General features: G+C 36.2%; 1 long non-coding RNA gene across 1 annotated transcript; it reads left to right on the forward strand.

Annotated features, from left to right (window-relative positions):
* Positions 1-23,141: 23,141 nt before the first annotated feature.
* Positions 23,142-86,103, forward strand: LOC129624067 (uncharacterized). The gene is made up of 3 exons (XR_008700721.1): positions 23,142-23,211; positions 25,927-26,021; positions 85,968-86,103. It is a non-coding gene; the product is annotated as an uncharacterized LOC129624067 (long non-coding RNA).
* The last annotated feature ends 58,076 nt before the right edge of the window (positions 86,104-144,179 follow it).

Genomic DNA, 144,179 nt, shown 5'->3' on the forward strand with positions numbered 1-144,179 from the left:
CTTTGGACCTAATTTAAGTCAATCTCGCTGAATCATAGTCCAAATATGATGAACATCTTCTCTGGCATTTTTGTATGATTTGGGAAGAGAGGAAAAAACTAATTTAATATTCATGTAGAAAAAGGGAAAAGTAGAGATGATGTAATATTGTTCAATGTCAGCAGAAGAAACTTTTTTATATAGCTCCTGCATGACTCATAAACAGGTTATTGATTATGAACTTTGTATATAATAACTTGTATCCTTTCTATCTCTCTACTCTTGGTAGCAAATTGTGACTCAGTTATTAGGAAACATTGCTATGGTCATATTTCTTTTTTTTTAATTTATTTTTTAATTAATTAATTAATTTTAATTGGAGGCTAATTACTTTGCAATATTGTAGTGGTTTTTGCCATACATTGACATGAATCAGCCCTGGGTGTACATGGTTCCCCATCCTGAACCCCCCTCCCACCTCACTCCCCATCCCATCCCTCAGGGTCATCCCAACACCCTGAGCACCCTGTCTTCTGCACCGAACCTGGACTGGCAATATATTTCACATATGTTCATTGTATTTCTACATGTTTTTCCTTCCTAATGATTGATACTTGACTGGTTTTGTAAAGGGATCAAATAAAGTAAAACATACAAAAAAATGAATGATATAAATTTAAATTAACTTTCTTTTCAATGACATTCCCTTTGAGAAGAACAGACACAAGGTAAATTTCCATAAATATGCACTTTGAGTAAAATAATATATCGTATATATTTTGCCTGAGAGGATGAATACTTATGTATTTTTCCAAGTAAGTTATATTTCAGGCCTTCCTTAAAGTCCTCCCAAAATTTCTTTTTTACATCACTAAATCTATATTAGATCTATTAGTTACATTTTTTCAATTTAATATCTATGTAGAATTACAACACAGTGAATGATTCAATTCTCTTTTACCCTCCACCAATCACATACAACTAAATATGGTTAAAGGACCAAGGAGATAAACTTGGTATTTGAAAATGGGGCAAGAAACACAATAGGGAATACTTGAACTTATGAGTCATGTCTGTTGTGATATAAATCATTTGCTATATTTTATAAGATCTAAGTAAGTCCTGAGAGACACTTCCAAAGCTTTTACCCTCACAAATAACATTTTTGAAGGAAAATAAAGTCACACTTATTGACACATTTATGTTAGACACACTTAGAATAACATGGGTAATAAACTGAACCACATATTTTAAAATATTGATTCATAATGTATGTTCTGTGCTGTATCAGCTACTGCATTCATTTTTGTGTTATGTTCATAATTTCATTAGCAAAATTAAATTGGTATTGGTATGATTTACTGTGTTCCAGAAAGAGGTTCTACTGTTATTTTCCAAATGATTTTCTAATATTCTCCCTTAGAGCATAGCTGTAATAGAATAACACTTATTGTAATGGTTAGCTTTACATGTCAACTTGACTGTACCATAAGATGCCTAGATATCTGGTCAGACATTATTCTGAGTGTTTCTGTGAGGCTCTTATGGTTCTCAGGAGAACTACACCATTTGGTGTCTTGAATCTAAAGAGACTGTAGAGCTTGGGACATGTCGGCCTCCATAGACATATGAGCCAATTCCTTAACATCCAGATAGAGATAGGTTGGGCTTCCCAGGTGGTGCAATGGCAAAGAATCTGCCAATGCAGGAGATGCAAGAGACATGGGTTCATTCCCTGAGTCAGGAAGGTTCACTGGAGTAGGAAATGGTAACCAGCTCCAGTATTCTTGCCTGGAAAATTCCATGGACAGGACAGCATGGCAAACCATAGTCCATGGGGTGGCAAAGACTCAGGCACAAACAACTCAACAGCAAAATATAGACAGGTAGACAGATATAGATAGATCCTACTGTTTATGTTTCTCTGGAGAGCACTGGATAATATAATACACTCATAAACTAGAGTGCCTAAAAAATGCAATTTTATAAGACAATCTTGATAAAGGAAGATGAAGCTTAAAATTAATGTTACAAGAGCACAAGTGATGAAAATATCAAACTGGTCCTTTAGATTAGAAAGGAAATTCATTAAAAATTACTAAAATAAATTTTAAATAATTTAAATTTAGTTTTTATGTCTGTGTGAAAAGTCTATTTACTTATGTAAGGAAAATGTCTTAATTTTTTTTTTTTTTTTTTTTTTTGCTACAAACCTAGCACAGAGTCAGTTGTTCTGGGACAAATTTTGGCTCTGAGAAATTAGCTTTATATTTTATTTTGTTTTTATCAACTAGTTGTGTATTTTATTTAACATAAAATATCAAACCTCAGTAGCTTCATTTGAAAATACACACACACACACACACAAACACACACACACACTCACACACAGACTTCAATATATGTAGGTAAACAAGAATAAGACCACCACCACCAACAATAAAAACCCTGTCTAATGTTTTGAAAGTCAAAATTGCCCAACTCTCCACCAAAATCTGTTTTACTATTCTTTCTGGGAATACAGTTATACTGTTTGCAACCTTCTTTATTGGTAGATTTTTTTTGAGTTTAATAAAATCAAATATGGGCAAGAATAATATGTTAAATTTGAGGGATAAATAATTGCAAAACTGCCATGTGTACCCTTTGATACAATTTTATTTTTTCAACCACATGGAGGGTACACAAGAAAAATAATGTGCTGATCATTGAAGAGCCAGGTGACTGGAGGAGCCTGAATTTATAAATCACTTCATAAGTGACAGCCACATGCTGAACAGGGAAGCCTACCTTTTATTGATACATGAGTCACATAGGTGCTGTCAATATCAGGTAAAGTTTCAAGAGGTAAAAAAGCATATCATGCTTCTGGTAAAAATGGGACAATAAAGACTGGATTTACCTCTTCCATGGAGCAGCTGAATAAAATGAACAAAGTATGTAAAACAATGATTTTCAAAAATTGGATATTAAACACCACAGTAGAGTGATTTCTTGAAAGAGGAAACAGATGACGTAAATTAATATTCTAGCTCTCTGTCTAGAAATGCATTGTAAGCTTCAGTGCTGAGAGATGGAATCCAATGCTGAAGAGACAGAGCCGGAAGAATGGAGAGATCAACAAATATGGAGTTCACAGAGCAGTTTACTGGAGAGACAAGTGCAGATGAGAAGGGTTGGACAGGAAGAGGGAGAGAGAAAGAGAAGGACTAAAGATATTTAAAATGGCCCACATGAGTCGTCAACTGAGTCCTTATCATTTCATGAAAGTAAGCTATGGAAAGAGACATCTTAAAAATTTAATAAAAGCAGTAATTGGAACTAGCATAATTCTAGAGATAATTATTGTTTCCTTCAACCAGAATGAAAGATATTCAAATTTACAAATTTCAGGTAGAATACTTAGGCATTCAGGGCTCAAGTAGGATTTTAGTTTAGTAGTGGGACAAATCTTGGCTTAAAGTGATGTTTTCTCTCTACATAACTAAAAAAAACAAACAAATAAAACTTAGAAGTCTTACAATATCAAAGAATTTCCATGTAAATAGTGTGCCCAAAACAAAAGTAATTGGAAAAATTCAAACATTTTCAAGAACCAACAATGTGAAAGTATGATTATTTCCATTATCTAGTCAAGCATTAGAAAACATTCAAACAAACAAGAAAAAGTGGCTCTAAATGTGGAGAAAAGTCAATCAATAGAAACAAATCCTGAAATGACACATATGATAGGATTGATAGAACAGATCCTTAAGTCATTTAGCATAATTAATTACATGATAAAAATTTAACTTCCAGAAAAAAGACATAAAGGGGTTTTTGTTCTCTTAGGCAAAGCAATATATCAAAAAAGCATGCTAAATTAAGGAAGAAATGGCAAATTCAAATGAGTTAAAAATAAACATTTTAGTTCTTTAAAGGATATTATTATGAAAAGTATGTTAGAAAAGGAAGAAAAAAAATGGAAGAAAATATCTGAAATTCAAATATTCTATAAAGGACCTATATTCTGATTTCATAAAGAAATATCAAAATTCAATAATAAACATGGGCAAATATGTGACTGACCCATCAAAAACAAGAAAAGAAATAAGAACAATCACATAGAAAAGGGCTTCCCTTGTGGCTCAGCTGGTAAAGAATCCACCTGCAATGTGGAATACCTGGAGTCTACCCCTAGGTTGGGATGATCTGGCCTGGAGAATTCCATGAACTGTATAGTTCCAAGAGGTCTATAAGAGTCAGACACTACTGAGCATAGAAACATATTATATAACATATCACATTCTATGACATAACATTGAAATTGTTAAGGCTTCCCAGGTAAAGAATCTGCCCACCAATGCAGGAGATGCAAAAGATGAATAGGATCCTTAAGTTGGGAAGATCTCCTGGAGGAGAAAATGTCAACCCACTTTAATATTCTTGCCTGGAGAATCCCATGGACAGAGAAGCCTGGCTGGCTATATAGTCCATGGCATCATGAAAGAGTTGGACATGACTGAGCGACTGAGTACACACACACAGAAAAAGTTAAACATCACTACTCATTAGAGAAATGTAAATTTAAATGACAATGATGTATCACAATGCAATTATTAGAATAAGAAACATTTCATAAAAAGACCTATTACTTGTTGCCAAGAATGTGGTGGAGATACTGATACTCTCATCTATTTCTTAAAGGAAAGCAAAATGATATAAATACTTTGTTTAATGACTGTAATTTCTTTAAGAAATTAAGTATGTACATACTATCTAGCCATTACTTTCCTAATATTTACATAAGAGAAATAATCACTTAGGTCCACAATGTGCAAATATATATAGCAATTTCATTTGTATAAAACATGAAATGTTTGTAAAAGTAATAAAAATAATTGAAAAGGAAATTTAAAATCTAGGCAGAAAAGTGAACTTGTTGTGACTATCTCTGGTGGCTCAGACAGTAAAGAATCTGCCTCCAGTATGGGAGACCAGGGTTTGATCTCTGGGTTGGGAAGATCCCCTGGAGAAGGGAACACTTACCTACTCCAGTAGAATTGCCTGGAGAATTCCATGGACAGAGGAGCCTGGTAGGCCCCAGTTCATGGGGTCGCAAAGAGTTAGACACAACTTAACGACTTTCACAAAAAATAAAAACCAATACACACTGCTAAGTAAGTAAATAAATAATTTCTTGGTAATGTGGCTGGAATGAGGATGAGAAGGAGAGAGAGAGAGAGACTCTAAATGAGTTTGAAGCAAATTTTGCTCATATCTTGCTTTAATTGTGGCAAAATTTTCACAAATGTACATATATGTCAAAATTTATTTAAATTCACACTTTGTGTATGAAATGATGATTTTGCATTTGTGTATGAAATGATGATTTTGGTGATGATTTTGCATCACCAAAATGATGCAAAAATAAAGAGATTTGGCAAGTTTATTAAAGTACTTTGCTTACCAGGACATGGTTAAAGTGAAAGTGGTTAGTTGTTTAATTATGTACAACTCTTGCAACCCCACGGACGGTAGCCTGACAGGCTACTCTGTCCATAGAATTCTCCAGGCAAGAATATTGGAATGAGTAACCATTCTCTTTTCCAGGGGATCTTCCTGACCCAGGGATCAAACTCAGATCTCCTGCATTGCAGGCAGATTCTTAACTGTCTGAGCCACCAGGGAAGCCCAAGGACATGGTACTGATGATAAAAAAAAAAAAAACCAGAACAGAAAAGAAATCTATTTTTAAGTTATCGCATTACTAAAGAGACGTAAGAAGCATAGTCACAGTGGCACTAAATGTATCCAGTTGCAAAATGAATATTATTCACTTCCCACAGAGGGAAGACTCCTCAGTGTCCCCTCCAGATCAGATCATGGGTAATTATGAAGAAGAAAGTATGCCCAAGAAAGCGGATACAAGGGCCACAGAGCACATGGGCACATTCCTAGCAAAGATCCTCCAATGGCAAATTAACTATCTTTATAATGTCAAAATCATTTTGCAACTGATAGACCTATGTCATTACCTTGGATTTTCCTTTTCTTTTTCTATTTTGAGTGATGGCTTTCAAAGTTTTCCTGTCTATTCCCCATTTTTGTATATTGACTAGGATGATGTGGGAATAGAAGGTAAAGTTTTTTTGAAAACCACTGGGTCAAACAGCTAAGACCAGATTGATGAAGAAGTTATCACAACAATGAGAAATTTTGACTTTTAGTTAGATTTAATAATTAGAAGACAGATGTGTTTCCTCACTTCTGGAGGAACAGGAAAATAAAATATGGAAAATAAGAAGGAGGTAAGTTTTTACTGAGTGACTGGGTAGGTGACCTCATGCAAACTTCTATGTATTCACCAAAACACCATTTATCCATATTCAGGATTAAAAACCTTGGAAGGAAAGTTAAGACCAACCTAGACAGCATATTAAAAAGCAGAGACATTACTTTCTCAACAAAGATCAGTCTAGTCAAGGCTATGGTTTTTCCAGTAGTCATGTATGGATGTGAGAGTAGGACTATAAAGAAAGCTGAGCCCAGAAGAATTGATGCTTTTGAATTGTGGTGTTGAAGAAGACTCTTGAGAGTCCCTTGGACTGCAAGGAGATCCAACCAGTCCATCCTAAAGGAGATCAGTCCTGGGTGTTCATTGGAAAGGCTGATGTTGAAGCTGAAACTCCAATACTTTGGCCACCTCATGGAAAGAGTTGACTCTATTGAAAAGACCCTGATGCTTTAAAAGATTGAGGGCAGGAGGAGAAGGGGATGACAGAGGATGAGATGGTTGGAAGGCATCACTGACTCAATGGACATGAGTTTGGATAAAATCCAGGAGTTGGTGATGGACAGGGAGGCCTGGGGTCACAAAGACTCAGACATGGCTGAGCGACTGAATTGAACTGATGATCAAAAACTAAGACTACATTTCCTTCCACCACCTTTTATATTAAATGTGGCCAAGTGCTTAGCTTCTAGCTAATAAAAAATAACCAAAGTGACATATGCCCTTCACATCCTTGTTTCATAGAAATTGCCTTTTGCATTCCTCTTGCTATTTTCTTGGGTCAGGTAAGAATGACCCTAGCAAGCACATGTTAGAGTTGGAGGAGACATAAATTCTCTGAATCATCACATGAAGGATGGCCTCCTACTGTGCATAATCATATGCTTCTTACTTAAAAAAATATTTATTTATGTTAATTGGAGGGTAATTACTTTACAGTATTGGAAAAGAAGAGAAGCGAAAAGCAAAGGTGAAAAGGAAAGATATGAACATCTGAATGCAGAGTTCCAAAGAATAGCAAGAAGAGATAAGAAAGCCTTCTTCAGTGATCAATGCAAAGAAATAGAGGAAAACAACAGAATGGGAAAGACTAGGGAGCTCTTCAAGAAAATCAGAGATACCAAAGGAACATTTCATGCAAAGATGGGCTCAATAAAGGACAGAAAGGGTATGGACCTAACAGAAGCAGAAGATATTAAGAAGAGATGGCAAGAATACACAGAAGAACTATACAAAAAAGATGTTCACGACCCAGATAATCACGACGGTGTGATCACTGACCTAGAGCCAGATATCCTGGAATGTGAAGTTAAGTGGGCCTTAGAAAGCATCACTACGAACAAAGCTAGTGGAGGTGATGGAATTCCAGTTGAGCTATTCCAAATCCTGAAAGATGATGCTGTGAAAGTGCTGCACTCAATATGCCAGCAAATTTGGAAAATGCAGCAGTGGCCACAGGACTGGAAAAGGTCGGTTTTCATTCCAATCCCAAAGAAAGGCAATGCCAAAGAGTGCTCAAACTACCTCACAATTGCACTCATCTCACATGCTAGAAAAGTAATGCTCCAAATTCTCCAAGCCAGGCTTCAGCAATATGTGAACCATGAACTTCCTGATGTTCAAGCTGGTTTTAGAAAAGGCAGAGGAACCAGAGATCAAATTGCCAACATCCACTGGATCATGGAAAAAGCAAAAGAGTTCCAGAAAAACATCTATTTCTGCTTTATTGACTATGCCAAAGCCTTTGACTGTATGGATCACAATAAACTGTGGGAAATTTTTCAAGAGATGGGAATACCAGACCACCTGATCTGCCTCTTGAGGAATTTGTATGCAGGTCAGGAAGCAACAGTTAGAACTGGACATGGAACAACAAACTGGTTCCAAATAGAAAAAGGAATTCGTCAAGGCTGTAGATTGTCACCCTGTTTATTTAACTTATATGCAGTGTTCATCATGAGAAATGCTGGACTGGAAGAAACAGAAGCTGGAATCAAGATTGCTGGGAGAAATATCAAAAACCTCAGATATGCAGATGACACCACCCTTATGGCAGAAAGTGAAGAGGAACTCAAAAGCCTCTTGATGAAAGTGAAAGTGGAGAGTGAAAAAGTTGGCTTAAAGCTCAACATTCAGAAAACGAAGATCATGGCATCCGGTCCCACCACTTCATGGGAAATAGATGGGAAAACAGTGGAAACAGTGTCAGACTTTATTTTTTTGAGCTCCAAAATCACTGCAGATGGTGACTGCAGCCATGGAATTAAAAGACACTTATTCCTTGGAAGGAAAGTTATGACCAACCTAGATAGCATATTCAAAAGCAGAGACATTACTTTGCCAACAAAGGTTCGTCTAGTCAAGGCTATGGTTTTTCTGTGGTCATGTATGGATGTGAGAGTTGGACTGTGAAGAAGGCTGAGCACCGAAGAATTGATGCTTTTGAACTGTGGTGTTGGAGAAGACTCTTGAGAGTCCCTTGGACTGCAAAGAGATCCAACCAGTCCATTCTGAAGGAGATCAGCCCTGGGATTTTTTTTGGAAGCAATGATGCTGAAACTGAAACTCCAGTACTATGGCCACCTCATGCGAAGAGTTGACTCATTGGAAAAAACTCTGATGCTGGGAGGGATTGGGAGCAAGAGGAGAAGGGGACGACAGCGGATGAGATGGCTGGATGGCATCACTGACTCGATGGACGTGAGTCTGAGTGAACTCCGGGAGTTGGTGATGGACAGGGAGGTCTGGCATGCTGCGATTCATGGGGTCGCAAAGAGTAGGACACGACTGAGTGACTGATCTGATCTGATCTGAGTGTTTTTTGCCATACATTGACATGAATCAGCTATGGGTGTATATGTGTTCCCCTTCCTGAACCCCCCTCCCACCTCCCTCCCCATCCCATCCCTTAGGGTCATCCCAGTTTGCTCTTAAATGAGGAAGATATAAATAAATGTCTGCTGTGTTTATGCCATTATACATGTTAGGATATATTTGTTATGACAATTAGTGTTCTCTAACCAACACAACTGCAACTGCCTGAACTATATAACATATGATTATTTGAGCTCTTTGGTTCTTATAGGTTCTTAGTATACACTGGGTTAAGCAATTGTTTATACCCCTAAATATGTTATAGTCATGGAACTAAAATATACCTTCTTAGTTTCACCAGTCAACAAACAAGAGCCAAAAATAATTAAAGAACATGTCTTAACATTAAAAATAAATTGCAGAATCAGTAGTAATTCCTTGTTTTCTTGTTCCCAATTCAGTTTTACTCTACCAGTCACATACTATGACTTGAAGAACAAATTCCTAATACTTTATTCAGCGCTTAGAAAACCACATAGAGTTTCTTACAAGTGAAATACACACACACACACACACATATACTTGTGTGTGTGTGTGTGTGTGTGTATACACACACACATATACATTTATATGTATATACATATGAAAAAGTTGGCTTAAAGCTTAACATTCAGAAAACGAAGATCATGGCATCTGGTCCCATCAATTCATGGGAAATAGATGGGGAAACAGTGGAAACAGTGTCAGACTTTACTTTTTTTGGGCTCCAAAATCACTGCAGATGGTGACTGCAATCATGAAATTAAAAGACACTTACTCCTTGGAAGGAAAGTTATGACCAACCTAGATAGCATATTGAAAAGCAGAAACATTACTTTGCCAACAAAGTCCGTCTAGTCAAGGCTATGGTTTTTCCAGTGGTCATGCATGGATGTGAGTGAGGGCTGAAGAATTGATGCTTTTAAACTGTGGTGTTGGAGAAGACTCTTGAGAGTCCCTTGGACTGCTAGGAGATCCAACCAGTCCATCCTAAATGAGATCAGCCCAGGGATTTTTTTGGAAGGAATGATGCTAAAGCTGAAACTCCAATACTTTGGCCACCTCATGTGAAGAATTGACTCATTGGAAAAGACTGATGCTGCGAGGGATTGGGGGCAAGAGGAGAAGGGGACGACAGAGGATGAGATGGCTGGATGGTATCACCAACTCGATGGATGTGAGTTTGAGTGAACTCCGGGAGATGGTGATGGACAAGGAGGTCTGGTGTGCTGTGATTCATGGGGTCCCAAAGAGTCGGACATGACTGAGTGACTGAACTGAACTGATAAATACAGAGATGCAAAATCTTCAACAGAATTTACATTTGTGCAAGTCAATTTTTAACCTATTATTCAATATTTATTGACCTACATACCCTACTATATACTAAGGAAACAAGAAATGGGTAAAATGTGGTTTGGATATGAAACAGTTGTATCTATAGAAACTGTTCAAAACTAAATACCATCTAGAATATCTGTTGTAATATTTTTAATATTTTAATAATAATGATAGATGGAAAAGTACCTTCACATAATTTATTGCATTTAACTGCTATTTATTTGAATCAAACATTAATAGTAATTTTTTGAAAACTGAAATTTAATTTTGTTCAAATAGTAACAGTTAATTGCATATCCTTTCTATTGTTGAGGGAAAAACTATTTCAAATTAACTGGCTTAAAATAATGCCCATTTATCTTGTCACAGTTTTCAAGGCCAGAAATACTGTTAAATTCACCAGAGTTCTCTGTTTATGGGTTTTCAAGGCGGGCGTTAAGTTGTCAGCCTGGCTGAACTCATACTTGAAGTATTTTTGGAGTAGTCTGCTTCTAAACTCCTTCAGGTTGTAGTTAGAACTTAGTTTCTTGTGGCATTAAGACTAAATTTTCTATTTTCTTCATGGCTACTGGTCAAGGAACATGTTCAAGAGCTGGAGGTTGTTCTCAGATCCATGTCCCATGGCAATACAATTTGATAATAAAATATGTAGGTGATTTTGTTGAAAATAAAATTTCATAGACAAAACAACAGAAATTCCCAAAAGATATGTAAGTTGGGCATTTTAATAAATGTATTAGTTCAAATCAATTTAAATGGAGAAAGTATTATTAGATGTCTGTTACTTTATTTAACTCAAGTGATTATTGAATACATGGAACAAATTATAAAAAAGAGAATGGTGCATGATCTATTTCATTTTCTAAATATCCATGAATAAAGTGAAATGTGTGTCAATAGCAGTGATGAATATTAAAATCAATGTTGTTTCTGAAAAATATAACTTCTTATCTGCAGTATAGAATCTTACTCTATGGAAAAAGCAAGTCTACTGTGCTGCAGCTGAAAATATGATAAACATCTTTTGGTTTGGAGTGAGACAATGGCATATTCCCAGAGGGTTGAACAATATACCTTGTGAGAATCAGTGGAAATTTTAACCTTTTGCAGAGTCACTGCAAAATTTTGTAAAATTGACAAGTTTTTGCAAAATGCACATTTCAATATGAAATGTTAAATATTCACATGGATAGCCCCCACCTCACAATAAGTTTAACTGACAAAATGTAAAAATATTTTATTAAGCTCAGTTCAGTCAGTCACTCAAATGTGTCTCTTTGCCACCACATGGAATGCAGCACACCAGTCTTCCTTGTCCATCACCAACTCCCAGAGCTTGCTCAAACTCAAGTCTGTCGAGTCAGTGATGCCATCCAACCATCTCATTCTCTGTAGTCCCCTTCTCTTCCTGCCTTCAATTTTTCCAAGCATCAGGGTATTTTCCAAGAAACCAGTTTTTCAGGTCAGGTGGCCAAAGTACTGGAGATTCAGCTTCAGCATTAGTCCTTCCACTGAATATTCAGAACTGATTTACTTTAGAATGGATTGGTTGGATCTCCTAAAGAGTCTTTCCCAACACCACAATTCAAAAGCATCAATTCTTCAGCACTCAGCTATCTTTATGGTCCAACTCTCACTCGCATCCAGACATGACTACTGGAGAAACAATAGCTTTGACTAGATGGACCTTTGGTGGCAAATTAATGTGTCTCCTTTTTTAATATGCTGTCTAGGTTGTTCATAGTTTTTCTTCCAAGGAGCAATAATTTTTTAAATTTCACAAATGCAGTCAAAATCAGCAGTGATTTTGGAGCCCAAGAAAATAATGTCTGACACTGTTTCCACTGTTTCCTCCTCTATTTTCCACAAAGTGATGGGACCAGATGACATGATCTTAGTTTTCTGAATGTTGAGTTTTAAGTAAGCTTTTCCACTCTCTTCTTTTATCAAGAGACTCTTTAGTTCCTCTTCAATTTCTGCCAAAAGGGTGGTTTCATCTGCATATCTGAAGTTATTCATATTGATCTCAGCAATTTTGATTCCAGGTTGTGCTTCATCCAGCCCTGTTTTTCACATGATGTATTCTGCATATAAGGTAAACAAGCAGGGTGACAATATACAGCCTTGATGTACTCCTTTCCCAATTTGGAACCAGTCTGTTGTTCCATGTCTGGTTCTAACTGTTGCTTCTTGACCTGTATATAGATTTCTGAGGAGGAAGTTAAGGTGGTCTGATATTCCCATCTCTTTAAGTATTTTCCACAAGAAGTTCTCAGTTCACATGCTGTTGAAGCCTCACGTGGAGAATTGTGAGCATACATTGCTAGCATGTGAGATGAGTGCTATTGTGCCATAGTTTGAACAGTCTTTGGCATTGTCTTTCCTTGAGATTGAAATAAAAACTGATCTTTTCCAGTCCTGTGGCCACTGCAGAGTTTTCCAAGTTTGCAGGCATATTGACTGCAGCACTTTAATCACATCATTTTTTTTAGGATTTGATATAGCTCAGCTGGAATTCCATCACCTTCAGTAACTTTTTCATAGTCATCCTTCCTAAGGCTAATTTGATTTCACATTCCAGGATATATGTCTCTAGGTGAGTGATCACACCATTGTGATTATCTGGGTCATTAAGATCTTTTTTCTATAGTTCTTCTGTGTATTCTTCCACCTCTTCTTAATATCTTCTGCTTCTATTAGATCCATATTATTAATATCCTTTATTGTTCCCATGTTTGCATGAAAAGTTCCCTTGGTAACTCTAATTTTCTTGAAAAGATCTCTACTCTTTACCATTCAATTGTTTTCCTCATTTTCTTTGCATTGTTTACTTAAGAGAGGTTTCTTATCTCTTCTAGTTCTTCTCTGGAACTCTGCATTCAAATGGGTATCAGTCACTTCTGTGCATAATCATATGGGATTTAATTTAGGTCATAACTGAATATTCTATTGTTTTCCCCACTTTCTTCAATTTAAATCTGAATTTTGCAATAAGGGGTTCTTGATCTGAGCCTCTATCAAGTCGCTGTCTTGTGTCTGCTGATTGTATAGAGCTTCTCCATCTTCGGCTACAAAGAATATAATCAATCTGATTTTGGTATTGACCATCTGGTGATGTTCATGTGTAGAGTCGTCTCTTGTGTTGTTGGAAGAGGGTATTTTCTATGACCAGTGTATTATCTTGGAAAAACTTTGTTAGCCTTTGGCCTGCTTCATTGTGTACTCCAAGGCCAAATATGCCTGTTACTCCAGGTATCTCTTGACTTCATACTTTTGGCTTCCCATCCCCTGTGATGAAGAGGACATCTTTTTTTGGTGTTAGTTCTAGAAGACCTTGTAGGTCTTCATATAACCATTTAATGTCAGCTTCTTTGACATTAGTCGTTGGGGCATAGACTTGGATTACTGTGATATTGTATGGCTTGCTATGGCGGGGGTTGGGGGGGTGGTGGAACAAACAGAGATCATTCTGTTGTTTTTGAGATTGCACCCAAGTACTGCATTTCAGAACCTTTTGTTGACTATGAGAGTTACTCCAAGTCTTCTAAGGGATACTTGCCCACAGTAGTAGATGTGATGGTCATATTAATTAAATTCTCCCATTCCAGTCCATTTTAGTTCACTGATTCCTAAAATGTCAATGTTCACTCTTGCCATCTCCTGTTTGACCATTTCCAATTGACCCTGATTCATGGACCTAACATTCCAAGTTCCTATGCAATATTGCTATTTAGAGCACTGGATTTTATTTCCAATCACCAGTCACATCCACAACTGTGCATTGTTTTGCTTTGGCTCTTCCTCTTCATTCTTTCTGGAGTTAATTCTCTAAGATGGGGGAGTAGAAGGATGTGAGCTCATCTTCTCCTGTAAGAACTCCAAAATTTCAACTTGCTGTCTAACATTAATTGACAGGAGAATGTTGGATCCCACCAAAAAAGATACCCCATGTCCAAGGGCAAAGAAGAAGCCCCAACAAAAAGGTAGAAGGGGAAAATTGCATTTAGAATAAACCCCATACCCAACAGAAAAGCTCGGAGGGATCAAACAAAACCTTGTGCACACCAGGACCCAGAAAACCAACAAGAGACTGAGTCAGATCTGCCTCTGAGTGTTCCCTGCAGAGGCACGGGTCAGCAGTGGCCTGCCACGGGGACAGGGGCTCTGGCTGCAACAGACCTGGATCATGCGGCATGTGATGGAAGTCCTCTTGCACCACATGGAGGAGGAGGTCGCCATTAGCCCCACCATAGAACCACCAACAGACAACTGACAAACTGCAGAACACTGTTAAGAAAGTTGAAGGACCCACAACAGATTTTCCAACCTGGGGATCTGCAAAGGGACTGGGAATCCCCAGGAAATTTGACTTTAGAGGCCAGTGGGATTTGATTACAGAACTTCCATGGGGCTGGGGAAACAGAGTCTTGGAGGGCACAAAGAAAACCTTGTGTGCACCAGGAACAAGGAGAAGAGAGCAGTGTCCCCAAAAGAGACTTGCCTGTGAGTGCCCAGGAGTCTCTGGCAGAGGCTTGGGTTGACAGTGGCCTGCTTCAGGGTCCAAGGCACTGAATACAACAGTGTGGGCATAAATCCTTTTGAAGGAAATTGGCATTACTGCCATTACCCCTACCATAGTTTGGCCTCCATGTCCAGTTCTAACTGTTGCTTCTTGACTTGCATACAGATTTCTCAGGAGGTAGATAAGATGGTTGGGTATTCCCTTCTTTATAAATTTTCCATAGTTTAGCACCGAGGTTTTGGTGGGTATGGTGACCTCTTGTAGGCTTGAAATCTAAGGGGTATGGTGTAAATCTTGCATTGGGCCAGTACCGTTATCTGTAGCAGGTCTTCAAGGTGAACATCCTCTGGCATGCTGGAACAATATATATAAGGGAAGTGGGCAAGCTGGATCTGTAACTTTGGGATAAGGATGGCTCTAAGGGAAGGGTCTGTTGGGATGTGAGGCATAGCCAAGTGGGAGGATGTAGAAAAATAAGAATTCTAATATATTGCTAGTAGGAATGTAAAACAGTACAATCCACTTGGTAAGACAGTTTGGCAGTTTCTTACAAAGCTATACATTCAATCAGTGTGGAGAGGGTGGACAGATGAATAGGCAGAACACAGAGGTTATTTAGTGCAGTAAAAAAATTATATGTGATACTCTAATGATGAATATGTTATTAAAGGTTTACCCGAGTCTACAGAATGTACAACACCAAGAGTGAACCATAAAGTATGGACTTTGGGTGATAATAGTATATCGATGTAGGTTCATCCTGAGTAAAATTTGTATCATTTGGGAATAACTTTGAAACATGGAAGGTTATGTATATGAGATAGTAGGGGTATATGAGAAATATTTATATCATCTTCTTAGTTTTTTAGTAAACCTGAAAGCTACTCCCCAAATATTCTTTTTTTATAAAGGCTAATCAAGGTTTAATGCCACAAAAAGGTCTGCAAAATATAGCAATAGTTTCTATATGGAAGAAATTTGCTGAGTAAAGAAAGTAAACTGAAATTTCCTCAGTAAATTTAGTTTCTGATATTGGAATATGTGTAATTGTTTGATTAAATACACATATCATAATGGCTTTGAATTCTTAATTAATTTGATTAAATTTGATTTTGTTTCATGTTCATTACTTTTATTATTGCAATTTATATACCAGGAATTTACAGCTAATATACATTTTGTTAAGAAATAATATTATACTCACCGTCACTTTCACAGAAGAGATACTTTTTGAATTCCAGTTCATATAATGTCTTGTATAGCTGGGAGGAGACATTGATGGAACTCTTCTCCAGTTTTGTTGAGGGAATCAAGAGCATTGGTATGTGAAATGCACATAGAACAATACCTGCCAAGTAGAGCATAATGAATGTCAGATATAATCTGATACATGTATCTGTCTTTGATAACAATGAGAGTAATACTTGAGGTTGTCTCAACACAACTATATGCCATGCTTCTTAGGATATGCCAAATAATTCCTAGTGTATTGTAAAAGACTTCTTCAATGACAGTTCTTAGCTTATTCATAGAAACTGCTAAAAAAAAAAAAAAAGAAAGAAACTGCTTAAAATTGTATAGAAAACAAAATTGCAAATGACTACTTTCTCTTTATAATATTTTCTCTCCCCCTCAAAAAACTTAAAAAAAAATCCTTAACTTTCCTATAGAAAAAGAACTGTACTCTAACTAAAGCATCCTGAACTTTTATATGCTTAGTGACTTAGGCTTCCTTAGTAGTTCAGATGGCAAAGAATCCACCTGCAATGTGGGAAACCTGGGTTCGATCCATGGGTCAGGAATATCGCCTGGAAGAGGACATGGCAAACCACTTCATTATTTTTGCCTGGAGAATCCCCATGGAGAGAGGAGCCTTGTGGGTTACAGTCCATGGGGTCGCAAAGAGTTGAACATGACTGAGCGACTAAACATAGCACATGCATATATTTTTTATTTGGGGTATTATTTGTAGAAATATACAAATGACAATGAAAACTGTGAAGATAACACTATACATACACACTCATATTAGGAAGCACAAACTTTAAAACATCTTATTGAAGAATACATTTATAGAGTAAATGATATAGTGTAAACATATATTAATTTTTCCTAATAGTCATGTTCCAATATTGCAATTTTGGTTTTTATCTTAGAGCTTGTAAAGAACGCAATGTAAGAAAATAGCAGTGGTGGCTACTGCATTCTACAAAGAACTGTTCAGAAAAGATGTAAACATCCAGTAGAGGCAGAAATAAAATAATTTTGTTCTATCAGGCATTAAATGAAATTAGTTTTGAAGGTACACATATCAAATGTAAACAATGAACCTATTTCACACTATTAACAATTTGATATTTAAATCAATAAATTAATGCATATCAAGTACCTTCTATTTATAATACTGTGCTAGAAGCTACGGGATACCATCACATTCTGGACCATCATATAATTTGAAAGCACATTGGCAAACTTAATGTTGGTAAATGTCAAGACATCCATCTTATTGCAAAATCATTGCTGTGACATATGAAGATATAGAGAGGAAATTTGTTCTGATTTATTCAGGACAGTTATTCAATGATATATTGTAGCATGATGATAACTTGAGAGAAGAAAGACACAGGTTTTTAAATTAATAAATTAGCCAGCAGTTTTGTGGGAATGGAAAAGAAAGTAACTTAGCATATGTTATATGAATTGAAATTGATATAAGGGGGAAATTAAATGGATATTGCTTGCTGCTGTTTTCTTATCCTTGACTCAGTGCACCTGGAAAGTAGCCATGTCTTTTGGTAGATACAATGTTCCTTGGTATCCTTAAAAGCTCACTTTCATGTCTTTGTTGCTCAAAATAGGTCTTAGTAGGTTTAATCTCACTATGTGGTTGGTTGAGGCAAAGACATACATGGCACTTCTTGTCATTGAAATATGAGAGAAAAGCTACTAGATGCTTCCTAAAGTTTTATCTCACTCTTAAAGGGGTTCATAGCCCAGTGATGATCCTGTTTTTGCTATTCTTATGAGGAAGGAGCCTTGGGAACATCATGAAATACAGGGGGAAAATACCAGGAGTGTTGAACATCTTAATCAACAATCTCCAAATTGCACTGCCTTTGGTATTCAGATCATACAGAAAATATATCTTCCTCTTATCTTATCCAATCTGTCTACTTTTTAAAAACAAAAGACATATATCATAACTAAAATGTTACAGCGATGGCCCCATGATGCTCTTCAATGAGCAAATACAACATTGTGTCAGATTCAAGAAAACAGTGAGTGGATGAAAGACCTAACTATATCTACAGTAGAATAAACCATCTTCTATTGGTTAAACCCTATACCACACTTCACCTACTATCATGCATAAGAGATTTCATATAAAAATTGGAAATTCTCCTTTTAAGAAATGAGATTCAGTTTCCTCGACTGACTTCCTCCATGGCAACCAGGAAGACAGTAGCTAACGTTAGTTCTCCAACTTCCTTTCTCTGCTTTTGAACCCCCAGCAAGAGGTCTTTGCAAACATGCTAAGAGCTTTTGGGTTCTTCTCTAAATTCTTTTCTAAGTTGATTGTTTATTGTAAATGAAGCTGACTTTTTAATTTATGGGATGTAGGATAACTGGGTTAACAATGGAAATTATCAAGTGATTGGTGCAGGCAGGTCACACAGGTCTTTAAGTTTCATGATAATCACACATAAAAAACCAAAAGAACCCAAACGTAAGTAATTTCCTTGTGTTAATCTGTACTATATATAACTGTCATCTGTCACTTAGAAATAGAACTAAATCTCAGAGTGCTAAAGGAAATTTTTGGAAATCTGGACTACAAGATGTGTTTGTGGCTGTTTCTTAGTTGTTTGCGTTCTTCACTAATCATTGTTAGCATGTTTGTTGGGGAAAACCTGACTCGTGGATCCATTTTGACAATTTGAGCATTTCTCATAATACACCCACAATTGGTTAAAAATTATAAGAGGCTAAGTGAACCTTTCTACTGCAGCAGAACTCATGTGCTTGGCATTTGCACATTTTTTTCTAAACCTCCCTTCTTGTTCTGCCTACTTAAAATATTACTTTAAATTTAGAGAATGTTATGTGAAAAATATTATAATTAGTGATAATCATGAAAACTGTGATGAAGTTGACAAAATTGTGGTAATATTAACATAATATTCATAATAGTATGGATTATCTCACTTTAGTGTTTTTAGGAAAATCTTAAACTATTCAGTGAACACTGTCAATACAGCAAAGTATGAGTAACAACCATGCTTCTGCAATGGGTAGTGATAATATTCGGCATGTTCCAACAACAACCAACAATAACAAAAACAATATGACAGCAAAGTTATGTCAGCAATATTGTACAAATGCATGAAATTTAAGTTAATTAATTTCATGGTGTATCATTGCCTTAGGATTCACATATGACTCACACATAATCAATGCAAAAATTAACAATAAGAAAATGAAAAATAAAATATGTTTATAGTAAATTCATAATAGTCTCTTAAAAAATGCAAGCATGTAAAAACAAACAAAAAATTTGTAAGTACAGGTTATATAAACAGTTAAAAGCACATATTGTAAGACTGAAATATGTTCCTAAATGGTCATATTTCTCAAGATGATGATTTTGTTTTTTGAATAAAACAGTAATTTAAACTTTAATCATCTTGTTGGAAATTGCACTCACAGAACTTAAGCAGAAATACTTGAAAAATTTAGATAATATTTTATTCATAATAACATTATGATTATCATCGTACTAATTAACCAAGGTTGTCATAACAGGATACCACAGCCACTGTGGGTTAAACAATAGATTTTTTTTTCTCTAAAATTTCTGGAGACTGGAAGTCTAAGACCAAGAACCAAGAAGAATAGGATTTTGATCAAGTCTCTCTGGCCTGCAGATAGATGACTTCACGCTGTGTTGTTACATGACCTTTCCTCAGTGTGTGTACTCAGTTTGTGTACTCTCCTGGTATCTCCTCCTCTTCTGATAAAGACATCAGGCCTATTGGTTTCAAGTTTCACTCCATATGGCCCCATTTAACCTTAATTATATCCTTAAAGATTCTATTTCCAAATACAGTCACATTGGGGCTTAAGACTTCACAATATAAATTTTCCTGAAGAAGGAAATGGAAGCCCACTCCAGCATTCTTGCCTGGAAAATTCCTTGGACTGGCAGGCTACAGTCCATGGGGTCTCAAAGAGTCAGATATGAATGAAATAACTTAACACACACACATATAAATTTGGGGTAGAGATAATTTAGTGAATAACAATCATCATCATCTTTTTAAAAAATTACTATAGGCTGGTGACACTTTTTTCTTATTATAAACATAACACATAGTTATTATAAAGTATTATGGAAAATATGTAGAAAAAAATTCTCCATGTTATACCACTCTTCAAAGTAAACAAGACCTGTTTGATATTTACTCAGATAGATCTTGTTTTTAAGCCAATGATTCTGAAATATTATTTATGCCATGATCACACTAAATGTAGTCTCTGAAAATCTTGTTTTAATTAAAATTATCTTTCTTGAACTTTAAATATAGTTATATAAATATAGATCATACAGCTATATATATATATATATATATATATATATATATACATTATACACATACAGCTGTGCATGCTCAGCTGTGTCTGACTCTGTGTGACTCCATGGACTGTAACCTGACAGTCTCCTCTGTTCATGGAATTTTCCAGGCAAGAATATGTCAGTGGGTTGCCATTTCTTCTTCCAAGGGATCTTCCTGACTCAGGGATTGAACTTGTGTCTCCTACATTTCCTGCATTGGCAGGCAGATTCTTTACCACTGAGCCACCAGGGAAGCCCATGTAAATATAGCCCATACAGATAAGTAGCCCATGTGGATAAATAGTCTCTACAGATAGAGCCCTTGTCAATATAGATATAGCCAATAGATACAGCTCATGTAGATAAATACAGTAATAGGGACTGATGTAGGTATATAATTCATTTTAAAGTCTCCATAGCTATCCAATACAGAAAATACAAAAAAATATTGCTTAACAAATTTTAATTATATCAATGGGTATTGTCACAGGTTGGGGTACCCTGAACATTCTGAGGCACAGATTAATATGCAGGATGTTTGTTAGGGAATAATCCAATATAAATGATTATCCTGGAGAATAGTGTAGTGTTAGAAAGTAAGGAAGTGTTTAACACACACACACACAAATAAATACACACACACAAATAATGATGATATTTCAAATGGAATACAGGAGCCATCTGAAATGGCTATGACAGTCAAAGTTGAAATAATTTGAGAACAAAATAAAGTAGTATTGGTTCATTACCTAATCAATAAACTAAATATTTATGATTCTGTACTGATATAAAATGATTTAATAACAAACTTGAAAATTTTGACCAAATCTCCTATGCAGGAGAATTTAAAACTATTTATGTATATTCTTGAATCCTCAAGGAGAGGGAAAATAAAATTCCCACTGTTTGAGTGTGGCCTGCACATAGTTCAGTTCAGTTCAGTCACTCAGTCCTGTTTGACTCTTTGGGACTCCATGGACTGCTGCACGCCAGGCTTCCCTGTCAATCACTGATTTTCAGAGCTTGCTCAAACTCATATCCATTGAGTCAGTGATGCCATCCAACTATCTTATCCTCTGTCATCCCCTTCTCCTCCCACCTTCAATCTTTGCCAGCAACAGGGTCTTTTCAAATGAGTCAGTTCTTCGCATCATGTGGCCAAAGTATTGGGGTTTCAGCTTCAGCATCAGTCCTTCCAATGAATATTCAGGACTGATCTCCTTTAAGATTGACTGTTGGATCTCCTTGTTGTCCATTGGACTCTCAAGAGTCTTCTCAACACCAGAGTTCAAAAGCATCAATTCTTCGTTGCTCAGCTTTCTTTATAATCCAACTCTCACATCCATACATGACTACTGGAAAAACCATAGCTATTACTAGATGGATCTTTGTTGGCAAAGTAATGTCTATGCACATAGTGACTTCCTTCAAACAGTACAACATTGAAAAGGGGAAAAGAGTGACATTAAAATGAAGAAATCTTACAAACACTATCTCAGTCAGGCCATCAAGGTCAAAATCAACAGTGATAACCCATACTTAAAGAATATTCGCTTGGTATGGTGTGATGATAGTGATATATTTCCACTGGGTCTGCCTTCCAAAATAACACTCCCATGTGAATCATGGGAAATATACCAGACACATCTCAGTTGAGGAAAATTCTAAAAGATATCAGAATTAGTCCTCAAAACCAGAATGGTCATCTAAAACAAGGAAAGTCTGAGAAAACTGTCACAGCTAAAGAAGCCTATGGAGACATGTTAAGGAAATGTAACGCAGTATCCTGGGTGGGATCCTGGAGCAGTAAAAGATATGTAAAAAGCAAGAAAACTTAAATAAAGTAAGATGTTTTGTTAATAATTGCTGCTGCCACAGTAAGTCGCTTAGTCATGTCTGCATCTTTGTGAACCCATGGACTGTAGCCTGCAAGGCTCCTCTGTCCATGGATTTCTCCAGGCAAGAATACCAGAGCGGGTTGCCATTCCCTTCTCTAGAGGATCTTCCCAACCCAGGGATCAAAGCCAGGTCTCCCATATTGTAGGCAGATTATTTTACCACTGAGCCAACATGGAAGCCTTTGTTAATAATAACATACCTTTATCTGTTCAATAATTACACACACACACACACAAAACTAATAATATAAGATGTTAACAGTGATGAAAATTGTGTATGAGATACAGGGAGCTCTCTGTACTTTCAATTCTTTTCAATTTTTTTCAATTTAGAATAAGTTTATTGGAAACAGCTATACATTACAAACATCAAATAGTGTACTGTTTAGGGATTTGTGTTTTGTGAAGTTAAGAAATACATTTTAAAATAAGTTTGAAGGCATGGCAAAGTGGTAGGTACTAATACTACAAGTCAGAAGTTTTGGATTTCAATCCTATTTACTCAGTTAGACATTGAAACTTATTTATAAATGATCTTCCTTTATCTTCTTTGAGCTATTTAATAAGCCAACATCAAATTTTATTTTTTTTAATTTTTTTTATTTTTAAACTTTACATAATTGTATTAGTTTAAATTTATTTTTTGCTTTTATTTTCAGGCAAGAAGATCTATGCCTAATCACATCAAAGTTTAAAAATTCAGTCTAACAACAAAGGTCCAAATCTGCTGGTATCTATCTCTTGGTATTGTACAATCAATTAACTTCTTTGGATTTCTTATCTTTAATGGTTAAAAAAAAAATGTATGAGTAGTTGGGAACCTTACCATTACTTCAGTTTATACTACATAAAGTTATCAGTTTATTTTTAAAAGAACAACCTACAGTGAAAAATGTCAAAGACCAAAAAATGTTACTTCAGCAGTTAAATTTATTAAGGCAATAAGATATCTTTCAAGACTCAGTGCACATAGACCTTAATTGTCCCACCGACATACAACCACAGCACATTAAGGACACACCTGTCATAACATTTAGTTTACTGTATTGCAATTATCTCTTTCCTTACCTCTGTCCGCACTAGAGTAAATACCAAATTTGAGAATGTGTACTCAAAATAGAAATGTAATTTAAAAGAATATTCTCAATCAGAGGAAAGACTAAGCTGTAAAGTGAACTTGCCCATGCAAGATCATGTTCTCATTAAAATTTCAGGGGATTATCAGAGAAATGCAAATTAAAACTACAATGAGGTACCATTTCACGCCAGTCGGAAAGGCTGCGATCCAAAAGTCTACACGCAATAAATGCTGGAGAGGATGTGGAGAAAAGGGAACCCTCTTACACTGTTGGTGGGAATGCAAACTAGAATAGCCACTATGGAGAACAGTGTGGAGATTCCTTAAAAAACTGGAAATAGAACTGCCATACGACCCAGCAATCGCACTGCTGGGCATACACACCAAGGAAACCAGAATTAAAAGAGACAGGTGTACCCCAATGTTCATCACAACACTGTTTATAATAGCCAGGACATGGAGACAACCTAGATGTTCATCAGCAGATGAATGGATAAGAAAGCTGTGGTACATATACACAATGGAGTATTACTCAGCCATTAAAAGGAAGACATTTGAATCAGTTCTAATGAGGTGGATGAAACTGGAGCTGATTATACAGAGTGAAATAAGCCAGAAAGAAAAACACCACTACAGTATACTAGCACATATATATGGAATTTAAAAAGATGGTAACGATAACCCTGTATGCGAGACAGCAAAAGAGACATAGATGTATAGAACAGTCTTTTGGACTCTGTGGCAGAGGGGGGAGGATGATTTGGGAGAATGGCATTGAAACATGTATAACATCATATATGAAATGAATTGCCAGTCCAGGTTCAATGCAGGATACAGGAAGCTTGGGGCTGGTGCACTGGGATGACCCAGAGGGATGATATGGGGAGAGAGGTGGGAGGGGGGTTCAGGATTGGGAACATGTGTACACCCATGGAGGGTTCATGTTGATATATGGCAAAAACCAATGCAATATTGTAAAATAATTAGCCTCTAATTAAAATAAATACATTTAAATTAAAAATTTTTTTTCAGGGGACACATTTTAGCTCCATATACCTTGGACCTTACCAAAGATATTTGTAGAATTGAGCAGAATGTGACATAAACACAGAAAACTATAGAGAAACAAAGTCAACTAAAACAGGAGAAAGAAAAGCATACTAAAAGAAAATAAAGACAAATCAATGCAAAAGAACTTAAATGAAAGAACAGAGGGATGAAACAAATCCAACAAAAATTTTGTACTTTTGTGTGTACTTTTGAAAGAAGAAACTATAAACCACTGCTTAGCAAAGAGAATGTGGGCCTCCTCTCCAGTATTTCAGAGGTTAATAATGGGCAAATAAATGGATAAGAGATAAGATATAAATGCCATCCAGCAAAGTATATGCCCTGATTATAGGCCTGTACAAGTAAGATAAATAGAAAGGTCAATAGATCAAATATGTAGTTTAATCAGTAAATTATGTAAATGAGCACAAATAATATACACCCTACAACTTGTGAACAGTAAATCTTTCAATTCCATTAGTCAAAATTAGGTACATTTACAAGAGTTAAATATGCTCTTAAAACAGCAAGATTGGGGAAAAAGAAGAAAAGTATAATATTCCAAGTTTGGAGCCTCTGCCTTGCTTAGATCCCAGAAAATGTTGGCAGATAAGCTCCCAGTCTTAAAGAAATTGCCTTTAAGAGGTTTTTACTCTCTTCCATAGCAAATAGAAGCAAACAAATAAAAACTAAAAAGAAAGCAAAAACAAATAATAGGCAATGAAAACCATCCAAAATAGGTAGAAATCGGAAGAAATGAAAGTATTTGGTGAGGTTGCTACTTTTTTTGTTTTCTTTTCTTTCCTTCTTTCCCCCTCCCCGTCCCTCCACCCCTCCGCCCCCAGCCTTTTGCCAGAGGGAAGGTGCCAGGTGATGTCATGAACACTAAAATTTGGGAAGAAACTTGCAGTTCTATGGACTTGAAGATTCGAGCACAGATTTCAGGATTCCCATGGCCTCTGGACAGTGCTGAAGGAAAACCTGAAAGAACAGAGCCAAGAAAGGGAGTCTAACTCTGTGTCTAGACTCAGTATGAACTGTGTATAGACCCAAAAACAATTTGGAAGCTTCTATATGGTGGGTGGATTCTAAGAAGAGTAGCTGAAGATGTAAAATTACATTGAGATTTTACCTTCTGGCAACTGAAAAGACAGTTTGAGTTTGAAATCAGACTGCTATCTCTATTTTCTCATTTGTATTTTGCCAAAGTTTTTAGCTCATTTAAATCATACAGTAATTCTATGCAGCACATAGTATATTTTTGTATATGTTTAGTACTTATATGTTTGTTTATATTGTATTTTTATCCCTATTCAGAAAACATCTGAAATACTACTTTTAAACGGAGATGAGAAAGGATCTGAGAAAGAAACAAAAATAGGTTAACACATTGACTTACCAAGTGACAGAAGGTAAGAAAAAGTATGTTTCAAATTTTCATGTTTAGTAATATAGTGTTATCCAATATTAAGAATCTATCAAAAAGTTGTTTCATGAGAAACCTTACCAGTGAGTTAACAAAAGTGATATTCAAATATTTAGAAACCAAAAATTTAACTGCTGCAGAAAAATTGTGTGTCCAATTCAATAACCATGTATAAGCACAGCATTACAATCTTAGTTGTGTAGGTTTGTTCGTTTCAGTTCAGAAACTCAGTAACTAACTCTTTGTGACCCAATTGACTGCATCATGATAGGCTTTTCTGTCCATTATCAACTCTTGGAGCTTGCTCAAACTCATGTCCGTGCAGTTGGCAATGCCATCCAACCATTTCATCTTCTGTTGTTCCCTTCTCTTCATGACTTCAATCTTTCCCTGGATCAGGGTCTTTTTCAATGAGTCAGTTTTTTGCATCAGGTGGACAAAGTATTGGGACTTCAGCTTCAGCATCAGTCCTTCCAATGAATATTCAGGACTGATTTCCTTTAGGATGGACTGGTAGGATCTCCTTGCAATCCAAGGCGCTCTCAAGAGTCTTCTCCAACGCCACAGTTCAAAAGCATCAATTCTTCAGCACTCAGCTTTCTTTGACTTCCCTGGTGGCTCATATGGTAAAGCATCTGCCTACAATGCGGAAGACCCAGGTTCAATCCCTGGATTGGGAAGATCTCCTGGAGAAGGAAATGGCAACTCACTCCAGTATTCTTGCCTGGGAAATCCCATGGACGGAGGAGCCTATAGGCTACAGTCCATGGGTTCGCAAAGAGTTGGACATGACTGAGCCACTTCACTTTACTTCAGCTTTCTTTATGGTCCAACTCTTTCTCACATCCATACATGACTACTGGAAAAACCATAGTTTTTACTAGATGGACTTTTGTCAGCAAAATAATATCTATGCTTTTTAATATACTATCTAGATTGGTCATACCTTTTCTTTCAAGGAGCAAGCATTTTTTTTTTTTTTAATTTCATAGCTTCAATCACCATCTGCAGTGATTTTGGAACCCAAGAAAATTAAGTCTGTCACTGTTTCCATTGTTTTCCAGTCTATTTTCCATGAAGTGATGGGACCAGAAGCCATTATCGTCATTTTTTGAAGACTGAATTTTAAGCCAGCTTTTTCATTTTCCTCTTTCACTTTCATCAAGAGGCTCTTTAGTTCATCTTCGTTTTCTGCCATAAGGGTGGTGTCTTCTACATATATGAGGTTATTCATATTTTCCCAGCAATTTTGATTTAAAGCTGTGCTTCATCCAGCCTGGTATTTCATATGATGTACTCTGCATATAAGGTAAATAAGCAGGGTGACAACATACAGCCTTGACATTCTCCTTTTCCAATTTGGAACCAGTTCGTTGTTCCATGTCTGGTTCTAACTGTTTCTTCTTGACCTGCATACTGGTTTCTCAGGAGGCAGGTAAGGTGGTCTTACATTCCCATCCTTGAAGAATTTTTAACAGTGTTTTGTTCCACACAGTCAAAGGTTTTTGCATACTCAATAAAGTAGAATTAGATATTTTTCTAGAACCTCTTTTTTTTTTTTTGATGATTCAGTGGATGTTGGCAATTTGATCTCTGGTTCCTCTGACTTTTCTAAAACCACTTGAACATCTGTAAGTTCTCGGTTCACATACTGTTGTAGCCTGGCTTGGAGAATTTTGAGCATTACTTTGCTGGCATATGAAATGAGTGCTATTTGTGAGGCAGTTTGAACATTCTTTGGCATTGTCTTTCTTTCATATTTGAATGAAAATTGAGATTTTCTAGTGCTGTGGCCACTGCTGCATTTTCCAAACTTCCTGGCATATTGAGTGCAGCACTTTAATAACATCATCTTTTAGGATTTGAAATAGCTCAACTAGAATTCCATCACCTCCATTAGCTTTGTTCATAGTGAAGGCCCACTTGACTTCGCATTCCAGGATGTCTGGCTCTAGGTGAGTGATCACACCATCATGGTTATCTGGGTCATGAAGATCTTTTTTGTAGAGTTTTTTTTTGTGTATTATTGCCACCTCTTCTTAATATCTTCTGCTTCTGTTAGATCCATGCTGTTTCTGCACTTTATTGTGCCCATCTTTGCATGAAATGTTCCCTTGGTATCTCTAATTTTCTTGAAGAGATCTCTAGTCTTTCCCATTCTATTGTTTTCCTCTATTTGTTTGCATTGATTACTGAGAAAGGCTTTCTTATCTCTCCTTGTTATTCTTTGGTTCTGCATTCAGATGGGTATATCTTTCCTTTTCTTCTTTGCCATTCACTTCTCTTCTTTTCTCTGCTATTGTAAGCTCTCCTCCTTTTCTTGGCAATGATCTTGATCAGTTCCCCCCATACAATTTTACAAATGTTTGTCCATAGTTCTTCAGGCACTCTGTCTATCAGATATAACCCCTTGAATATATTTGTCACTTCCACTGCTTAAACATAAAAGGGTTTGATTTAGGTGATACCTGAATGGTTTAGTGATTTTCCCTACTTTCTTAATTTTAAGTCTGAATTTTGCAATAAGTAGTTCATGATCTGTCCGAAGTCAGCTCCCAGTCTTGTTTTCACTGATTGTATACAGCTTCTCCTTCTTCAACTGCAAAGAACAGAATCAATCTGATTTCAGTATTGACCATCTGGTGATGTCCATTTATAGAGTTGTCTCTTGTGTTGTGGGAGAAGGTGTTTGCTATAACCACTGAGTTCCCTTGGCAAAACTTTTTGTATGTCTGTATTTACACACAATACATGAAAAATCAAGGAGGTGGGGCGGTTCCAAGATGGCAGAGGAATAGGTTGGGTTGACCAATTTCTCCCCCACAAATTCATCAAAACATCATCTGAATGCTGAGCAACTTCCAAAAAACAACTCCTGATCTCTAGCAGAAAACACCAAGCACCCAGACCCAGAAAGGCAGCCCAATCTCTTCAAAAGGAGATAGGACAAAATATAAAAGACAAAAACTGAGACATGAGATTTAGGGGCAGAGACCTGTTCTTGGGAGGGTGTCAGGAAGGAGAAGTCTCCACACAGTAGGAAACCCTCTTACAGCTGTGTCTTTAGGGAGTTTTGGGATCTCAAAGGACAACATAACCCACAATCAGGAGGAAAAAAAAAAAAAAAAAAAAGACCCACACAATACACACCTAACCACAAATGCCAGCAAAGAAGTGACCCAGAAGCTCACATCTGCCACTAGGGAATGAGGGTTGGGCAGGAAGGCACAGGCTGCATCATTGATCCTTTGGGTAAGGACCAGGCTTGAATGCCCTGAGGACAATCTGAGGGAGCAAATGTAAGATAGGAACCCTATCCGCGGGTTCCCCTGAGAGACCAAAAAAAGAAAATGTCTTTCTGTGAAAGGTTCTAACCGCTTCACTGTGACGGCTGGTGAGCTCACAGAACAAAAGATTGACTAACATCAAAGGAAAGCAAGCTGGCTACCTGATAGGGCCCTCCCTCCACAGAGGCAGGCAGGCAGGCAAGCCACAGCCAGAGCCAGAAGGCAAGGGGCTACTGCAATCTTGGCCCCAGAGACGGCATCATCCATCAAACTAAGACCAGACTCCCAGTTGCTAACCTCATCTTACTGGGATCCTGTACGGTTGACATCTCCCAGGAGTTCTGCAGACTGAGATCACCTCTGCAGAGGAGAAACCTGGAACACCTGGGACTGTGTTCTCACAGCATACCCAGGAAACTGAGCAGCAGGGACCAGGCAGGTGAATAAGATGCACAGTCCACCTGGGACAGTGCACTGGACAACTACCGGTTGCTTGAGCTGCTCGGACCTGGGAGGGGCACAAAACGCACAACCCATCTGGGTCTGTGCCCTTGTGGAGCACTTGAGAACCTGGGAAGTGCATGAAATGCAGGGCTCACTTTGGACAGTGCCCTTGCTGAGCACCCTGGAGACTGAGCAGTGTAGACCCAGGAAGCACACGCTGCTTTGGGCTATGGCAAATCAAGTGTGGTCCATCCACTGTGAGCACTCCCTACACATGCAATGTTATTTGTTTGCAGTGTTCCTCCCTCCCCACAAAACAACTGAGTAAGGGAGACTAAATAAGTGGACACTTTCTCCCCCTCGTGTCAAAGCAGAAATTAGACACTGAAGAGACTTGCAAACAGAGGAATCCAAAATAAACAAAGAAGGCTAATTACTTTACAATATTGTATTGGTTTTGCCATACATCAAAAGGTGTTAAAATAAATAAATTTATATTAAAAAAATTAAAAAAAAATAAACAAAGCAGGGAGAACTGCTCTGGAAGTAATAGGTGCAACAGATTAAAATACTGCATTTAATACTGGAGACATTTGAGGGGCATCTATAGACCTTGAGAACAAGTACAAGCCAGAATAAGGGATTATCTGACACTGAACTGACCACACATTACCCACAACAGCGCCAGAGAAATTCCTAGATATATTTTCACTATTATCAATTTTAACTTTAAATAAAATATTTAGTTCTTTATTACTTTTTTAACTTTAATTTTTGTAGCCTTCTATGATCTTTCCAAAAAAAAACCCACTATTTTTAAAACAAATTTCATATTTTTAAAAATTATTGTGATTGATTATGTTTTATATTTTATATAGTATTTTTTAGAGTCTAACCTCTATTCTAGGTTTTTAATGTTTGCTTTTTGGTATTTGTTATCAATTTTATACCTCTAAGAATCTAATCTTCAGTATCCATTTTCACTTAGGGATTTGATTGCCAGCTTGGCTTCTCTCTCTTCTTTTGACCCTCTCTTTTCTCCTCCAGGTCACCTTTATCTCCTTCCTCCCTCTTCATTTCTCTACATAACTCTGTGAATCTCTCTAGGTGTTCCTGGCTGTGGAGAATTGTTTCACCAATAAAGCTAGGGGTTTTATCTTCTATGCTGTATGGATGGAGAAGTCTTGAGGCTACTGTAAGAGAAAGATCAAAAGCCAGAGGCAGAGGGCTTAACTCCAAAACTTAAGAACATCAGAGACCTCCTGACTCCAGGGAATATTAATACACAAGAGGTCACCCCAAAAAAAGCAAGCTCCAACCAAGAGCCAACAGGATCCAGTGCAAGACACACCATGATAATTCTCCAGCAAAACAGGAATACAATCCTGAACATTAAAAGAAGGGCTGCATAAAGCCATGCTAAACCCATAGGCACTGAAAAGCTCACTACTGGACACTGCACTGCATTCCAGAGAGAAGAGATCCAGTTCCACCCAGCAGTACAATTTGTCTGTACACAAACTCCTCCAACCAGGAAACCTTGACACCAATTAGTCCAACCCTACCCACAGGGAGCAGACTCCACAGTTTGAAAAGGCAGAGAAATATTCAGCAGGTGAAGAAACATGATAAAAACCCACCAAACCAAACAAAAGAGGAGGAGATAGGGAGTCTATCTGAAAAAGAATTCAGAATAATCAAAGTAAAGATGGTCCAAAATCTTGAAAGCAAAATGGAGCTACAAATAAATAGACTAGAGACAAGGGTTGAGAAGATGCAAGAAATGTTTAACAAGGACCTAGAAGACATAAAGGAGAGTCAGTCAATAATGAATAATGCAATAATTGAGATTAAAGCACTCTGAAGAGAACCAACAGTAGAATAACTGAGGCAGAAGAAAGGATAAGTGAAGTGGAAAATAGAGTGGTAGAAATAAATGAAGCAGAGAGGAAAGAGAAAACAAATAATTAAAAGGAATGAGGACAACCTCAGAGACCTCTGGAAAAAAGTTAAATGCCCCAACATTCGAGTAATATATGTCCCAGAAGAAGAAGACAAAAAAGAAAGCACATGTGAAAATACTTGTGGAGATAATAGTCAAAAACTTCCCTAATACGGGGAAGAAAATAGCCACCCAAGTCCAAGAACCCAGAGAGCTCCAAACAAGATAAATCCAAGATGAAACACTCCAATACACATATTAATCAAACACAAAGAGCAAATATTAAAAGCAGCAAGGGAAAAGTAACAAATAACACACAAGGGATCCGCATAAGGATAACAGCAGATCTTTCAACAGAAACTCCAGGGCAGAAGGGAATGGAAGGATATACTTAAAGTAATGAAACAGAAAAAATCTTCAACCAAGATTACTGTACCCAGAAAGGATCTCATTCAGATATGAAGGAGAAATCAAAAGTTTTACAGACAAGCAAAAGCTGAGAGAATTCAGCACCAGCAAACCAGCTCTGCAACAAATGCTAAAGGATCTTCTCTAGACAAGAAACACAGTAAAGGCTTATAAAAACAAACCAAAACAACAAAGTAAATGGTAACAGGATCATACTTATAAATAATTACCTTAAATGTAAATGGGTTAGATACTCCAACCTAAAGACAAAACTGACTGAATGGATACAAAAGCAAATCTCTATATATGCTGTCTGAAAGAGACCCACCTCAAACCTAGGGACACATACAGACTGAAAGTGAAGGAACAGAAAAAGATATTTAACGCAAATGGGGACCACAAGAAAGAAAGAGTAGCAGTACTCATATTCGATAAAAATAGACATTGAAATAAGGACTGTGATAAGAGACAAAGAAGGACACTTCATAATGATCAAAGGATCAATCCAAGAAAAAGATATAGCAAGTTTAAATATACCCAACATAGTGAAGTGAAATCTCTCAATTGTGTCCAACTCTTTGCAACCCTGTGGACTGTAGCCTACCAGGCTCCTCTGTCCATAGGATTTTCCAGGCAAGAATACTGGAGTGACTTGCCATTTCCTTCTCCAGGGGATCTTCCTGACCCAGGGAGGAAGACTCAAACCTGGGTCTCCTGCATTGGATGCAGACGTTTTACTGTCTGAGCCACGAGTATGTAAAGAAAATGCTAGCAAGTATGAAATGAGAAATAAACAGTAACACAGTTATAATGTGGGGTTTTAAAACCCCATCATGTGGATAGTTCAATGAAACAGAAAATTAGCAAGGAAACACAAGTTCTAAATGATAATACTGATACAGTGCACCAGTTAGACCTAACTGATATCTATAGGGCATTTCACCCCAAAACAACAGAATTCACCTTTTTTCAAGTGAACACTGAACATTCTCCAGGAGAGATCACATCCTGGACCATAAATCTAGCCTTGGTAAATTTAAAAATAATTGAAATCATTTCAAGCATTTTTTTCTTTTTTTGATCAAAATGCAGTAAGTTTAGAAATCAACTTCAGGAAAAAAAAAAAGTACAAACATATAAAACATATAGAGGCTAAATAACATGCTTCTGAATAATCAAAATATCACAGAAGAAATCAAAAAGGAAATAAAAATGTGCTTACAAACGAAAATGAAAACACAACAGCTCAACACTTATGGGATTCAGTAAAACCAGTGCTGAGGAAGATTCATAGCAATATAAGCCTACCTCAAGAAACAAGAGAAACATCAAATAAACAACCTAACATTACATCTAAAGCAACTAGAAAAAGAAAAAAAGAATACCCCCAAAGTTAGTAGAAGGAAAGGAATCATAAAAATCAGCAGAAAAAGATGAAAAAGAAATGAAGGAGACTATAGTAAAAATCAACAAAATTAAAAGCCAGTTCTTTGAGAAGATAAATGAAATAGACAAACTATTAGCCAGACTCATCAAAAAAAAAAAAAAAGGAGAAAAATCAAATCAATAAAATTAGAAATTAAAGTGGAGAAATCACAACAGACAATACTACAGAAACACAAAAGATCTAAAGAGACAACTATGAGCAATTATATGCTAATAAAGTGGATAATCTGGAAGAAATGGGCAATTTCTTAAAAAACCTTCCACAGCTAAACCAGGAAGAAATAGAAAATCTTAACAGGCCCATCACAAGCACAGAAATCAAAACTATAATAAAAAAAAAATCTTCCAACAACAACAACAACAAAATCCAAGGACCAGATGGCTTCACAGGTGAATTCTACCAAAATCTTAGAGAAGAGCTAGCATCTATCCTACTCAAACTCTTCCAGAATATTGCCTAGGAAAGTGAACTCCCAAACTCATTCTATGAGGCCACTCATCACCCTAAAACCAAAACCAGACAAAGTGCCACAAAAAAAGAAAACTACTGACCAAAATGACTGATGAACATAGATGCAAAAATCCTCAACAAAATTACAGCAAACAGAATCCAACAACATATTAAAAAGATCACATATCACCACCAAGTGGGCTTTATCCTAGGGATGCAAGGATTCTTCAATATTCACAAATCAAACAATGTCATACACCACATTAACAAATTAAAAGATAAAAAACATGTGATTATCTCAATAGATGCAGAGAACGCCTTCGGCAGAATTTAATACCCATTTATAATACAAGCCCTCCATAGTGCAAGCATAGAAGGAACATAATTCAACATAATAAAACCTATATTTGATAAGCCCACAGCAAAGTTTTCACCTTAATGGTGAAAAATTGAAAGCATTTCCTTTAAAGGCAGGAACAAGTCAAGGGTGCCCACTCGCACCTCTACTATTCAACATACTTTTGGAAATTTTAGCCATAGAAATCAGAGAAGAAAAATAAATAAAAGGAATCCAGATTGGAAAAGAAGTAAAAATCTCACTGTTTGCAGATGACATGATCCTCTACATAGAAAACCCTAAAGAACACCAGAAAATTACTAGAGCTAAACAATGAATATAATAAAGCTGCAGGATATAAAATTAATACACAGAAATCCCTTACATTCCTTTACACTAATGATGAGAAAACAGAAGGAGAAATTAAGAAAACAATCCCATTCACCATTTCAACGAAAACAATAAAATACTTAGGAGTAAATTTACCTAAAGAACCAAAATATTATATATAGAAAACTATAAAATACTGATGAATGACATCAAAGATTACACAAACACATGGAGAAATATACCATGTTTATGGATTGGGAGAATTAATAGAGTGAAAATTAGTATATGACCCAAAGCAATCTATAGATTCAACTCAATTCCTACCAAACTACCAATGGTATTTTTCACATAACTAGAACAAAAAAATTCACAATTTGTATGGAAACACAAAAAAACTCGAATAGCCAAAGCAATCTTGAGGAAGAAGAATGGAACTGAGGAATCAACCTGCCTGACTTCAGACTATACTACAAAGCTACAAGTACGGTAGCTACAAGTATGGTACCATACTGTCATCAATACTGTCTTGATGACAGTATGGTACTGTCACAAAGACAGAAATATAGATCAGTGGAACAAAATAGAAAGCCTACAGATAAATCCACACACCTATGGATGCCTTATTTTTGACAAAGGAGGAAAAAATATACAATGGAGAAAATATAATCTCTTTAACAAGTGGTGTTGGGAAAACTGGTTAATCACCTGCGAAAGAATGAAACTAGAGTACTTGCTAACACCACACACAAAAATAAACTCAAAATGGATTAAAGATTTAAATGCAAGACCAGAAATTATAAAACTCTTAGAGAAAAACATAGACAGAAAACTCTGACAAAAATCACAGTAAGATCCTGTATGCTCCACCTAACAAAGTCATGGAAATAAAAACAAAAATAAACAAATGGTACCCATTGAAGCTTAAAATATTTTGCACAATAAAGGAAACTATAAGAACGCCAAGAAAACAACCTTCAGAATAGGAGAAAATAATAGCAAGCAAAGCAACTGACAATTAATCACCAAAATATAAAAGCAGCCCATGAAGCTCAGTGCCAGAAAAATAAATGACAAAGTCAAAAAATGGGCCAAAGAACTAAACAGAAATTTCTCCGAAGAAAACATACAGATGGCTAACAAAGAGATGAAAAGATGCTCAACATCACTCATTATTAGAGAAATGTAAATAAAAACCACAGTTCAGTTCAGTTCATTTCAGTAGCTCAGTCGTGTCCGACTCTTTGCAACCCCATGAATTGCAGCACGCCAGACCTCCCTGTCCATCACCAACTCCCGGAGTTCACTCAAACTCATGTCCATCGAGTCGGTGATGCCATCCAGCCATCTCATCCTCTGTCGTCCCCTTCTCCTCTTGCTCCCAATCCCTCCCAGCATCAGGGTCTTTTCCAATGAGTCAACTCTTCGCATGAGGTGGCCAAAGTACTGGCGTTTCAGCTTCAGCATCATTCCTTCCAAAGAAATCCCAGGGCTGATCTCCTTCAGAATGGACTGGTTGGATCTCCTTGCAGTCCAAGGGACTCTCAAGAGTCTTCTCCAACACCACAGTTCAAAAGCGTCAATTCTTCGGTGCTCAGCTTTCTTCACAGTCCAACTCTCACATCCATACATGACTACTGGAAAAACCATAGCCTTGACTAGATGGACCTTTGTTGGCAAAATAATGTCTCTGCTTTTTAATATACCTTCTAGGTTGGTCATAACTTTCCTTCCAAGGAGTAAGTGTCTTTTAATTTCATGGCTGCAGTCACCATCTGCAGTGATTTTGGAGACCCAAAAAAGAAAGTCAGCCACTGTTTCCACTGTTTCCCCATCTATTTCCCATGAAGTGATGGGACGAGATGCCATGATCTTCATTTTCTGAATGTTGAGCTTTAAGCCAACTTTTTCACTTTCCACTCTCACTTTCATCAAGAGGCTTTTTAGTTCCTCTTCAGTTTCTACCATAAGGGTGGTGTCATCTGCATGTCTGAGGTTATTAATATTTCTCCTGGCAATCTTGATTCCAGCTTGTGCTTCTTCCATTCCAGAGTTTCTCATCATGTGCTCTGCATATAAGTTAAATAAGCAGGGTGACAATATACAGCCTTAACATACTCCTTTTCCTATTTGGAACCAGTCTGTTGTTCCATGTCCAGTTCTAACTGTTGCTTCCTGATCTGCATATAGGTTTCTCAGGAGGCAGTTCAGGTGGTCTGGTATTCCCATCTCTTTCAGAATTTTCCACAGTTGATAAAAACCACAATGAAATATCAAATTACACTGGTCAGAATGGCTGCCATCAAAAAATCTACAAACAATAAACGCTGGAGAGGGTGTAGAGAAGGAAAAAAAAAAAAAAAAAACTCTCTTACACTGTTGGTGGGGATGCAACCTAATACAGCCACTATGGAGATGTAAAATATCATGTATGAAACGAGTTGCCAGTCCAGGTTCGATGCAGGATACTGGATGCTTGGGGCTAGTGCACTGGGATGACCCAGAGGGTGGTATGGGGAGGGAGGAGGGAGGAGGGTTCTGGGTGGGGCACACATGTATACCCGTGGCAGATTCATTTTGATATTTGGCAAAACTAATACAATTATGTAAAGTTTAAAAATAAAATTAAATTAAAAAATAAATAAAGAAAGAAAAGAAACAAACAAACAAAAAACTGGAAATAGAACTGCCATATGTCCCAGCAATCCCACTGCTGGGCATACACACTGAGGAAACCAGAATTGAAAGAGACACTTGTGCCCCAGTGTTCATTGCAGCACTGTTTACAAATGCTAGGACATGTCTTTTGGTAGGTGAATGGATTAGCAAGTTTTGGTACATATACACAATGGAATATTACTCAACTATAATAAAGAATGCAATTGAGTCAGTTCTAATAAGGTGGATGAAACTGGAGCCTATTATGCAGAGTGAAGTAAGCCAGAAAGAGAATCACCAATAGAGTATACTGACACATATATATGGAATCTAGAAAGACAGTAGTGAAGACCCTTTATGTCTATAGGTAAGACAGCAAAAGAGATATAGATGTAAAGAACAGACTTCTGGACTATATTGGAGAAAGCAAGAGTGGGGCAATATGAAAGAATAGCATTGAAATGTGTATATTACAATATGTAAAATAGATGACCAATGCAAGTTCGATGCATGATGCAGGGCACTCAAAGTTGGTGTTCTAGGACAACCCAGAAGGATAGGGGAAGGGAGGGAGATGGGAGGGGGCTCAGGATAGTGAGACACATGTACAGTCATTACTGATCTATGTGTGGCAAAAATCTCTACAGTATTGTAAGGTAATTAGCCTCCAAATAAATAAATAAATAAGTCAAAGAGATTCTGAGTCACTAACAACCTGTTAAAATCACATATCTTATCACACAGAAAAAATTACCCATGTAATATGAAAAAATGTCAAAAATTTTGTTACTTACTAGAACTGGCTATAGTAATGTAAATAAAGTGATAATTTGCAGTTTCTTCATATTTTCTTTTTAAATATGTAAAGATTACATGTATTCCATTGTTTTTGTCATATTGAACCAGTAAATGACCGTATATTGTCTGTAAAGAAAAATGTGTGTGTGCTCTGTTGCTCAATTGTGTCTGATTCTTTGCAACCTTATGGACAGTAGCCCACCAGACACCTCTGTCCCAGGGATTTTTCAGGCAAGAATCCTGGAGTGGGTTGTCATTTCCTTCTCCAGGATATCTTTCTGACCCGGGGATCAAGCACTCATCTCTTGCATTTTCTGCATTAGCAGGCAGATGATTTTACCACTAACGTCACTTAGGAAACTTAAAAAATAATAATAATAATCTACTTGAAATCAGTCAAACAATAATAGTTGGTTTTTTTGTTTGCTTGTTTGTTTGTTTTAACTCCGTGCCATTGATTCTCAACCAAGTGCAGTTTTGTCTGGAGACATTTTTGGTTGCCATGATGGAGTGGGTAGGGGTAGAGTGTAACTGGCATCTAATGGGTATTGGCCAGACTTCCTGCTAAGCCTCATACCTAGAATGTACAGTCCCCCACACAGAACAACATATTTGCTCCAAAATATCAATAGTGCCTTGGTTAGGAAACTTTAGAATACACTTGGAAAAAGTCTGTTTTGCTTCTTAGAGCTTTTTGAGACATAAGAAAGAACATGCTCTATTGATACATTAACTACAAATGCCTCTGAAGACAGCTGTCTGCCTTCAATTCATCAACCTCTGGATAAATGACCTAAACTTGGTGAGCTTCATTTTCTTTTTTTAGGAAAAGGGATCATAGAGCAGAACCTATATCATAGTTTGAGACAAGGGTTCTGTACCTGAAATGGATTATAGGTATTGATTGTGGTGAGACATGAATCCAGGACTTGTACTGAATTTCAAACCCACACAGATTTGCTATGGTTTGAGTCTTGTGTAATAAAAGTTTATAACAACTGTTTTCAGGACATTTTATGTAAATAATTTGTCTTACCATTCCTGATCTAATTAAATATGCTTCAAACTCCTAGCTATCTAAAATATGCAAATTATTAGTTTGCAGTGTGGGGTGAATGGGTATGACTCCCACTTACCTACCTTCAGGGCCATGGGATAATTTGAGAGAAAAAGCATTGAAACATTTATATTACCATATGTGAAATAGATCACCAGTCCATGTTTGATGCATGGGACGGGGTGCTCAGGGCTGGTGCACTTGGGATGACCCTGAGGGATGATGGGATGAGAGAGAGGTGGGAAGGGGGTTCAGGATGGGGAACACATGTACACCCAGGGCTGATTCATGTCAATGTATGGCAAAAACCACAATATTATAAAGTAATTACAACAATATTGTAAAGTAATTAGCCTCCAAATAAGAGAAATAAATTAATTTGCAAAAAAAAAAAAAATAGATTGAGTGCTCGCCTCAGGCTAGGACTGTCATGCAATAATGGTTTTCGATCAAGATTCTGAGTATAACTTGAACTACTGTCTCTTTAATAAGACATTCTTCTTATGAAATAGCAAGGAAACAGTGAAACAGTAGCAGGAGATCTAAATGAGACACTGACAGTGACATGTCAAGAACATTAAGTTCTGAAAGAAACAAGACACAAGGACTCTGGGAATCTCTGGAAGTCAGTGAGACAGGTATTGGGCACACTGGGATCCATTATGTTCCCAAAAATCACAGTGGGGAGCAACTCTGTTGGCAATTTGTGGGTAAGGTTATCTAGTTCAAGAATAGGATTGCAAAGAGAGCTATCAATATCAATTTGACAATAAATGTAACTATTCAACTAGACTTGAACTGACATACTAAAACATATTCTTATAATGTGGGAGGTCAGAGAAACAAGAAAAATATTACGTGAGGAATAGCGTTTTTCTAAAAAAATGATGCTCTATTTCTAGTTTTTTTTTTTTTTTAATGTTTCATCGACATTGTACTTGACATTGCATGTCAGTCAAGGTTAACATTGAATCCTCATAATTTGTATCCTAAAACAATAGGTAGGCTTCATAGCATTATTTATATAGAATTGGAATATTCTTTGATTCAATATTAATAATAGGATTATTTTCAACCTCTTTCAAAATTCAGCTGCACATTATGTATGGTGTCCAAAGTTGCCTTTTCTTTTGTATTTTGTTTGTTCAGTTTTTAAAATCTATGGTAGTGTCAGTTGGTCAGATTTTGATTCTAGCTTCTTCCATTTCTTTGACCTGAGACACTGAAGAAGCCAGTGTAATTAACTTTGAAGAAGTTAGAGATTCAACTGTCTCATATGTTCTTTAACACTTATGATTATGTGTTGAATTAAAATATTTGAAAGAACTTTAAAATATATTTATTATGTGCTCATAAAACAAAGCATATAATAATGTCATTGTCACAACTATAACCACTAATAGTGAATGTTTAATTTTAGCACCATATTTAGAACCTCATAAAGATAATCCCATCAAGTTCACGTAGGAAAAAGCAATTATCTTACACACTATTGCCTCTCATAAAAAAAATGGGGATTAAATTTATCCTCTTCAGTTAAAATGTCCAAGTTCACAAAATCAATATGTCTTGGTTAGGATTCTAAACCCAGTCTTCCATATCCATAAATCTATGATGTTCAGTTTCATAATATGTTAATAGAGTTGAATATTATATCTATAAATATGTATATAGAATATTTTGTTGGATATCTATGGATTATATTGATCATCAGTATTTGATTTCCAACTACAACGTCATTTCTGCTATTTACCAAATATCCCTAAATTGCCTCCTTTGGGGCACATCATAAAATTGGATTCCCTGGTCTTTTTGTGGCTGAGGGAGATCGTATCCAAGATGTGAACAAACAAAAATATCCCATTTCTAGGCTACAGTATTTCACTGCCACCACAAGGCCTCTACAGCTCTCTTCTTGTAGACTGAAGATTGAGAACATTCAAAATGACACTTTCTCCAACAGCCTGTGCTTCATGGTGACTGTAATTGAACAGATCTTTACCTAACCCTCCTTAGATATTAACATGAGTTAAAAAAAATACTGTTATATTAATCTAAGCAACTAATATTTTTTATTTTATTTTTCATCACCTCTCTTGATGATTGGAAGCATACTCATTTACATATCCATATCCATGCAATATTCAAAATCACTAGCTCTAAATTCAATAGTTTCTCTCTTGTGCAAAAACAAACAACTGAATCCATGTGAAGTAAAGGGATCATTACAATATGGAAAGCCTAATCTCATATAAAAATAGATTACTCAAAATTACTTTTCTTTAATACCAATGTTTATAACAATTTTTGAAGTTGATTAGGATAAACCAAGAGATTGCAATTGATAAAAGCTGATATAAATAATATTATTCCATGTGGAATTGATATCTAGGCCTTGGTTTTCATCACCTTCTATGTACAAATAAGATATATTTATATATATGTGCATACATATATATATAGTGATTATAAAAATCATGCATACATAATAATTCAAAGCAAATCATAAAGTTTGTTGCATTCCCTTTCTACTCAACACTCCCATCTTTGTCTTCACTCCTTTTACTGTGAATTTGTATACATATAGTTGGGGCTCCCCAGGGGGCTCAGTGGTAAAAGAATCTTCCTCCCAATCCAGGAGTCCCAGTGAGACAGGGGTTTGAGCCCTGGGATGGGAGGATCCACTGGAGGAGGAAATGGCAACCCACTCCAGTATTATTTCCTGGAACATCCCATGGATAGAGGAGACTGGCAGGATACAATATATGTAGTCGCAAAGAGTCAGAAAAAAACTGAAAAACTGAGCATGTACACATACATGTATTTATCATAAATGCTTATAATTAATTTTCTTTATATTATACAAATGTTGCTATTACCAGACATAGAACAGCATGGAAATCAAAATTGTAATCAAAATCTTCCAACAAACAAGACCCAGGACCAGATGCTTTCACAGGTGAATTCTACTAAAAAATTAGAGCCAACACCTATGCTACTCAAACTCTTCCAGAAAATTGCATAGAAAGGTAAACTCTCAAACTCATTCTATAAGCCATCATCACTCTAATACCAAAACCAGACAAAGATGCCACAAAAAAGAAAACTACTGGCCAATATCACTGATGAACATAGATGCAAAATTCCTTAACAAAATTCTAGCAAAAAGAAGCCAACAACATACTAAAAAGATCATACATCATGACCAAGTAGGCTTTATCCCAGGGATGCAAGGATTCTTCAATATTTGAAATTAATCAATGTGACACACTACTAACAAACTAAAAGATAAAACCATATGATTATCACAATTGTTGCAGAGAAAGACTTTGACAAAATTCAGCACCAATTTATGATAAAAACTCTCCAGAAAGCAGACATAAAAGGAACATACATCAACATTCAGTGCAGTTCAGTTCAATCTCTCAGTCGTGTCTGACTATTTGTGACCACATGAATTGCAGCACGCCAGGCCTCCCTGTCCATCACCAGCTCCCAGAGTTCACCCAAACTCATGTCCATCAAGTTGGTGATGCCACCCAGCCATCTCATCCTCTGTCATTCCCTTCTCCTCCTGCCCCCAATCCCTCCCAGCATCAGAGTCTTTTCCAATGAGTCAACTCTTCGCATGAAGTGGCCAAAGTATTGGAGTTTCAGCTTTAGCATCAATCCTTTCAAAGGACACCCAGGACTGATCTTCTTTAAAATGGACTGGCTGGATCTCCTTGCAGTCCAAGGGACTCTCAAGAGTCTTCTCCAACACCACAGTTCAAAAGCATCAGTTCTTTGGCACTCAGCTTTCTTCACATTCCAACTCTCACATCCATACATGACCACAGAGAAAACCATAGCCTTGACTAGACAGACCTTTGTTGGCAAAGTAATGTCTCTGCTTTTGAATATGCTATCTAGGTTGGTCATAATTTTCCTTCCAAGGAGTAAGCGTCTTTTAGTTTCATGGCCGCAGTCACCATCTGCAGTGATTTTGGAGCCCAGAAAAATAAAATCTGACACTGTTTCCATTGTTTCCCCATCTATTTCCCATGAAGTGATGGGACCAGATGCCATGATCTTCGTTTTCTGAATGTTGAGCTTTAAGCCAACATTTTCACTCTCTTCTTTCACTTTCATCAAGAGGCTTTTTAGTTCCTCTTCACTTTCTGCCATAAGGGTGGTGTCATCTGCATAGCTGAGGTTATTGATATTTCTCCCTGCAATCTTGATTCCAGCTTGTGCTTCTTCCAGCCCAGCTTTTCTCATCATGTACTCTGCATATATGTTAAATATGCAGAGTGACAATATACAGCCTTGACATACTTCTTTTCCTATTTGTAACCAGTATGTTGTTCCATGTCCAGTTCTAACTGTTGCTTTCTGACCTGCATATAGGTTTCTCAGGATGCAGGTCAGGTGGTCTAGCATTCCCATCTCTTTCAGCATTTTCCATAGTTTATTGTGATCCACACAGTCAAAGGCTTTGGCATAGTCAATAAAGCAGAAATAGATGTTTTTCTGGAACTCTCTTGCTTTTTCCATGATCCAGCAGATGTTGGCAATTTGATCTCTGCTTCCTCTGCCTTTTCTAAAAGCAGCTTGATCATCTGGAAGTTCACAGTTCAAATATGGCTGAAGCCTGGCTTGGAGAATTTTGAGCATTACTTTACTAGTGTTTGAGATGAGTGCAATTGTATGGTAGTTTAAGCATTCTTTAGCATTGCCTTTCTTTAAGACTGGAATGAAAACTGACCTTTTCCAGTCCTGTGGCCACTGCTGAGTTTTCCAAATTTGCTGGCATATTGAGTGCAGCACTTTCACAGCATCATCTTCCAGGAATTGAAATAGTTCAACTGGAATTCCATCACTTCCACTAGCTTTGTTCATAGTGATGCTTTGACAAGCCCACAGCAAACATTATCCTTCAGAACAAGACAAGGGTGCCCACTCTCCCCTCTACTATTCAACATACTTTTGGAAATTTTAGCCACAGAAATCAGAGAAGAAAAATAAATACAAAGAATCCAGATTGGAAAAGAAGTAATGCTCTCACTGTTTGTAGATGACAGAATCCTCTACATAGAAAACCATAAGACACCACCAGAAAATTACTAGAGCTAAACAATGAATATAGTAAAGCTGCAGGATGTAAATTAATACACAGAAATCCCTTGCATTCCTATACACTGGCAATGAAAAAAACAGAAAGAGAAATTAAGGGAACAATCCCATTCACCATTGTAATTAAAAGAATAAAATACTTAGGCATAAATTTACCTAAAGAAACAAAAGACCTATATATAGAAAACTATAAAATATTTATGAGAGACATCAAAGATGACAGAAACACATGGAGAAATATACCATGTTCATGGTTTTGGAGAATCAATATAGTGAAAATGAGAACACTACCCAAAGCAATCTATAGATTCAACTCATCTCCTACCAAGCCATCAATGGCATTTTTCACATACCTAGAACAAGTAATTTCACAATTTGTATGGAAACACATAAAAACCTCGAATAGCCAAAGCAATCTTGAGGAAGAAGAGTAGAACTGAGGAATCAACCTGCCCGACTTCAGACTATAGTACAAAGCTACCGTCATCAAGACAGTATGGTACTGGCACAAAGACAGAAGTATCACTCAGTGGAACAAAATAGAAAGCCTAGAGATAAATCCACACACCTATGGACAACTTATCTTTGACAGAGGAGGAAAAAATATACAATGGAGAAAAGACAATCTCTTGTCTTTTCAACCACCTGTGAAAGAATGAAACTAGAATACTTTCTAACATCATACACAATAATAAACTCAAAATGGATTAAGGATCTAAATGTAAGACCAGAAATTATAAAACTCTAAGAGGAAAACATAGGAATAAAACTCTGACAAAAATCTCAGTAAGATCCTGTATGTTCCACCTAACAAAGTCATGGAAATAAAAACAAAAATAAACAAACGGTACCTAATGAAGCTAAAAAGTTTTTCACAACAAAGGAAACTATAAGAACACTGAGAAGACAACCTTCAGAATAGGAGAAAATAAAAGCAAGCAAAGCGACTGACAATTAATCTCCAAAATATAAAAGCAGCCCATGCAGCTCAATGCCAAAAAATAAACAACCCAATCAGAAAATGGGCCAAAGAGCTAAACAGACATTTCTCCAAAGAAGACACACAGATGGCTAACAAACAGATGAAAGATGCTCAACATCACTCATTATCAGAGAAATGCAAACCAAAACCACAATGAGGTACCATCTCATGCTGGTCAGAATGGCTGCCATTAAAAAGTCTAAAAACCACAACTCCCCCCACCAAAAAAATAGTCTACAAACAATAAATGCTGGAGAGGGTGTGGAGAAAAGGGAATCCTCTTACACTGTTGGTAGGAAAGCAAACTAATACAGCCACTATGGAGAACAGTGTGGAGATTCCTTAAAAACCTGGTAATAGATCTGCTATAATACTCAGCAGTCCCACTGCTAGGCATACACACCAAGGAAACCAGAATTGAAAGAGAAACATTTACCCCAATGTTTATTGCAGCACTATATACAAAAGCTAGGCTATAGAAGCAAAGTGAAAGTGAAGTCACTCATTTGTGTCCAACTCTTTTCGACCCCATGGACTGTAGCCTGCCAGGCTCCTCTGTCCATGGGATTTTCCAGGCAAGAATATTGGAATGGGTTGTCATTTTCTTCTCCAGTAGATTTTCCCAACCCAGGGGCTGAACCCAGGTCTCCCACATTGTAGGCAGACTCTTTGCCATCTGAGCCACCAGGGAAGTCCCATGGAAGCAAACTAGATGTCAATTGGCAGACAAATGGATAAGCAAGTTTTGGTACATAATACACAATGGAATATTACTCAACTTTTAAAAAGAATGCAACTGAGCCCATTTTAATGAGATGGATGAAACTGAAGCCTATTATACAGAGTGAAGTAAGTCAGAAAGAAAATCCCCAATACAGTATATTAGCACATATATATGGAATTTAGAAAGATGTTAAAAATGACCCTATGCAAACCAGGAAAAGAGACGCAGATATAAAGAACAGACTTTTGTACTGTGTGGGAGAAGTTGAGGGTGGGATGATTTGAGAGAATAGCATTGAAACATGTATATGACCATATGTGAACGAGATGACCAGTCCTAGTTCAATGCACGAAACAGGACACTCAAAGCTGGTGCACTGGGGTGACCAGAGGGATGGGATGGGGAGGGAGGTGGGAGGGTGGTGGGAGGGGGGTTTGGGATGGTGGGACATATGTACACCCATGGCTGATTCATGTCAATGTATGGCAACAACCACCACAATATCATAAAGTAATTAGCCTCCAATTAAAATAAATACATTAATTTTAAAAAATGCTGTTATTTCACAGGTGCTGTTCTTCAACTTTCTTTTATCCCTTAAAATTATGTCTGAGGTTGTTTATTTTTTTTTCCCCTTATATTATTTTTTGCTTTCTATAATTCTGCCTAACCTTGTCTTAGTTTTACACAGTTTGGATGTACCGTATTTTATTTAAGCACTGTCTTAAGACAGGTTTAGCAGAATGGCTCAGTGGTGAAGAATCCGCTTGCCAATGCAGCAGACGTGGGTTCAATCCCTGGATCAAGAAAACCACTGTAGAAGGAAACGGCAACTCTAATATTCTCATCTGGGAAATCCCCTGGTGAGCCACAGTCCAGGAAGTCGCAGAAGAGTCAGACATGACTTAGCAACTAAACAATAAACTAAAAGGGACTTTTACTTTTAACAACATAATGTTAGGATTGCACATCTTTTAAAATAAAGCTTTGATTTTACTCTGATGCATTTTAAAGTCACGAACTTCATGAGCTTTCAGGTTTTTCTCTTTTGCTTATCACATTTTTATATAATGTAAAATTTATGTTTTAGTTACTTGGAGATTTGCCATATGTGCTTAAATCCCTTATATCTTCTAGACCTTTTGGTATTTAAAAAGTTGGGTTGATTATTTTCTATTCTCTTACTGTTATTAAGACATTTCTGTCTCCCTAGTTGAAACTAATTTTCTAAAAATTTTTTTCACTTAGTTTGTCCAATTGTTTAAAATCTTAAGTTGTTGGCATAAAATTCCACATCTGATTCTGTTCTGTTATAACTTATTTAGTTTCCTCTCTTTCAGTTTCATTCCATCTTTATAATTCTCATTTTTCATATTCTATTTTTATTTTTTAAAATAGAATATGATTAATATAGTTTTAAAATAAAATAGATTAATATAGTTTTCGCACAGACCCTAGGTTTTTAGTGACGGAATTTAATTGGTTTTGTTTGATATTTTTGATCTTTGAATTTGGTTGGATGCATTTAACACAGAATGTTAAATGTTTCCTTACATCTATGTCTTTGCAAATGTTTTTCATACATAAAGGAAAATTAAGAATAACAACTTTTTAACTTCTCATTTATTTAACTCTTGTAACATTAACTTCCAATATTCAGTTTATCAGAGAAATAAACTATCCTGGTGTGATTTTGACTGTGTTTAAGACCTTAATTTTTCTCTTCAGAACTTACATGTATTTTTCTCTCTTCATTTCGAGTGATATACTGCTTATTTAATTACTCTTACCTCAAAGAGTCAATTCTTTTAATATACAAATTAAAGATGATTTCCAGTTTGGGTTCTATTTAATAGATTTTGATCTCAAATCTTTCTTCTACTTCAATGTCCTTATTTCTACCATAATTGGATCCTGTTTTTCTGGTATGAATATGCATTTTCTAAATCATCCTTATTTATCTTACATATATTAATTCATTTTAATCACTTTTTAAAAATGCTTTTCATTCTTTCCTGTCTTGGAGAGCATCTTAAGTTGAACTACTATATAAATTATTTGACTTTCTCCTTTGGTGGTTCTAGTCTTTACTATTGAAAATGCCAATTTTCTTTCGATTATCTCATTTAAATATGTTTGCAATTTACATGTGTTTTAAATTAAATTTTCTTTTCATTTCTGTCTGTCTGTCTCTAGTATTCATTCTTGGAACTACATTTTCTTATATCTATTGATGTTATTCAGTTGCTAGGTTACATCCGACTGTAACCCTCTGTGAACCAATGGACTGCAGCATGCCAGGTTTCCCTCCACTATTTCCCCTTCACTATTTCCTCGAGTTTACTTGAATGTAAGTCTTTTGAATTGGTGATGCCACCCAACCATCTCATCCTCTGTAGCCTCCTTCTCCTGCTGCCCTCAATCTTCCCCAGCATCAGAGGCTTTTCCAAAGAGTTGGCTCTTCACATCAAGTGACCAAAGTATTGGAGCTTCAGTATCAGTCCTTCCAGTGAATATTCAGGGCTGATTTCCTTTAGGATTGACTGGTTTGATGTCCTTGCTCTCCAACAGACTCTCAAGAGTCTTCTCCAGCACCACAATTCAAAAGTGTCAATTCTTTGGTACTCAGCCTTCTTTATGGTTCAACTATTACATCTGTAAATGACTACTGGAAATACCATAGCTTTGACTATATGAAGTTCTGTCAGCAAAGTGATGTCTCTGCTTTTTAACATGCTGTCTAGGCTTGTCATATCTTTGTAGTCACCATCTACAGTGATTTTGCAACTCAAGAAATTAAAATAAAATTTGTCACTGTTTCCACTTTTTGCCATCTATTTGCTATCTATTCCCCATGTATTTGCCATGAGTGATGGAACTGGATGGCATGGTCTTAGCTTTTTGAATGTTTAGTTTGAAGCCACTTTTTTCACTCTCTTCCTTCACACTCATAAAGTGGCTCTTTAGTTCATCTCCACTGTTTGCATTAGAGTGGTATTGTCTGTATATCTGAAGTTGTTGATATTTTTCCCAGAGATCTTGATTCCAGCTTGTGATACTTCCATCCTGACATTTCACATGATGTACTCTGCATGTAAGTTAAATAAGCAGAGTGAGAAGCCTTGACTTATTCCTTTCCCAATTTTAAACCAGTTTGTTGTTTCATGTCCGCTTCTCACTATTGCTTCTTGACTGTGCATACAGGTTTCTCAGGAGACAGGTAAGGTCTGGTATTCCCATCTCTTTGAGAATTTCCCACAGTTGTTGCAATCAACACAATCAAAGGCTTTTGCATAGTCAGTGAAATAGAAGTATATATTTGTCTAGAATTTCCTTGCTTTCTCTATGATCCAACTCTTTGTGTATAAGGACAATCATCTTTTTTACATTTAGAACCAACATTAACATCTATTATAGTATAGTATTATAGCTAAAGTCAAAAGACTTTTAAAGTGAGTAGACAGTCTATTATCTACTTTGTTAAATATGCTAATGAAATACCTCCATTTTACAAAGAATTGCAAAGTACATTTATGAAAATCACTGTTCATTTAGCACTAATAAGAGGAGAAATGCATTTCATTTTTAGTAATTTATAGAAAGAAAAACTGTGCCTCAGAAACTTAAAGTGACTTGCTCAGGATCTCTTACCCAGGATAAGGAAAAGTTAGGATTCATAAAATATCTGGTAACTCCAAGTGATTTTTTTTTTTTTTTTGCTTTGTATTCTTTAAAGGTATATTGTGAAAGTGCCTTTGTAAATGAGCAGATATGAAGTTGAACAAAATTTTCTTTGTTTTCAGTATTACAATTTGTATAGCCATTCAAATAAAATTTGGTTTATAACTTTTATAAAGGTAGTCATTATTACTTTTTATCTTTAGTTCTATATTTAAAAGTGATTATATAATGTTTTCTTATATCAAAATATATTGAATTAAAGAGTAATATTACCAAGGAACATAGTTATAGTATATTTTAAAGCAAAGTTTTGGTTTCAATTTTTGAAATACATGCTTAAAAAAAAGTACAATTAAATGTAAATTAAAACTTTGAAAAGTGAAGTTTGAGTGAAGAAAATTGTGTTTAAAACCAAAGCTGTGGGAACACATATGTGTTTAAGCCAGATGTGTTTAAAACCATCTGTGGGAACAAGATGGCAGAGGAGTGGATGGACCTGGAGTACATCTCTCTCCATGGATATGTCAGGAATAAACTTTCAGATACAAAAGTGCATGCAGAATACCAACTGAGAGCGGACAGGAGTACCTGACCAGTCATGCAAAATAGGACAAAGGAACTGGGGGTGGGGCGGGCAGGAGTGTTAGTAGGACTGGACTTCTCTTGGCATGTTGAGGAACTGAAGCAGGGATCTGATCCCCGCATTGGGGCAATTGTCTGAGTCAGAAGAGAAACATTTAAGGCTGAGCGTGAAACAGCTGATCTGTGGCAGTCTAAATGGAAAGAGAATCAGACAGTCCACAGCCGTACATACCCAGGACAAGGATGCTGGTCACCTGGAAGGCACAGCAGCTGCAAGCTGGAGTTTAGGGATTGTGGAGCAATCCAAGGGTGAGTGCTGCTGCTGACTGCAGAGATGGATTGAAGGGATGTGAGGAAGGAGATCATGGTGGGAAATGTCTGCGGAGGAAAGCTGCACAGTCATGGAAGCAAGGTGGTACTGGTGAGTCATGGTAGCGGGTGCAGCCATCATCATAGCCTCTCTCCGCCCAGCATCGCCAGCTGAACAGGAAAGAGACTGGCCTATCAAACCCCTGACACACTGAACTAGAATGTAGGACCTCATCCAGGATGCCCCATTAAGTGCCAGATGCACCAGTCTACAGAGTAGGACCCCAGCCAGGGGGTATACCTCTGTGTATGTGAAGCACCGAGAAGGACCCCAGGAAAGGGAGCCCTCTAAGTGCCTGAATGGGTGGAGCTATGGAGAAAATAGCTGGCCAAAGAGGCCTTCTCATAGCCAGCTAAAAGAGGCTCAAAAAAAGACTCCAATAAGGCCATAACTCCTGCAGCAGAGGCAATCTGTACCTCTGCACACTTGGTGCCACCAGGGTCCCCACAAGCCAAGAAGCTACATCACTTTCAGGTTCAACTCTCACTGGGGAAGTGTTGCTACAGGTGAAAAAAGCCTTGTGTCTATGTGTGCAGGGTCACTTTGGTAGTGTCTGACTCTTTGCAACCCTGTAGACTGTGGCCTGCCAGGCTTCTCTGTCAGTGAGGGAGATTCTCCAGGCGAGAATACTGGAGTGATTTGGCAAATACTGGTTGCCATACCCTTTTAGAGCACTATATTTCCTGCTGACCTAGCCACCAACTTCCCTCAGAACCTGGTGCTGCCAGAACCCCTGCAACTGAAGCAGCTGCACCATCTCCACACCTGGCCCACACAGAGGCAAACCCAAGGCTTCCAGGGCAACCTCAGGAGCAACCCCAGTGGATGACCCACATGTAGAGGTGGAAATATAACCACAATGAAAACCCAGAGTCAGTGTGGCTAAGGAAGAAGACCCAAAACCTTCCCCCTAGCTGTATAAGATCCAGACTTAATCCACACGATCAACCAGGCAGACTCTGTGTCTATGAAATATATAAAAGGACATTGAGAGCTCCCACAAAAGAAAACACACTAGTTCTGATAGCTGCTCACATTGGACACAAGAACACACAAGAGTAGGACCAGATTAAAATCTGAGCTGCCCCCACAGCATGTCCAGAGGTCAGCATAGTGTGGGATGGCATCCTAGGGAGGTAAGGTGGACTGTGACTCCAAGCTAAGAAAAGGACACTGACAGCAGTGACTAAAGAAAAACATTATTATTATTTTTTTTTTGACGTCTTGTAGATTCTTTTAGATTTTATTTTATTTTATTTTTCCTTCCCCCTCCACCCCCACCTCCCCATTGTAGTTGTCTATTTTATTGGCACTAAGAAATCCAATTAAGTTTTGGAGTTGTTTTTTTTTTTTTTTTTCCCCTTAAGTCACATTTTTTTTTTATTGTTCTTATAAAATGTCCCTTTGTTGGGCTTTTGCAGTTCTGTGAACTTTTCCTTTCTTTCCCCCTTCTTTTTTAACACTAATTTTTAAATTTTTAAACCTATTATTGTTTTTTCTACATTTATTCCTTTGTTTTCTTTGTCTTCTGTTTGCCTACTGTTCTTTTCCCCTGCAGCTACTCTTTAACATATGCAAATCTTCCTTATCTACCTCTATTTAAATTCTTTCTTTCTTTTCTTTCTGTTTTCCTCTCAACATATTTGTCAGTTTTATTTTCATTGCTTTATCCCCTAGTTGGCAACTTCTTTTAGCTTTGTTTTCCAGTTTGGATTTTGGTTAGCTTTCTTTTGGTAGATACGATTTTTGGTTTCCTTTGTTTGCCAGGTCAATCTGTTGTACTTTATTTTTGTTGGACTGTTTTGATTTTGCTTATGGGTGTATATGCATATGTGTGTATTCAGTCACACCTTTTATTTTTATAAACTTCTGCCTCTATGCTGGGCTTTTGCAGTTCTGTGTGGTTTTCCTTTTTTATTATTATTTTTTTTCTTCTTCCGTTTTTTAAATTTTCTTTTTTCTTTGCCATTTTAATTTTTCATTTTTTTAAACTTTTTATGTTTTTTACATATATTCCTTTGTTTGTCTTTCTTACTGTTCTTTTCCCCTTGAAGTTAGTGCTCAATGTACATAAACCTTCTTCATCTACCTCTAACTTTGCATATCTATTCTTTTTTTTTCCTTTCTTTTGTTTCCTCTCAACATACTTGTTAGTTATGTTTTCATTTCTTTATTCCCCACTTGGTACCATACTTTAATTTTCTTTTCCAATTTGTGCTTTAGTTAGTTTTGTTCTTAACTGGTAAATATAATATTTGATTTTGCCTGTTCACCAGGTCAATCTACTCTAATTTATATTTGTTGTACTGTTTTGACTTTGTTCATGGGTGTATATGTGTATATTCCATTATTTTAATTATTATTTGCCTGATTTTGTAAATGCCATTTTTTTGGAGTTCATCTTTGGTTTATCATTTTTGGATAGTTGTTTTAATCTCACGTAATGCCATAGTAAACCACTTCTGGAAACTTTGTTCCTGACCAGAGATCAAGCCCTGAGCCTTTGAAGTGGGAGCACAGACTCCAAGACCCTAGATTACCAGAGAACTCACCCTAGGGAGTATCAAATAGTGAGAGCTCACACAAAGGAAACCACTTGAATACAAGAACTGGCATCACCCAACCACCAGTAGCACCCTGTGCAGGACACCTCATCTAAACTACAAACAAAATAATACAAACCCAATCATCAGCAGACAGGATTACCACATCAATTAACCTTGCCCATCAGAGGAAACACAAACAAACAAACAAAAACTCAAATCTCACCCTTACACAAATCTCACCTTTACACAAACCACTGGATCAACCTTAGGAGGGTAGAAACCAAATGGAAGAAAGAATTCAACCATCTTCAAGAAAGAGTTCAACTTTCCTTGAAGTTGAGGAAAAGGAGACTTCGAACACAATAAGTAAAAAACAAACAAACAAACAAAAACTAGAAAAGCGGAGAAATACTATACAAATGAAAGAATAAACTAGAAACATAGAGGTCCAAATAAATGAAAACACAATATGCAAACTACCTGAAGAAGAATTCAGAATAATCATAGTAAAAATGATCAAGCCCTTGAAAACAAAATAGAGAAAATGCAAGTATCAATTTAAAAAGACTTAGAAGAATTAACAAATAAAAGTACAGAGACAAACAACACAACTACTGAAATTAAATATACTCTAGAAGTAATCAATAGCAGAATATCTGAAGCAGAAGAAGGAATCAGTGAGTTGGAAGATAAAATGGTGAAAACAACTTCTGAAGAGCAGAATAAAGTAAAAAGAATGAAAAGACTGAGGACAGTCTCAGAGACCTCTGGGAAAATATCAAACACATCAACATTCAAATTATAGGGGTGCCAGAAGAAGTGAACTGATGCTTTTGAACTATGCTATTGAGAAGACTCTTGAGAGTCCCTTGGATTGCAAGGAGATCCAACCATTCCATCTTAAAGGAAATCAGTCCTGAATATTCATTGGAAGGACTGATGTTAAAGCTGAAACTCCAATACATTGGCCACCTGATGTGAAGAACTGACTCATTTGAAAAGACCCTGATGCTAGAAAAGATTGAAGGTAGGAGGAGAAGGGGATGACAGAGGATGAGATGGTTGGATTGGTATCACAGACTCAATGGACATGAGTTTCAGTAAGCTCCAGGAGTTGGTGTTGGACAAGGCAGACTAACGTGTTCCAGTCCATGGGGTCACAAAGAGTTGGACATGACTGACTGAACTGACTGACTGAAGAAGAAGAGAAAAAGAAAAGGATGACAAAATTTTTGAAGACATAATGGTTGAAAATTTTCTGAACATGAAAAAGGAAATAGTCCATCAAGTCCAAGAGGCACAAAGAGTCCCATAGAGGATAAACCCAAGGAGAAACATGCCAGGACACATACTAATCAAACTAACAAAGACTAAACACAAAGAAAAAATATTAAAAGCAGAAAGGGAGAAGCAACAAGTAATATACAAGGAACACCTCATACACTTAACAGCTGGTCTTTCAGCAGAAACTCTGCAGGCCAGAGGGAAATGTCAGGATATACTTAAAGAACCGAAAGGGAAAAATCTACAACCAAGATTACTGTACCCAGCAAGGATCTAATTCAAAATTGATGGAGAAATCAAAATCTTTTCAGGCAAGCAAAATTAACAGAATTCAGTACTACCAAACCAGCTTTACAAAAAGTTAAAGGGACCCATATAGTCAAGAAATACAAGAGATGGGGAAAAAAAAAATCTACAAAATCAACCTGAAACAATTAAAAAAAAAAAAAAAACAGTAATAGGAACATTCAGTTCAGTTCAGTAGCTCAGTCGTGTCCGACTCTTTATGACCCCATGAACCGCAGCACGCCAGGCCTCCCTGTCCGTCACCAACTCCTGGAGTCCACCCAAACTCATGTCCATTGAGTCCGGTGATGCCATACAACCATCTCATCCTCTGTTGTCTCCTTTTCCTCCTGCCCTCAATCTTTCACAGCATTAGGGTCTTTTCAAATGAGTCAGGTCTTTTCATCAGGTGGTTAAGTATTGGAGTTTCAGCTTCAACATCAGTCCTTCCAATGAACACCCAGGATTGATCTCCTTTAGAATTGACTGGTTGGATCTCCTTGCAGTTCAAGGGACTCTCAAGAGTCTTCTCCAACACCACAGTTCAAAAGCATCAATTCTTCAACACTCAGCTTTCCTCACAGTCCAACTCTCACATCCATACATGACCACTGGAAAAACAATAACCTTGACTAGATGGACCTTTGTTGACAAAGTAATGTCTCTGCCTTTGAATATGTTGTCTAGGTTGACCATAACTTTCTTTCCAAAGAGTAAGCGCCTTTTAGTTTCATGGCTGCAATCACCATCTTCAGTGATTTTGGAGCCCCCCAAAATAAAGTCAGCCACTGTTTCAACTGTTTCTCCATCTATTTCCCATGAAGTGATGGGCCAGATGCTATGATCTTAGTTTTCTGAATGTTGAGCTTTAAGCCAACTTTTTCACTCTCCTCTTTCACTTTCATCAAGAGGCTCTTTAGTTCTTCAGCTTCTGCCATGAGGCTGGTGTCATAAGCATATCTGAGGTTATTGATATTTCTCCTGGCAATCTTGATTCCAGCTTGTGCTTCCTCCAGCCCAGCGTTTCTCATGGTGTACTCTACTTATAAGTTAAATAAGCAGGGTGACAATATACTGCCTTGACGTACTCCTTTCCCGATTTGGAACCAGTCTGTTGTTCCATGTCCAGTTCTAACTGTTGCTTCCTGAGCTGCATACAGGTTTCTCAAGAGGCTGGGCAGGTGGCCTGGTATCCTATCAGTAATTACTTTTTAAATGTAAATGAATTAAATGTTCCAACCAAAAGACACAGACTGGCTGAATGGATACATAAACAAGACCCATATATATGCTATCGACCTGAAACCCACTTCAGACCTAAAGACACATATAGACTAAAAGTAAGAAGATATAAAAATATGCTCCATGCAAATGGGAAGCAAAAGAAAGCTGGAGTATCAGTCCTCCTATCAGACAAAATAGACCTTAAAATAAAGAAGATTAAAAGAGATAAGGAAGGACACTACATAATGTTCAAGGGATCAGTCCATGAGGAAGACACAACAATTGCAAATATCTATGCACCCCACATAGGAGCACCTCAATACATAAGACAAACATTACAGACATAAAAGGAGAAATTAACAGTAATACAATATTAATACAATATTAATATACAATAATACAATGCAAAACTTTAACACCACACTCACACCAATGAGCTGATCATCAAAAAATAAAATAGTAAGGAAACATAAGTCTTAAAGGATACTTTAGATGAGATGTAGCTCATTGATATCTTTAGGACATTCCATACAAATGCAGAAGAATACACCTTCTTCTCAGGTTCACATGGAATATTCTCCAGGATAGACCACATCTTGGGTCACAAATTAAACTTCAGTAAATTTGAGAAAATTGAAATCGTATCAAACATCTTCTCCAAACACGATGCTATGAGACTGGATATTAATTAGAAAAAAAAAAAAAAAAACAACTAAGAAACACAAACACATGGAGATTAAACAACACATTTCTAAATAACCAACAGGCTATTGAAGAAATAAAAAGGGAAACCAATAAAATCTAGAAACAAATGAAAATGAAACCACAACTCAAAACCTATGGGATGCAACAAAAGCAGTTCTAATAGGGAAGTTTATAGCAATACAATCCTGCCTCAAGAAACAAGAAAAACATCAAATAGACAAACTCAATTTGCACCTAAAACAATTGGGAAAAGAAAAACCAATAAACCCCAAAATTAGTAGAAGAAAATAAATTATAAAGATCCAAGTAGAAATAAATGAAAGAAACAATAGTAAAGACTAATAAGACTAAAAGCTGATTCTTTCAGAAGATAAACAAAATTGACAAATTTTGAGCAGGACTCATCAAGGAAAAAAGAGAGAATAAAATTGACAAAATTAGAAATGAAAAAGGAGAGGTTACAACAGGCAATGCAGAAATACAAAAGATAATAAGAGACTGTTATGGACAACTATATAATAGTAAAATGGATAACTGGGAATAAATAGACAGATTCTTAGAAAACTTCAATCTTCCAAGACTGAACCAGGAAGACAGAGAAATTATAAACGACCCAATTAAAAACACTGAAGCTATGTTAAAAAATCTCCCCAAATGCAAAAGCACAGGACCAGGTTGCTTCACAGGAGAATTCTATCTAACATTTAGAGAAGAGCTAATGCCAACCCTTCTAAAACTCTTTCAAAAAACTGCAGAGGAAGGAACACTTCCCAATTCATTCTACTAGGCCACCGTCACCCTGATACCAAAAGCAGACAGAAACAACACTCACACACACACAATCACACACACAAGCATACAAACTACAGACTAATATCACTGATGAACATAGATGCAAAAATCCTAAACGAAATTTTAGCAAACAGAATTCAACAACACATCAAAAACATGACACACCATGATCAATTTGGGTTTATTCCAGGATTGCAAAGATTCTTCAATATACGCAAATCAATCAATGTGATATGACATATTAAGAAACTGAAAGATAAAAGAAAAATATGATCACCTCAATAGATGCATAAAAATACGTTGACAAAATTCAGGACCCATTTATGATTAAAACACTTCAAAAAAGGGGAATAGAAGGAACCTAAAGGTCCATCTAGTCAAGGCTGTGGTTTTTCCAGTGATCATGTATAGATGTGAGAGTTGGACTGTGAAGAAAGCTGAGCACCGAAGTATTGATGCTTCTGAACTGTGGTGTTGGAGAAGACTCTTGAGAGTCCCTTGGACTGCAAGGAGATCCAACCAGTTCATTCTGAAGGAGATCAGCCTTGGGTGTTCTTTGGAAGTAATGATGCTAAAGCTGAAACTCTAATACTTTGGCCACCTCATACGAAGAGTTGACTCATTGGAAAAGACTCTGATGCTGGGAGGGATTGGGTGTAGGAGGAGAAGGGGACGACAGAGGATGAGATGGCATCACCCACACGATGGACATGAGTTTGAGTGAACCCCAGGAGTTGGTGATGGACAGAGAGGCCTGGTGTGCTTCAATTCATGTGGTTGCAAAGAGTCAGACACGACTGAGCTACTGAACTGAACTGACCTCAACATAGCAAAGGCCATATATGATAAGCCTACAGCAAACATTTTTCTCAATGGTGAAAAATTTAAAGCATTCCCCCTAAGATCAGGAACAAGACAAAGGTATCTACATTTGCCAGTATTGTTCAACATAGCTCTGGAAGTCTTAGTTACAGCAATCAGAGAAGAAAAAGAAATAAAAGGAATCCAAATTGAAAAAGAAGAAGTAAAGCTCTTGCTGTTTGCAGTTGACATGATACTGTACATAAAAAACCCTAAAAATAACATCAGAAAAGCACTAGAGCTAATCAGTGAATTTAGCAAAGTTGCAGGATACAAACCAATACACAGAAATCACTTGAATTCCTATATATCAACAATGAAAATCAGAAAGAGAATTTAAGAAATTAACCTCATTCATCATTTCAAACCCATTCATCATTGCAAAAAGAATTAAATATCTAGGAATGAACTTACCTAAGGAGACAAAAGAACTGTACACATAAAACTATAAGACACTGATGAAAGAAATCAAAGATGACATAAGCAGATGGAGAGATATTCCATGTTACTTGGTAGGAAGAATCATTATCGTGAAAATGATTATACTACCAATGCAATCTACAGATTCAATGTGATCCTTATCAAATTATAAATGACATTTTCACAGAACTGAAACAAACAATTTCACAGTTCATATGGAAACATAAAAGACCCTGAACAGCCAAAGCAGTCTTGAGAAAGAAGAATGGAGTGTGAGTAATCAACCTTCCTGACTCCAGATTATACTACAAAGCTATAGTCATCAAGGTAGTATGATACTGGTACAGAAACAGAAATATAGACCAATGGAACAGATAGAAAGCCCAGAAATAAAGCCATGCATCTATGGGAAACTTATTTTTGACAAAGGAGGCAAGAATATACAATGTGACAAACAAAGACAGCCTCTTCAATAAAAGGTGATGGGAAAATTGGACAGCTACATGTAAAATAATGAAATTAGAACACTTTCTAACACCATATACAAAAATAAACCCAAAATGGATTAAAGACCTAAATGTAAGACCAAAAACTATAAAACTCTTAGAGAAAAACATAGACAGAACGCTTGATGATGTAAATCAAAGCAGGATCCTCTATGACCCACCTTTTAGAGTAACGGAAATAAAAGCAAACGTAAACAAGTGGGACCTGATTAAACTTAAAAGCTTTTGCACAGCAAAGGAAACTATAAGCAAGGCGAAAAGACAACCCTCAGAATGGGAGAAAATAATAGCAAATGAAACAACAGACAAAGGATTAATTTCCAAAATATACAAGCAGCTCATACAACTCAATGCCAGAAAAACAAACAGCCCAATCAAAAAGTGGGAAAAAGACCTAAACAGATATTTCTCCAAGGACATACAGATCGCTAACAAACACATGAAAAGATGCTCAACATCATTCATTATTAGAGAAATGCAAATCAAAACTACAATGAGATATCACCTTACACCTGTCAGAATGGCCATCATCAAAAAGTCTACAAACAATGAATGCTGAAGAGGTTGTGGAGAAAAGGGAACGCTCTTGCACTGTTGGTGGAAATGTAAACTGATATAGCCACTATGGAAGATGGTATGGAGATTCCTTAAAAAACTAGGAATAAAACCACCATATGAACCAGTAATCCCATTCCTGGCATATACTCTGAGTAAACCAAAATTGAAAGATACACCTATATGCCATTGTTCATTGCAGCACTATTTACAATAGCTAGAACATGGAAGCAACATAGATTTCCATCAACAGACGAATGGATAAAGAAGTTATGGTACATATACTCAATGGAATATTACTTAGACATAAAAATGAACACATTTGAGTCAGTTTTGATGAGGTGGATGAACCTATAACTTATTGTACAGAGTCACATAAGTTGGAAAGAAAAATACAGTATTCTAATTCATGCGAAGAGTTGACTCATTGGAAAAGACTCTGATGCTGGGAGGGATTGGGGGCAGGGGGAGAAGGGGACGACAGAGGATGAGATGGCTGGATGGCATCACCGACTCGATGGACATGAGTTTGAGTGAACTCCAGGAGTTGGTGATGGACAGGAAGGCCTGGTGTGCTGCAATTCATAGGGTCACAAAGAGTCGGACACGACTGAGTGAATGAACTGAATTGAACTGAATACACATATATATATGGAATCTAGAAAAATGGTACTGAAGAATTTATTTACAGGGAAACAATGGAGAAACAGACATAGAGAATAGACTTATGGATGTGGGGAGAGAGTGAGGTGTGTGGAAAGAGTAACATGGAAACTTATATTACCATATGTAAAATAGATACCCAACGGGAATTTGCTGTATGGCTCAGGAAACTCAAACAGGGGCTCTGTATCAACCTAGAGGGGTGGGATGGGGAGGGTGATGAGATGGAGGTGAAGAAGGGAGAGGATATATGTAAACCTATGGCTGATTCATGTTGAGGCTTGACAGAAAACAGCAAAATTCTGTACAGCAATTATCCTTCAATAAAAAAATAAATTAAAAAAAACTGTTTCAATTTAAGAATGCTTTATAGATGAATATTTAAATTCATAAAATGAGTCCTTCAGTATAACTTAAATGTTGTAGTAAATCAAAATGCCTTCAAAATGTCTAAATAGAAAATGAATGGCTTTTAGGTACTTTAATATGTATTTTCTCTGGGTTTTATATTTCATTTCTAAAATTGCAATCCCTAATTCATAATATCTTGTGTTAATTAAATTGGTACTTGACAAATGCATAATATCATGAATTTCAGTAAGACCACTAAATAAGTGCTTAAAAATTATTTAAGTAATTTATTGGTCGGTAGCATGATGAAAGTATTTAATGTTTAATGTAGGCTAAAACATAATATGCCAAAGTGTCAATAAGACTAAGGTGTCACATAATGAATAAAAGCAGTTTTGGAATATTAGACCTTTCTTATTTGTCCTTGAAAGTAATCTTAAGAGGAGTAAGTTATACCTTTAAAATATTATACATTAAAATACTTTTCCTTAACATAATGAAAATAATGCCAAAAATATTTGTTGTTCAGTCATTAAGTCATGTCTGACTCTGTGACCCATGGACTGCAGCATGCGAGACTTCTCTGCCCTTCACTATCTCCTGGAATATGCTCCAACTGATGTTCATTGAGTCAGTGATGCCATCTAACCATCTCATCCTGTGATGCCCTCTTCTTCTGCCTTCAGTCATTCTCAGCATCAGAGTCTTTTCCAGTGAGTCAGCTCTTTGCATCAAGTGGTTAAAGTATTGAAGTTTCAGCTTCAGCATCAGCCCTTCCAATGATTTAATTGATAAACAAAAGCAATCAGAAGGTCATATATATAAATACATACATAATTTCAACTTTAACAGCAATTAATTATTAAGGAGTTCAATACTTATTGAAATATGATAACAATTTGCTATGATACAGAAACATCTTTAGAAGGAACAGATGCTGAAGATGACTTTCCTTGAATGATATCTGTTATTTTCATGGAGAAAAGTTGAAATTTACCTCCGGAACCAAGGGACAAACATTTTGCATGTAGTTAAAATGATAAAATCACTTGAATTTATAGCTGGTCAAGGTTATATTTGAAAAGCCAATTCTCCAAAGAGCTAAACTTAGGTCAACCTAATTTTTTATGTATAAATTTGAATGAAAAAAATTATGCAATATCTTCAAATGACTTTAAATCATTACAGATCAAAACAGTCCCCCACCCGCTCCTTTTAGTGCATACCCCAGAGATACACTGCAAAGGCATTACTTAAGCTGGCATCTTGGAATACTTAACAAAATTCTCACAATGATTTTTATCTAGAAGAATTCTAAATGAGATATTAATAGGCCAAGACAGAATTGAAATCTATCAGTGTTCATAGATGCTGTTGAACTGCGTATGCCTTGCCTGCAACAGTTAGAAAATTTCAGATTCCTCGCATTTTAGTTACTATTTGAGCACCACTATTTGCTCTGGTGTGTTTGTTAATACGTTGTAATTCTATTAAGTCAATGTTTTTCAGAAAGTCAGGAAACTTATTCCCTAATTTAAAGTATACATAATACTAATGTATTCCAGGTCTTCCCTGGTGGCTCAGATGGTAAAGAATCTGCTGGCAATGTGGGAATCCTGGGTTCGATTCTTGGATTGGGAAGATTCCCCTGGAGGAGGTCATGACAACCCACTCCAGTATTCTTGCTTGGGGAATCACCATAGGCAGAGGAGCCTGGCGGCCTACAGTCCATGGGGTTTCAAAGAGTTGAACACCACTCAGCATCTAAGCACAAAGTATTCCAGTGAAAACTGTTCAGTCGTATCTGACTCTTTGCGACCCCATGGACTCAGTCCATGGAATTCTCTATGCCAGAATATTGGAGTGGGTAACCTTTCCCCTCCAAGCAGAACAAAATCTATCCCATTTGACTAACTTTCAGGTTTTAGTATAAGTGAGAAAGGAGGTTAATGGAATATTTTGAATACATCACATAACTTGAGTGTATTTGTTATCTATGATTGAATAATAAATCATACCCAAACTCAGTTACTTAAATCACTTATTGAATCCTTTTCCTGTTTCTACAGGTTGGATGTGCTCAGCTTGTCTCATATCTTACTCCACATCTTACAAAGTGAGATTACTCATGGAGTTGAATCCCTAGGTTTACATCTGAGGCTGGAATGTCCACCTCCATCACGTGACCTCTAACAGCTCAGCCTTGCCATGAGCATTTTCGCTGAATGATGTCTAGAATCCAGAGGAAGGGGTAGAAGCTCAGAGTATCAGTTGAGTTTTATTTTATTGATCATGAGTCTAACTCTAGCCTCCACCTTGTGATGTAAGTGGTAGCATGTATGTATAGAAATGGGATGAATTTTCAGTTATCCAGTTTTAATACTTTCTACTACAGAAAGCTGGTACAAAACAGAAAAGAAATTGCTATCTTGGGCTTAGTTATTCTGTTCAATTTTCAAATTACTTTTCTTTGGAGGTCTGACATGAAACAAGAAGAAAAGAAAGTATAATGAACAATACAATTTAAAAAAACAATCTTACTAAGCTATTCTGATTTCAAAAGATACAGTTTAATTGAAAAATCTGATTTTAAAAATTTAAAATGCATTACAAAATATATCTGTAATCCCATCATCTAGTGGTAACTACAATAAATTAACATTTTATTGACTGAGAAGAATGAGAATGATACTATTTTCATTTATATAATTATATTATGACTGATATTAAATATAAACATATAGAATTAGATATTTACACTTTGCTGCTTTTAGCTATAATAATATTTAAGAATTTTATCTTTTTATATAGCCTACCAAAGAAAACAAAAACAAAAAATTCATGTATTATGTGTGATGAAGAAGTTATCACCTTTGTAGTAACTTTCATACTTTTTCCTTTAAAAGTATTCCTATGTAGCTGTATCGGCCAGACCATTATTTTATTTCCTTTCTCTATTTTCAAAAATTTATTTATCATTATTTTTAAGTATGCATGTTAATATACTGACTCTCTGGTCTATGATTTTAATTATTCAACTTTGTTTATATGTTGCTTCTAAGAACTGAAAACTAATAGAAAGATTTAAACTATTTTTGCCCTAACCAAGTCTATTCTCCAAACACTAATGCCAAAGAAACTGAAGTTGAACAGTTCCATGAAGACCTAAAAGAACTTCTAGAACTAGCTCCACAAAAAGATAACCTTTTCATCGTAGGGGATTGCAATGTAAAAGTGGGAAGTTAAGAGGTACCTGGAAACAGGCAAGTTTGGCCTTGGAGTACAAAATAAAGCAGGGCAAAGGCTAACAGAATTTTGCCAAGAGAATGCACTAGTCATAGCCAACAGCCTCTTCCAGCAATGCAAGAGATGATTCTATACGTGAACATCACCAGAAGGTCAGTACCAAGAACAGATTGATTACAATCTTTGCAGCCGAAGATGAAGATGCTACATACAATCAGAAAAAACAAGACCAGGAGCTGACTGTGGCTCAGATCCTGAACTCCTTATTGCAAAATTCAGACTTAAATTGAAGAATGTAAGGAAAACCACTAGGCCATTCAGGTATGACCTAAATCAAAACCCTTATGATTATACAGTGAAATGACAAATAAATTGAAGTGATTATATCTGATAGACAGAGTGCCTGAAGAACTATGGATGGAGGTTCCAACATTGTACAGGATGAGTGATCAAAACTGTCCCCAAGAAAAGAAATGCAAAAGGGCAAAATGGTTGTCTGAGGAGGACTTACAAAGAGCTGAGAAAAGAAGAGAATAAAAAGGCAAAGGAGTAAAAGAGAGATATACCAATCTGAATGTAGTTTCAACGAATAGCCTGAAGAGATAAGAAAGCCCTCTTAAGTTGACAATGCAAAGAAATAGAGGAAAACAATAGAATGGGAAAAATTAGAGATTGCTTCAAGAAAATTAGAGATACCAAGGGAACATTTCATGCAAAGATGGACAGAAAGCATATGGACTAACAGAAGCAGCAGAAATTAAGAAGAGGTGTCAAAAATATACAGAAGTATCAAAAAATGATATTAATGACCCAGATAACCACTATTGTGTGATAACTCACCTAGAGTCAAGTCAAGTGGGCCTAGGAAGCATCATTGTGAACAAAGCTAGTGGAAGTGATGTAATTTCAACTGAACTATTTCAAATCCTAAAAGATGATGCTGTTAAAGTGCTGCACTCATTATGCCAGCAAATTTGGAAAACTCAGCAGTGGCCACAGGAGTGGAAAAATTCAGTTTTCATTCCAGTCCCAATGAAAGACAATGCCAATGAATGTTCAAACTACCTCACTGCTGCTGCTGCTGCTAAGTTGTTTCAGTCGTGTCTGACTCTCCATGACCCCATAGACGGCAGCCCACCAGGCTACCCCAACCCTGGGATTCTCCAGGCAAGAACACTGGAGTGGGTTGCCATTTCCTTCTCCAATGCATGAAAGTGAAAAGTGAAAGTGAAGTCACTCAGTCATGTCCAACTCACATGGACTGCAGCCTACCAGGCTTCTCCGTCCGTGGTATTTTCCAGGCAAGAGTACTGGATTGGGTTGCCATTGCCTTCTCCAAACTACCTCACAATTGCAGTTACTTCACAGGCTAGCAATGTATTGCCCAAAATCCTCCAAGCTAGACTTCAACAGTACATGAACTGAGAACTTCCAGATATACAAATTGGGTTTAGAAAAGGCAGAGGAATGAGAGATCAAATTTCCAACATCTGTTGGATCATAAAAAACTGAGAGAATTTCAGAAAAATGTCTACCTCTGCCTCACTGACCACACTAAAGCCTTTGACGGTGTGGATCACAACAAACTGGAAAATTCTTAAAGAGATGGGAATAACAGATCACCTTACCTCTGCCTCCTGAGAAACCTGTATGCAGTTAAAGAAGCAACAGTTAGAACCAGACTGGAACAGTGGACTGGTTCAAAATTAGGAAAGGAGCATTCAAAGCTTTACTTTGTTACCCTGTGTATTTAATTTCTATGGACAGCATGTATATGCTTGCTTTGTCCATTAGTTGTGTTCGAATTTTCGTGACCCCATGGACCATACCCCACCAGACTCCTCTGTCCATGGCATTCTCCCAGCAAGAATACTGGAGTGGGTTGCCATGTCCTCCTCCAGGGGATCTTCCCAACCCAGGGATCTAACCTAGGTCTCCCACATTGCAGGTGGATTCTTTGCCATCTGAGCCACCAGAGAAGCCCAATGTAGAGTACATGATGTGAAATGCCAGAATGGGTGAAGCACAAGCTTGAATCAATATTGCCAGAAAAATACCAGTAACTCAGATATGCAGATAATAACACCCTTATGGCAGAAAGTGAAGAGCAAATAAAGAGCTTCTTGATGAAATGAAAGAGGAGAGTGAAAAAGCTGGGTTAAAACTCAACATTCAAAAAACGATGATCATGGCATCTGGTCTCATTGTTTCATGGCAAATATATGGGGAAACAATGGAAATGGTAACAGACTTTATTTTATTTTTTATTGGCTCCAAAATCACTGCAGATGGTGACTGCAGCCATGAAATTCAAAGATGCTTGCTCCTTGGAAGAAAAGCTATGACCAACCTAGACAGCATATTAAAAAACAGAGAAATTACTTTGCCGACAAATGTCCAAATAGTTAAAGCTATGGCTTATCCAGTAGTCATGTGTAGATGTAATAGTTCGACCATAAAGAGAACTGCGCACCAAAGAGTTTATGCTTTTGAAATAGGGTGTTGGAGAAGACTCTTGAGAGTCATTTGGACCGCAAGGAGATCAAACTAGTCAATTGGAAAGGAAATCAACCTTGAATATTCATTAGAAGGACTGATGCAGAATCCTACAAAGTAGGCTTATATTTGCAGAGGAGGCACCTAGAGCAAAGGCATTAAGGTGGGAACAATCTTTGCTGTGTAGTAATAAGAAAGAGAAGGCCCATGTGAGCAGTATAGTGAATATGGCATTGGGGATTATGAGATGAATTCTGAGGGATGCTAAGTGTTAAATGATGAGAACACTGTTTATCCTCTCCTTTCTGGTGGTATCCCTTGCCAAGAGCCTGGGGCTGAACTTGAACAGGAGAATGATATGATTTGGGCTTCCCTCGTGGCTCAGATGGTAAAGAATCTGCCTGCAATGCAGGAGACCTGGGTTCAATCCCTGGGTTGAGAAGATCCCCTGGAGAAGTAAATGGTAACCCACTCCAGTATTTTTACCTGGAGAATCCCCACAGACAGAGGATCCTGGCAGACTACAGTCCGTGGGGTCGAAAAGGGTTAGGTATGACTCAGCAGCTAAGGACAGCACAATGATATGACCTGATGGTTCAAAAAGGCTTCACCAGAGAGTGTGGGAAATTGACACAAACAAGCCCAGAGGTTATTAACAAGCTATTCTCTCGGTGAAGAGATAGCAGTGGTTTGGATAAATGTCAGAATTTCTTTAATGATGTGGAGTGGACACCCTTCCCATTTTAAGGGAGAACTCTCAGGGCTTCTGGAAAATGATGCTAAAACAAAGGCAAAGGCATTTCATAGAGCATGAGGAAGTGAATATCTGACTACATATATGGATTTGTGAAGAAATCATGCAAACATAAAATAGAAAATTCAAATACTGGTTTTAATCCCCCTGTAATGACACCACCCTTATGGCAGAAAGTGAAGAGGAACTAGAAAGCCTCTTGATGAAAGTGAAAGTGGAGAGTGGAAAAGTTGGCTTAAAGCTCAACATTCAGAAAACGAAGATCATGGCATCTGGTCCCATCACTTCATGGGAAATAGTTGGGGAAACAGTGTCAGACTTTATTTTTCTGGGCTCCAAAATCACTGCAGATGGTGACTGCAGCCATGAAATTAAAAGACGCTTACTCCTTGGAAGGAAAGTTATGACCAACCTAGAGAGCATATTGAAAAGCAGAGACATTACTTTGCCAACAAAGGTTCGTCTAGTCAAGGCTATGGTTTATCCTGTGGTCATGTATGGATGTGAGAGTTGGACTGTGAAGAAGGCTGAGCGCCTAAGAATTGATGCTTTTGAACTGTGGTGTTGGAGAAGACTCTTGAGAGTCCCTTGGACTGCAAGGAGATCCAACCAGTCCATTCTGAAGGAGATCAGCCCTGGGATTTCTTTGGAAGGAATGATGCTAAAGCTAAAACTCCAGTACTTTGGCCACCTCATGCGAAGAGTTGACTCATTGGAAAAGACTCTGATTCTGGGATGGATTGGGGGCAAGAGGAGAAGGGGACGACAGAGGATGAGATGGCTGGATGGCATCACCAACTCGATGGCTGTGAGTCTGAGTGTCCTACGGGAGTTGGTGATGGACAGGGAGGCCTGGGGTGCTGCGATTCATGGGGTCGCAGAGTCGGACATGACTGAGCGACTGAACTGAACTGAACTGAAAGCATCGAGGAGGAACAGAGTAGAATATTCACTGAGACATCAGGGTTACTGTGCTCACTGGAAACAATGGTTTCACACTAACAAGTTTCCTCAGGAGAAATTGGAGAGGTTATATGCATGTTGGGCAAAGTTTTATTCAAATTTAAGATGATGACCTATTGACAATCAGGATCAGCATTATAAAAATAAAACAACACAAGAACAGGAATGAACAAAAATTCCACAACAAGCTGAAAAGTCTTCATTGTGTTTTGAATTCACGATACTTGAAGTTGGGACACCTATCTGGCAATATCTGCTGCTGCTGCTGCTGCATCGCTTCAGTCCTGTCCAACTCTGTGCTACCCCCATAGACGGCCTCCTACCAGGATCCTCTGTCCCTGGGATTCTCCAGGCAAGAACACTGGAGTGGGTTGCCATTTCCTTCTCCAATGCACGAAAGTGAAAAGTGAAAGTGAAGTCGCTCAGTCCTGTCCAACTCTTAGCGACCCCATGGACTGCTGCCCACTAGGCTCCTCCATCCATTGGATTTTCCAAGAAAGAGTACTGGAGTGGGTTGCCATTGCCTTCTCCAGCAATATATAACTATGTGTAAAAAAGTGCTTTCCTTTCCCTCTAACTAATTCAACACTATCTTGCCAATCCAACCTCACAATTTGTTTTGAACAGCAGCAAAGCATTCTAATAAATGATACCCAGGAGCAGTTGGGCAAAGATGGACGACAACTGAACATTCTTTGCTTCTATTCTCCTTTTACAAACTTCCCGAGGAAACATTGTCTCCAGCATGATTTTATTCCTTGCTGACAGTTGAATAAATTTACCTTAGGTACTCATTTTGTCATCCTTTCTAACCTCATTATTTCTCTATCTTGCCCTCAGGATAATAATGAGCCAAAAACTTACTTAATTGTGTCTGATAAGTATAAGAGCAGTATGAACAGAAACTGTATATTCAAGAAGAAAAAAGCCCAAAAGTTGTCTAGTAAAACTGAACATAATAATCAACTTGTACAATTTTTGTTAGTTCAAAGTCTTTTTTAGAATAGTCTCTAAGACATCTATTTAATCTATCCTCTTAAAAACTGTTGCTTTTACTTAAGGTATTACAAATTAATTTTATGTCTGCTTTAATCCAATGTATTCTGCTTGCTCTAGAAATAACTGGAGGTAACTAATCAATACACCTTGATGAAACAAATATATTTCAAATTTTTTTCAAATTACATATACATATTGTAGGTATACAATTACCTTGCTTGCAAAACTAGTGACAAAATATAAAACTTTATTTTTCTCTGTCATTCTACTTTGATTCTTATTTCAATAGTTCAGTATATAAAATTGCCATGCCTCATGTTTGGTCTCCTAGTGACACAATTTTCTATGAGACAGTAGGAGCTTAACTTCATAGTAGAAGGAAAACAGAGCAACATATGGTCCAACACTTTCACACTGGGGAAAGGACAGCCTCACCCTGTGAAGAAAGAATGAATGGAGTGTTTGAACTATGCTTCAGTCTAGAGCTTTCAAAGGTGAAAAGAAGAGATTTACTGAATGCAAATATAGAGAAGCAATAAATTAAGTTTGTGCAGAGGAAATCTACCATTTTAATTATCAGCTAGTCATATATATATATACATGTATACGTGTGTGTGTGTATATATATATATATATATATATATAATTTTCACTTTGTTTCAATGAATTTCTTAAAGTAAGTCAGTCAGGACTTTGAAAAGCACAAAAGCATGTTCTCTCATTATATTTGAAGGTATTTGAGAGTGCTTTAGCAATCAAACTAAGATTTCTGTGGCTAGTATTCCTTGGAAATTTTACAGACAATGAGAAGTCATTTTAATTTCAATCATTATATTTAAAATATTCCAATCTAGCTATTTTCTTATAATAGGGTTAAATTATAATAAATGCTAAAAATAGTGTGAAATAGCAGCTGTATTAAGTTGTAAAAATACATATTCTTATTGAAAAACACCATTTTGAATATTGGGCAAGATTTAAGTGACTAATTAAATAAGGGGTAACCTACTTATTAAGTACCATGAATTTGACTCTGTACATATTTTATATTTAATTACCATACTTAATTCTATGAATACTCTTAAAGGTGAATATTAGTCACTTAATCTTTTGGTAAGTAAGAAAGTTGTGAATTAATGAGTTTTAATGTCTTATTCTAAGTCACAGAACAACTAGAGGAGATGATATTCAAATTTAGAACTATCTGAACCCAAAGTTTAATGATTTCCACCTCTATGGCACTGATGATATTTGATGGGAAGTCCCCATAACATTTTTGAAGGTGATAGCTCTAAAATAACTAATAAATATGTGACATGTAAGTGTACATATATATTCAGGCCTACAGATATATATATGTATACATATATATATATATATATATATAACTTTGCAAACTCTATATTTCTAGAAGTGATATTAGAAATTACTTTTATTATTTTTATTTTGTAAATCACAGTTATTTATGATAATGAAAGCTCTTAAGTGAACAATATCTCATTATACAATTTTCTTCATTTGAATCATATTTGATGGCACTATATAAAAAATACTAGGCAATAAGACAAGAGTATGATGATAATGGTATATAGAATTATATCCCAGAATGTGTAAATCAATTAGTCTTCATAGAATTAGTGGTAATTAATTTATATAAACACATCATCATCAATATCTTGTCATGAGGAAATTTAACAACACTCCTGGCATGTGACCTCTGTTTAAGGAAAATAATTCAGTCTGCTTAATTTTCTTGGTCATTGTTGTCTAAATCCCTTTTTTCTCTTGAAACATTGTAAAAAAAAAAGGTGAGCATAATTAATTAATTGGCTTCAGAAAAACATTTGTAAGTAAAAAGTTTGTAGCTGAATAATTAACTTGACAGTGAAGCCCATTTTCCTTAGAGTGAGAATAATTTCCTCCTCTACATTCTTAAAAGATTTGACAAAGACTGGCAGACGAACAATGGGATAGAGCAGAAAAATTATCCCATTTTTCTCTACTTCATATGCAAACACTTGAGAAGCCTATTTAAGATTTCCACCTAAAGACAGAAACAGTGTCAACCAAAATGAATGGGAGCAATGAGATCTTTACTTCAAAAAGATTAAGAATCTGTCAAAGGCAATTCTGAGAGTTCACATTGGTAGGGAGTTGCTTAGAATGCAATATATTTTCTCCCAGAAAAGAGACACATGAAGGCTGCATTAAAGAATCATGGAGCAAGTATAAAGGATGGACGGGCAACATCACCATTTAGCTCCACCAATGGCATCTAGCAAAGTTCTCAGGAAGCCTCGGCATTCTTGATGCATAGCAGACAGATAGAACTTGCCTAGAAGCCTAGTTGGCAGCAGGTTGTCTGTTCCACGGAGCTGTGCCCTGATGGGACACTGATGAGAGTTGGCAGGAGAGAGCAGCAGGCAGTGTAGATAAACAGATTAGAAGAGCCAGGCATAGAACAATTACCAGAGATGTGTTAATCACTCCCTCCTCTTTATCCTCTGAGTCCTGTGCAGTCCACAAATATTAATACACTGGTAATGGGAGAGAGATCTTGTTTCTGAAATAACTGACTTGCCAATAGCCTGTGGGAGATTTTGCCTTAAGCACTTCACTCAATTGTCTCCATTTTCTGATGAGGTTTAGTATTATCACTGTCATAGTGGAATAAATTGCAGCAAAAGAAGGTGTCATATTCAATTAATAAACAAAATTGGATTTCTATTGCCTATCTTATCAAACATCAAGGGAATGATGCTGAATTATCCCCAAATGAAAATGTTTCCTTCTACTTCAGGCCTCATTTTTTCCCCTAATAAGACCAATATCTAGATCTATATCAGGTGTATGAAGATCAGAGTTGTATAGAATAGCTCTCCTTTCTCTTATCATGTCCCCAAAAGAATCTAATTCCTTTAAGTGATAACTGATATAATTACCAATGGCTACACCTTTCTGAGAAATTTCTCTTCCTTGTAAAGTAACAGCTAACATTTGCAGTTTGTCAGGTGCTGGTTTAATTTATAATATTTTTTTAATTTTATTTTATTTTTAAACTTTACATAACTGTATTAGTTTATTAACTCACATAATCTTCACAATTACCTTATTATTACTCCTGTATTACAGATGAGAAAACTAAGACACAGGGTAGTATAACTAAGGTCACAGAATAAATGTGGTCTTGGACTCAAAACCAGAATATTCAGTTTCTGAAGACCATGATCCTAATCACTATGGTAAACTTATGTTTGTCTTTGAGAGTTTGCATAGATTTTGCCAGTGTCAAAAAGCTATTTATTAAATTCATGTATGCCTTGCCCTTGATAATGTATACTAAATTGATTCCAAAGAGGTAACAGATTTTATAGTCATCTCCCAAATTTAAATTTATACCCAGGTTGAACTTAAAAATTGTTTTTAATTAATCCTGTGAGTTGCTTTTAAGGCTTGCTCACATATCACTTTCTTGACATGATCCACCAGCACCTTCCACTGATGACATTCCTTATTCTCCTTTATCTACTGCATTTATTTCTTAGGGCTACCATCATGAATTACCACAAAGAGCCTGTCTTAAAATCAATGGGGTTTACACTCTCATGGGCTTCCCTGATAGCTCAGTTGGTAAAGAATCCGCCTGCAATGCAGGAGACCCTAGTTCAATCCCTAGGTCAGGAAGATCCCCTAGAAAAGGGATAGGCTACCTACTTCAGTATTCTTGGACTTCCCTTGTAGCTCAGCTGGTAAAGCTTCGACCTGCAATGCAGGATCCCTGGGTTGGGAAGATCCCCTGGAGAAGGGAAAGGCTAGCAACTCCAGTATTCTGGCCTAGAGAATTCCATGGATTGTATATTCCATGGGGTCTCAAAGAGCTGGACATGCCTGAGCGACTTTCTTTCCCTTTACATTCTCATTGGTGTGGAGGCTGGAAATCTAAACAAAGACTAGATGGAGCATGCTCCCTCTGCAGGGTATAGGGGAGAATGCTTGTTTGTTTCTGTGAACTGGAGGTCCTTGACCTGAGCCTGTATAGCACCAGTCTCTGACCCATCTTCACATTTCTCAGGTAAGAACACCTGTTATGGTACATATAAGTCTGGGGTGATTTTATCTTGAGATCTTTAGCTTACATCTAGAAGGACTCTTTTTCTGAATAAGATAATGTTCACAGGTTCCTAAATTAGGTCTTGGACATACTTCTCTTTTCTACATCTATCTATCTATCTATAGACTCAGATTATTTTCCATTATAAACATATCTTGATGGGGATGCTATTCAATCCTCTATACTCATCTCTTAAAAAATCAAATTATGTATTAATTTAAATTAAAATTTATGATTTACTCATTAGATTTATTGATTACATCTTTTTTCCCTTGGTAGAATATAAGCTATGTAAGTCTGAGAAGTCCAGATTCTTAAAATAAAATATGTATTAATACACATTTAGAGAATACATTTAGAGATAGGCTCAAATGAAGACATGAATAATATCATTGAAAATCTATTCTTAGAATGTTATTTTTTCCTTTTTACCACAGGTTTTTTACATCTGCATCAGATCTGTATTTTCCCCAAATAATTACAAAGTCTCTACTATGTGTATCCCCCCAAACAAACCTTCGTACTAGTGGACACTCAGCCATAGCACAAGAGTTAAACTATATTTTCACAGAACACTTAGAAATTTTCTAGACAGTAATATGCTTACTGACTCTAGGGATATTATGAAGGGCCTGCTATAAATTAAATCTTGTGCTTGGTTCTAGGACAAATCAGAAAAGAGATGATATTTTGTAATCAGATATCATGTTTCTTTGAAGACACAGCAATTACATGGAATATTCCAAAGCAATTAAAGGCTTTTGGCTAATGATCAACAAAAGCTAAATATATAAACCCTGACTGGAGCCTGAAAATCCTTTGGTCCATCCCTCTTCTAGATCTGTTCCTCATTCTAACAAGAAGAGGATGGATTAAGAGCCTCAGATCTAAGGAATTCTACTGCAGTTATATTCCCCTAAGGGTAGCTTTAGAGTTAGAACGTAACTTGTTACCCATGTTCTTTTGGAGATCATCAGCAAAGACCATAGTTTGATGAAAGGTCAGGAATCCTCTGTGAAGTTAGCTTGTTCAAACATTTAACCTGAGCCTATCAAATCATAAGCAGTCCATTCCCTCATTCAAAAGTATTTGCTGAACACCTACTATCTACTATGCACTATCTACTGTTCCAAATACTGGTGTAGAGTACAGAACAAATAGATAACAATTACTGTCTTAAATGAGCTTCCATTATATTAAAGGAGATAATAATAAATGAGATAAATAAAGTATAGAGAATTATTCATAGGAAAAATGCTGAAAATCAAAGTTGCTCAGTCATATCCTACTCTTTGCAACCTCATGGACTATACAGTCTATGGAATTCTCCAGGCCAGAATATTGGAGTGGGTAGCCATTCCCTTCTCCAGTAGGTCTTCCCAATACAGGGATTGAACCCAGGTCTCCCATATTGCAGATGGATTCTTTACCAGGTGAGCCACCAGGGAAGCCCAAGAATACTGGAGTGGGTAGCTTATCTCTGCTCCAGCAGATCTTTCTGACCCAGGAATTGAACTGGGGTCTTCTGTATTGCAGGCAGATTCTTTACCAGCTAAGCTACCAGGGAAGCCCAGTAAAAATTCTGAAGAAATATGAATAGATTAGGGAGAGGACAAGAAATGTGAATATGAGGAGAATATGTTCTAAACGTATGATTTACAGAGAAGTCACACATTCTCGCCTTATAATTCCTTTAGACTACAAGATAGTAGAAATTTTCACTGATTTTATTTAATAATAATGAAACCTTAAAATGCTCTTTAATGGCTATGGCAATAAAATAATCTGAACATAAGTGTAAATTCAAAAAAGGCCTAAATTTGGGGATGCTTTATAGGTTGAATGTATATTATTCTGCCACATTTACCATGAGAAAACAAAGATTTTCAAAACGTAGAATATTATTGACTAAATTACTGGAATCAAATTAGTTTATGCTAGTTCCTTGAAATGATGAGCATGCAGTTTCATTTATATTAATTCACAGTGGAGAAGAGATTCTAGAGGCAGATGAACTTATTTCAAGACATTTTATGTTACATCCTCTTTTGACAAGAATGTAAATATCTCTTAAAGAAGATGTATGCACTAAGGTTTTCTAGTCCCTAATTTAATCCATTTAGAATATCTTAGAGGCATTTGCTTGGAGAAGGGAATGGCACCCCATTCCAGTACTCTTTCCTAGAAAATCCCTTGGATGGAGGAGTCTGATAGGCTGCAGTCCATGGGGTCGCTAAGAGTTGGACATGACTGAGTGACTTCCCTTTCACTTTTCACTTACATGCATTGGAGAAGGAAATGGCAACCCACTCCAGTGTTCTTGCCTGGAGAATCCCAGGGACTGGGGAGCCTGGTGGGCTGCCATCTATGGGGTTGCACAGAGTCGGACATGACTGAAGCGACTTAGCAGTAGCAGCAGCAGCAGAGGCATTTGCTAATAGTGTTAAATCAAAACCACTATGAGGTACCATTTCACACCAGTCAGAATGGCTGCAATCCAAAAGTCTACAAGTAATAAATGCTGGAGAGGGTGTGGAGAAAAGGGAACCCTCTTACACTGTTGGTGGGAATGCAAACTAGTACAGCCACTATGGAGAACAGTGTGGAGATTCCTTAAAAAACTGGAAATAGACATGCCTTATGATCCAGCAATCCCACTGCTGGGCATACACACTGAGAAAACCAGAAGGGAAAGAGACACGAGTACCCCAATGTTCATCGCAGCACTGTTTATAATAGCCAGGACATGGAAGCAACCTAGATGTCCATCAGCAGATGAATGGATAAGAAAGCTGTGGTACATATACACAATGGAGTATTATTCAGCCATTAAAAAGAATACATTTGAATCAGTTCTAATGAGGTGGATGAAACTGGAGCCTATTATACAGAGTGAAGTAAGCCAGAAAGAAAAACACCAATACAGTATACTAACGCATATATATGGAATTTAGAAAGATGGTAACAATAACCCTGTGTACGAGACAGCAAAAGAGACACTGATGTATAGAACAGTCTTATGGACTCTGTGGGAGAGGGAGAGGGTGGGAAGATTTGGGAGAATGGCATTGAAACATGTAAATATCATGTATGAAATGAGTTGCCAGTCCAGGTTCGATGCACGATACTGGATGCTTGGGGCTGGTGCACTGGGACGACCCAGAGGGATGGAATGGGGAGGGAGGAGGGAGGAGGGTTCAGGATGGGGAACACATGTATACCTGTGGCGGATTCATTTTGATATTTGGCAAATCTAATACAGTTATGTAAAGTTTAAAAATAAAATAAAATTAAAAAAAAAAAAAAAAAAAAAAAAACAAAAGTGACCAAAAGAGATGACAGATACTCTTTTTTTTCAAGTAGAAAATTACTGTTGCATTATAATAATTTATTTTCTAAGTTTGTCAAAATAATTTATAATTATTTGTTCAAAATGAAGCAAACATGTCTATTTTCAAAAGACTCTGTAGGCAATTATAAAATGTAATAAATCAATATTCACTGAGAACTGAAAGTAATGGATCTATTAACAATCTGGAGATAGACACGAAATAGAAAATTATGTTATTTTGTGTCATTAAATGTTTATCTGTTTGAAATGCCAGAAATTATGTTCATGCTTGTTTATTTTTAAATTCTAATTAATGTAAGATACCCATACAGAAAATGGCACTTATCATATGTATACAATTAAATTAATTTGTACTTATGTTTCATAAATGTTTCATAAATGAAAACATCTATGTCTTCATCATATAATGACAACAGAATTACCCCCAGGAGACAGACAATCTCATGTCCTTTTCCAGTCATTAATTCCCCAATAAATTAACTAACTGTTACAACATATAATAACTTTTGACTGATTTTGCTATGTAAATGGAATAATACACCACATATTCTTTTGTATCTGAAGTTCTAACTTTAACACACTATGTGATTTAGATATACCATCACATACAACATTTTTCCTTCCCAGTGTTCTATAGTATTTCCTACCATAAATACACATAAACTTATTGATTTTGTCTACTATTTTTTTAATGAGACTTCCGAAGTAGCTCAGTGGTAAAGAATCTGCCTGCAATGCAGGAGACCTGGGTTTGATCCCTGGGCTGGAAAGATCCTCTGGAAAGATAATGGCAAGCCTCTCCAGTATTCTTGTCTGGGAAATCTCATGAACAGAGGAGCCTTGTGGGCTACAGTCCATGGGGTTGCAAGAGTTGAACATGACTTAGTGACCAAACCAACCACCACCATGGGTTTATACCTATAGAGGAATTGCTAGTCATTTACATGAATAGATACAATTTCCATAGATATTGTTAAATTATGTTTCTAAGGTATCTGTACTAATTTCTATGACCATGTCTGTTGTACTAGGGAGTCAGTTGTTTCAAGCTCCTATTCATGCTGAGTAATTTTCTACCCTTTAAAATCTCACTAGTCTATTAATAACACATTGAAGGCTTAATTTGCATTATCCATGACATGATGTTTGAATAGGGTGCTTTTTCTGTTTTTTCAAGTTCCTCTAGACATCCGAGGGAATAGGAGTTAAGGGGTGATGGGGCATGCGCTCTTGTAAAGAATTTCAGTGTCATGCCAATTCCTTAGGTTCTCATTCAAGCCATTGTTTAAGAATTATTTTTATGTCCAATACAAATCTTAACATCACTGAATTAGAGCTATAGAGGGTAAACAAGTTTTTATTTTACACAATACAGAGTCAAGTAAAAGTATTTTTCATCTTTATAGTTTCTTGCATTATAGGACATAATTATTTTCTAGTTTTCTGCTTATGTCTTTAGCCTGTTTTCTGAATATATTCAATTTTCCCCTATTCAGTATTCAGTAATCAGAGGTCAGTTCACCTTTGAATGCATGCTTATCTAATTTTGTTTCTTACACTTTCTGAAGTGCCTTTTCTAGCATCCATCACAAGGCTAGGAACACACCATATGGCACAAAATGTTTATAGCCTGAATAAGTTAGGGAAGAGAGAAAGGGATGAATGAATGATACCATCCACATATAACTCCATTTACCACCTGTAACCTGATGCCTAAAACTCAAAACCTCTAGTGTGGGCTTCTCTGGTACATGGAAATGCTATGTAATGTTCTTCATTCTAATATCCTAAAATCATTTCAAATTTTAAAATAGTCTATTTTTCATATTAAAATATAAATACTCTCACAGCAATCTCAAATGTGAAAATTATATTTTCACATTAAAATAGCATAGGCTTTTTTGGTAAGTTTAGTGAGTTGAAGAAGAAAATAAAAGAAGTAGCTGAACATGCTCAAACTGGAAGACATCACTGTCTCTTCACTTTTGTTTGTTTCTGTTCTCCATCACTGAGGACAGTTCCATCACTTTCTGAATCAATGATTCAAGAAATATAAGGATCATCTGGGCATTTCCCTGTCTCCTACCTAGGGTACTAAGAAATTGGTATATCCCTTAAATGCATTTCTTCTGGTATCACTCTCTACCCCTTCTCAGTCTGTCACAGCTTTAGGGTTCAGTCTTTCATCTTTTTTCTTATGTGTCACAATATATACATCATCTCATTTTTAAAAAATATTATCTTCTCCAGAGTTGTCTCATTCCAATCTCCATTATTCTTTGATAGCTGCTCTAGTCTGAATATTTATGTCCCCAAATTCATATGTAGAAATCCTAACCTCCAAAATGATGGTGTTTGGAAATGGGAATTTTAGGTCATGAGGATATAGCTTGGTACCTTACTCTCCTCATTTATAAAATATTATGTTTGACCAGATGATATCTAAGAATTTTTTTTTTTACTTTTGCTTTTATTGAGAAAAAAATGAGCAAGCTATTTTTCTAGATATACCACTTAAAATTTTTATTTATTTATTTATTTTATTGTGATGAGTATAGGAGAGACTATAAAACATGAAATACCTAGATTACAGAAAAAATTAAAGAAGAAGGAGTTTTCTGGAGGGGTACGTTGTTATTTGAGCAATTGTAACTTAGGACATTTTTAATTTTTATTTTATGTAAACTACTTTCAAGACCAATGTTTTGAGATGAAGCTTTCTTTAGTAAGTTTCAGATTTTGGATTATGACTGTTCATAATTTCCTCCATTTTAGCTAAATCTGAAGTTTTGCTCTCCATAAAAACAGACTCCTGTTTTCTGCCCTTGGTTAGAATCTGCCACCTTTAGTTTGGGAGAAAGAAATAATAATTATGTTTAGGGATAGTAATCATTAAATTTAATGTCAATTGATTGAGCTCAGAATTACCCAAATAGCTGAAAAATCATTATTTCTGGATGTGTCTGTCAAGGGTATTTCCAGAAGTGACTAACATCTGATTCAGTTGATCAAATAAAAAAGATATGCTCTCACCAATGGGGGTGGGAATCATCCAATCTATTGAGACCTTATTAGAACAAAAAGGTGAAGAAAAACAAATTTGCACTGTCTCCTCTCTACCTTCTCCTACCTTGAGCTACTGTTTCTTAAGTCTTAAAGTTCTGGGACTTACATCAGTGGCTCCCTGGATCTCAGGACTTTGGACTAAGACTGAGTAGTATCTGGATGAAGCTAAAATATAAGTTGGCCAGGAGAAATATCAAGAACCTCAGATAAGCAGATGATAACACCCTTATGGAAGAAAGTGAAGAGGAACTAAAAAGCCTCTTGATGAAAGTGAAAGAAGAGAGTGAAAAAGCTGACTTAAAACTCAACATTCAGAAACCTAAGATCATGGCGTCCAGTCCCATCACTTCATGGCAAATAGATAGGGAAACAATGGAAAGAGTGACAGACTTTATTTTCTTGGACTCCAAATTCACTGTAGATGGTGACTGCAGCCATGAAATTAAAAGACAGTTGCTCCTTGGAAGAAAAGCTATGACCAATCTAGACAGCATATTAAAGAGCAGAGATATTACTTTGCTGACAAAGCTATGGTTTTTCGAGTAGTCATGTTTGGATGTGAGAGTTGGACAATGAAGAAAGCTGAGCACAGAAGAATCGATGCTTTTGAACTGGCGTATTGGAGAAGACTCTTGAGTGTCCTTTGGACTGCAACAAGATCCACTCACTCCATCCTAAAGGAGATCAGTCCTGGGTGTCCAGTGGAAGGACTGATGCTGAAGCTCAAACTCCAATACTTTGGACACATGATGTGATGGACTGATTCATTTGAAATGACCCTGATGCTGGGAAAGATTGAAGGCAGGTGAAGGAGAAATCAGAGGACAAAATGGTTGGATGGTATCACCAACTCAATGGACATGAGTTTGAGTGAGCTCCAGGAGTTGGTGATGGACAGGGAAGCCTGGCATGCTACAGTCCATGGGATCACAGAGTCGGACATAACTGAGTGACTGAACTGAACTGAGCTGGGTAGTATCACTGGCTTTCATGGTTCACCAGCTTGCAAATGGTAGACTGTGGGACATATTAGCCTCCATAGCTGTGTGAGTCATTTCCTATAATAAATTGTAGGAGATGATTTATTCAACTGGTTCTGTTCCTCTGGAGAACCCTAATGCAGGAATTATACCCTTCCTTTTGGAAGGAAGGTAGAGCTGAGAAGTTTAACCTATCTACAAGTACTAAAAACTACTTGCTCATTTCCACTCTGACCTTGTACAGGTCATTTTGAGATAAGGACTGAATTTGGGGCGTTCTGGGACTCTGGCCCAGAACTGAGATAAGGATATTAAGACAACTAAAACAAAAATAAACTAAAACTAAATAAAATAAAATCTCGCATACTAGTACTGTCTATAAAATTTGGAGCTCAGTCAAGTTTTGGTGTTTAAATTTCTGGCTTATAATGATAGCTCAGAGACAGAATATGGCGGGGTGGGGGAGTCTACAATAAAAATTTTGTAGCTGCCAATGTCTCATAACTCCACATAATGTATTTCTGCTTGATTGAACTGAATTTCCCTTAGCTTTACGTAACTTTGACCACGTTAACCCCTTTGTTTATGATTGGGTTCAATAAATCCCAGGGTGCTAACTCAAAAAAGAAGCCTGTGTTTCTCCAGCTGATATATGATTGCCAAATGCCAATCTTTATACGCATGCTCAGGAAGCATCCTGTGAGTGCTACCGTGTGTTAGCAGTTTAGGACTTCTTCCAGTCTGCTGGGGCTCTGCATTTAAACTGTTTTTGCCCTCCTCCCTCCCAGAGCCAGATTAACTGATTAGTCATTATCTGGAGGAGAGACTGAGGCAAAGTAAACACTGGTTCTGACAATTTCCACTCAGAAATTACACTTTTGTTCATATTATATCAACAAAAGAAAAGCAGAAATTTAAGCTCTGTTAGTAAGAGATACACAAGAAAATGTAGTAAAATAAATGTACAAAATAACTAACAAAGGAAGTAAATAGGAATTTCATAACCCTTTATTATTGTTAGACTATTTAGAAGTGCTTTAATATGTGCTCCATCTCTTGCAGTTTTTTTTTTTTTTTGCAACATGATGAAATGTAAGTATCATCACTTTTCCCTTTGATATCTACGTTTCAATGACAGTTAATTTTCAGCAATTTTCACAAGTTTTTACACTTCCTTTTGCCTCTAAACCTTAATTTGCTATCCATGTGAACTTGAACATCCAGGTTGGCCATTTATCTAATCAATGATACTCAAGAAAGTGTTTACTGTCTCTTCATTAAAACAAACAAACAAACAAACAAACAAAAAACCTGCACACAAATTCTGAATTCTACTGCAAGGACTTTTACTTCATAATTAGATTGTATGTAGAAACAAGTGCTTAATAGAGGCAAGTCCTCTGATGATATAACATAACAGGTTTTTATTCTACAGGAAAATCCTGTGATAATGGAAAAATAATAGTAAGAAGAAAGCAAAAATCCAAAAAGGAATGTAAGTATTGAAGGTGGGGTCATAAGTGCATAGTAACTAAAATGTTGGATGTACATTTTGAATTTAAATATACCTATAAATAGAAATATGTTCAAATCATAAGTATTATACATTAATTTTACCAACGCATGAAAGAAAATAACCATTAACAACCAGACAGAAGCATACTTGGTTCCCTTTCTGTCTTCCCCCTCTTCTAAGAGTCATAGCTTCTATTGCACCACATTACTTGCTTTTCAGAACATTATATAAATAGAATCATACAACATATAATTTCATTTATGTCTGGTTGTTTCCATTTAACAGTGTTTTAGTGTGAGTCACCATATTGCTGTACACAGTTGTGGGTGTTCTTTTCTCTGCAATATGCCATGTGATGGCACAAATATCATGTAATGTATGTATCTCCTCTACTGGTGATAGATATGTAGGTTGTTTCCATTTTAGTGATACTATGGGTAGTACTGCCCATGAAAACTTTTGTATAATACTTTTGGTGAACATATGTGTACATTTCTGCATATATGTTCCCTGGAATAAGACTATTGGGTCATGGTGTTTGTGTATACACATTTTGGTAGATACTGCTGATGAGTTTTTCAAAGAAGATATACTAATTTATGTTTTCCTCCAGCAGTGCCTAATAGATCTAATTGATCTATATATCCTCACCAGCACTTAGTATCACCTTTGTTATTATTTTTTTTTTTATTTGGCTGGTCTGATTTAAGTTTATATTGTATTTTGATTTCATTGAATTTCCCTGATAAATACTCATGCTGAGTATTTCAAATGCATAGTCTTTGATGGAATGTTTTTGAAAGTCTTCTGCCCTTACTTGCATTAGGGTGTTTGAGTTTCTTTCTTTACTGAATTTTGTTATATATTCCATACTCATTGTAAGCTCTATGTCCATGTTATATATATATATGTTTCATGTATGTATATGTGTATACAGAATGCATGTTCAGTTCAGTTCAGTCGCTCAGTCATGTCCGACTCTGCAACCCCATGAACCACAGCACGCCAGGCTTCCCTGTGCATCACCAACTGCTGGAGTCTACCCAAACCCATGTCCATTGAGTCGATGATACCATCCAACCATCTCATCCTCTGTCGTCCCCTTCTCCTCCTGCCCTCAATCCCTCCCAGCATCAGGGTCTTTTCTAATGAGTCAGCTCTTCGCATCAGGTGTTGGAGTTTCAGCTTCAACATCAGTCCTTCCAATGAACACCCAGGACTGATCTCCTTTAGGATGCATGTTACATATATTTATTATAAATGTTTTCCAAATTTATAATCTGCAACTTAAACTTTAGAATTGTGTCTTTTCTTAGCATATGTTAATGCATTGCAATTAATCTTTTATTTCTTCATTTACAATTTTTATTTTTTCGATCTTATTTAAAGGATGTTGGCATCCTTTAAATATACATCAGGAAGATATATATTTGAATTCCTTTAGATGATTTAATGTTTTTGCTTTCACATTTAGTTCTAAATTCAGCTTTAATTTACTTTTTTGTGTATGATGTGAGATTGTCATTAATATTCCCTTTTTTCTATGTGGATCCTTAACTGATGTAGCACAGTTGTTGAAAATCACTTTTTTCCACATTATTCTCTTTGGTCTTTTTATTTTACTTTTTATCTTAAATTATATATCTAAAATAAATACTTTTCATTTTGTTTTTAAGTGTTCAACTTTGTTTTTCCTCTTCAATATTATCTTAGATATTCTTGGATCTTTATATTTCTGATTAAATTTTAGAACAGCTTTTGAATTTTCACAAAATAACTTGGAGTTTCTATTGGAATTACATAGACTCTCCAGATAAATATGTTTGAAAACAGCTTCACTTTACAATCTTGTATTTTTTTCCATATAAAAGTTGATGTTCATTTTATGTCAACTCTTAAATTGTGTGATTTCCTTGTCTTCTGGCTAAATCATTGTCCTGAGAATTTAACCATATCCTTATTATTACTTCTTCTAATATAATGCATTATTTCTCTCTGGCATGGTTTATATTTTTTCTCTTTGTACTTGGGTTTTAGAGATCAATTATGATGAGCCCAGCTTTTATTTTTCTTTGTATTTATACTGATTTTTGTGTGCAGACATTTTTGAACATGAGGATATTCATTACTTTTTGGAGATTTCCATTGATTATTTTATTATAAAAACAAATTTTTCCTTCTTTTCACTTGTTTATTTTCCCATTGGGGCCTCAAATTACTTTTATATCAGATATACTGCTTATGCTCTTTTCTCTATTTCTTATATTATTTTTCTTTATATTTAAGTTCAAAAATTGTCTGTCATTATGTCTGCTTCAAATTCAGTACTTTATTGATTGAATATATTTTCTATAATTTTTATATAATTTTATAGATTTTAATTGAGTGATAATAGTTCAAATTTTAGTATGATTTTCCAGTATCCACACATAGATTCTTGACTTTATTAATTAAGGTTATTTATAAATCATTATCTTAACTTCAGTGTCTAGAAAACAACTGGTTCTGTTTATATTTTCTATTTTAGTGTAAAGTCTCATCTTCTGGCACCTAGATTTTAATATAATTTTACATAGTAAATTGATAAATACAAAGGAAGATATATATTTTTCCACATAGGGATATCCCTTTTACCTCCACTAGAAAGGTAGACAAGGGTGATTTAATCACCATAATTCATTTCAGAGTTAAGTGAAGTCAAAGCTGGGTTGAAATTCTGGCAAGACATATTTCTGGTTCACCTCTTTTTAATGTCTATCCTTTGAGCACATTCATATAAGAGACTTTTCATTTTAAAATTTATTCTTTTGAGATCTTCACTCTCAAAGCATTTGTCTCCTCACCAGTAAAATTCCACTTACCTTACAGGAATGCTTCAGCCTCTTCTCTCACACAGTCTTGTGTTGTGTTAGTCACTTTGTCATGTCTGCCAGACTCCTTTGCCCATGGAATTCTCCAGGTTAGAATACTGCAATGTGTAGCCATTCCCTTCTCCAGGGGATTTTCCTGACCAAGGGATCAAACCCAGGTCTCCTGCACTGCAGGCAGATTCTTTACCATCTGAGCCACCAGTGAAGTTCCATACAGCCTTAGATTTAGGCAATTATTTTAAGAACACTTGTTTAAGGATCTTCACTTTCCGGTCTTTCTTTCCATCACTAGTCTCTGCATAAAGCTCTGCTGTATTCTATATTAAAAAGGAGTAGCCCTCAGCAATGAAAAAAGTCATATTCTCAGCCTTTTTTCAATAACCATGCCAGCAAATACTCCTGGCGGGGTGGGGAGGGGTGGGCGGAAATGTTGCAGAGGTAATTTCTCTGGGATTCTCCAGTCACTGGGATCTTAACTCCTCAATTCCTTCTTATTTTGACCAGCCTCTAACGGCTCTGAACTGTCAGTTTTTGCACTATATCTGTTGTTTCTAATTGTCCTTGATAAAAGTAAGACTTACTTTTATACTCCTCCATTTATCAGGTATTGAAAATTTCAGTTTGCTGACTGAATTATGGGCTCACTTTCTTACCTCTCCCTGCAACCAAACCTTTGTGATAAAATAGTACAGCTCTCATAATAATGGCATGCAATTTGCTGCCTCTTCACTTTTGGATAAGACACAAAACATTGTCATTTTACTCTTTTTGAATCTAGGCTTCAAGATGTTTAACCTGATTCTGACAATCCTCAAGATGCTATAATTTCAATGAGAAAACCATTCCCTGAGTAGGCCACAGATGCCAGGAGGATGACTGACATTTAGAACTGTTCCAGCTGCAACCCTCTGCTTAGAGCTACCCTGCCAGGCCAACCAAGATCAGCCAAGTCACCAAACAGCAGAAATGTGAGAAACAAATGTTTATTGTTTTCTGTCACAGATATTCTGCATATGTTAATTACAGAGCAATAAAAGACAAGTTAAACTGGAGCTTAGTGTCATTTACTGAGACTAAGGACACATTAGTAAGAATATGAGAAAAAAATTAAAGAATTTATTTTGTGGACAGGTAACTCTGACTCATCTAAAATACGTTATGCAAGTTGTTATTCTACTTCAGGTAGTTCAATATTAGAAATTTAAAAGCAATAGGCCTAACAATTATATTTAAAATGTGTGTGAAAAAAGATTACTTTTGTAAGTAATGTAAGTAGAACATAAGTAGAGACAGTTTTGAGTACTAAGCCTCATAAATTTAATAAATGGCAAGAGGAGAAAAAACCAGCACAGAGGGAGAGAGTAGCGACCATTGTAATAAAGTAACATCAGGAGAGTAGAGTATTCCAGAAGCCAAGGGAGAACACTTGTTTTTTTAAAAAAAAGGAAATTAAAAAAAAGAGGAAATGATGCCGTTGCTGCTTAGAATGTTAAGATTAGAACAGTGAATTAACTTTGGAGATTTGAAGTGCTGAGTTCTTTGGTAACTTTAATGAGAATGACTTGGCTAGGTAAACACTGATTCAAAAGAGAGTGAGAAATAAGAAAGTGAGCAGTATTATATATAATCATTTTTTCTAAGAGAAGTGAATGCAACCAAAAAAGTGAAGAGGGAGTGAAGCTGAATGTAACGAAAAAGTTTTGGCTATTTATTTTTTTAAAGTTTATTTATTTTACTAAAACATGGACAACTACAAGACATAGTCTATATGTGTGTTTATAGGTAAGTTTATTTATTTATTTTTTAAAGATAATGGCATATTTTACTTTATTTTTAACTTTAAAATATTGTATTGGTTTTGCCATATATCAACATGAATCTGCCACAGGTATACACATGTTCCCCATCCTGAACCCTCCTCCTCCCTCCCCATACCATCCCTCTGGGTCGTCCCAGTGCACCAGCCCCAAGCATCCAGTATAGGTAAGTTTAAAAGTAAAAATCTGAGAAAGTCTTCTGTTACATTTGCTTTCACACTGAAACAGGGTAAAAAATTGATAGCTAAAATTGAGAAGAAAATATATTAGAAGTGTTAGAAGAAAGAGAAGATGTGAAATAGTGATCTCAGCAAGTATGAGACTGAATATCTTAATAAAATATAGCAAGGCAGTGCTGAATAAATACTTTACACAGTTTCTAATAAATGGTGTCTGCATAATGTTCCATAAAATGGGATATTATGAGATGTGAATACTTTTTCAGGATCCCACCTCTGAAAACCAGAAATATCTTTAAATTTCTTTTTCTAATTAAAAATTATGCTTTTCTTGGGCACAGATAAATGATGCCAGTGAAGCAATAAACTATTACATTCCTCTTCACAAAAGAGTTGAAAACACATAACCAATCTTCACAAGAAGATTTCCCTTTCCCACTTCTTGTGTGAAGTATTTTTTCTTTTTTTCCCTTCACTGCTAAACTAAGGAAACTAAAAGGGAAATGGATGACTCACATGTAAATATCCCTTCATATAAATATTTAATGCAATGTTTTCACCAATAGTCATGTGTAACACATTACTCACTAATAGGTTATTGTTAATTTCAGTTAGATGCTTACTTCTTGGAAGGAACGTTATGACCAACATAGATAGCATATTGAAAAGTCGAGACATTACTTTGTCAACAAAGGTCTGTCTAGTCAAGGCTATGTTTTTTCCAGTGGTCATGTATGGATGTGAGAGTTGGACTATAAAGGAAAATGAGCACCAAAGAACTGATGCCTTTGAACTGTGGTGTTGGAGAAGACTCTTGACAGTCCCTTGAATTTCAAGGAGATCAAACCAGTCCATTCTAATGAAGATTGGTCCTGGGTGTTCATTGGTAGGATTGATGTTGAAGCTGAAACTCCAATACTTTGGGCACCTCATGCAAAGAGCTGACTCTTTGAAAAGATCCTGATGCTGGGAAAGATTGAGGGCAGAAGGAGAAGGGGACAACAAAGGATGAGATGGTTGGATGGCATACCAACTCAATAGACATGGGTTTGGGTGAACTCTGGGAGCTGGTGATTGACAGGGAGGTCTGGCGTGCTGTGGTTCATGGGGTTGCAAAGAGTTCGACATGACTGAGAAACTGAACTGAATTGAACCATCCTTAAATTTGAAAAAAGAAATATTTTCTCAAAGGTGATTCCCTTGTTTAGTTGCTATATCATGACTAACTCTTTTGCGAGCCCATGGACTGTAGCCCACCAGGCTCCTCTGTCCATGGGATTTCCCAGGCAAGAATAGTGGAGTGGGTTGCCATTTCCTTCTCCACGCAAAGGTGACAAATACATTTAATTTTAAAAATTTGTATACAAACAGGTACATTTAGTCAAACATATGCATTTGGTCCAAAATTTTGTGGAGTAATTATCAGTGTAGGAATCATATATAAATCTTACCTGTTCTTCACATTGTATCTATGATTCAAATAAAATAACTGTAGCATTTAACATTCTACACTTTAAAAATTTGCAGCTATCTTTTCACATTATGGTTTTCTTCCCAGTATACGCCTAGGAATCGATTTTCTAGGTCATATGGTAGTTCTATTTTTAAGGAACTTCCATACTGTTTGAAAAGATACATGCATCCCAGTGTTCACTGTGGCACTGTTTACAATAGCCAAGACACAGGAGTAACGTCAATGTCCATCAACAAAGAAATGGAGAAAGAAGATGTGGTACATATATGCAATGGACTATTATTCAGCCATAAAAAGAACAAAATAATGTCATTTGAAACAACATAGATGGGCCTAGAGACTGTCATACTGAGTGAAGTAGTCAAACACAGAAAGGCAAAGATCATATGATATCATTTATATTTGGAATCTAAAAAAGGGGTATTAATAAACTCAGCTACACAGGGGTACAAAACAAACTTGTGGTTACAAGGGGGTAAAGGGTGAGAGATATAAACTGGAAGATTGAGATTGACATATACACACTACTATATATAAAATTGATAACTATTAAGACCTACTGTATATCACAGTTCAGTTCAGTTCAGTCACTCAATCATATCCAACTTTTTGCAACCCTATGGACTGCAGTACACCAGGATTCCTTGTCCATCACCAACACCTTGAGCTTGCTGAAATTCATGTCCATTGAGTTGGTGATGCCATTCAACCATCTCATCCTCTGTCATCCCCTTCTCCTGCCTTCAATCTTTCCCAGCATCAGGATCTTTTCCAATGAGTCAGTTTTCACAACAGGTGGCCAAAGTATTGGAGCTTCAGTTTCAGCTTCAGTCCTTCCAATGGAAATATTTAGGACTGATTTCCTTTAGGATTGACTGGTTTGATCTTGCAGTCCAAGGGACTCTCAAGAGTCTTCTCCAACATCACAGTTCAAAACTACTGGAAAAAACATAGCTTTGTATAGCACAGAGAACTATTCAATGCACTGTAATGGCCTATATGGGAAAATAATCTAAAAAAGAGTAGATATATGTATATCTATAACTGATTCACTTTGCTGTACACTTGAAACCAACACACCATTGTAAATCAACTATCTTTCAATAAACATTTTAAAAATGAAGTAAAATAAAAAGAACATTTCAAAAAATAAAATAAAATTATGGAGCTAAACAAATTTTAAAAACTATATACAATATCCATTGTTGTCATTAAGATGTTTAAAAATGTCAAGGAGATACTAAATGAACAATAAATATGTATACTTCAATCAGATCAGATCAGATCAGTCGCTCAGTCGTGTCCTACTCTTTGTGACCCCATGAATCGCAGCACGCCAGGCCTCCCTGTCTCTCACCAATTCCCGGAGTTCACTCAGACTAACGTCCATTGAGCCAGTGATACCATCCAGCCATTTCATCCTCTGTTGTCCCCTTCTCCTCCTGTCCCCAGTGCCTCCCAGCATCAGAGTCTTTCCAATGAGTCAACTTTTCTCATGAGGAGTTGACTTTTTTTTTTTTTAATTTAAAAAAATTTTTTTTTTAAATTATACTTCAATACAATTATTTTCCTGGGTCATTTCTATAGACACATTAACCCTCAATTTTATAGAACATATAGAAAATAGTGTTAAAAATAAGCTTTCCTAATTAAAAAAATAATAAAGAAATGAGAATGCTGACTAGTATACAAATCACTAACATGCAGTGATTAATCAAAACATATTCCTATAAACACATATTACAGAGAGTACGTGTTTATTTAGGTGTAAGCTATCCTTCAGTGTCAAACTGCTTTCTTAAAAGATCCACTAACCAGTCCATTATGTCATAAGTGAAACCTAATAAAGAAAATAGATTATACCTCTTTAATCAATCAGTTGCTACTATCAATAACCAACCAATCCAGAAACCAATAGTTTAATCAATTATCATTAACTATATATTAGGAACCTAGACTAATAAGGAACAATCAGTAACAGGTGGAACATATGAATCCTTTCCATTTATTTACTACAAATCCTGTTGGCAAGACATTTATAAAGAGTGCTCATTATAAACGAGAGAGTCTATAATAAACATGATGTAAACATGGCATTCTGTAACTTCTTTAAAATTATAGACTTAGTTGCTCAGTTGTGTGGACTGTAGCTCACCAGGCATCCTCTCTCCATGGAATTCTCCAGGCAAGAATACTGGAGTGGGTTGCATTTCCTCCTCCAAGGTATCTTCTAGACCCAGGGGTCCAACCAAGATCTTCTGCATCGTGGGTGGATTCTTTACCATCTGGGCCACCAGGCCTGAACTGTGTCTCCATGACAGAGGGATGGATTGTTGAAGACTATCGCTCTACCTCCTGAATCTTCCCCTGCTATCTCATATTGTTTGTGTTTTTGATACATGCTCTAGCAGCTACATTATGTAATAATGTTGTTCTTATAAATAATTGTTTCTTTCTGAGTCCAGATAAGTTGAGGATACTTTTAGTATACACAAGTGGGAACAATGTGATCTCTCTGAATGAAAGAAAGCTAAAGTTGACTTTTTGTGTTTAAATATTTAAATTAAATTTAATGACAAAAGTATGTTTCTAAGTATCAGAACACTGTAGTGAATTTTTAAAACAGTCTCTACTGAAATGGAAATACTGAAATATATTATTTATTATCCAGTAGATATCATTATCTTTTAAAAAAGAAAACATTTTATAGAGAATTATCTATTTTATTGCCCAAGATGTAGTTGGAATTCTTTCCATCATATGTATCTAAGGTTTAAAAAATGTTATGCAGTCTCTCTGTTTCCATATTAGGTTCAAATAGACATTTGACAACTTTGGAGTATAAAATCAATAAAGTATTTTTATAATTATAAAAATATAAGCAACCGATTGGATGATTTATTAATAAAAGATATATCAGCACTTAGAATAGCATATAATATCTTCTGGCATTCATACAAAAATTTACTTTAATTGCCTTTTTTTAACACTTTTGTCTTCTGTTCTATACTGCTTTTTTATGATATTGACTAATGTAACAATGACTCTAAATGACTTAAATATTTAAGTTGACAGAATGCAGAATTACATTACATCTCTACATCTCTGCTTATAATATAATTAATTATTTTCTAGACTCAAAAAAATTTGGCTAACACCTTCTAGTGAGACTTCACTACAAAGAAGTGTCTCCACAGTGAATAAGGAGGGATTCAGAAAATGTTCATTTAACTAACTTTTCATATGAAAGTGCTTTTCATAGAAAGTAAAATTCTTTAGAGAGTATTAATGCTTCTTTTTGAGAGAGATTTCTATATTGCATAGACTTGAATGCTTGAAAACCTACCATTAACTGTGACTAACATGATGGATGTTTTACAAGGCATTATCTGCTATATAGATGAATATATAAGCCATGAGCAATAAGAATATGAAACTTTACTACTAGGACATTCATTTATTACAATATATGCATAGCAAGATGATGAGAAGTACAGGAATTCACCTTAAAGGTGTTTAAGGTATATCTCAGAATAATTTCAAGGTTTAGACTTGAACTTTAGAGTATTTTTTTTTATTTTATTTTATTTTTAAACTTTACATAACTGTATTAGTTTTGCCAAATATCAAAATGAATCCGCCACAGGTATACATGTGTTGACTGAAAGGTCTCAGTTCAATCCTGAGTTCTCATTTACTCTAGAGTGATCTTAAGGAAGACAGCTGTAACAGAGGGCTAAATTGGAATTCTTTCTGACGACTGTTTGAAGAAGTCCTAAAATAAATTGTCTTGCATGTCTAGGCAGTACTTTCATAAGAGGTGGCTGGACACTAGCTATGTAATTTTAAGGCACACATTTATCTCTAGAGAACACAAAGGGTTGAGGATAGAGAAACCATAAAGGGGTGAGACTGTTAGGTAAGACAGACTCCCTGAACTGTACCTCCTGTTGATGGTGAGAAAGAAGCTTCTTCCTCAACTCAAGGTGAGACCCCTTCAAAGGCTAGTAGGAAGCTGACCCCCTTGACTCCACAGTAGGCTGACAGCTAATATGGCTGAATAATCTAAAGACAAGCTTTTCATCATTGAATTGCCCAAATACTTTTTTTATACTTTGAAAGCAATCAACAGTCATTGAAGATGCCTCAGACTGTATACACATAATGGGTTTTAAAAAGAAAGTTATTTTCTTATACACATGGAATTTCAGAGAACAGTGACATTATGTATCCTTAAGGGTTGTTCAGAATCTTTATCTGATATATAGTAATAATTTATTGCTATTTGAGTTTGATGGGAAATGAGATAGCATACATGATGTGTTTGTCATGTACTAAACAGTATAAATTATATTTTTATTATTGAGATAAATATCAATCTAATGTATCCATTTTGTATTTCCTAATTGCTAGGAATTATGCTTAGTACTCCTTGTTTAAAAAGATAAGATGCTTTTTTATTAAAATTTCAAAGTCATATATTGGACTCATTTTATATCATGTAAGAATGAAGAATTTTATAAACATTTAAATTTAAGATTGCAGAGATGGAAAAGTTCATAATTACAGATGAGGAATACTAGTAGAACTTTACTGTGGAAGGCATTCTTTGAGTTGCAATATAAAGTGCATAATGCTCACTTTACTTAAAAAAAAAGTTTTTTAAAGTTATTGGAGGACTACTAATAAAATATGGGAAGAATAAACTTGTTAAGAGCAAGAAGATTTATTAAAATAATATTATTTTTTAAATAATCCATGAATAAAATGGACGAAAAATCTAAGAACCTATAGATAATACTTGCAACTCTAATATATAGAGAAAAATATCTTTCTTAACCTTCAAAAATCGCTAGGAGTTCATTTTTTTTTTTATCAAAACATCATTTTGGTTACATTGTTATGATTATTCCAGTCTTTTCTTACTAAAGTGTGTCTTTGAGTTTATCATGTGACCGATTCACAACTTAAAATATATACTGAACATTTTTGAATAGTATGTGCCAACAGGAAAGAATTACTTAAACAAGAATTATCTTCTCAGTTTAATTAATTAAATCTTTCACTTAGTCTTTACAATATAATAAAGTCAGATAGCTTCAGAATGGACTGATTTCTTGAGCTACTTGGAAAATATGCTTAACCTCAACAATGTTCCCCATCTTTCAGCTAAAAGTTTTCATTCAAAGCCTAAGTACACTCTAGCCTTCAGTAAAAAATTATCTTAATGATAACCTAGAGTATTGAGCAAGACATAACCACCTATTTTCATTAGTTATTAATTAATTTGTATCTATTATTCAAAATTATTAATTTGTAAAATAAAATTAGAGTCTTAAAATATTCAGTAGCCTTTAATTGTGGGTATTTGTCAAGCAAGTTTTTGGCAAGCAAACAAATTAATATTCTCAGAAGAAAACTCACCACCCAAACACAAAACACACACCACATATCTATATGCAACATTTCATTTTTAAACTAACTTACAAACAGAATCTCATTTCTTTCTAGGCTTGATTAGGTTTTCTTTACTTCCACTTTATATACCTTTGTTATAAATTCATGGCTATGCTATATTGTTATAGAAGCTTTCTCAAAATTTCTTCTAGAATTTTATTTTAGATAACTTTGATTATTCTGCTATTTTTTTCAATATTTTATAGCATTTTTTACTACTTTAATGTTCTTAATGTGTTATATTGACCTTAGGACTTTCCCCTAAGCTAAGCTGACATTTTCTTATTCACTAGATAGTACTGTTATATTTTTCCTAAATGTTTACATGAATGTGAGATTTCTATGAAAACAGTTATTTCAGAATCCAATGATCCTATCCGGCTTTAGATAAAAAAGGAATAAATCAGCAGCCAAATGATGATCACATTAATGTCATATCCAAAATCACCACTGATATCTATTTATTATTGTAATTTTTCATGTGAAAATGTGTGTTTATCTTTATGAATATCTAAGCTGAATATATGTTTCAATTTTAACAAACTGATGTATATGGAACTCCCTGTAAAAACTAAGAACATACAAGATCCAGCTGCTATTAAGAGAGATAAGATTCTGATTGTTTATTCTTCCCTTTGTTCCTTAGTGGCAAAGTCAATTCTGGCTACAGCCCACTGGTTAATTTTTCATTTGGCTTGGAGAAGACAAAATTAAGATGAGTGAAATTCTTAATTCCCAGGGTCTATAATATATAAGTCATCAAATAAGCAAAGAAGAATTCTTCAGTTTCAATTCTAATAGCCTAGGTTAAGATAAATGCTTTATACTTTCATGCGACATATTATCTTCATCCCTTTCCTTTTAAACTAGATATTGTGTAAAATCTTTATAAATTACATTAAAACCATTTAAAGCAAAATAAAAATGTTAATTTATATTGTTTACAGTAAACACAATAATAACTTTATAAGTTGATATTCCAATGTTCCTTAAGGATAAAATGCTTGAGGAGGAGAAATGTTCATACCAGGAGTTCAGTAAAGGACTGTGCCCTCAAAATCACTTAATACTACCACCATTCTTCTGTTGAGTCCCAGTAATCCATTCTTTGTTTGGATCTTTCTAAGTCCTAAAGGTATCAGCTTCCATGATTCATTTATAATAAGTTAGTATGGAAATTTATTTGTAAATCTTATATTATTTTAATTTGATCTTTATTTAATAACTTTAGAATGCTATACTTTGAAGAAGGAGTATATTATCAATAAATTCTGATGACATAGGCAACTGATTTTTCATTAGTAATCAAAGAAATAGACTAAGATTACCATGTTTCTAGCCATTTCAGAACTATGGAAACCAGGCCAAAGGGAATGAGAAGATTCAAACTTCAAAGCAAGACACTGAGATTTGGTGGACACTAGATAACAAGGCATTTACAGAAGGTATCCCATATATGAAAGCTGGACTCAGAATCCAGAAATTAATATCAGATAATAGGATATAGTTACACACAGGCACAACTGTTCAGTTGGGCTTCCACGGTTGTCATATGGTAAAGAATCCACTTGCAATGTTGGAGACCCAGGTTCAATCCCTGGGTATGGAAGATTCCCTGTTCAAGAGAATCACTGCCTACTCCAGTGTTCTTGCCTGGAGAATTAATTCCATGGACAGAGAAAGCAGCTTGGCAAGCTATAGTCTATGGGGTGTCAAAGAGTGAGACATGACTGAGTGAGTAACACTTAATTTTTCACAAACTTTCAATAACTACATTATCCTAGCACTGGTCTACCTTATTCCTGCACTTACTTTTCTCTGGTCTTCAAATCACTTTCTCCTATAAGTGTACCTTGTATGTTCAGAAAAGATTCTATAAGTTTTTTTAAAGATTTTGTTCATAACTTTCATAGCTTATCACTTCAGTTCAGTAGCTCAATCATGTCAGACTCTTTGCAACCCCATGGACTGCAGCACACCAGGCATCCCTGTCCATCACCAACTCCTGGAGTTTACTCAAACTCATTCCATCGAGTCAATGATGCCATCCAACCATCTCATCCTCTGAGTTTCGCTTCTCCTCCCACCTTCAACCTTTCCCAGCATCAGGGTCTTTTCAGATGAGTCAGTTCTTCGCATCGGATGGCCAAAGTATTGGAGTCTCAGCTTCAGCATCTGTCCTTGCAAATAATATTCAGGACTTATTTCCTTTAGGATGGACAGATTGGATCTTCTTGCAGTCCAAGGGACTCTCAAGAGTCTTCTCCAACACCACAGTTCAAAAGCATCAATTCTTTGGCACCCAGCTTTACTTATAGTTCAACTCTCACATCCATATGTGCTGCTGCTGCTGTTAAGTCGCTTCAGTCCTGTCTGACTCTGTGCGACCCTGTAGACTGCAGCCCACCAGGCTTACCAGTCCCCGGGATTCTCCAGGCAAGAATACTGGAGTGGGTTGCCATTGTCTTCTCCAATCCATACATGACTACTGGAAAAACCATAGCTTTGACTAGATGGACCTTTGTTGGCAAAGTAATGTCTCTGCTTTTTAATATGCTGTCCATGTTGGTCATGACTTTTCTTCCAAGGAGCAAGCATCTTTTAATTTCATGGCTGAAGTCACCATATGCAGTGATTTTGGAGCCCAAAAATATAAAGTCTGTCACTGTCTCCACTGTTTCCCCATCTTTTTGTCATGAAGTGGTTGGACTGGATGCTGTGATCTTAGTTTTCTGAATGTTAAGTTTTAAGCCATTTTTTAACTCTCCTCTTCCACTTTCATCAGGAGGCCTTTTAGTTCTTCACTTTATGCCATAAAAGTGGTGTCACCTGCGTATCTGAGGTTATTGATATTTCTCCTGACAATCTTGATTCCAGCTTGTGCTTCACCCAGCCCAGCACTTCTCATGATGTACTCTGCATGTAAGTTAAATAAGCAGGGTGACAATACACAGCCTCAGTGTATTCCTTTCCCAATTTGAAACCAGTCTGTTATTCCATGTCCAGTTCTAACTGTTGCTTTTTGACCTGCATACAGATTTCTCAGAAGTCAGGTCAGGTGGTCTGGCATTCCCATCTCTTTCAGAATTTTCCAGAGTTTCTTGTGATCCATACAGTCAAAAGTTTTGGAATAGTCAATAAAGTAGAAGTAGATGTTTATTTGGAACTCTGTTGTTTTTTTGATGATCCAGTGGAGGTTGGCAATTTGATCTCTAGTTCCTTATAAAAGTATACTATTTGCCACAGTAAATTTTGTGTTAGTCCATATTCTTCTGCAGTCAAATGCATAGACATTGATGCCCTTTTTTCAGGATGTATATGTGTTTTTGAAAATATGCAAATAAATTAATAGATTACTTGTTATGTAGTAAAAATGTATGCAGTATCAAAATACTTTATTAAAAAGTTGATGGGACAATACAAATTTTAGCCACTTAAGTGGAGATATGAAACACCTCAGTATTAGCTTGATTTTCACATATGTAGAATGGAGAACAATCCAATTTTAGAATATTTAGTAAATAAATCATTAGTTTGAAAGAAATATGTCTTTAACCATAACTGCCAATTTTCTAATATCAGTAACTAGATGGATCATAGTGCTGTGAATTGAGGCCCAGAATACTGCAAGAAGAAAATGTTCTAAGAGATAGATGATAATCAATTTTCAAGTAATAGTTTGATATTTTTCTGAAATATCAACATAGCAGTACATGTAGACATATTTGCATAATAGGAAACTAGATACAGATTTAGGATTCATTAGTCTTTGGTACTGAACAACTATGAGTGTGTATAAAATCAGCTAAGGCATTTTGTAAAAGTAATAAATGACATACAAACAGATAAAATTCAATGGAACAACAATATTTTAAGGATCAAAGGAATGAAGAGTACTCTAGAAACAAAACTTAGAAAAGCAGTTACTTTTTTAAGGAGAACTGGGAAGGGTATTACAGAGTCCAGGAAAGTAAAGTTTCTTAGAATGAAGTTGGGGATAACAGTACCACACTCAGAAGATGAGCCAAAAATAACACTCAATATACCTTTACTGCTTTGGAAAAATAAGATAATTCTTGGTGACATTAGTAAGACAGTTAAAACATAGTAGGATACAAATATTAATAAAGACCCAGTTGCTGCAAATTTGAGGGTGAATAGATGGTAAGAGTAAACAGAAAAGTAAATGGATACTAACAAAAGGGTAATAACATAATAAGAGGAATAATTTCAGGAACAAAAGTTTTTTGGTTAAAAATGATAAGTCATTAGAGGGCAAAGATAATTGATCAGCTGACATCCAAAAGAAGACAAAAATGAGTAGCTGAAATGCAAAAATAAACAAATATATAAATTTTAAAAACATATTTTCCTCTGAAATTGAACAGAAGAAATTAAGACAAATATCTAGATAGTGATAGGGGTGTCAAGATGTTTTAAGAGATTATGCAAAATAAGCTCTAGTTCTTTAATTAAATGGACTTAACAACAACAGCAAGACTAAGGGACAAGATGAGAAAAGTTAGGAAATTAGGAGTAGCACTGGATTCTTTTCTGTTTGAAAAAGTAGCCAAGGTCAAAATCATATTTTTATAGTAACCTAATCTGAATGTTTATATTCTTTTTTAACAATATTGAATGTTTGTGTTTAAAAGTAATAAAAATAAAATGCAAAGTAGATATAAAGCTGATATATTTCCAGGTAAGCACAGTGGAAGGGCAGGTCTGTAAGATCATTTGGAGTTTGGTTTCAAGCTAATTTTGATCTAGACATGCAGGCCAGAATACAGCAGAAAAGGAACTAATAACTAGAGATATGTGAAGATAGGAAAATATTAGGAATGTGTAGGGAGCCAGTATATGGTACTATTTAAGAATGTTGCTGCTGCTGCTACTGCTAAGGCGCTGCAGTCGTGTCTGACTCTGTGCGACCCCATAGATGGCAGCCCACCAGGCTGCTCCGTCCCTGGGATTCTCCAGGCAAGAACACTGGAGTGGGTTGCCATTTCCTTCTCCAGTGCATGAAAGTGAAAAGTGAAAGTGAAGTCACTCAGTCATGTCTGACTCTTAGCGACCCCATTGACCGCAGCCTACCAGGCTCCTTTGTCCTTGGGATTTTCCAGGCAAGAGGAGCCTGGTGCCATTGCCTTCTCTGATTTAAGAATGTTACTTGATATTAAATTCTTACTTCCATCCTATACCTGTACTTACTATATAATATTTGATTTGTTTTCATAAATGTCTCATCATCTGCAAAATGGGAGGAACTGCAGAATAGAGGTGAGACGGTTAAATACTTGTAAAGTGCCTACTATAATACTTTGCAGAAAGCAGGTGCTGAAAACACATTTCTTATTATCATAGGCTTTTGTAGCAAATTTTGCCAAACTGCATTCATCCTTTGAGTGTCCTGGCCCAGATGTGTTTCATTAGCTCTCAGCTTGACTACTTCATTCTTTTTCACAGATGTACTGTTTTATCATTAGCCTGTCCTCACTAAAATTTTACTTTTATGGAGCTCTTTTAATATTCTGAAGAAGATCTATACCTAGGAAATTGTTCTACTACAGCTATTTCACTTTGTTGTATTGATCAAAGAATACCCAAATTCCTTAGCTTAAATCCTATCAATTCTGTGATTAATGTCATGAGGCATTTAAAAGATAAATGTAGCCTCTAAAAAAGTAAATGCCTCAACAAATTTAGTAGATGCTTTATTTGTTTTCACTTGTACTTAAAAAAAAAAATTGAAAGAACATTTAACATGAAATCTACCCTTTTAACAATGTTTGGGTGTACAACCAGCATTGTGAACTACAGACATGTACAGCAGATATTTAGAATTTATTCATCTTGCATAACTGCAACTTTGTACCTGTGAGTAGGAACTCTCTGGGGTTTCCGGGTTGCTCAGTGGTAAAGAATCTGCATGAAGTGCAGAAGACACAGATTTGATCGCTGAGTTGGGAAGATTCCATGGAGAAGGGCATGGCAACCCACTCCAGTATTCTGGCCTGGAGAATTCTGTGGGCAGAGGAGCCTGGAGGGGTACAGCCCATGGCATCACAAAGAGTCAGACATGACTGAAGCAACTGAGCATGCAAGGATAGGAACTCTCCATTTCCCTCTCCCCACAACCCCTGGCAGCTATTATCCTAATCTCTACTTTTACAATTCTGGATGTTTCAGATAATTCATGTGGGTGGCAGCAGACAATATTTATCCTTCTGTGATTGGCTTATTTCACTTAGCACTGCCCTCTCTGTTGATATATCTTGCTGTATACTTCAATCTTTCTTTACTTTTTAAAACTAAATAATAGTCCATCCTATGTTTATGTCACATTTTTGTTTCCCATGCCTCTGTGGATGGGCATTTAGCTTGTTTCACACCTTCACTGTTGTGAATAATGTCCCAATGAAATCAGGAATCAGCTATTTCTTTGAGATCCTGATTTCAATTCTTTTGGTTCAATACTCAGAAATAAGATTTCTAGATCATGTGGCGGTTCTGTTTTTAATATTTTGTGGTGCCTCCCTCCATACTGTTTTCCACCCTGGGTGTACAATTTAACATTCTCATCAATAGTGCACAAGAGTTCCAATTTCTCCACATTCTAGCCGAGCTTGTCATATTTGTTACTGAAATAATAATGCTCCTAACAGATGTGAGGCAATATCTCACTGTGGTTTCATTCACATGTTTCTGATGACCAGCAATATGGAGCATCTTTCCATATATTTAGCGACCATTTATATGCCTCTTTTGGGAAATAAATAGACATTTCCCAAAAGAGGCATACAAACTGAACTATTTGTTTTTAATTGGGCTTAGTTTTTGTTTTAATTTGGCTTTGTTTTTTAATTGGGATATTTATTTTTATTGAAGAAATTCCTTATATATATTTTTGATATTAACTTCTTTACCAGCTGAGCCACAGGGAAGCCCAAGAATACTGGAGTGGGTAGCCTATTCTTTCTCGAGAGAATCTTCCCAATCCAGGAATCAAACCGGGTTCTTCTGCATTGCAGGCAGATTCTTTACCAACTGAGCTATCAGGGAAGTACCTTATCAGATAAAATTTTGCAAATATTTTCTTGCATTCTGTAGATTGTCTTTTTACTCATTGCTTTGTGGATGCTTTTTAGTTTGATATACTTTATTTGCTTGTTTTTGCCTTTGTTGGCTGTACTATTGGTGTTACATCCAAAAACTCATTGCCACAGTCAATATCATAAATCTTTCCCCGTAGGGGAAACTATACCTAGGGGAAACTCCATCTAGGAGTTTTATAGTTTCAGGTCTTATGTTTAAGGCTTTAATCTATGTTGAGTTGTTTTTTGTGTATGGTGTAAGTTAAAGGCCCAATATCATTATTTTGCATGTGGGTGGTGACTGCAGCCATGAAATTAAAAGATGCTTACTCCTTGGAAGTAAAGTTATGACCAACCTAGATAGCATATTCAAAAGCAGAGACATTACTTTGCCAACAAAGTTTCGTCTAGTCAAGGCTACGGTTTTTCCTGTGGTCATGTATGGATGTGAGAGTTGGACTGTGAAGAAGGCTGAGCGCTGAAGAATTGATGCTTTTGAACTGTGGTGTTGGAGAAGACTCTTGAGAGTCCCTTGGACTGCAAGGAGATCCAACCAGTCCATTCTAAAGGAGATCAGCCCTGGGTGTTCTTTGGAAGGACTGATGCTAAAGCTGAAACTCCAGTACTTTGGCCACCTCATGTGAAGAGTTGACTCATTGGAAAAGACTCTGATGCTGGGAGGGATTGGGGGCAGGAGAAGAAGGGGACGACAGAGGATGAGATGGCTGGATGGCATCACTGACTCGATGGACGTGAGTCTGATTGAACTTCTGGAGTTGGTGATGGACAGGGATGCCTGGCGTGCTGCGATTCATGGGGTCGCAAAGAGTCGGACACAACTGAGCGACTGATCTGATCTGATCTGAGCCAGTTTTTTCAGTGCCTTTTGTTGAAGAGACTATCATTGTTCCTTTGTGGATTCTTAGAACTCTTGTCAAAAAATCAGTTTACTATATATGTATGCTTTCATTCAGTTCAGTTCAGTCACTCAGTCGTGTCCGACTCTTTGCGACCCCATGAATTGCAGCGCGCCAGGCCTCCCTGTCCATCACCAAATCCTGGAGTTCACCCAAACCCATGTCCATCGAGTCAGTGATGCCATCCAGTCATCTCATCCTCTGTCATCCCCTTTTCTGCCCCCAATCCCTCCCAGCATCATAGTCTTTTCCAATAAGTCAACTCTTTGCATGAGGTGGCCAAAGTACTGGAGTTTCAGCTTTAGCATCATTCCTTCCAAAGAACATGCAGGACTGATCTCCTTTAGAAGGGACTGGTTGGATCTCCTTGCAGCCCATGGGACTTTCAAGAGTCTTCTCCAACACCACAGTTGAAAAGCATCAGTTCTTCAGTGCTCAGATTTCTTCACAGTCCAACTCTCATATCCATACATGACTACTGGAAAAACCGTAGCCTTGACTAGACGGACCTTTGTTGGCAAATAACAACAATTAATGGCTCTGTATTCTGTACCATTGGCCTATACATCTGTTTTTATAGCAGTACCACACAGGTTTAATTTGGCTTTATAAGTTATTTTGAACTATGGATGTATAATGCCTCCAAGTTTGTTTTTCTTTTTCAGATTGCTTTGGCTATTTGGGATCTTTCATGGTTTCATATACATTTACAACTTTATTATTATTATTATTATTTCTACTATAAAATGCTGTTGAGGTTTTGATTGGATTCCATTGAGTCATAATTTATTTTAAGCATTGTGGACACTTTATAAATATCAAATATTTCTATCTCTAAATATGGACTGTCTTTCCATTTATTTGTGTTTTTTTTTAATGTCATAAAAAGTTTGATGAATTTCAGAGTAAAAGTCTTTTGCTTTTTGTTTATTCCTAAATATGCTATTCTTTTTGATACTATCATAAACAAAATTGTTTTCTTAATTTTTTGATAATTCACTTTTAGTGTTTAGTAACACAGAAGAATAGGCATGTTGATTTTAATCATGCAACTTTACTGATTTCGCTTATTATATCTAACTCTGTCCACATGTGAAAATTGCAATTATTTTGTCCATTCTGCTTTTCAATGTGCTTCATAAATATAATGTACAATTAATATAGTCTATACATTCACTCAAATATGATATGAGTGTATTTTTTAGACATTTACAATGTTTACAGATTATCATTCATATTTAATTTTGTACATTTTTATTTTTGAGGATTATTCTCTTAGAAATGTGGGAAGAATGAGAGGGCTAAGAAAAAATCAAATAATTTTAGAAATGTAATATGACTATAAGAATATTAAAAAACAGAAAAATAAAAGAAAGTAATATTATTATAGCTATTTTTAATACAAATTCACTTTGAAGATATGGAAATAAAATAATATTTACTAAATAGCAAAAAGTTCATCAAAGTTGTCATAATAATAACATATTATTTAAGAAACACTATTATCATTTTATCTTACATTTTTTCAGCCTTTTATATTCATTTTATTTTTTGACATTAATTTTTTTTTATGATTATTTTATTTTTTCTGCAGTAACAGTCCACATATAATTCCCCCTTTAGAGGATTCTTTAAATGTTATCTACATCTTTTATTTTGCAAAATATTAGTGATATCTCTTTTCATCACCATTTTGTTATTTTCTCCAAACTTTTTCATTAATGTTTTAAATGCATAACCAAATAATTTACAAAACTAAAAATTGGAATGAGTATAATGAATGATTATTATTTTTATTAAAAACTACTTCTTGTGATGAACTATCAATATGACAATTCTGAAATATGCTAATTTTGTATGAGTTTTTATGGCAGTTAAACTTTCCTTCAAGTAAAAGTGCAAAGAAAATAAAATATGAAATTATTTTATATTTAAAATGCTTAGAATAAGAAAAGTATTAATAAAATTAAAATTAGTTAATGTACACATCAAGACAGTGTCTTATGGTGGGAAAAGACTGGGGTTTGTGGGAAGAAATCATTGGTATTATTCTGGCTTTGTTTCTGTCTAGAAGCACAGGCTTGACCAAATAATTTTACCACTAACTCTGTCAGCTTCCTCTGAATCTAGGGAGTAAATATTGTGAAATAGTAGATATTTATGGCACTTTTTGCAATCTCTATGATTTTGGAAATGTAGTTTTCTATGTACTAATCACTCTAACTTGAAGATTTGTATCTATTTCATACAGATTTGGGCAAATGAAATTCCTTGCTTAATACTTTAGTAGATTCTTTCATACAAGTGAACTATCACTCATCAAAACTTCATTAAACTAGATAGGCCATTCCAGTGGCTACCGACATTGCCAGTGAGATAAATTGGCTTGAAGGGGATCAGAAGTACAGTAATATAAAAAGTGTAGGATGCTGAAAACTGCTATCCATCCATTTTGCATCATTGGGCCTTGGCTGATGTTCCATCACTATCAATTATAGATAAGATCTCTGCCATCTCCACAATACAGAATGTCAGTTCAATAGCACAATCCACAACATTGTTAAATATATGGTAACAAGATAGTTGTAAATAATATAATCATGTATAATCTTTTCATTTGACGGGAAAAATGCAAAGTGTTTGAAGGTTTCTGCCTCTTTGATGTACTCTGTGTGTGCTTTTTAATCTATTCTCACATTCTTTTATGCAATACTCAAAGAAATAAAATAGTGTTCCTTTGATTAAACAGCCTTTCAAATATTTGTTACACATCATTCTTCCATTGCTTTATTTCATTTGCTTCTTTTTGATACTCTTATTATATTTTATCTCTTTCTTCTTTCAAAATTGACTTTACATATTTTAAATGTTAACTGGTTTGTCCTTCATAGTTCCCTTTACATCAAGGCTTATCTACACAATGACAGACATTTCACTGACATATGCCTTTTATAACACTAGCGGGTATGCTTTGTTAACACACTGGGCCTTTGATGACCACAGTGTACATTTTTGTTTTAGGGAAAAGGAAGTTGATAAAAAGGGCTGATTTTAGTTTATGTTGTACTAATCCAAACTTCAGGTCCTATAGAAACAATATAGATTTCTCAGTTGGTATAAAATGACTGAAAGTCATTTTTAGTGTATAGGAATGCAAGGGATTTCTGTGTGTTGATTTCATATCCTGAAACTCTGCTATATTCATTGATTAGCTCTAGTAATTTTCTGGTGGAGTCTTTATGGTTTTCTATGTAGAGGATCATGTCATCTGCAAACAGTGAGAGTTTTACTTCTTCTTTTTCAGTTTGGATTCCTTTTATTTCTTTTTCTGCTCTGATTGCTGTGGCCAAAACTTCCAAAACTATGTTGAATAGTAGTGGTGAAAATGGACACCTTTGTATTGTTCCTGACTTTAGGGGAAATGCTTTCAATTTTTCACCATTGAGGATAAAGTTTGCTGTGGGTTTGTCATATATAGACTTTATTATGTTGAGGTATGTTTCTTCTATTCCTACTTTCTGGAGAGTTTTTATCATAAATGGATGTTGAATTTTGTCAAAGGCTTTCTCTGCATATACTGAGATAATCATATTGCTTTTATTTTTCAATTTTTTAATGTGGTGTATTACATTGATTGATTTGCGGATATTGAAGAATCCTTGCATCCCTGGGATAAAGCCCACTTGGTCATGATGTATGATCTTTTTAATGTGTTATTGGATTCTGATTGCTAGAATTTTGTTAAGGATTTTTGCATCTATGTTCATAAGTGATATTGGCCTGTAGTTTTCCTTTTCTGTGGCATCTTTGTCAGGTTTTGGTATTAGAAAGTGGCCTTATAGAATGAGTTTGGAAGTTTACCTTCCTCTGCAATTTTCTGGAAGCGTTTGAGTAGTATAGGTATTAGCTCTTCTCTAAATTTTTGGTAGAATTCAGCTGTGAAGCTGTCTGGACCTGGACTTTAGTTTGCTGGAAGATTTCTGATTACAATTTCAATTTCTGTGTTTGTGATGGGTCTGTTAAGATTTTCTATTTCTTCCTGGTTCATTTTTGGAAAGTTTTACTTTTCTAAGAATTTGTCCATTTCTTCCAAAATAGAAAGAGAAATTAAGGAAACAATTCCATTCACCATTGCAACGGAAAGAATAAAATACTCAAGAATATATCTACCTAAAGAAACTAAAGACCTATATATAGAAAATTATAAAACACAGAGGGATGGAATGGGGAGGGAGGAGGGAGGAGGGTTCAGGATGGGGAACACATGTATACCTGTGGCGGATTCATTTTGATATTTGGCAAAGCTAATACAGTTATGTAAAGTTTAAAAATAAAATAAAATTAAAAAAAAAAGAAATCAAAGAGGACACTAATAGATGGAGAAATATACCATGTTCATGGATCGGAAGAATCAATATAGTGAAAATGAGTGTACAACCCAAAGCAGTCTATAGATTCAATACAATCCCTATCAAGCTACCAACGTTATTTTTCACAGAGCTAGAACAAATAATTTCACAATTTGTATGGAAATACAAAAAACCTCGAATAGCCAAAGCAAGATTGAGAAAGAAGTATAGAACTGGAGGAATCAACCTGCCTGACTTCAGGCTCTACTACAAAACCACGGTCATCAAGACAGTATGGTACTGGCACAAAGACAGAAATATAGATCAATGGAACAAAATAGAAATCCCAGAGATATATCCACCCACCTATGGACACTTTATCTTTGACAAAGGAGGCAAGAATATACAATGGAGAAAAGACAATCTCTTTAACAAATGGTACTGGGAAAGCTGGTCAACCACTTCTAAAAGAATGAAACTAGAACACTTTCTAATACCATACACAAAACTAAACTCAAAATGGATTAAAGATCTAAACATAAGACCAGTAACTATAAATTCCTAGAGGAGAACATTGGCAAAACACTCTCCGACATAAATCACAGCAGGATCCTCTATGACCCACCTCCCAGAATATTGGAAATAAAAGCAAAAATAAACAAATGGGACTCAATTAAAATTAAAAGCTTCTGTACAACAAAGGAAACTATAAGCAAGGTGAAAAGACAGCCTTCAGAATGAGAGAAAATAATAGCAAATGAAGCAACTGACAAAGAACTAATCTCAAAAATATACAGGCAACTCCTGCAGCTCAATTCCAGAAAAATAAATGACCCAATCAAAAAATGGTCCAAAGAACTAAATAGACATTTCTCCAAGGGAGACATACAGATGGCTAACAAACACATGAAAAGATGTTCAACATCACTCATTAACAGAGAAATGAAAATCAAAATCACAATGAGGTACCATTTCATGCCAGTCAGAACAGCTGCTGTCCAAAAGTCTGCAAGCAATAAATGCTGGAGAGGGTGTGGAGAAAAGGGAACCCTCTTACGCTGTTGGTGGGAATGCAAACTAGTACTACAGCCACTATGGAGAACAGTGTGGAGATTCCCTAAAAAACTGGAAATAGAACTACCTTATGACCCAGCAATCCCACTACTGGGCATACACACCGAGGAGACCAGACTTGAAAGAGACACATGTACCCCAATGTTCATCGCAACACTGTTTATAATAGAAAGGACATGGAAGCAACCTAGATATCCATCACCAGATGAATGGATAAGAAAGCTGTTGTACATATACACAATGGAGTATTACTCAGCCATTAAAAAGAATACATTTGAATCAGTTCTAATGAGGTGGATGAAACTGGAGCCTATTATACAGAGCGAAGTAAGCCAGGAAGAAAAACACCAATACAGTATACTAACACATATATATGGAATTTAGAAAGATGGTAACGATAAACCTGTATGTGAGACAGCAAAAGAGACACAGATATATAGAACAGCCTGATGGACTCTGTGGGAGAGGGAGAAGGTGGGATGATTTGGGAGAATGGCATGGAAACATGTATAATATCATATAAGAAATGAATCGCCAGTCCAGGTTTGATGCAGGATACAGGATGCTTGGGGCTGGTGCACTGGGATAACCCAGAGGGACGGTATGGGGAGGGAGTGGGGAGGGGGGTTCAGGATGGGGAACTCATGTATACCCGTGGTGGATTCATGTTGATGTATGGCAAAACCAACACAATATTGTAAAGTAATTAACCTCCAATTGAAATAAATAAATATATATTAAAAATAAATAAGTAAAATGACTGAATAACAGAAATAAAGCTCTCAGATTAGAAATGATTTGTAATTATGTAATACCATTTTTTTCTATTTATTCTGAAATATTTGTATTTTTTCTTTTTTGTGGTAATTTTCTTTTTTTTTGCCATTTATTTTTAATGGAGGATAATTGCTTTTCTGCCATATGTCAGCATGAATCAGCCAAAAGTATACATATGTTCCCTCCCTCTTGAACCTCTCTCACCTCCCACCCCATCCCACCCCTCTAGATTATCTCAGAGCACCAGATTTGAGTTCCCTGCATCATACAGCACAATCTCACTAGCTATCTATTTTACATGTGGTAATGTATGTATTTTAATGCTACTTTCTCAATTTATCCCACTCTCTCCTTCCTCCAGTGTGTCCACAATTCTATTTTCTTTCTCATTGGATAAGCACTTTGGGTTCACAATTGCCATTTTATTCCACTGGAATTATAAAATAAGTTCAAAACACAAATGGGTAAATAAAGAGTCTGAAGGCATACCAAGAAACTGGTAAAATTACTTTATAATGCATTGCAGGATTTGTCCCTATTCATATAGCATTTATTAAAATGAAAAAATGATGCTGGCTTCTATAATACAGGTAAACAAGTAGACCATGCAAGAAAAGATGTATATCCTAAGTTATTGCCAAATTGCTTCCTATAAAAATGTGTACCAATTAATCATGACTACTAGTTGTTTCATTTTAATATAATTTCTTCAAAATTTAAACTTTTCAATGATATGCATAAAATATATTTTTAAAACATGGTAACCATAAAAACACATATGTACAAATCTTTTCTATTAGAATAAAATTAGTAAATTATTAGCGGCATATCACCAACATTTCACATTTGAAAAAATAATGTGGCATATTTTTCTTTAACATTCAGTCATTGATTATAAAAGATAAAAGATTAAGAATGATTGGAAGAATTAATATTGGTAAAATGTGCATACTACCCAAAGCCATCTATAAATTCAATAAAATCCATACCAAAATTCCAATGGAATTTTTCACAGAAATAGAAAAACAACCCTAAAGTTTATTGTTGTTCAGTAACAAAGACTTGTTCTACTCTGTGACCCCATGAACTGCAGCATGCCAGACTTCCCTGTTCTTTAATATCTATTTCAAAAAAAGTTGAAATGCTATAATAATCAAAACAATATGGTGTTAGTAAAAACACAGAAATATAGATAATTGCAACCAAATAGAAGTCTCAGAAATAAACCCATACATATATGGCTGATTAATTTATAATAAAGGAGCCAAATGTATATAGTGAGGATAGGACATTCCCTTCAATAAATGGTATTAGGAAAACTGGACAAGCATGTGCAAGATAGTGACACTGGAGCCCTATTTTTTACTATACAAAAAATCAACTCAAAATCAATAAAGGCATGAACACAAGACCTGAAAGTATAAAATTCCTTGAAGAAAATACAGACAATAAGCTTCTTGGCATTGGTCTTGATAATAATTTTTTGATTTGGTATTAAAAACCAAGGCAATAAAAGCAAAAAAAAAAAAAAAAAGTGGAATTGCACCAAGCTATAAAATATCATAGAGAAATAGAAGACCATTAACAAAATGAAATCGATATTTGCAAAAAATATATCTATGTGATAAAGAATTAATATCTAAAATACATAAGGAACTAATATAATTCAACTGAAAAAGGTAAACAATCTAATTTTAAAATTTTTCTGATAATGTACATAGATATTTGTTCAAAGAAGACATACAGATGGACAATAGGTTAGTGAAAAGATATTCAACATAATTAGACCATTCTGTTATGACCTAAATCAAATACCTTAAGATTATACAGTGGAAGTGAGAAATAGATTTAAAAGACTAGATCTGATAGACAGAGTGTCTGATGAACTATGGATGGAGGATTGTGACATTGTACAGGAGACAGGAATCAAGACCATTCCCAAGAAAAAAGAAATGCAAAAAAGCAAAATGGCTGGCTGAGGAGGCCTTACAAATAGCTGTGAAAAGAAGGGGAGTGAAAACCAAAGGAGAAAAGGAAAGATATAAGCATCTGAATGCAGCGTTCCAAAGAATAGCAAGGAGAGATAAGAAAGCCTTCCTCAGCGATCAATGCAAAGAAATAGAGGAAAACAATAGAATGTGAAAAACTAGAGAGCTCTTCAAGAAAATTAGAGATACCAAGGGAACATTTCATGCAAAGATGGTCTCAAAAAAGGACAGAAACGGTAGGGACCTAACAGAAGCAGAAGAGATTAAGAAGAGGTGGCAAGAATACACAGAAGAACTGTACAAAAAAGATCATCATGACCCAGATAATCACGAGTGGTGTGATCACTCAACTAGAGTCAAACATCCTGGAATGTGAAGTCAAGTGGGCCTTAATATCATATATGAAATGAATTGCCAGTCCAGGTTCGATGCATGACAGTGGATGCTTGGGTCTGGTGCACTGGGACGACCCAGAGGGATGGTATGGCGAGGGAGGAGGGAGGAGGGTTCAGGATGGGGAATACATGTATACCTGTGGTGGATTCATTTCGATATTTGGCAAAACCAATACAATATTGTAAAGTTTAAAAAAAAAAAAATGAAGTACACCACTCAGTGGTCTTACTTTATTCAGGAAAAAAAAAAAAAAAAAAGCATCACTAAGAACAAAGCTAGTGGAGGTGATGGAATTCCAGTTGAGATATTTCAAATCCTGAAAGACAATGCTGTGAAAGTGCTGCACTCAATATGCCAGCAAATTTGGAAAGCTCACCAGTGGCCACAGGACTGGAAAAGGTCAGTTTTCATTCCAGTCTCAAAGTAAGGCAATGCCAAAAAATGCTCAAACTACCACACAATTGCACTCATCTCATACACTAGTAAAGTAATGCTTAAAAGTCTCCCAGCCAGGCTTCAGCAATACTGAACTGTGAACTTCCAGATGTTCAAGCTGGTTTTAGAAAAAGCAGAGGAACCAGAGATCAAACTGCCAACATCAGTTGGATCATGGAAAAAGCAAGAGAGTTCCAGAAAAACATCTATTTCTGCTTTATTGACTATGCCAAAGCCTTTTACTGTATGGATCATAATACACTGTGGAAAATTCTGAAAGAGATGGGCATACCAGGCCACCTGGCCTGCCTCTGGAGAAACCTGTACGCAGGTCAAGAAGCAAAAGTTAGAACTAGACATGGAACAACAGAGTGGTACCAATTAGGAAAAAGAGTATGTCAAGGCTGTATATTGTCACCCTGCTTATTTAACTTATATGCAGAGTACATCATGAGAAACGCTCGGCTGGATGTAGCACGAGCTGGAATCAAGATTGCCAGGAGAAATATCAATAACCTCAGATATGCAGATGACTCCACCCTTATGGCAGACATTGAAGAAGAGCTAAAGAGCCTCTTGATGAAAGTGAAAGAGGAGAATGAAAAGGTTGGCGTAAAACTCAACATTCAGGAAACTAAGATCATGGCATCCGGTACCATCACTTCATGGTAAATTGATGGATAAACAGTGGAAACAGTGGCTGACTTTATTTTTGGGGGTGGAGATGGTCATTGCAGCCATGAAATTAAAAGATGCTTACTCCTTGGAAAGAAAGTTATGACCAACTTAGCATATTAAAAAGCAGAGACATTACTTTGCCTACAAAGATCCATCTAGTCAAGGCTGTGGTTTTTCCAGTAGTCGTGTATGTACGTGAAAGTTGGACTATAAAGAAAGCTGAGCCCCGAATCATTGATGCTTTTGAACTGCGGTGTTGGAGAAGACTCTTGAGAGTCCCTTGAACTGCAAGGAGATTCAACCAGTCTATCCTAAAGGAGATCAGTCCTGGGTGTTCATTGGAAGGAGTGATGTTGAAGCTGAAACTCCAATACTTTGGCCACCTGATGCAAAGAGCTGACTCATTGGAAAAGACCCTGATGCTGGGAAAGATTGAGGGCAGGAGGAGAAGGGGATGACAGAATATGAGATGGCCGGATGGCATCACCAGCTCGATGGACATGGGTTTGGGTGGACTCTCGGAGTTGGTGATGGACAGGGAGGCCTGGCGTGCTGCAATTCATGGGGTCACAAAGAATCAGACATGACTGAGTGACTGAACTGAACTGAAATCATCAAGGAATTTTAAATCAAACTACAATGAGATATCATCTCATAGCTTTCCCATGGCTAGTATCAAAAAGACAAAATATACCCTCACATGGATATTACACAAAAGCAAGAACTCTAAGAATCAGGGACAATAAGAGGAGTACCAAATGGGTTTGTCCATTGTAGAGACATTCTTTCTTGCACAAATTGATTGTGATTATTAATATATAGTATGATATATTATTATTTTTAGGCCAAAAGAGCTATTAAATTTAATTAAGTCTTAGCCTCCGATCTCATCATAATATGTAAAGGAGAGAAAAAATTTTGAACATATAGTGGTTCATTAGTAAAGAATCCATCTGCCAATGCAGGAGACTCAAGAGATGCAGGTTTCATCCCCGGGTTGGGAAGATCCCCTGGAGAAGGGTATGCCAGCCCCTCCAGTATTCATGTTTGGAGAAACCCACAGACAGACAAAACTGGCAGTCCATGAGGTTGCAAAGAGTCAGACACAACTGAATGACTGAGCACCCAAGCCAATAATGCTAAGAATTCAATGAAATATTTGTCAATAACAAAGCTCTCTCACAGATTATTATAATTTTATATAGTTTCAATTTCACCTACAAAACAATAAAAAATGCACAGTGACATATACCACAGTATTCTTTTACACTCACTAATTGAAATAGAAGGGAAAAAACACCAAATTTATTTTCCTTAACCATTTTTCTGCATTTCATCAGTGTACAGTTTAGTATTTTTTTTCTGCCTCTTTTAAAAATATTTATATGTATTTATTTATTTATTTTTTTTTTAATTTAATTTTATTTTTTTTTGTTGCACTGGATCTCCGTTGCTGCATTCAGGCTTCCTCTATATGCAGCAAGTGAGGTGCTTCACTTTCCAGTGCTGTGCACAGGCTACTCCCTGTGATGGCTTGCCTTGTGGAGCACAGGCTCAAGGTCTTCAGGCTTCAGTAGTTGCAGTGTGTAGGCTCAGCAGTTTTGACACAGGAACTTGGTTGCCCAGTGGCATGTGGTATCTTCCTGGACCAGGGATCAAATTTGTGTCCCCTGCATTGACAGGCAGATTCTTAATCACTGGACAACATGGGAAGTCCATTTTTATTCTCTTTTTGTCTGCAGATCTTAGTACTATTTTTCTTTTATATTTACAATATGATAAGTTTTTTCGAATCTTTCTGAAATTATCATTTAAAATTATTTTCAAATTATCTTCAGTAACATTGGAATTGTTTAGTGCTTAGAATGTGTTTCTATTCTATATTTAATTTTTTAAGAAGTCATTTGAGGAAGCATAAGAAAAAGAAATATATTGAAATTATTCAAATATAACTTGTAACCTACTTAGAATTTCAAGAAGGTAATTTTGAAAATTGTAGGAAAAACACACCTTGTGAAATATTTTGTAGCTGCAAGAACTAGTATGTATTCTTCTGGGAATTGAGAACATTAAAAGTTTAGGATGTGATTCAATTATTTTAATTAAGCTTATAGAACAACTTGAATTTTAAGCAAAATTTTATGAATGCTTTATTGGATCACTAAATAGGCTAAAATACATAATTTATTTTTATATCAGCTGATATTTAAAAGAGTGAACAAGTGTACATTTATTCAGCTAGAATATACAGTGTTCAGAAAGTATTCCAACTAATGCAACATTACAACCTTGGTATTCAAACTACTGTGAAAAGGGACTGAACTATAACATCTTCATGGGTATTTTAATGAAGCAAACATGGGAATGTTCTAATGCATTTTTATCAAATCTACACTACATAATTCAAAACATGATAGAATACACTTGGTGAGTAGTCTCAAAATATGTTATATGACTTGGGAGGATTTGAATATAAGTTTAATCCTTTATTAATCCTTTATTGTGGACCACAATAAACTGTGGAAAATTCTGAAAGAGATGGGAATACAGACCACCTGACCTGCCTCTGGAGAAACCTGTACTCAGGTCAGGAAGCAACTGTTAGAACTGGACATGGAACAACAGACTGGTTTCAAACAGGAAAAAGAGTACGTCAAGGCTGTATATTGTCACCCTGCTTATTTAACTTATATGCAAAGTACATCATGAGAAATGCTGGGCTGGAGAAAGCACAAGCTGGAATAAGATTGCCAGGAGAAATATCAATAACATCAGATATGCACATGAAACCCTTATGGCAGAAAGTGAAGATGAACTAAAGAGCATCTTGATGAAAGTGAAAGAGGAGAGCGAAAAAGTTGGCTTAAAACTCAAAATTCAGAAAACTAAGATCATGGCATCCGGTACCATCACTTCATGGCAAATTGATGGGTAAACAGTGGAAACAGTGGCTGACTTTATTTTTCCAAAATCACTGCAGATGGTGATTACAGCCATGAAATTAAAATACACTTACTCCTTGGAAGGAAAGTTATGACCAACCTAGATAGCATATTAAAAAGCAGAGACATTACTCTGCCTACAAAGGTCTGTCTAGTCAAGGCTATGGTTTTTCAGTAGTCATGTATGGATTTTACAGTTGGACTATAAAGAAAGCTGAGCACCAAATAATTGATGCTTTTGAACTGTGGTGTTGGAGAAGACTCTTGAGAGTCCCTTGGACTGCAAGGCAATCCAAACTGTCCATCCTAACGGAGATCAGTCCTGGGTATTCATTGGAAGGACTGATGTTGAAGCTGAAGCTCCCATACTTTGGCCACCTTATGCAAAGAGCTGACTCACTGGAAAAGACCCTGATGCTGAGAACGATTGAGTGCAGTAGGAGAAGGGGATGAAAGAGGATGGGATGGTTGGATGGCATCACCGACTCCATGGACATGGGTTTGGGTGGACAGCCAAAAGCTGGTTCTTTGAGAGGATAAATAAAATTGACAAACCATTAGCCAGACTCATCAAGAAATAAAGGGAGAAAGATCAAATCAATAAAACTAGAGAATGGAGAGACCACAACAGACAACAGAGAAATATAAAGGATCATAAGAGACTACTATCAAAAATTATATGCCACCTGTACAAACCCACACACAGCGAGGAAATTCCACAATAAAGAGAACTCCACAAACTGCCAGAATACAGAAAGGACACCCCAAACTCAGCAATTTAAACAAGATGAAGAGACAGAGGAATACCCAGCAGATAAAGGAACAGGATAAATGCCCACCAAACCAAACAAAAGAGGAAGAGATAGGGAATCTACCTGATAAAGAATTCCGAATAATGATAGTGAAATTGATCCAAAATCTTGAAATTAAAATGGAATCACAGATAAATAGCCTGGAGACAAGGATTGAGAATATGCAAGAAAGGTTTAACAAGGACCTAAAAGAAATAAAAAAGAGTCAATATATAATGAATAATGCAATAGATGAAATTAAAAACACTCTGGAGGCATCAAATAGTAGAATAACAGAGGCAGAAGATAGGATTAGTGAATTAGAAGATAGAATGGTAGAAATAAATGAATCAGAGAGGATAAAAGAAAAATGAATTAAAAGAAATGAGGACAATCTCAGAGACCTCCAGGACAATATTAAACACTACAACATTCGAATCATAGGGATCCCAGAAGAAGAAACAAAAAGAAAGACCATGAGAAAATACTTGAGGAGATAATAGTTGAAAACTTCCCTAAAATGGGGAAGGAAATAATCACCCAAGTCCAAGAAACCCAGAGAGTCCCAAACAGGATAAACCCAAGGCGAAACACCCCAAGACACATAGTAATCAAATTAACAAAGATCAAACACAAAGAACAAATATTAAAAGCAGCAAGGGAAAAACAACAAATAACACACAAGGGAATTCCCATAAGGATAACAGCTGATCTTTCAATAGAAACTCTCCAAGCCAGGAGGGAATGGCAAGACATACTTAAAGTGATGAAAGAAAATAACCTACAGCCCAGATTATTGTACCCAGCAAGGATCTCATTCAAATATGAAGGAGAAATCAAAAGCTTTTCAGACAAGCAAAAGCTTAGAGAATTCTGCACCACCAAACCAGCTCTCCAACAAATACTAAAGGATATCCTCTAGACAGGAAACACAAAAATGGTGTATAAATTCGAACCCAAAACAATAAAGTAAATGGCAACGGGGTCATACTTATCAGTAATTACCTTAAACGTAAATGGGTTGAATGCCTCAACCAAAAGACAAAGACTGGCTGAATGGATACAAAAACAAGACCCCTACATATGTTGTCTACAAGAGACCCACCTCAAAACAGGGGACACATACAGTCTGAAAGTGAAGGGCTGGAAAAAGATTTTCCATGCAAATAGGGACCAAGAGAAAGCAGGAGTAGCAATACTCATATCAGATAAAATAGACTTTAAAACAAAGGCTGTGAAAAGAGACAAAGATGGTCACTACATAATGATCAAAGGATCAATCCAAGAAGAAGATATAACAATTATAAATATATATGCACCCAACACGGGAGCACTGCAATATGTAAGACAAATGCTAACAAGTATGAAAGGAGAAATTAACAATAACACAATAATAGTGGGAGACTTTAATACCCCACTCACACCTATGGATAGATCAACTAAACAGAAAATTAACAAGGAAACACAAACTTTAAACAGTACAATAGACCAGTTAGACCTAATTAATATCTATAGGACATTTCATCCCAAAACAATGAATTTCACCTTTTTCTCAAGTGCACATGGAACCTTCTCCAGGATAGATCACATCCTGGACCATAAATCTAGCCTTGGAAAATTCATTGAAATCATTCCAAGCATCTTTTCTGACCACAATCCAGTAAGATTAGATCTCAATTACAGGAGAAAAACTATTAAAAATTCCAACATATGGAGGCTGAACAACACCCTGCTGAATAACCAACAAATCACAGAAGAAATAAAAATTTGCATAGAAACGAATGAAAATGGAAACACAACAACCCAAAACCTGTGGGACACTGTAAAAGCAGTCCTAAGGCGAAAGTTCATAGCAATACAGGCATACCTCAAGAAACAAGAAAAAAGTCAAATAAATAATCAACTCTACACCTAAAGCAACTAGAAAGAAAGAAATCTTAAAAATTAGAGCAGAAATAAATGCAAAAGAAACAAAAGAGATCATAGCAAAAATCAACAAAGCCAAAAGCTGGTTTTTTAAAAGGATAAATAAAATTGACAAACCATTACCCAGACTTATCAAAAAACAAAGGGAGAAAAATCAAATTAATAAAATCAGAAATGAAAATGGAGAGATCACAACAGACAACACAGAAATGCAAAGGATCATAAGAGACTACTATCAACAATTATATGCCAATAAAATGGACAACGTGGAAGAAATGGACAAATTCTTAGAAAAGTACAATTTTCCAAAACTCAACCAGGAAGAAATAGAAAATCTTAACAGACCCATCACAAGCATGGAAATTGAAACTGTAATCAAAAATCTTCCAGCAAACAAAAGCCCAGGTCCAGACGGCTTCACAGCTGAATTCTACCAAAAATTTAGAGAAGAGTTAACACCTACATGCTCAAACTCTTCCAGAAAATTGTAGAGGAAGGTCAACTTCCAAACTCATTCTATGAGGCCACCATCACCCTAATACCAAAACCTGACAAAGATCCCACAAAAAAAGAAAACAACAGGCCAATATCACTGATGAACATAGATGCAAAAATCCTTAACAAAATTCTAGCAATCGGAATCCAACAACACATTAAAAAGATTATACACCATGACCAAGTGGGCTTTATCCCAGGGATGCAAGGATTCTTCAATATCCGCAAATCAATCAATGTAATACACCACATTAAAAAATTGAAAAATAAAAACCATATGATTATCTCAATAGATGCAGAGAAAGCCTTTGACAAAATTCAACATCCATTTATGATAAAAACTCTCCAGAAAGCAGGAATAGAAGGAACATACCTCAACATAATAAAAGCTATATATGACAAACCCACAGCAAACATTATCCTCAATGGTGAAAAATTGAAAGCATTTCCTCTAAAGTCAGGAACAAGACAAGGGTGCCCACTTTCACCATTACTATTCAACATAGTTTTGGAAGTTTTGGCCACAGCAATCAGAGCAGAAAAAGAAATAAAAGGAATCCAAATTGGAAAAGAAGAAGTAAAGCTCTCACTGTTTGCAGATGACATGATCCTCTACATAGAAAACCCTAAAGACTGCACCAGAAAATTACTAGAACTAATCAATGATTATAGTAACGTTGCAGGATATAAAATCAACACCCAGAAATCCCTTGCATTCCTATACACTAATCATGAGAAAATAGAAAGCGAAATTAAGGAAAATATTCCATTCACTATGGCAATGAAAAGAATAAAATATTTAGGAATGTATCTACCTAAAGAAACTAAAGACCTATATATAGAAAACTATAAAACACTGGTGAAAGAAATCAAAGAGGTCACTAATAGATGGAGAAATATACCATGTTCATGGATTGGAAGAATCAATATAGTGAAAATGAGTATACTACCCAAAGCAATTTATAGATTCAATGCAATCCCTATCAAGCTACCAACGGTATTCTTCACAGAGCTAGAACAAATAATTTCCCAATATGTATGGAAATACAAAAAACCTCGAATAGCCAAAGCGATCTTGCGAAAGAAGAATGGAACTGGAGGAATCAACCTACCTGACTTCAGGCTCTACTACAAAGCCACAGTTATCAAGACAGTATGGTACTGGCACAAAGACAGAAATATAGATCAATGGAACAAAATAGAAAGCCCAGAGATAAATCCACGCACATATGGACACCTTATCTTTGACAAAGGAGGCAAGGATATACAATGGATTAAAGACAATCTCTTTAACAAGTGGTTCTGGGAAAACTGGTCAACCACTTGTAAAAGAATGAAACTAGAACACTTTCTAACATCATACACCAAAATAAACTCAAAATGGATTAAAGATCTAAACGTAAGACCAGAAACTATAAGACTCCTAGAGGAGAACATAGGCAAAACACTCTCTGACATACATCACAGCAGGATCCTCTATTACCCACCTCCCAGAATATTGGAAATAAAAGCAAAAATAAACAAATGGGACCTAATTAACCTTAAAAGCTTCTGCACATCAAAGGAAACTATTAGCAAGCTGAAAAGACAGCCTTCAGAATGGGAGAAGATAATAGCAAATGAAGCAACTGACAAACAACTAATCTCGAGAATATACAAGCAACTCCTACAGCTCAACTCCAGAAAAATAAATGACCCAATCAAAAAATGGGCCAAAGAACTAAATAGACATTTCTCCAAAGAAGACATCCAGATGGCTAACAAACACATGAAAAGATGCTCAACATCACTCATTATCAGAGAAATGCAAATCAAAACCACTATGAGGTACCATTTCACACCAGTCAGAATGGCTGCGATCCAAAAGTCTACAAGTAATAAATGCTGGAGAGGGTGTGGAGAAAAGGGAACCCTCTTACACTGTTGGTGGGAATGCAAACTAGTACAGCCACTATGGAGAACAGTGTGGAGATTCCTTAAAAAACTGGAAATAGACCTGCCTTATGATCCAGCAATCCCACTGCTGGGCATACACACTGAGGAAACCAGAAGGGAAAGAGACACGTGTACCCCAATGTTCATCGCAGCACTGTTTATAATAGCCAGGACATGGAAGCAACCTAGATGTCCATCAGCAGCTGAATGGATAAGAAAGCTGTGGTACATATACACAATGGAGTATTATTCAGCCATTAAAAAGAATACATTTGAATCAGTTCTAATGAGGTGGATGAAACTGGAGCCTATTATACAGAGTGAAGTAAGCCAGAAAGAAAAACACCAATACAGTATACTAACGCATATATATGGAATTTAGAAAGATGATAACAATAACCCTGTGAACGAGACAGCAAAAGAGACACTGACATATAGAACAGTCTTATGGACTCTGTGGGAGAGGGAGAGGGTGGGAAGATTTGGGAGAATGGCATTGAAACATGTAAAATATCATGTATGAAATGAGTTGCCAGTCCAGGTTCGATGCACGATACTGGATGCTTGGGGCTGGTGCACTGGGACTACCCAGAGGGATGGAATGGGGAGGGAGGAGGGAGCAGGGTTCAGGATGGGGAACACATGTATACCTGTGGCGGATTCATTTTGATATTTGGCAAAACTAATACAGTTATGTAAAGTTTAAAAATAAAATAAAATTAAAAAAAAAAGAAAAAAAAGTGGATTAAATTGAGTAAAATGAATAGAGTCGGTAAAAGGAGTGTAAAATTAGAGGGGAATATTCAAGAATCTGTTTATAAACTTTAATTGAAATGGTTATAAGACATGAAATTTAAAATACTTAGTAAAAGTCATTGATAAATATGATTAACACAATTTATACTTTTATTTAAATTGGACCCTATAAAGTCCAGACAGGCAGTACACTGGGAAATGTTTATTCATTCACTTTCTTATTCATATTTCCAATAAACATTTATTGAGTACAAAAAAAAAAAAAAAAAAAAAGAATCCACCTGCAGTACGGGAGACCTGGGTTCAATCCCTGAGTTGGGAAGATGCCTTGGAGAAGGGAAAGGCTATCCACTCCAGTATTCTGGCCTAGAGAATTCCACGGATTGTATAGTCCATGGGGTCACAAAGAGTCCGACAGGACTGAGTGACTTTCACTTTCATTTTCACTTCAATAGATGAAATTCTCAAAGAAATCTTAAAAGATTGGTGAGAAATACAAAAAAAAAAAAAAAGATAGAAAACTTGAAAAATGTAATGAATAGCCATTTTTCAAAACATATAATAAAGGTCCTTAAATATGTGAAAATGTGTTCCTCTCACTAATAATAAAGAAATAAAAAATAAAATTACAATCAATATATTAACATAGATTAGCAAAAGAAAGTAGATGTATGTGAACTCAGCAAACACACCCAGTGATGTGCTATAGACTTTCCAGCTCCTTGTCTTGCCCCAATCAACACTTAATTATGACTAGGAAAGAAGCATTCTTGGTACTATTTTCAGGTTAGCGATACAAAATCAGGAACAGAATGGCAGAATTTGGTTTTAACACTTCTGAGAATCTAGAGTGATAAATCAATAGGGATAAGATTAATTTTAATTAGAAAACATAAAGTTCTCTAAGAAACACATAATAGATATCATAGCTTTGCATCATAGTGGATCATGAAAGATAAGCATTCTTAGTATGTAGTTGGCACAGAAAGCAATTTATTCTTCAGCTGTGTTTTTTCAAATAAAATGCATGGAATGAGAAAGCTGATTGTTTTACTTTCACTTGCATTGCAATTGAAATGAAGCTAGTTTTTATTTGGTATTTACTAAGCATTTTTTATTTTACATGTTTATGTTTATGCATCCTTAGAGATATTTTTTACTTCTTTCTAGAAAGAATTTGATTTTTGTATTATGTTATTGCATAGTCTCAGATAATATACAAATCAATGTTTTAATATTATTAATTTTCTCTTGTTAACATCTTATAATTGCAATAAAATAGTTTTAGGTTCATCATTTAATTAAATTATCAATAAACATAACTTGATTATATCTAATTAACTAAATAGATGATTATTCAAAGGATACTTTCTATAGGATTTTTAACTAACACTAATTTTACTTTTCTCTAAAACTTGTTTAAAATCTCTCTTTTAAACAAATGTTAGTCTAAGAGCCCATGGTTATTTCTCAGGTTTAATCTTTAACCTAGATATACCATACATAGGTACTCTACAATAACAATGGTAATACACTGATATTAGGCTATCAATGAGCTACTGAATGAAGAACAAGTCAAGCCAGTTCTTATGATACATTAACTTTATGTTAATGATATCCCATAACTAAAAAGATAAATGTTCACTTGTCATCAGTCCTAAGAATTGATACAGTTAGTCCACATCCACTAATTTTGCCTATTAAAAATCATTTTAAAAATTCATATTTGAATGTATTAATAGCATTGTCTAATTTTATATCCATAAATCAACTTCAAAATTGTGAAACTGCATAACAAGACAGAATCTGGAACACAGGGAACATGCTCACAGTTGAGCTGAAATTTAATTCTGATAGTAAAGAAGACATACGTAAGATATAAATTGTAGATACTATACGGTTAAAAGGCAGAGAGTAAGTATATAAAATTTTGCTGACTACATTCCATCTATATGTAAAATTGTAAATGTGCTGCTTAGTTAAAATCAAATAGCAATATGTACATGTCAATTGCAAGATAACTAAGAACACTGAAGGAAAAATATGAAAGCATGTATATTCTCATTATATTTATTATCTACAGTATGCATGGTAACAATGGTTATGGGTCCTTATATTCAATAACTTGGGTGATACTATTCCATCTGGGCACATGTTGACCTGGTATATTTATATTTCTTCCCAAATGTGATAGCCTACCCCCTGTTGCATACATGTGTCTGTGTGTAGGCTGAGTGTAAAGATATTTAATATTTTTCTTTTCTAAAGAAACATGTTTATGTTTGTCCATATGTGTCATACAATATGAATGCAGAGCTTATAAATAACCAGAGATAGATAAACAGATATGCCTATTCATTTTCATACTGTGAAGCTATGAAGATCAAAGAAATGAAAAGGATAAAGTACAAGTGTATGCATTTCAGAAACATTGTTCAAATAGTTGCATGGAGGAAACATATCTGCAGTATTTTGTTGCTGTTTTCTGTTTCATCATTTGTTTCAAAGGTAATTTTCAAAATATACAGAAAATAATTCTGTTCTCTAAGGGATTCCAAGAAATCTGTTTCAACACTTAAATTGCTTTTATAGATATATATGCTCAGTCAGCCACTCATCAGTTACATTCAATGCATTTCCATTATATCTTAAAAGAGTATATGAGTTCTTTCTGATTTATGCTACTGCACCAGTCAAAAAGTTGACATTTTGTTTTGGAGAGAATTGAATTGTGAATTGCTTCTTTTTAAAATGCGTTCTGGATACCATGCAGGTGCTGTCTTCATTTTTGCTCACTAAAGTCATAGAGAGCATTTGATTTATGGATTACATGTTAAAACATGTGTTATGTATGTGCATATATAACATGATATATGTATACATGTATATTGCAAGATATGTATATTATGAATTAATTGAATTATCCATGATATGTTGTTAGGTGTAAGTATCCACCTTAAACCTAAGGTGGATAGGTTCAGAGATGAAGTAAGGTTAGGTTAGGTAGATTAAGCTCAGAGATTAAGATAGCCTAGTAAGGAGGTTGCTGGGCTCACATCCTCTCCTGAAAATGTCAATAGTACAACTAAGAGTGACTCCTGTTGAAACTGTCCTGGGGACTAGCAGAATAGCTTTTCTGCAACAAGAATAAAAAGAAACCTTGACATGCAATCTGGTGGGAAGTGACAAACATCAGTCCGATTAGGACCATACCTCTCCTGGGGGACACAGAAGAGGAAAGGAGTATTATAGGCTTGGGGAGTGAGGGGTTTGAATCACTTATTGGACACCTCAGACCTGGGTCTGACAGAGGTAAGATGAGACCCCTTACTGGCTTAAAAACCAGTGAGGCCTACTGGAGAGCTATAAGAAACTGAATCTCTACTCTTCAAGAATGCATGCCCAGACCTATTTACTCTTGGTCACAGCAGGCTGAAAACTCTGGGGCTCTGGCTAGATTTCCAGGACAAACCCAGCATGCCACCCAGCCCACGTGTGTACGTGCTTGTGTACATGCTAAGTCACTTCAGTCATGTCCGACTCTTTGTGATCCCATGGACCATCACCTGTCAGGCTCCTCTGCCCATGGGATTCTCCAGGCAAGAACACTGGAGTGGGTTGCCATGCCCTCTTCCAGGGGATCTTCCCAACACAGGGAAGATGGCTATTGCCATCTGCACTGGCAGGTGGGTTCTTTACCACTAGTGCCAACTGGGAAACCCCACCCAGCCCACATTAGACTCCACACCCTCTTATTCTGTTCCTAACTAGGAGAAAGGGTGTTTTCAAGGAGATTGCGCACACTTGGATGGAATGCAGTTAGCTGGGACTCCTTCCCTGCCTCTGACCAGGGCTGAGGTAGCCATTTCTAGCTGGTGTGTCCGTGTACACACTCTGGAGGGAGCTAAGAGAGCTGCAGGATGGAGACGTCATTGTGGGTTTAAGTCTCTGTGCACACTTACTGAACGGGCCTGGGGCCAGCTCAGCGATGCTGCCCCAGTCTCTCTGGATCTGACCCAGCCTTTAACCACGGTATGCACATGAAAGAGAAAGTGAAAAGAGTACGGAAGTGCAGCCCCTAGCAGTCTGGCACTGGTAACATCACAAATCAAGGCAGAGGCAGCCATCACACTTAGGAGAAACCCAACACCCTTAGAGCTCCTGCTCCAGAATTTGGGTCCACATGGAGATATACACACTGAGCACAGGAGAAGCACTGGGTTGCACCCGGCTCTGGCTGCAACCTCTCTGACTCCAGTTCTGCCTCCCACCGTGACCGTGGCCACCAGCATGTCCTGAGGGAAGATACTGCTGGTGCCCGCTTTGGCTCCAGCTCTCTCACCAAAGCCATACATGCAGACTGTATAGGGACGCTTCCACACAAGAAGATGCCTTTAAGACCAGAATTGTGAAAGTCACTCAGTCATGTCCAACTCTTTGCAACCCCATGGACTAAACCATCCTTGGAGTTCTCCAGGCCAGGATACTGGAGTGGGTAGCCTTTCCCTTCTCCAACAGATCTTCCCAGCGCAGGAATGGAACTGGGGTCTCATGCATTGCAGACGGATTCTTTAACAACTGAGCTACCAGGGAAGCCTTGAATAGGTAACAGTTTCAAGACCAGAATAGGTAACTGTTTCACCCAATTTCATAGAGACAAAGAAATGTAAACAAAAGGTGAATGTGATTTAAATGAAAAAGCAAGAAAAAAAACCCTGATAAAACAGAGGTAAATAATTTACCTGATAAAGAATCCAAATCAATAGTAATAAGAATGCAACTTGAACTGGGGAAAGGAATAAATGAACACAATGAGAATTTCAAAAATATAGAAAACTTAAAAACCTAAAAAAAAGAATACAGTAATTGAAATTTTTAAAAAATTACAAAAGAGGAAACTAACAGCATATTAAGGGATATAGAAGAACACATAAGCCATCAGGAAGAAAGAATAATGGAAAACAGGTAATCAGAATAGCAAAAAGAAAAAAATAAATTAAAAAATAAGAAAAAAGTTTAAATGACCTCTGAGACAGCATCAGGTCTACTAATGTTCACATTATAAGGGTCTCAGAAGGCATGAAATTATGTTTGACAACTTTATGAACCTGAAGAAAAACAGATATCCAGTTATATGAAGAACAGAGATCTCAAAAAAGATGAACCCAAAGATACCTGCACCAAGGCATAGTATAATTAAAGTGGAAAATATGAAAGGCAGAGAATTCTAAAAGCAGTATGAGAAAAACTGTGCCCCATACAAAGGAACCCCCACAAGGCTATCAGCTGAGTTTTCAGTAGAAACTTTTAAGGTCAAAAGGGAATGGCATTTTGATATTTGGCAAAACTAATACAATTATGTAAAGTTTAAAAATTAAAAAAAAAAAAAAAAAAGGAATGGCATAACATATTTAAAGTGCTGAAAGGAACAACAACAACAAAATACCCTACCAGGTGGTAAAGAACTCGTCTCCCAGTGAAGGAGATGTAAGAGACACAGGTTTGATCTCTGGGTTGGGAAGATTCCCTAGAGGAGAGGATGGCAACCCACTCCAATATTCTTGCCTGGACAAATCTTATGCACAGAGGAGTCTGGCGGGCTACAGTCCATGGGATCACAAAGAGTCGGACATAACTGAAGTGACTTAGCATACATGCATGCATGCTATAACTTAAGATACTCTATCCAGCAAGGTTATCATTCAGAAATGAAGGAAAATAAGGGAATGCTCAGACAACCAAAAACTAAAAGAGTTTATCAGTACTAACTTCACTGTACAAAAAGTGTTAGAGAGCCTTCTTTAAGTGAAAAAAAGAAAGATTGCAAGATGAAATAAGAAATATTAGGAAGAGAAAACTTCCATTGGTAAAGGCAGGTCTATAGTAGAGGCACTGGTTCAACCACTTAAATAAGATAGTACAAAGGCTAAAAATAAAATTGTAAAATTAATTAAAACTACAGTAAATAGGTAAGGGATAGATATAAAGATGTAAAATATGGCAGAAAAATACAAAAATGGGAGTGGAATTAAAATGTGTTTGGACTAAATGATTATCAGTTTAAAATGAAGAGGTATAGTTACAGGTCAACATGTCTGGACTATGTGATAATCACAATAAAAACCTTCAATGTATATACAAGAACCAGAGAGAGAGAAATACATAAGCATAACACTAAAGAAAAGCATCAAACCACAGGCTGCTGCTGCTAAGTTGCTTCAGTCATGCCCCACTCTGTGCAACCCCATAGATGGCAGCCCACCAGGCTCCTCCATCCCTGGGATTCTCCAGGCAAGAACACTGGAGTGGGTTGCAATTCCCTTCTCCAACACATGAAAGTGAAAAGTGAAAGTGAAATCGCTCAGTTGTGTCCAACTCTTCACGACGCCATGGACTGCAGTCCACCAGGCTCCTCCGTCCATGGGATTTTCCAGGCAAGAGTACTGGAGTGGCTTGCCATTGCCTTCTCCATCTCAAACCACAGGAGAAGACACTAAAAGAAGAACAAAGAGAGAGATAACTACAAAAATAAGGAGAAAGCAAGTAATAAAATGGCAATAAGTGCAAGTTTTGTTCAGTCACCCAGTCATTTCTGAAACTCTTTGCAACCCCATGGACAGCAGCATGCCAGACCTCCGTGTCCCTCACCACCTCCTAGAGTTTGCCCAAGTTTATGTCCATTGCATTGGTGATGCCTATCAAAAATCTCCTTGCATCTCAATGAATTAAATTCTCCAGTCAAAAGACATAAAGTGACTGAGTGGATTAAAAAAAAAAAAGGTATATGCATTGTCTATACTTATAATATCACATGTCATCCATTTATTACTTAAAATTCCTAGCTATGAAAACACATTTTTAAGCTAGAATGACCCAAAACGCTTCTATATGAATCTAGAAGCTATTCTCAGGATTTTAATACCTATATAGAAATTATTGGACAAAAGTGATTAAAAAAATGAGTTTCTCTTGGCTTGTTTTTCACTAGATGCCATTTTGAGAGTTTTCAGACAACAACATGTTAGTGAATTGAGAGTGTTTGATTGGGTACAAGAAACACAAACACCAGCTGTTCACATAATATTGTGATGTGATGAAAAGTGGGAAGAAGTTATATACAAATTTCAAAGTTTATTAAGAACCGGTCATTCATATATACTTTTAAATTTCTTTAGTGCTCTCTATGTGATAGAGGCTTCCAGAAACTTAATTTCTCCTAATTAGTCACACAGTTATCAAACTTCATATGTTTGGCAGTAACTTTCAAATCCTATCTATAACCTCATACTGTTTCACAAGGCTCCTTTCACATATAATAGTTCCTTAATTGTTAAAATAATTTTGCAAAGTTAACCCTTAGTCTTTACTCTTATTTCATTCAGAAAATGGAAATTATATGAATATATAGGATTAATATAAAATACTGTGAACTTCAGAATCAACAGACTTTCCGCTATCACACAGTACTACTTCTATCATAGCATACAACCACATCCAATCTGGTTTAGGAGACCCTTGTTTGTCCTTTCATATCAATCTCCTGTAGATTGTAAACACCTAATTGATTGCAATGAGATTAGCTCATAGATGTTTCCCTTCCCCTCCAGATTGTACATATACGAAGCCAGAGTTCATGCTTCTATGTCTATGAATGCCTGAAGTCTAACAAATAACTTGGCAGTTCCTCAATAAACATCAGTTAAAAGAAATTATACAGTTCATCAATTGACAGGTTAAGTTAAAATTAGAACAAGGCTGTTCTCCTTCAGTTGAACTGCTGTGATGTGGACTGCAATTAATAATAATTTTCAAATTAATGAAGGTATGACTTATTTTCATTTAGTTAGAAATTTTATTGTGATAGCCACAATAGCAAAAATTTGATGGTTATCTGAATAATGAATTGAACAGTGATTCTGTCATAGTTCAATTGAAGTCAATTTGAAACACTTAATTTTGATCGACCTGTATGCTTATGAAACCAAGAGTATATGACACTTTGAGACTTGATAAGAAAATATGAGCTGAAGAGGGATTTTAACAAAAGGAGAAATCTCTGAACAGATAATTATAGAATTTGGAGTCTAGACAGCATAATGAACCAAACTTCTTGTTCTAAAACCTAATGACCACCTCTAAAATTGGGTCTTTCCTGAAATACGTGGTCAATAAATTAATTCAATTTTTGCTTAAATAGATTAACCTGTTGAATATGTCTCAATTTCTGACATACCATGCTTTAAAACAGCCGAGTCCTTACAAATAAAGTTCTGATTCTGTAGGTACAGAATATTTCCCATTAATTGATGGAAAACAAAACTGAAGGGGATTCTGAGAATTTCTTGTCAAGCACCATGATACTTCTTAGAACACTTGCCACCATGAGTATAATGTGTGTGTGAAAGTGTTAGTTTCTCAATCATGCCAGCTCTTTGGGAACGCCTGCCAGGCTCCTCTGTCCATGGGATTCTCCAGGCAGGAGTACTGGAGCGAGTAGCCATGCCCTTCTCCATGTGATCTTCCCAACCCAGAGATTGAACCTGGGTCCCCTGAATTGCAGGCTGATTCTTCATAGTTTGAGCCACCAGGGAAGCCCCATGAGTATAATATCTTGGTCCAAAACAAAGTGTGCAGGTGCAGTGTAGATATAGAAGTATGTGACTAATCCAACAAAGTAGTTTTATGTTGTGGAGTGAACATTTACCTTGTTCTATATCCTATTAGAATAAATAATTAACTAGATTCAACTGCCTAGCTGTGGGTATAATATAATATGTAAAAAAATATAATGCTATCAGAGGAATGACACGGTGTTTTGTTGGGACTCAGGTTTAACTTAATTACATAGTATATTTTGAGAAGTTCACTTTTTTAAGATATTAGCCCTCTTGATACAACTTCCTGATCTGAACTTTGAAAGTGGTAGTACTTACCTCAAGTTATGATTTTAGAAGAGAACATGTGTTAAGTGTCAATATGTTTATTTAGCAAGCATTTAATGATCATTTACTATATACCAAGCACAAGTTAGGTGCTTAAAACACTTATTTCTTCCTTTATTTTTTTTAATTTGTATAAAAAATTTTAAATCTATTTATTGTGCATGATAATCTGTTAGCATCTAATTATTATGTTTATATATAGCATTTATAAACAAACAGTGTCTTGTAAATAATTAAACAAAGCACACTCTATTTTTTTATGTTAAGGAAATAATCAATTGATGTTTTATTCCCAAAATGTTAGAAAAAATTAGAATATATCTAATATGCAAATTCAGAGCATCTCATATTATTTGCCCTAAATTAAGGGAAACCTATATGCAGGTCAGGAAGCAACAGTTAAAACAGGACATGGAACAACAGACTGGTTCCAAATAGGAAAAGGAGTACGTCAAGGCTGTATACTGTCAATCTGCTTATTTAACTTATATGCAGAGTACATCATGAGAAAGGCTGGACTGGAAGAAGCACAAGCTGGAATCAAGATTGCTGGGAGAAATATCAATAACCTCAGATATGCAGATGACACAACCCTTATGGCAGAAAGTGAAGAGGAACTCAAAAGCCTCTTGATGAAAGTGAAAGAGGAGAGTGAAAAAATTGGCTTAAAGCTCAACATTCAGAAAAAGAAGATCATGGCATCCGGTCCCATCACTTCATGGGAAATAGATGGGGAAACAGTGTCAGATTTTGTTTTTTTGGTCTCCAAAATCACTGCAGATGGTGATTGCAGCCATGAAATTAAAAGACACTTACTCCTTGGAAGGAAAGTTATGACCAACCTAGATAGCATATTGTAAAGCAGAGACATTATTTTGCCAACAAAGGTTCGTCCAGTCAGGCTATGGTTTTTCCAGTGGTCGTGTATGGATGTGAGAGTTGGACTGTGAAGAAAGCTGAGCACCGAAGAATTGATGTTTTTGAACTGTGGTGTTGGAGAAGACTCTTGAGAGTCCCTTAGAATGCAAGGAGATCCAACCAGTCCATTCTAAAGGAGATCAGCCCCGGGTGTTCTTTGGAAGGAATGATGCTAAAGCTGAAACTCCAGTACTTTGGCCACCTCATGCAAAGAGTTGACTCACTGGAAAAGACTCTGATGTTGGGAGGGATTGGGGGCAGGAAAAGGGGACGACAGAGGATGAGATGGCTGCATGGCATCACCGAATCGATGGACGTGAGTTTGAGTGAACTCTGGGAGCTGGTGATGGACAGGGAGGCCTTGAGTGCTGAGTTTCATGGGGTCGCAAAGAGTCAGACACGACTGAGCGACTGAAATGAACTGAACTGAACTGGACTGAACTTAAAGGTATTCTTCAGCTAATGAAATTACAAATGGAATTACATTTCTTGTACCTCAGTAATTTAAAAAGCTAAAGGAATCAACCACAAATGCGCATTGCCTCTGTAATTAGTTGCAGTTAGATTGTGTATTTAAAATATTTGCTCAAAATATTATGTTAAGCTAAACAGAATTTTAAGGCACAGAGGTAAAAGCAATACATTAAGAAATGAAACTGTATTTGTCTATTTATACAACTTCATAAATATTTATAACACCTAAGAATAAAGTAGATTTATTCATCTAAAAATATAAAGAAATTTTGAATAGTAGGCTATTTACACGAGAATTAAACCAACCCTCATGTTAATTATACTAATTTAGTAGAAAAATACAGATCCAATTTATGGTATTAACCATAGCTTTCTTTATATCTTTGTTTTATGGGGAAAAGTAGCCATACATTAACAAAATGCCTTCATTACAGTTGTGCAAATATTATTTTAAAAAGCATTAATAATCATTAAACCATATCTAACTTACAAATACAGCTTACAACTAAGATTTGAATGAGACAGGAAAACTTGACTAATAATGTTAGTTTGCATGAGAGATGAAGGAAATAATGCAAAGTTAAAAAGAGAATAAAAACATACACAAAAACAAGACCCCTGCATATGTTGTCTACAAGAGACCCACCTCAAAACAGGGGACACATACAGACTGAAAGTGAAGGGCTGGAAAAAGATTTTCCATGCGAATAGGGACCAAAAGAAAGCAGGAGTAGCAATACTCATATCAGATAAAATAGACTTTAAAACAAAGACTGTGAAAAGAGACAAAGATGGTCACTACATAATGATCAAAGGATCAATCCAAGAAGAAGATATAACAATTATAAATATATATGCACCCAACACGGGAGCACCGCAGTATGTAAGACAAATGCTAACAAGTATGAAAGAAGAAATTAACAATAACACAATAATAGTGGGAGACTTGAATACCCCACTCACACCTATGGATAGATCAACTAAACAGAAAATTAACAAGGAAACACAAACTTTAAACGATACAATAGACCAGTTAGACCTAATTGATATCTATAGGACATTTCATCCCAAAACAATGAATTTCACCTTCTTCTCAAGCGCACATGGAACCTTCTCCAGGATAGATCACATCCTGGGCCATAAAGCTAGCCTTGGTAAATTCAAAAAAATAGAAATCATTCCAAGCATCTTTTCTGACCACAATGCAGTAAGATTAGATCTCAATTACAGGAGAAAAACTGTTAAAAAATCCAACATATGGAGGCTGAACAACACGCTGCTGAATAACCAACAAATCACAGAAGAAATCAAAAAAGAAATCAAAATTTGCATAGAAACGAATGAAAATGAAAACACAACAACCCAAAACCTGTGGGACACGGTAAAAGCAGTCCTAAGGGGAAAGTTCATAGCAATACAGGCACACCTCAAGAAACAAGAAAAAAGTCAAATAAATAACCTAACTCTACACCTAAAGCAACTAGAAAAGGAAGAAATGAAGAACCCCAGGGTTAGTAGAAGGAAAGAAATCTTAAAAATTAGAGCAGAAATAAATGCAAAAGAAACAAAAGAGACCATAGCAAAAATCAACAAAACCAAAAGCTGGTTCTTTGAAAGGATAAATAAAATTGACAAACCATTAGCCAGACTCATCAAGAAACAAAGGGAGAAAAATCAAATCAATAAAATTAGAAATGAAAATGGAGAGATCACAACAGACAACACAGAAATACAAAGGATCATAAGAGACTACTATCAACAATTATATGCCAATAAAATGGACAACGTGGAAGAAATGGACAAATTCTTAGAAAAGTACAACTTTCCAAAACTCGATCAGGAAGAAATAGAAAATCTTAATAGACCCATCACAAGCACGGAAATTGAAACTGTAATCAAAAATCTTTCAGCAAACAAAAGCCCAGGTCCAGACGGCTTCACAGCTGAATTCTACCAAAAATTTAGAGAAGAGCTAACACCTATCCTGCTCAAACTCTTCCAGAAAATTGCAGAGGATGGTAAACTTCCAAACTCATTCTATGAGGCCACCATCACCCTAATACCAAAACCTGACAAAGATCCCACAAAAAAAGAAAACTACAGGCCAATATCACTGATGAACATAGATGCAAAAATCCTTAACAAAATTCTAGCAATCAGAATCCAACAACACATTAAAAAGATCATACACCATGACCAAGTGGGCTTTATCCCAGGGATGCAAGGATTCTTCAATATCCGCAAATCAATCAATGTAATACACCACATTAACAAATTGAAAAATAAAAACCATATGATTATCTCAATAGATGCAGAGAAAGCCTTTGACAAAATTCAACATCCATTTATGATCAAAACTCTCCAGAAAGCAGGAATAGAAGGAACCTACCTCAACATAATCAAAGCTATATATGACAAACCCACAGCAAACATTATCCTCAATGGTGAAAAATTGAAAGCATTTCCTCTAAAGTCAGGAACAAGACAAGGGTGCCCACTTTCACCATTACTATTCAACATAGTTTTGGAAGTTTTGGCCACAGCAATCAGAGCAGAAAAAGAAATAAAAGGAATCCAAATTGGAAAAGAAGAAGTAAAGCTCTCACTGTTTGCAGATGACATGATCCTCTACATAGAAAACCCTAAAGACTCCACCAGAAAATTACTAGAACTAATCAATGACTATAGTAAAGTTGCAGGATATAAAATCAACACACAGAAATCCCTTGCATTCCTATACACTAATAATGAGAAAACAGAAAGAGAAATTAAGGAAACAATTCCATTCACCATTGCAACGGAAAGAATAAAATACTTAGGAATATATCTACCTAAAGAATCTAAAGACCTATATATAGAAAACTATAAAACACTGGTGAAAGAAATCAAAGAGGACACTAACAGATGGAGAAATATACCATGTTCATGGATTGGAAGAATCAATGTAGTGAAAATGAGTATACTACCCAAAGCAATCTATAGATTCAATGCAATCCCTATCAAGCTACCAACAGCATTCTTCACAGAGCTAGAACAAATAATTTCACAATTTGTATGGAAAAACAAAAAACCTCGAATAGCCAAAGCGATCTTGAGAAAGAAGAATGGAACTGGAGGAATCAACCTACCTGACTTCAGGCTCTACTACAAAGCCACAGTTATCAAGACAGTATGGTACTGGCACAAAGACAGAAATATAGATCAATGGAACAAAATAGAAAGCCCAGAGATAAATCCACGCACATATGGACACCTTATCTTCGACAAAGGAGGCAAGAATATACAATGGATTAAAGACAATCTCTTTAACAAGTGGTGCTGGGAACTCTGGTCAACCACTTGTAAAAGAATGAAACTAGAACACTTTCTAACACCATACACAAAAATAAACTCAAAATGGATTAAAGATCTCAACGTAAGACCAGAAACTATAAAACTCCTAGAGGAGAACATAGGCAAAACACTCTCTGACATACATCACAGCAGGATCCTCTATGACCCACCTCCCAGAATATTGGAAATAAAAGCAAAAATAAACAAATGGGACCTAATTAACCTTAAAAGCTTCTGCACATCAAAGGAAACTATTAGCAAGGTGAAAAGACAGCCTTCAGAATGGGAGAAGATAATAGCAAATGAAGCAACTGACAAACAACTAATCTCGAGAATATACAAGCAACTCCTACAGCTCAACTCCAGAAAAATAAATGACCCAATCAAAAAATGGGCCAAAGAACTAAATAGACATTTCTCCAAAGAAGACATAAAGATGGCTAACAAACACATGAAAAGATGCTCAACATCACTCATTATCAGAGAAATGCAAATCAAAACCACTATGAGGTACCATTTCACACCAGTCAGAATGGCTGCAATCCAAAAGTCTACAAGTAATAAATGCTGGAGAGGGTGTGGAGAAAAGGGAACCCTCTTCCACTGTTGGTGGGAATGCAAACTAGTGCAGCCACTATGGAGAACAGTGTGGAGATTCCTTAAAAAACTGGAAATAGACATGCCTTATGATCCAGCAATCCCACTGCTGGGCATACACACTGAGAAAACCAGAAGGGAAAGAGACACGAGTACCCCAATGTTCATCGCAGCACTGTTTATAATAGCCAGGACATGGAAGCAACCTAGATGTCCATCAGCAGATGAATGGATAAGAAAGCTGTGGTACATATACACAATGGAGTATTATTCAGCCATTAAAAAGAATACATTTGGATCAGTTCTAATGAGGTGGATGAAACTGGAGCCTATTATACAGAGTGAAGTAAGCCAGAAAGAAAAACACCAATACAGTATACTAACGCATATATATGGAATTTAGAAAGATGGTAACAATAACCCTGTGTACGAGACAGCAAAAGAGACACTGATGTATAGAACAGTCTTATGGACTCTGTGGGAGAGGGAGAGGGTGGGAAGATTTGGGAGAATGGCATTGAAACATGTAAATATCATGTATGAAATGAGTTGCCAGTCCAGGTTCGATGCACGATACTGGATGCTTGGGGCTGGTGCACTGGGACGACCCAGAGGGATGGAATGGGGAGGGAGGAGGGAGGAGGGTTCAGGATGGGGAACACATGTATACCTGTGGCGGATTCATTTTGATATTTGGCAAATCTAATACAGTTATGTAAAGTTTAAAAATAAAATAAAATTAAAAAAAAAAAAAAAAAAAGAAAAAAAAAAAATATACACTGTTAAATGACAAATATAAAGTTCATTGGTCCCTACTATTGGGACCTTTTAAAAATACAAGGAGACAAGTGAAAAGCAAAGGAGAAAAGGAAAGATATGAACATCTGAATGCAGAGTTCCAAAGAATAGCAAGGAGAGATAAGAAAGCCTTCCTCAGTGATCACTGCAAAGAAATAGAGGAAAGCAATAGATCAGGAAAGACTAGAGATCTCATCAAGAAAATTAGAGATACCAAGGGAAACTTTCATGCAAAGATGGGCTCAATAAAGGACAGAAATGGTATGGGCATAACAGAAGCAGAAGGTATTAAAGAGATGGCAAGAATATACAGAAGAACTATACAAGAAAGATCTTCATGACCCAGATAATCACAAAGGTGTGATCACTCACCTAGAGCCAGATATCTTGGAATGTGAAGTCAAGTGAGCCTTAGAAAGCATCACTACAAACAAAGCTAGTAGATGTGATGTAATTCCAATTGAGCTATTTCAAATCCTAAAAGACGATATTGTGAAAGTCCTGTACTCAATATGACAGCAACATTTGGAAAACTCAGCAGTGGCCATGGGACTGGAAAAGGTCAATTTTCATTCTAATCCCAAAGAAAGACAATGCCAAAGAATGCTCAAACTACCACACAATTGCACTTATCTCACATGCTAGTAAAATAATGCTCAAAATTCTCCAAGCCAGGCTTCAGCAACACGTGAACTGTGAAATTCCAGATTTTTAAGCTGGTTTTAGAAAAGGCAGAGTAAACAGAGATCAAATTGTCAACATCCACTGGATTATCTGAAAAGCAAGAGAGTTCCAGAAAAACATCTATTTCTGCTTTATTGACTACGCAAAAACCTTTTACTATATGGATCACAACAAACTGGAAAATTCTTCAAGAGATGAGAATACCAGACCACCTGACCTGCCTCTTGAGAAACTTGTATGCAGGGCAGGAAGCAACAGTTAGAACTGGACATGGAACAACAGAGTGGCTCCAAATAGGGAAAGGAGTACGTCAAGGCTGTAAAATTTCACCCTGCTTATTTAACCTTATATGCAGAGTACATCATGAAAAACACTGGGCTGGAAGAAGCACAAGCTGGAATCAAGATTTCCAGGAGAAATATCAGTAACCTCAGATATGTAGGTGACACCACCTTATTGCAGAAAGTGAAGAACTAAAGAGCCTCGTGATGAAAGTAAAAAATGAGAGTGAAAAAGTTGGCTTAAAACTCAACATTCAGAAAGCTAAGATCATGGCATCCGGTCCCATCACTTCATGGCAAATTGATGGGGAAACAGTGGAAACAGTGGCTGACTTTATTTTTTGGTGCTCCAAAATCACTGAGCCCCGAAGCATTGATGCTTTTGAACTGTGGTGTTGGAGAAGACTCTTGAGAGTCCCTTGGACTGCAAGGAGATCCAACCAGTCCATCCTAAAGATCAGTCCTGGGTGTTCATTGGAAAGACTGATATTGAAGCAGAAACTCTAATACTTTGGCCACCTGATGGGAAGAGCTGACTTCTTGGAAAAGACCCTTATGCTGGGAATGATTGAGGGCAGAAGGAGAATGGGCCGACAGAGGATGAGATGGCTGGATGGCATCACCGACTCGATGAACAGGGGTTTGGGTGAACTTCGGGAACTGGTGATGGACAGAGAGGCCTGGAGTGCTGCAGTCCATGGGGTAACAAAGAGTCGGACATGACTGAGCCCCTAAGCTGAACTGACAAATACAAGCCCTCTGCAAAGAAGTCTTCAAGTTACAAACTTTCATCTCTGCCATCTCTGCTTCCCCTCCCTCCCTCCTCCAGTCAGGAGCTCTTCTTGCCTGTTTACTAGACACAAGCCCCTGCATACCAGTATTGTACCGGACTACTGTACTTTTTCAAGGTTCTGTACTGTAAGGTTAAAATGTTATCATTTTGTGTTTTGTTTTTATGTATTATTTTGTGGAAAGTATTATAAACTTATTACAGTACAGTACAGATGATTGTGTTAGTTGGATATCCAGGCTAACTTTGTCAGACTTTGGAACTAATTGGACTTATGGATGCACTTTCAGAACGGAACTCATTAGTATGCAGGGTACTTACTGTAGAATATGTTTGCCCTTTTAATTCAATGGAATTATTTATAAGTGTGCTTTCCTTAAATGTTGACAAGAAAATTTTTCTTTTAAGACAGAGATCTGTACTTTAACATAAAGTATAGAGCATACTTTGTTCAATTATTTGCAAAATGCTGGTTGTTTGAATATATATGCTTTATATAAGCACAATAATTACTGTAATTTGACTTAGTGGAAAAGACACATGAATTCACAAAAATAGTAATTAGCATATCCAAAATGGCAAAACTATTATAATTTAGAAAAAAAAAAAAAGGTATAGCCTGACAATCAGAACTCTGAAAGGATAAGGGACACTTGTTCATAACATTTTATCAATGAGTGATATTTAAACAAAATTTTATTAATGATATTAGTTTTGCACGTACAAAAGAAATACAATTAGACAATATAAGTGCATTACTGTTGCTTTCTTCATGTATATGTGTACCTTATTTTATGAGCCAGATTAAGTTTGCTTATTTAGACTATTTTACAAACCATCCAGAAAGAATCACTCTCTATTTCATTTGTTTTCTTAGAACAAAATTATCTTATGTTATGTATCAGATCAGATCAGATCAGTCACTCAGTCGTGTCCGACTCTTTGCTACCCCATGAATCGCAGCACATCAGGCATCCCTGTCCATCACCAACTCCGGGAGTTCACCCAGACTCACATCCATCGAGTCAGTGATGCCATCCTGCCATCTCATCCTCTGTCATCCCCTTCTCTTCTTGCCCCCAATCCCTCCCAGCATCAGAGTCTTTTCCAATGAATCAACTCTGCATGAGGTGGCCAAAGTACTGGAGTTTCAGCTTTAGCATCATTCCTTCCAAAGAAATCCCAGGGCTGATCTCCTTCAGAATGGACTGGTTCGATCTCCTTGCAGTCCAAGGGACTCTCAAGAGTCTTCTCCAACACCACAGTTCAAAAGCATCAATTCTTTGGCGCTCAGCCTTCTTCACAGTCCAACTCTCATGTCCATACATGACCACAGGAAAAACCATAGCCTTGACTAGATGAACCTTTGTTGGCAAAGTAATGTCTCTGCTTTTGAATATGCTATCTAGGTTGGTCATAACTTTCCTTCCAAGGAGTAAGCGTCTTTTAATTTCATGGCTGTAGTCACCATCTGCAGTGATTTTGGAGCCCAGAAAAATAAAGTCTGATACTGTTTCCACCATTTCCCCATCTATTTCCCATGAAGTGATGGGACCGGATGCCATAATTTTCGTTTTCTGAATGTTGAGCTTTAAGCCAACTTTTTCACTCTCCACTTTCACTTTCATCAAGAGGCTTTTGAGTTCCTCTTCACTTTCTGCCATAAGGGTGGTGTCATCTGCATATCTGAGGTTATTGATTCCAGCTTGTATCACATCCTCCCAAATTTATTGTTTGGCATGGTTTCCCTTATCTGGTTAAGTAATTTGATTCTAGGTTTGTGACGTAATTGTCTTTGAATTTCCAGCAGTAGGAATATAGGTACATTATTTTTAGTTGGGTTATTTTGCCAATAGATTTATAAATGAATGAATAATGCATAATAGAATTATCCAAAACCAACAATTTGTAATAGTCATGAAAGACACGAAACAAAGTAAGAAATTCTGCTTCTAAAAATGCAATTTAGAAAGCTAGACTTAAAACTAAATTGACATTACCATGACATATTTATGACTGATATGTGTTCAATTATCCCAAGATCTTATGCCAGAAAAATCTGTGTGATTAAATTGCTATGTATGTATAAAAAATTAAATGTTAACTAGTAAGAAAAATGTGTTTAATATTCTTTCAAATATTTTTAGATGAAATATATTTATGAAGAATGCAGGATATGCAAATCAGGGGATATGAAATATTATTATTATTTTTTTTTTTTGCTGTGATGGAAAGAACAAACTGCCAAAAATATTTTGTATCATTGATCAGATATTTGTTTTGTTTGTAGAATAAGCAGAACATTATTCTTAGATTTTTAGGTCCTATTTAAACACTTTAAGATGTGATTGAGGAGAAATTGAAAACACTGGTAGCACTAGGTAAATGTTTTCTTCCTTTTTTTTATAAGTCTTACTAAATTCATTTGTTTCATTTCCATTTCTCTAACCTGTAAACTGTAGTTAAATCTAGATTATTTTCTTATTGCTGATAGGATGCAGAAACTACAGAGCTCTTTCCACTGTGATACAGAAGGAAAGCCATAAAGAATTTAATGGCTAGGAAGTGAGATTTGCTGTTTTTCACTTCTAATAGTCCTTACCTCATACCCAAATCTTGCCTCTTTTATCCCCTTGCTTCTGCTTGTTTGCAGTCACCTTTTTCTTTCATCATTTTATACATATCTTGATGTTTCACTTTGTAAAGAATCCACTGGCAGTGCAATAGATCTGGGTTTGATTCCTGGGTCGGGAAGATCCCTTGGAGAAGGAAATGGCAGCCCACTTCTGTATTCTTGCCTGGGAAACCCCATGCACAGAGTAGCCTGGTGGGTTACTGTCCATGGGGTTGCAAGAGTCAGACATGACTTAGTGACTAAACCTTTAACACCATCTCCTCTAATGCCTTTAGCTTCCAAAATATAGTTTATCTTTGCCCTTTTGGCTTGGTTATTTGGAACTGATTGCCTTATCCACACATTTTATAGTTCTTGCTTAAGGATTACCTTTAAGCAAAATTTTTGGGCCAAATTATTTCCTAAATGGGAATCAATATTAAGCCTTCTTGATATTTACTTGACTCTCATATCATCTAGAGAGAAAATCACTCTGTTAGTTTTTACTTCAAAAAAGCATATTATTTTAAAATAATATGATGAAAACAATATCCAGTTCTGCATGATTCTGCTTTCAGTTTTGGGTGTTACATAGTCTTTTAAGAATTTGGTAGCTGGTCTGACTATACTCTTTCAGAGTATAGAGCACTTGTGGTAGTTCACTGAGATATAAATATACTTAACTCCACAAAGAGATATTTTTGCTTCACATGCCAAATATCTTTATGAAGATTTATGCACAGATATACAGTCTGATGTTCCATCTAAGTCCACTGTTGGAGGTGCAGTTTCAGTTATGAATAGATATTGTTCATATTGGTCAAAAACCGACTAGTAGAAATGTTAGTTCTTTTTTTACCTCCCCCATTCCGAAAGTGACTGTATAAAGATTCAAATTATGTTAGAAACTGATAGAAAATCCCAGCTTTACAGCATGTGTAACAAATACTGCTGATATCTCAGAAACCCAACAGACTGAGTTTAAAACTCAAGTAATGAAGATCCTTGCTATAAAGAATAGCGAGGAAAGAAAAGAAAGCCTTCTTCAGATATCAGTGGAAATAAATAGAGGAAAACAATAGAATGGGAAAGACTAGAGATCTCATCAAGAGATACCACGGGAATACTTCTTGCAAAAATGGGAGCAATAAAGGACAGAAATTGTATGGACCTAACAGAAGCAGAAGATATTATGAAGAAGTGGCAAGAATACACAGAAAAACTTTATGAAAAAGATCTTCATGACCCAGATAATCACAAAGGTATGATCACTCACCCAGAGCCAAACATCCTGGAATGTGAAGTCAAGTGGGCCTTAGGAAGCATTACTACGAACAAAGGTGGTGAAGGTGATGGAATTTCAGTTGAGCTATTTCAAATCCTAAATGATGATACTGCGAAAGTGCTGCATTCAATGTGCCAGCAAATTTGGAAAACTCAGCAGTGCCCACAGGACTGGTTACTTTTCATTCCAATCCCAAGGAAAGGTAATGCCAGAGAATATTCAAAGTACTACACAAATGCATTCATCTCACACGCTAGCAAAGTAATGCTCAAAATTCTCCAAGCCAGTCTTCAACAGTTGTGAACCATGAACTTCCAGATGTTCAATCTGGTTTTAGAAAAGGCAGAGGAACCAGAAAACAAACTGCCAACATCAGTTGAATCATTGAAAAAACAAGAGAGCTTCAGAAAAGCAACTACTTCTGATTTTTTGACAATGCCAAAGCCTTTGACTAATGGATCAGAAAACTGGAAAATTCTTCAAGAGATGGGACTACCAGACCACCTGACTTGCCTCTTGAGAAAACTGTATGCACGTGAAGTAGCAACAGTTAGAACTGGACATGAAGCAACAGACTGGTTCCAAATTGGGAAAGTAGTGCATCAACGCTGTCTATTGTTACCCTGCTTATTTAACTTACATGAAGAGTACATCATGAGAAACGCTGGGCTGGAGGAAGCACAAGCTGGAATTAATATTGCTGGGAGAAATATGAGTAACTTCAGATATGCAGATGACACCATCCTTATGGCAGAAAGTGAAGAAGAAATAAATAGCCTCTTGATGAAAGTGAAAGAGGAGAGTGAAAAAGTTGGCTTTAAACTCAACATTCAGAAAACTAAGATCATGACATCTAGTCCCATCATTTCATGGCAAACAGATGGGGAAACAGTGGCTGACTTTATTTTTGGGGGCTCCAAAATGACTGCAGATGGTGACAGCAGCCATGAATCCAAAAGATGTTTGCTCTTTGGAAGGAAAGCTATGACCAACCTAGACAGCATATTAAAAAGAAGAGACATTTCTTTGACAACAAGGGTCTGTCTACTCAAAGCTATGGTTTTTCCAGTGGTCATGTATGGATGTGAGAATTGGACTCTAAACAATGCCTAGTGAGTATGTGTCCACAGGCCATAACAGGGTTAGAAGAGAGACATAGAACAGCAAAGGGACTGTGGCTAGTGCGGTGGTGTAGTGTCATTTCTGCAGATTCTTTGCTGGGTTTAATGTAGTGATCTAGAAAAGCTGTTTTTCTGCTCCTTTGCTGTTGTGACCAGGCTGCATTGACAGAGCAAGTTGGATGATACCATCAGGGGTTCTTGCACTCTCCATTTGAATATTGCATAATTAATAGTGCTCTGCTTCTAAGGATTTGAATGGAGTCTTAGGGTCATCTTGTCCTGTTGGAATTTGCTATGCAGAGCCTTAAACTTCCCATTTTGTTAGGATCAGCTAGGCCCGTAGGAATGGACCAGGACCTTGTCTCACACTGATGATACCTCAGATATTGGGTGGCTATGTGAACTGCCTATTTCCTGTGCCGAGCTGTTTTTGATTTTTAAATAAATGAAAATCTGTAGATTCTCTCCTCCCCTGTTCCAAAAAACAAAGCAAAATAATGCTTTTTGAAATTGTCTCTAGGATTTTAAGGTGAAAAAATGATGGTACTATCCAAAGTTCTTTATTTCAGAATCTGACAGTGGATTCCTTTAACATAGGCTCAAGATCAAAACAGCATACCCTCTAAGCTCAGATAGACTGTTGACTCCAAGGGTTTTGATCAATACCATAACAAACCTTTTTCCTTTGACATACTCTGGTTTTTGTTGTTTGGAGGGAGAGAAGAAGGGAGGGGGAGAGGAAGGGGGAAGAGAGAGAGAGAGAGTGTGTGTGTGTGTGTGTGAGTGAGTGAGCAAGCGAGTGAGTGTGCAGTATCCACCAGTAACAGTGCCTGCCTGAGTTAGGAAAATTACATTCCTGGTTCTGTATGAGGAGAAGGGTATGTAAAATAACATGAAACATTAGCCCTCATATTGTTTTAAATTACAGAATAATGTTAATTGTTCTCAAAACTGGATTTTCTTCAAAATTAAAAAAATTTTTTCTTTCGGATTTAATGAAGTATTGCTAGCTGAAGCCAGTTTAATATGGTGAGAGAGATGTCAGACTGATGAAAGGTGTGCAGCCTGATTTAAAACCAAACCCTGAGCCCTTTTAAAGGACAATAAAACATATTTTACATGCAAAAAAAAAAAAAAAAGAAAAAGAAAAAAAGAAAAGAAAGCTGAGTGCCGAATAATTGATGGTTTTGAACTATGGTGTTGGAGAAGACTCTTGAGAGTTCCTTGGACTGAAAGAAAATCCAACCAGTCAATGGTTAAGGAAATCAGTCCTGAATATTCACTGGAAAGACTGATGTTGAAGCTGAAACTCCAATACTTCGGCCACCTGATGGGAAGAGCTGACTCATTGGAAAAGACCCTGATACTGGGAGGGATTGAGGGCAGGAGGAGAAGGGGACAACAGAGGATGAGATGGTTGGATGGCATCACCGACTCAATGGACATGAGTTTGAATAAACTCCAGGAGTTGGTGATGGACAAGGTGGCCTGGTGTGATGCAGCCTATGGGGTCACAAAGAGTTAGATATGACTAAGCAACTGAAATGAACTGAATGAAGAGTCCCTTGTTAGTCATTGATATCCACCACTTGACCAGGCTGTTCAAGGTGACTGTGTGAGAGGTGGCTCAGTGCACCTTGGAGAATGTATTAAAACTGATTGTGGGACAAAAT

The sequence above is a fragment of the Bubalus kerabau genome, chromosome 12 (assembly GCF_029407905.1).
Source record: "Bubalus kerabau isolate K-KA32 ecotype Philippines breed swamp buffalo chromosome 12, PCC_UOA_SB_1v2, whole genome shotgun sequence".
Taxonomy (NCBI): domain Eukaryota; kingdom Metazoa; phylum Chordata; class Mammalia; order Artiodactyla; family Bovidae; genus Bubalus; species Bubalus kerabau.